The sequence below is a fragment of the Pelophylax lessonae genome (genome assembly GCF_965119305.1).
Source record: "Pelophylax lessonae genome assembly, chromosome: 2".
Lineage (NCBI taxonomy): Eukaryota > Metazoa > Chordata > Amphibia > Anura > Ranidae > Pelophylax > Pelophylax lessonae.
In genome coordinates, this window is record NC_138769.1 from 79280921 (window position 1) to 79425099 (window position 144179).

General features: G+C 44.9%; 1 protein-coding gene across 2 annotated transcripts; it reads right to left on the minus strand.

Annotated features, from left to right (window-relative positions):
* Window positions 1–27406: 27406 nt before the first annotated feature.
* On the minus strand, window positions 27407–108369 carry LOC309547474 (protein EURL). 2 transcript variants are annotated; one of them, XM_082247337.1, is made up of 5 exons: window positions 108240–108369; window positions 82263–82396; window positions 47503–48012; window positions 31194–31256; window positions 27407–27645 (listed from the first exon to the last, which is right to left on the minus strand). In XM_082247337.1, the coding sequence occupies exons 2-5, from the start codon at window positions 82387–82389 to the stop codon at window positions 27479–27481; spliced, it is 867 nt and encodes a 288-aa protein (XP_082103463.1). In that variant the 5' UTR covers window positions 82390–82396; window positions 108240–108369; the 3' UTR covers window positions 27407–27478. The 2 variants fall into 2 exon arrangements, with proteins under 2 accessions (XP_082103463.1, XP_082103464.1); XM_082247338.1 differs by lacking the exon at window positions 108240–108369 and adding an exon at window positions 108033–108100.
* Window positions 108370–144179: the final 35810 nt, after the last annotated feature.

Sequence of the window (144179 nt, forward strand, 5' to 3'; positions counted from 1 at the left end):
AGGGTGAATTTATTACATTTTTTGCATTAAACCCATGCAGTGCTTTCCAACATCAATTAGTGTGTTCACAGGTGGAAAGCACAGTCTTCTGCATGGTTTACTCCCAGCTCCGAGTCCGCACGGAACTTTAGTTAGGATAAGTTGACACTTGCAAACAAATTCTAACCTTGACACTTATGCCACCCAATGCGATCACATGCCTGACGAAGGGGTCCTGCGTGGCTCTGAAATGTTGCACTATACTGTTTGTGATGTGATCTTTCTTCAATAAAAAAAAAAAACATTTAGACATAATTGAAGATCTTTGGTGTGCTGGCAAATAATTACATTCTGTCTTGCATGCTTCAGTATCCAGCTGATGGTCACTGCAGCACCCGGTACCTTCAGAGCTCTTTCCAGGAATGCGTGCAATGGGAATATGGACTGTGTACTTTGATGGGTTTAAAGGCGCCTAAAAATCCAGACACCCTCCAAGTGAAATAGTACAGGCGCAGTTATGGCACATAAACATAGACTTCCGAAGACGTCACATCTCTGACAAAACGCGTCAAGTTGGTACGCACGTTGCCTCACTTTGAGCAGACGGCTGGACCGCACGCCGAGTTCCCACTTCCGGGTACGGCATACCTCGTGGTTAGAGCCAGCAGTGTCCTGTTATACTGGCCGCGAGGCTACACAGGAGCTCAATAGCGGTTGGGAACCTTTGACTTTATAACGTTTTTCTTTGCTGTGACACCCACGTTTTTTCAGTTTTTATGGAGTGATGAACATTTTACCGCTGCAGTGATTTTTATGGACGTTTTTAAATGGATGCTTTTATATGGAGATAGCCTGTTTAACATAGATGTTCGTGTGAAGTGCACCAATAAAGGTCGTTACCTTTTTACACTATGAGGAGCCTCTCTTTTCTTTTGTTCTGAGTGCATACCAGCATCCCACGGATCCCATCCATTCACAAAGAGGAGCAGCAATTAAGCGCATATAGATTCTTGCTGGCGTACGCCACAAGAATCCACATCATCTGGTAAGTAAGTTACCTTACCTTTGGCACCGTGTGGTGAAGTGGAGGGTCACTGAAGTTAATTATCACCGTTATCTGCAACTAAGAAACTATTTCAGCACTTTTGCACTTTTCGTTTTTAGCATCACGGACTGCTACTATTCATTTATTATTTATTATTCAATATTTATATTTTATACCAGTCACCACGGTATTTATGTACATTTATATTGTCTTATTTGTTTTTTGTGCACATGCACTTTTTGAAGATTTGATGTATGATATTTACTATTAGCACTCTTCCCAAACTTGACATGTAGCTTCATCTTTGCCACACAGCGGCATGAAGCAATGCAGACATTACATACTTTTGGTATGTGAACAGCTCTCTCCATTTGTATCCACTGAAGGATGCTTTGCTAAGCATTTGGGGAGTGGCAAAAATGTGCCCCAAACGCCTTTTTCAAATGCCAGTGTGAACAGGGCCCTACGAGCCTAGAAGTAGCAAACAACAGACTACAAGTGCAGTGTCGCCACTGCACGTGTGTTCTATTGAGATCTGAGAGTCCCTCTGCTGGGCTGGTGGATGGGACACGTAGCTTTCCTATTTACAGATGTTTATGCGTTGATAATTTGGCTATGTGTGAATCTGCTAAATTATCAAAAAAGAATTACATGATTTAGGTAAGAGTTTAGATAAGTGTCATCTGTAAACATATCTTTCAAGTGGAAAAAAAAAAAACACCAGCCAATACCACATTAGAAAAAAAATCCAGTTGCTTGTTCATAACCCTGGTTCTCCACGACCCCAACTGGCCAGTCCATGGGTAAATACAGAGTTCAGGCTAACTGGTACCAGGACTACACCTAGGGAGGGTGAGGATGTGCCAAATAGCAGCTTATTAGTGATACAGCTTAATGGATTTTTGGGTAGGGAGTGTTTCATAGAGTCAAAGACTCGCAGTGTAAATACATTATGATAGACTTTGTACTAACAACCCTTATTTTCATATTCTTATCCCCATCTTCCTGTTACAGCAGTTGTGCAGGGTGTATTAATGGGAGTGTGCAGTTCAATAGGAACCAGAGTAAGACCTACTTCACTCAGTAATGAACAGAACTGGCCAGTTGTCTGCAAAGAGTGTGTGAGGGTACTTGTGCTGAGGGATGTGGCTGTTACTCAGCTACACCAGCACAAAGCACTTCAATGTGAAGGTAGAAAGCAGCATTTTTACAGACAAAAAAAATGTAAGTATTTCCAAGTAAATGCAGGGGTAAAGGACTTTAAAAAGACATGTGTTCAAAATGTTGTAGAAAAAAATGTAACAGACAAAAAAAAGCTGATGGGACATTCCCCATAGAACCCCTTCCAATCCTAGCTAGCCTGTTTTGTGGTAAGAAATAAAGGGCTCATAGGATCAGAGAGGAGGGTGCTGTTCCCCTATACTGTACTCCAGGATGTGGATTTTACTGGTAAGACAAAAAAAATATTTTTCCTGATTGTACAGATTTCCAAAAGCAGTCCAACAGAGGGGTGGGCAACACTGCAAACCATGCCAACAGGCCCACACAACAACCCAATGATTAAAGAAGACTCAAAAGTTCAGAAAGAAGCCTACAGCACCTTACGTGCAGAAATGGCATCAGAAGAGGCTTGAACATCAACCGGGACAAACCTAATGAATGTGTGGACACAGTTCCTGGTGGCAGCCTTGCAAATCTGAGAAAGAGATGCCTGGTGCTGAAATGCCTAACATGTACTGATCAATCTGGTAAAATGTACCCTGACAGGGAAGGAAGGCACCCTATCCTTCAGATGATAGGCCTTGATTATAACCTAATTCACCTTGACATGAAGGAACAAGAAGCAGGGGAACCCTTGCATGAACCCTAAGACAGTACAAAGAGGGAATCTGATTTCTGAAAGAAAGTGGTAGTAGAGAGGTAATCTACCACAACCCATACTACATGCAAGCAGTGCAGGGCAATCTCTTAAGGATGCCCTGGAGCAGGACATAAGGAAAAAAAAGACAGTATCATAGTTAAGCTGGAAGGCAGAAACCACCTTGGGGAGAAGGGAGGCCTCAATACCACTTTGTCTCAATGCAACACTAGGAAAGGCTCCTTACAAGATAAGGCCATAAATTAAGAGACTTCTTACAGATATAAAAGCAACCAGAAAGGCCTTCTTGCATGTAACATCTGACAACAGATGGTCCTGGACGGGTTCAAAAAGGCAATTTCTGCAGAGCTGAGAGAAGCAGGTTGAGGTCCCAAGGGAACAAAAGTGACTGGACAAGAGGTGAGGTGAGAGCTACACCCTAAACCATAACCTTTATGAAAGAGTAAAAGGTCAAATGTCTCTGAAATAGAATGGGTAAGGCCAGATGTTGGTCCAGACCCAACTGGAGGAACAGTTATATGACTCACGGACAGAATACAACTCACCGAGTACTTCCTGCAATGAAATATCCTTACCTGCCATTTTAGTATTTTCCCTTTGGGATTAATAAAGTATTCTGAATCTGAATCACAATAGGACTACTACTTGCAATGGTAAACCATCTGAGAGGTGGCATTCCTAGCTTTCAAAAGGGGGAGCATGACAGAATCTGTGAGCCTCCCAACCCAGCCATGCTGTAAAAGCCAGCAAACCAGAAGCAGGAGGAAACACTGGTTCTTGGGACAGGAGATCTGAATGGTCAAAAAGTTCCCACTAAGTTCCCGCCAAAAGTCCTCTCGATCCTGCGAAGCACGCAAGAAAGAATCTCGAGGGTGGAAAGGCATAGAGCAGACTGAACAGATTCAACAGTCACCAGAGCATCTACTGTGAATATCAGAGGGTCCTTGGACCTGGTGACAAAACCTGTCCAGTTTGTTGTTGAACCTGGATGCCAGGAGATCCATGTCCAGTGTGCCACCATCTGCATAGGGTTTGAAATACCTTTGGATGGAGGGCCTATTCCCCAGAACCAAAAAACAGGAAAAAAACCAGCGCTCTGGGTATAGGCTGGATGGGATGGTGGCTATATGCTAAAAATATGACCACTCACCCAGACCCCCCTTCATATATTGCAAAATGGGAGAGAGAATTAAATGCCTCTCCTGAAGATCTAAACTGGAGCAAGACGCACAACCTCTCATTTATCTTGTCGGTTTCCTCCCACGCCCAAGAACGCAACTAGCGTATTACAGCCAGATGGTATAGATGCCCCTCAATCTTACATGAGATAGACTGTAATATCCCGAAAGAATGTTGGAGATGCTCGCATACACCTGGCAACATGGCGCACATTTGGGGGACTTGTCCCCGTATCATACCCTTTTGGGACAAAATATTGGCTCTATATGAAAAGCTGGTTGGTGACAGGTTCCCCAATGAGGTCCCCATAACAGTCTTGTCTATGTTGCCAGGATCTTATAAGCAGATTAAAAAAAGCCTCATCCGCCACTTTCTCACCGCAGCGCGATCAGTGATTGCCAGACATTGGCATCAACCACTGGCTCCCTCTATGGCTCAATGGGCATGTGAAGTCGACCGGATTGAACATATTGAAAGACTGGTGTCTTGGGAGAATGGTAAATCAGATTCTCACACTATCATGTGGTCAGTATGGCTCAACTTTCGCTTTTCCAGCGAATTTGATACTTTTGTATCAAAGGTAAGCAGAGGAATCTCCCTAATGTTCTCAGAGGTTTTTGAAGAACAGATATTAGCAAATTCAGATCCCATGGAGGTAGCAGGGATCGCCTCGGGGGAGCCATGTGGCGAACCTCCTGAATAAAAGTGCGAATCAGGGCATGTGTAGCTAAAGGGCGTTAGAAAAACACAGCCAGGGCCGACACTTGGCCCTTGATAGTGCCCAAGGCCAACCGCTGCTCAACATCTTTTTGAAGAAAAGCCAAAACCCTAGCCACCGAAAAACAAGCGAAGGTGCACCTTCAAAGATTCACACCATAAAATGAACGTTTTCAATGTACGATGATAGATCTTCCTGGAAGTATACTTCCTGGCCTTCAGCAGTGTAGGAATCACTAAATCAGAAAGTCCTCTATCCTTCAATACCTGGCTTTCAACAGCCACGCCGTTAAAGCCAGCGACTGTAAAGCAGGATGCAAGATCAGTCCTAAGACAGCAGATCTTCCCTGAGACGGAGTCTCCAGGGAGCATCAGCGACCAACCTTATCAGGTCTGCGTACCAAGACCAGCGAAGCCAGTCTGGGAGCACCACAATGACCGGAATCCCTTCCACTTCTATCCTGCGAAGAAGCCTTGGTAGAAGTTTGAGCGGAGGGAATGCCTAAATCAGCCGATACTGACTCCAAGGAGCAACCAGTGCGTCTGTGGCGTTGGCCAGAGGATCCCGAGACCTGGCTACGAACCTCTGAACCTTCTTGTTGAGTTGAGAAGCAAACAGGTCAATGTTGGGTCTCCCCCACTGGACACACAAGAGATGAAACACCTCCGGAGGAAAGGACCACTCCCCTTGATCCAACACCTGACCACTGCCAGTTCTCCACACCTGGGATGTGCACAGCAGAGAGGGCTGGAACAAACATTTCCGCCCAATACAGTATCTCGGCCACCTCCCGGGCCGCCAAGACACTTTTGTGCCTCCTTAATGATTGATGTAAGCCACGGCCGTGGCATTGTCCGACTGTATCCGGACTGGACAATCTTGCAGACGAGTTGTCTTTATCGCCCTGAGCTCCAAGATATTTATCGGAAGTTTTGACTCTTCCACCGTCCTGGACCCCTGAGTGCAGAGCTTCCCCAGCACCCCACCCCAGCCTGACAGGCTAGCGTTTGTGGTTACCACCGTCCAAAACAACGGAAGGAAGGACTTGCCCTGGCGTAGTGTTAATGAGGGAAGCCACCATGGAAGAGCAGTCTGTGTTGTGACTCAACTGAATTAAAGTGTCCAAGGACTTTGGATCTTTGTTCCATTTGACAAGAATCTCCTTCTAGTTCAAAAGGAAAATGACGCACTCCGAAATAAATCAAACAGGAGTGTATTTATTCCACATCAAAAATAGGCATCAAACTACAAACTGTGAGACCCAGGACAAAGGTAGACGCGTTTCACGACTAGGAATGTCGCTTACTCATTACCAAGATCATTCTGAGTGTGCACCGACCAAAGATAAAGATACATATGCAGCTGAAGGTGATGAACTTGATTAGTAGTTGATGGAAGTGAACCGCTGCTAAATATCTATGGTCTGATTGCACAGACAGAACGATCCCCAGTCAAACCAAAACACATTAGTAAAAAGTGCCTAGTTACAACCATTTGCAAAAACACCAACAAGAATCTCCTTCTGTTAGGGTCTCGTGTGGAAATGAGCAAATGGAACCGCCTCGGAGGTTGACACCATCAGACCAAAGGCCAACATGCAAGTCTGCAGAGAGGACCAATTTTTTGCCAACAGCAAACAAATCGCCCCCTGCACATTCTGCAGCTTCTCTGGAGGACAAAAGACCCTTGCCAAGGCAGAATCCAGAGTCAGGCCCAGATAATCCAGTCTTAATGCAGGTATCAGGGCAGATTTATTTTAAATTGATGTTCCAACCAAACTCTTGCAGAGTCCGTCAAGTCGTTCGACAGAGCTGAATAAGAGTCCGCACTCAATAGGAGATCATTCAGGTATCCCAGTTCTGAAATCCCTTGTTGGCACAGCAATGCCAACACCGGACCCAGCACCTTGGTAAAGACCCTGGGGGCGGAGGCGAGACCAAAGGGTAATGCCACAAATTGATAATGCTCCTCTCCTACAAGAAAACGCTGGTGTCCAGCATAGATAGGGATGTGTAGATCTGCTACCTTGATGTCTATAGAGGCCAAAAAATCCCCTTGGTGTAGAGATGCTGCTACCGTTCAAATGGACTCCATTCAAAACTTCTGTACTCGCACAAAGCGGTTCAGATCCTTGAGGTCCAGAATTGGATGTACTTAGCCTTCTTTTCTGGGCACAGTAAACAGGTTTGAATAAAATCCCTGAAATGTTTCCGAGAGGGAACCGTCACAATCCACAGTATCAGGCGGGCGCCACTCCCAAAAGACCACCTCCCACCCGTGGTGGGAGTGCTGACAGCCAGGTTGTCTGCTGCCCGGCGGGACAGTCCACTCGCAGGCTCATCCCCGTCCATCGGGGTTCTGGGTTGGCAAGGCCTAGTGCTGGACTATAACCTGCTCACGTCCTTCCTTCCGTTGTTTTTTCCTCTGCTCATCTTTTCTGACTGTTTTTCACTCGCTTTGCATTTGGCTAGGGTCAGTGTCATTACTAGCAGCATGAGGCAATACCTGGACCCTATAAAGGTTGCACAGGCAGTCCAACTCCTCTAGGATGGAACATCAATAGGTGCCATTGCCAGAAGGTTTGCTGTGTCTCCCAGCACAGTCTCAAGAGCATGGAGGAGATTTCATGAGACAGGCAGTTACTCTAGGAGAGCTGGACAGGGCCGTAGAAGGTCCTTAACCCATCAGCACGACAGGTATCTGTTCCATTGTGCACGGAGAAACAGGATGAGCACTGCCAAATGACCTCCAGCAGGCCACTGGCGTGAATGTCTCTGACCAAACATTCAGAAACAGACTTCATGAGGGTGGCCTGAGGGGCGGACATCCTCTATTGGGCCCTGGGCTCTCTGCCTGGCACCGTGGGGCTAGATTGGCATTTGCCATTGAACACCAGAATTGGCAAGTCCGCCACTGGCGCCCTGTGCTTTTTACAGATGAGAGCAGGTTCACCCTGAGCACATGTGACAGACATGAAGCGGTCTGGAGAAGCTGTGGAGAATGTTATGCTGCCTGTAATATACTGTAGTTCAGCATGACCAGTTTGGTGGTGGGTCAGTGATGGTCTGGGGAGGCATATCCATGGAGGGACACACAGACCTCTACAGGCTAGACCAGTGATGGCGAACCTTGGCACCCCAGATGTTTTGGAACTACATTTCCTATGATGCTCATGCACTCTGCAGTGTAGTTAAGCATCATGGAAAATGTAGTTCCAAAACATCTGGGGTGCCAAGGTTCGCCATCACTGGGCTAGACAATGGCACCCTGACTGCCATTAGGTATCGGGGTGTAATCCTTGGACCCATTGTCAGATCCTACGCTGGTGCAGTGGATCCTGGGTTCCTCCTGGTGCACGACCATGCCTGGCCTCATGTGGCAAGATTATGCAGCTTGTTCCTGGAGGATGAAGGAATTGATACCACTGAATGGTCCCCACACTTGTCTGACCTAAATCCAGTAGAACACCTCTGGGACATTATGTTTCAGTCCATTTGACACCACCAGCTTGCACCTAAGTCTGTTCAGGAGCTCAGTGATGCCCTGGTCCAGATCTGGCAGGAAATGCACCAGGACACCATCCGTCGTCTCATTAGAAGCATGTCCTGATATTGTCAGGCATGCATACAAGCACGTGGGGCCATACAAACTACGTAGTACCATTTTGAGTTGCTGCAATGAAATTTCAGCAAGAAGGCCTAGCCTGCTGCATCATTTTTTCAGTTTGATTTTCGGGGTGTCTTTGATGGAAATTAAAATTATCAACCTACAGCGGGCTGAATTCAAACAATGTTGCATCCTTTCATTCCTAACACATTACCTAGTCCATATCAGTATTGATATCCAGCAGAATTATTTATCCCCATTGAGATCTGATGTGTTTTCAAAGGGTTCCTTTAATTTTCACAGTGTGTGTGTGTATATATATATATATATGGGATGATGCTAGTGAGAACCCAATAGAGTGTTGCGTCTCATATGGCGTCTCACCTTCAACTTATACTGTAAATTAGATTCTTGCAAATGAAGCCTTATGTAATATGATGCTATTGGAACCTCAGATATAATGCCATGTCAGAGCAAGGGGTGATATATCTATATCTAGGTAATCTATATCTATAACAATTTTTCATCAGTTTTGTTTAAATTGTTACTACTATTATAAAATCTTAATTTCATAAATGAACATATGTGTCCTAGTGTTCTTTAATGGTACTGTGTTTTCAAGGCATGCTAAGCTATTTAATAAGACTGCCAAACAGTAGTTTCTTATTTCAGGTCTGCCCCTTTCTAATTAGGAGCTTTATGAACTGAAGGAGAAAAAAAAAGGGGGGGGGGTGGTGGTGGTTCTCAGCCCTCAATAGCTCAAATTAAAATGTCATTTTAACATCAGCATTGTAATAACAATACAAACAATAGTTATTTTTGACAATCCAATATACTGTAAGCTTGCTTGTTGTAAAATGTCGCTGATATTAAAAAATATCTGTAGCGTCTTTTCAGGCGTTGTGTTCAAATAGTTCATTAGCCAGGCTGACTTAAACAAAGTGTGATTTTATTCAAACACACTTGGCACATCAAGCATAAATACAATGTAAAAAGAAGTACAGTTCAGTACATTGTAAGGGATAAAAAGCAATAGTTAGATTGGCTTCCTGCTTGTTTTGCTTCTAAAAGGTGTCTGAGAAACAGCTGTTGAAGTTAGGCTGAGTGTGTAGGCCTAAAGAAAATAATGAAATGAGGTTTCAGCATGTATGTGTTATCCTTCAGTGTGAAGGAGTGTGTGATGTGAGTGTCTGATGTCTGATGTCCTGCCATCTGTGTTTGAGGAGACTGCCTTTATACTGTTTCAGACCTTCAAAACTCATAATGCAGTTATTATTACCTAATACAGTTTAAGCTAAATGTGTGATGCCCATATTAGTAATAATTCCTAATATGTATATGACCAAAACGCTGACTTAGACTTGAACTACTTTGATTGACAGAAACACATAGTAGTATTCTGAAATACACCATAGTATGAAATGACCTTTTCTCGAGTCAAAATAGATAACCTTTGTAACATATACATTCTTCACAACAGTAACCAAACTTACAAATGGATAATCAATTTCATTATATATATATATATATATATATATAATATAACACACAATTCTTAACGCACTATATTAAATAACTAATTAACTTAAATAAGTAACTTAAATACTAACTTTATTATAGATAACCCACTATTCTCTTCATAAAAGATATATTCATGTGTCTAGTTAGGTATGTCTCAAATATCTCTTAAGTTATATTTGACAAGTTAGCCACTGACCTGGTGACCTCTCAAGCAATAAACCCTGGACAAGAGAAGGGAGACAACTGGACAAAAATGACATTTAAACTCCTATATTAGGATTTGAACTTATGCCTAGGCTCCCAGTAACAAGGCTCAAAGAGAACCTATGAAAGTTGGCATAAATGCAAAATCCATGATAAAGCCGAATTAATAAAATAATTCTACACTTGTCAATCTCCTTTCATGTTTTGAGTGCTACCTGTCTGCTGGCCATCTCTTTCCACAACGTTCTGGATTTCCTACATGCCTTGCAGTTTCTCCTCTGTGAGTAAATTTCAATTTCTAAGGACTACATATGACAAGGTGCATTGCTACCTACAAACAGTGGTTCCTATTCTGAATCTCCTCCTATCGCCACCTCTGTAGTTCAGATGGCAGGGTCTGTGAAATGTTCAACATATCAGCCCTGGTTCACACTGCCGCAACTTGTTATGCGACTTAAGTTAACAGTTGCACAACAAGTCATAGAAACAGAAAAGGGATGGCAGAGAAAGACCAAGTAGTCCATCGAGTCTGCCCATTTTTTTTTTTCCGTTAACTTTTTTGTCTAAGTATAGATCTAGTATGTTTGAAGCCATTTACTGTCTCGCTACCTCTGCTGGTAGTTTATACCAAGCATCAACTACTCTTTCAGTAAAATAATACTTTCTAATATTAGTTTTGAACGTTCCTTCAGTTAGATTGAGGTCATGTCTTGTGTTCTTGATTTTGGTTTCAGATTGAAAAAAAAACTGCCCTCCTGAATCTTATTCACCCCCTTGATGTTTTTAAAGGTTTTAATTGTGTCTCCCCTTTCCCTTCCTTCCTTCAGACTGTACATATTAAGTTCCTGAAGTCGATCTTGATATGTTTTTTCCCCCAGACCTTTCACTATTTTTGTTACTCATCTCTGGACTCGTTCTATGTTATCAATATCTTTCTGTAAGTGAGGTCTCCAGAACTGGATACAATATTGTAAATTAGGTCTTGCTAAAGATCTATATAGGGGAATCAGGGCCGCCTTCTTCCTGCTCTCGTGCCCCATTAACTGCAATGGAACGGACTCAAGCTGCTCAGACTTAGAAAAAGGTTCCTGCATGGCTTTTGTGACTTCGGCATGACTCGCATCGACTTCTGTTAATGAAACCGTATGCAAGCCGCGGTAAAGTTGCGATGGGCTGTCAGATTCGAAGTCGCAGCAGTGTGAACCACGCCTGACAGTGCATAGTGAATAAGTGTCACACAATTCAAGGAAGTTAATGCTTGGAGCTCTTCACAAGGTTTAAAAATTGAGATTGTTTAGATTAATAGGAGTAAGCTAGCAATAATTGAAATACAATGTAGAAATGAATATGCGACAGCGGGCGAGGCCGAGAATCCCCCACTGACATCAGTCAGGAGGAGAGAAAGAGTATGGCGGGCGGTCACATGAGCGCCAAATAAGATGGACAGAGGCATTTTTTTTAACATAATCTGTAACGTAAACATGTAAACTGACCATGGTGTCAGGGCTCAGCAGCCATGATAAACCGTGGCCAGTTTAGAGGGGGAGGGTTGAACCAGCCAGGTATTTCAGGTGACAGATAAAGACAAATTACACAGCACAAGAACTGTGCTGTATACCATGCTTTAAAAGGAACAGGATTTATTTTTTTATTGTAACAAACCCTTTAAGTAAGCCTCATCACTTTTCAAGGGGTGACAAAGTGTCTGAAAGGAAATTCATGCTGTGCCTTCTCTTTAGAAGACCAATAGTGATCTAGAAATTATATGTCAAATGTTTATTTGTAAAACAAGTTGTGGGGGGGGGGGGGGACTGGATTTTTGTAAGAACTTACCGTAAAATCCTTTTCTCTGAAGTTCGACAGACGCAGCTCCATCTTCATTACTAGTAGGGTTATGCTCCTCCCATTAGGAATAGGCACTAGGCAGGCAAAAAGCTTAACCACACCTATAGGGGCTGTCCCTGCAGGCATAACCCCTCACACTCTGTTATCATTAATCAGTTTAGTTGCAAGCAGTGTTTAGAAGACAAAAAAACCCATACACTCAGAAGTAGAGGGGCAGGTGCTGCGTCTGTTGATGAGTTTCAGAGAAAAGGATTTTACGGTAAGTTCTTACAAAAATCCAGTTTTCGCTATCATTAATCAGCAGACGCAGCTAAATTTTCATTACTAGTAGGGATGTCCCAAAGCAATATTTTTTTAAGGGGTGGGAAGACAACGCAAAAAAAACGAACATATGTCCCCCAAAGGCTACATGTAGGCAATCAAGTAACATGGGGCTCAACCAGGAACAACCGGAGCTCTCCCAGAACACAATTACACCCTCAAAGAGAAACTAAAAAAAAAGGAGTTCTCGTTCAAACTGCAGCCTGCAAAACCTTGCGGCCAAAAGAAGCTTCCACTGATGCCAACACGTCTAATTTGTATAATTTTGTAAACGTAAGCACAGACGACCAAGTTGCCGCCTTGCACACTTGCAGCACCGACGCCTGATGGCAAAAAGCCCAAGAGGCACTCAGCGCTCTCGTAGATACATCTGGAAATGGTTGCAGCAGACGCAGCCAATCCCTTACGAGGTCCATCAGCAAGGACAAAAAGGAGCGTCTGATATTCAAAAAGATTTGGTTGCCTCCTTGATCGCCCGAACCACATCCAAAGAATGCAAAGCATATTCCTTAGGATGCATGGACTTAGGACAGAGTGAAGGCAACACAATGTCTTCATTCAAATGAAAATCAGAAACCACCTTAGGGAAAAAAGACTGATTAGGACAAAGTACCACTTTATCTCTGTGTACCAGCAGATGAGGTGAGCGGCTGGACAACGTCGCCAATTCAGAGATTCTGCGAGCAGAAGTGATAGCCACCAAGAAGGCAACCTTCTGAGACAAAGACAGAGAAATCTCCCGAATTTTCTCAAAAGGAGGCTTTTAAAGAACAGATAATACCAGACAGATCCCACGGAACCAGCGGAGATCGTCTGAGGAGCCATGTGGCGCACTCCCTGGATGAAAGTACGAATCAATGCATGTGTAGTTAATGGGCGTTGGAAAAATATAGCCAAAACTGAGACTTGGCCTTTGATTGTACCCAAAGCCAACAGCTGTTCAACTCCTTTCTGCAGAAAGGCCAAAATCCTAGCTATAGAAAACAAGCGAGGATGCACCTTCAGTGATTCACACCAGGAGATGTACGACTTCCACTTACGATGATAAACCTTCCTGGAAGTCGACTTCCTAGCCTTCAAGAGCATAGAAATCACAGTCAGAAAGACCCCTATCCCTCAACACCTGGCTTTCAACACCCATGCCGTTAACGCCAGTGACTATAAATCAGGATGGAAGATCGGGCCTTGAGACAGCAGATCTTCCCTGAGAGGAATTCTCCAAGGAGTATTGGCGACCAGCCTTATTAGGTCCACATACCAGTCCAGAGCCACCAGAATGACTGGAATGCATCCCACCTCTATCCTGCGCAGAAGCCGCGGCAGAAGTTTTAATGGGGGAAACGCATAAATAAGCCGATACCGACCCCAAGGAGCCACCAGTGCATCTGTGGCGTTGGCCAGAGGATCTCGAGACCTGGCTACAAACGTCAACCTTCTTGTTGTGGCAAGAAGCAAACAGATCAACCTCGGGAGTCCCCCACAGAACACACATGAGATGAACACCTCCAGGTGCAGGAACCACTCCCCTGGATCCAACACCTGACGACTCAGGTAATCTGCCTGCCAGTTTTCCCCACCTGGAATGTGCATAGCAGAGAGGGCTGGAACAAAGCTTTCCGCCCAGGCCAGAATCTCGGACACCTTCTTGGCTTCCAAGACACTCTTGGTGCCCCCCTGGTGATTGATGCAAGCCACAGCCGTGGCGTTGTCTGATTGAATCCGAACCGGACAATCTTGCAGACGAGCCCTCCAATGACGCAGACATAGCTTTAGTGCTCTGAGCTCCAAGATTTTATTGGAAGTCTTGACTCTTCCATCGTCCAAATACCATGGGCAAAGAACTTCCCCAGTACCCCGCCCCAGCCTGACAGGCTGACGTCCATGGTTACTATTGTCCAAAACAATGGAAGGAAGGACTTGCCCTGACAGAGCTGTAGACTGAATCCACCACAAAAGAGCAGACTTCGTGTTGTGGCTCAACCGAATCATAGAATCCAAGGACTTTGGATCCTTGTTCCATTTGACCAGAATCTTCCTTTGCAATGGTCTTTTGTGGAACTGAGCAAAGGGGACCGCCTCGAAGGGCAATACCATCAGACCCCAGGCCCGCATGCAAATCCGCAGAGAGGACAGATTGTTGTGCAGCAAAAACCGAATCACCCCCTGCAACTTTTGTAGCTTGTCCAGGGGTAGAAAAACCTTCGCCAAGGCTGAATCCAGAGTCAAGTTCAGATACTCCAGTCTCAGTACAGGAGTCAGCACGGATGTCTTTAAATTGATGTTCCTACCGAACTCTTAGAGTCCTGACAGTGATCTCCAAATCCCCCAACAAGGCTGAGTGAGAGTCCGCTCTCAACAGGAGATCGTCCAGGTACCCTAGTACAGCAATGCCCCACTGGCGTAACAAAGCCAAAACCGGAGCTAGAACCTTGGTAAACACTCTGGGAGCGAGGCAAGACCAAAGGGTAATGCCACAAATTGATAATGTTCCTCTGCTACTGCAAAGCGAAGAAACCGCAGAGTCCAGCGTAAATAGGGATGTGTAGATATACGTCCTTGATATCTATGGAGGCTAAGAACTCTCCCTGATGAAGAAACGCCACTACTGTGCGGATGGATTCCATTCGAAACCTCTGTACTCGCAGGAAGCGATTCAGAGCCTTGGGATGCGGAAAAGTTGGTGAATCTACTTTTGTTGGATCAGTCCACCTATTGGACTCCGCCTCCGCAAAGGGGTAACGGCGTGCAAAACGCTTAGGCACCACCACCTAGTGCTTAATGCGTCTCCATTGTTTATCTACAATGTAGTGAAAACATTTTGGGCAAGGAAACACTTTCCCCGACTTAGCGGATTTCCAGGAGCCAAAAGACACCTGCGCACCTGACGCTGTAGGTTCATCAGAGCTTCCACTAAGGCACGTTGCCGCGCTGCGGCTGATAAAGGACAAATCCTCTTCAACATCAGAATGCAAAGACACCAACCCCTCAAGGTGGTCTGCCTCCGCGGCGATCATATCTATCTCAGAGTCCGAAGACCCTGCCGATGTAGGTGAGGGAGGAGGGCGTTTGTGGCTGGCAGCACCAGAAATGATCAAAACTACCTTGGACATCAAATATTGCAAAAAGACTGCAATCTCTGGCTGAGACTGGGAACTGGAAGGTCCCGCAATCGCTCCCAGGGGGGCCTGCAGGTTAAATTTCATCCTGGGACTCCACGCTTAAGACCGTAAAAAACATGGCCCCAACGCTAATACAGCGGGCTCTCAATCCCTGATTGTATTTTATATTAATACAGAGCAGATGAAGAAAAAAAACCTCAGGAGAACACAGGAAAAAATAAAACTTTACCAGACCACAAGAAGCTGCCAGCACAGTCAGTGTAAAAACAAAACTGATACTGACTGAACAGGAAGAGGAAGAGAAAACGTTACCTCTATCTGTAGAAAGCCATGTCGCAAACCTGTCCAGCCCATGGACCTCAAAAACATGGCCGCTCATACATTCTCAGTGGGGAATTATAAAAAAAAAAATGGCTGCCCATGCAATCTTAATGGGAACACAGAAATCATGAACCACAGCAAAATGGCAGTCTCCAGGACCCCCAAAAGGGGTCCCAGAAAAATAGGCATCTAAAGGTCCTTGACCAGGGACACACACAGGACCATCCACCCCCTTTAAATAAGTGCCATAATGGCCGCATTATTACCGCCCCTCTCCCAAGGTAAAAACCTGCTAGGGGTGGGGGAATGCAGAGGGGAATACCAGACTAGTCCTCTGAGGTGCCAGGGAACAGAGGGAGCCCCTAAGGTCCGACCATTCCAGGGAGGGGCCCACGACCACCCCGAGACCACCAGGAGTTTTGGGGGGCAACATTTACTCACCATACCACGGTACCAGGTGGGCGTCACTCCGAAACAGATCACCTCCCACCCGGGATTAGGGGTGCTGTCAGTCAAGGGGAAGCTGAAACTCAGGGCGTTCCAGGTCGTGTGCGCCCCAGTGAGACTGTCCACTCGCAGGCTCGTCCCCATCCATCGGGGCACTGTCGTGGCGAGTCCTAGTTCTTGACTATATCCTGCTCACTCTCGATGGCTTGGCTGGGAGACCTTAAGGATCTAGATTATCCAGTGCGAAAAACACCTGGCTGTTGCTTCTAGTTCCTCTGAATCTTGGTCCTCAGGAACTAACTAGTGAAAAAATAAAAAATCCCAAACTTTCCCTGTTACAGCTAAGACCGAAGTCCCAGCAGGGCTAGGTCCTATTCCTAACACTAGGCAGAACAAACTGAATAATGATAGCAGAGTGTGAGGGGTTACACCTACAAGGACAGCCCCCATAGGTCTGGTTAAGCTTTTTTCTTTGCCTGCTTAGTGACTATTCCTGATGGGAGGAGCATAACCCTACTAGTAATGAAGACGGAGCTGCGTCTGTCGATGAACAATAGAGAAAAAAAACCCTTTCAGTATATTTCTGCAATGTATGTACATTTCGCATGTTTTATCACTTTCAAAAATACCTGTTCATTTGCCAGAAATCAAGTGTGCTTCTAATTTCTTTTTAGGGCTGCCATTTCTGTTGAAATCCCAACCAGTATTGTCAGTCCTGGCTGTTGGGCAACATACCTGCCTATCCCCACCACTTTCTGTCCCACTTCAACCATAAATATTAACTTCCTTACTAGGAAAACAATGTTGCTGCCTTGACTCCCGAGAGCTTGCTCATACACGGTGTGAAAGGAAAGGGCATTTGGCAGATGTAGTTCTGTGGGCATGCCTACTGAGCTCACAGCGGCTGCCCCTGCAAGAATTTATTAATCTGGTGAGGACGGCACAGGGAGCTTTGAAAGCAGTTTCTCGCTAAAGACAGAAAGTAATGCTCTGGAGTGAGAGAGGGAGGGAGGTTTGGGGTAAACTTTATTGTGTATTTCTCTATGTACACTACAAATCCCATAGTCCCTAGTCCAGATCTGGAATGAGCAAGAGAGCGTGGATAGGCTCTCACATATAGCAGGACCATATAGAATGAACGTATCCACAGTAACAGGAAGTCTGATCACAGCAACAAAAACAAAGGAATTCGGAGGAGGCTCAGAGCAATAGAAGGTACTGTTTAAGTTATGAATATACTGTATATTTTAATAGATTTTATTTCTTGTTTGTCACTTTAAATTAAAAAAAAAAAAAAACATGGAGAAAGCACAGGAGGTCCTAGTTTAACCTCTATAGTTTGCTCCAAATTTCCAGTACTTTAAAGGATGTGGAGTTGTCATAAATTGATGAGCACAAAGATATATAAAAGACAAGATTTTTTTTTATTCATGATAAAAGTTTAAAAGATAGCTATAAAAACATTAAGCCATCAGCCTCAATACAAACTATAGGTGTTTGATCTGTTGAGAAACATAATATGAACCGCCACATCATGTTTCTCAACAGATCAAACACCTATAGTTTGTATTGAGGCTGATGGATTAATGTTTTTAGATCTATCTTTTAAACTTGTATCATGAATAAAAAATCTTGTCATATATATATATATATCTTTGTGCTCATCAACTTTTGACAACTCCACATCCTTTAAAGTCCTGGCAATTTGGAGCAAACTATAGAGAGGTCAAACTAGGACCTCCTGTGCTTTCTCCATGTTTTTTCAAATATATATAATATGTAGAATTATTTTACAAGTCATGTGTCCACAGATAGCAGCCATCTTGGTCATGACGTATCCAATTTAGGGTGTGCCCCTATCCGCAATTGATTAATTCATTTGGAAGGATTGGGAAACAGGGATTTCGGGCACAAGAGTTTTTTTAAAAAGGATTTCTTTTATTCAACAAAAAACTAAATATTTTAAAATCATAGAAAAATACAGGCAGATAATTGTGTATTAAGGACACAGTGAGACCACAAAACAATGGTCTATGTTGTACAATATCTCAGTACATAGAACTTATAAAAGTCATTTACATACAGTTCAGAGTACAAGATCATTAATAGTCATATAATTCTTGGAAACGTGTTACTTGATATCAGAAGAGAACCGCCGACGGACACCCAAGCAGTATGGTGCCGGTCAGCGGGGTCGACTGAAAGCATAAGTTAACATTCACCATGTAACATATGACCTTTGCTCGACATGTTTCGCTTTCTTAGACAAAAAAGCTTCATCTGGAGCATATCATTTCTTTTGTCTGTACATATAGTAATCAGGCACATATCTCAATTTCCATAGAGAATTCTTTAACGAGGAGGACTGTGCGTTTTAGGAAGCTCAGAAAAACATAGGCACTGTGTAGTGACATAGTAGTGAGGGTAGTCACTCCATGTCTCATATCAAACTTGGAAAGGACCAGAGCTTAATGTAGGGAGCATATCTCCTCTGCTTATATGTCGGCCCTTGCCACGCTGTTCCCAGCTTCCGCACAGTCCTCACCGGATGGGGAACCTCCACCATGAATGGTATGTAAATTACTTTTATAAATTACTTTTATAAGTTCTATGTACTGAGATATTGTACAACATAGACCATTGTTTTGTGGTCTCACTGTGTCCTTAATACACAATTATCTGCCTGTATTTTTCTATGATTTTAAAATATTTAGTTTTTTGTTGAATAAAAGAAATCCTTTTTAAAAAAACTCTTGTGCCCGAAATCCCTGTTTCCCAATCCTTCCAAATGAATATATAATATGTAGTTGTGGTTGTCTCTAGAACTGATATACATTTGACTATGCGTTTGTCACTTTAAAGGCAACTACAAAGAATGCCATGGAACCTAATAGCCAGAGCTATTATATATCCACTATTGGCTATCCCTTCTCATTCTGGAGAGCATATAGCGGGAGGGGTGAGCCTCCAATACTTGCCCATTTGCTTCCACAAAGAGAAGCAAGTCTATTAGTGTTGGATCAATAGGAACTCAGCCTGGACATCCTTTCTGGGAGTCTCCTTATAGAGCGTATGCCTTGAAGCTTACCCTCATTGGTCATTTGTTAAGAAGCCAATCCACTTATTTGTACAGCACGTGGTGGTACACAGAGTGTTGGTGTATTTTTGCGTTTGGGATTTATTTCATTGATTCACTTCATGCACCATTGAAGTTGGATCTAGTAAGGAGCCAATCCACTGCTCATGTTTGTATCACGAGGTGGTGAACACAGTTGCTTTTTCACTTTGTTCTTGAAGGAGTCGCGTTCATCGAATTTACCTACCTAAAGGAGTCACTTATATATCACATTTGTGTTGAGAGACTTTTTGCAATCAGAGCCTACATTATTTCCATTTTTGTTTGGACTGTATTTATGGTTACAGTGGGGTTTCTGTATAGTTCACCATACACTCATACATTGTATATTTTGCATCTATATACATCATTTGTTGTATATTTTGTTAAGAGCCCGAATTTTCTTTACACATTATACAGTGGGTACGGAAAGTATTCAGACCCCCTTAAATTTTTCACTCTTTGTTATATTGCAGCCATTTGCTAAAATCATTTAAGTTAATTCTTCTTCCTCATGAATGTACACATAGCACCCCATACTGACAGAAAAACACAGAATTGTTGACATTGTTGCAGATTTATTAAAAAAGAAAAACTGAAATATCACATGGTCCTAAGTATTCAGACCCTTTGCTCAGTATTTAGTAGAAGCCCCCTTTTGCTCTAATACAGCCAGGAGTCTTTTTGGGAAAAATGCAACAAGTCTTTCACACCTGGATTTGGGGATCCTCTGCCATTCCTCCTTGCAGATCCTCTCCAGTTCTGTCAGGTTGGATGGTAAACGTTGGTGGACAGCCATTTTTAGGTCTCTCCAGAGATGCTCAATTGGGTTTAAGTCAGGGCTCTGGCTGGGCCATTCAAGAACAGTCACGGAGTTGTTGTGAAGCCACTCCTTCGTTATTTTAGCTGTGTGCTTAGGGTCATTGTCTTGTTGGAAGGTAAACCTTCGGCCCAGTCTGAGGTCCAGAGCACTCTGGAGAAGGTTTTTGTCCAGGATATCACTGTACTTGGCCGCATTCATCTTTCCCTCGATTGCAACCAGTCGTCCTGTCCCTGCAGCTGAAAAACACCCCCACAGCATGATGCTGCCACCACCATGCTTCACTGTTGGGACTGTATTGGACAGATGATGAGCAGTGCCTGGTTTTCTCCACACATACCGCTTAGAATTAAGGCCAAAAAGTTCTATTTTGGTCTCATCAGACCAGAGAATCTTATTTCTCACCATCTTGGAGTCCTTCAGGTGTTTTTTTTAGCAAACTCCATGCGGGCTTTCATGTGTCTTACACTGAGGAGAGGCTTCCGTCGGGCCACTCTGCCATAAAGCCCCGACTGGTGGAGGGTTGCAGTGATGGTTGACTTTCTTCAACTTTCTCCCATCTCCTGACTGCATCTCTGGAGCTCAGCCACAGTGATCTTTGGGTTCTTCTTTACCTCTCTCACCAAGGCTCTTCTCCCCCGATAGCTCAGTTTGGCCAGACGGCTAGCTCTAGGAAGGGTTCTGGTCGCCCCAAACGTCTTCCATTTGAGGATTATGGAGGCCACTGTGCTCTTAGGAACCTTAAGTGCAGCAGAAATCTTTTTGTAACCTTGGCCAGATCTGTGCCTTGCCACAATTCTGTCTCTGAGCTCTTCAGGCAGTTCCTTTGACCTCATGATTCTCATTTGCTCTGACATGCATTGTGATCTGGAAGGTCTTATATAGACAGGTGTGTGGCTTTCCTAATCAAGTCCAATCAGTATAATCAAACACAGCTGGACTCAAATGAAGGTGTAGAACCATCTCAAGGATGATCAGAAGAAATGGAAAGCACCTGAGTTATATATGAGTGTCACAGCAAAGGGTCTGAATACTTAGGACCATGTGATATTTCAGTTTTTCTTTTTTAATAAATCTGCAACAATGTCAACAATTCTGTGTTTTTCTGTCAGTATGGGGTGCTATGTGTACATTCATGAGGAAGAAGAATGAACTTAAATGATTTTAGCAAATGGCTGCAATATAACAGAGTGAAAAATGTAAGGGGGTCTGAATACTTTCCGTACCCACTGTATGCTTTTGCCTAAGACAGGTCCACCAAAGATATGTTTGTGAAATTACTGATACCATTATAAATGAAAAAAAATATATAATAAATAATAACAAAATACACACATATTATTAAGATCATTTTATTCCAAAACAAATGAAAAAACAGCACACAGTGCAACACAAAAGGTAAATCAACAAAGATGAACAGCTTAAAAGCAAAACTTGCAAGTTAGTTAAAAAAGTGAAAAACTCTTGCTTTCTATTTTTTTTTTTTTTATAAAATGCTTTCTAAAAAGCACAGCTTTTTACCAGTGTAAAGATCTTACAAAAACAAATATATATTGTAAGACATTCTCAAGCACAGTCATACAATGACATGGTCAGGTAACACTCGCTTAATTAATCTATGCACTCTTATTTCTATAAAAACTTAAATAAAGATACTAAATGCTAAACCAAAAACATAGTTAAGACTACTGTATAAAAAAAATACTGATCCACAACATAAAGAAAAAACACAAACTCAAAATGAAATTGTGTCTTGCTTTGGCAGTGAAGGAAGTACAACAGAACCAGTCTGAAAGGAAGTGGTATAACCAAAACTTGGGGCTTGCTACAAAATGAAAGCACAAAAAAATACACTAACAAACACTTTTTAAATATAAAAAGGCATACTATATATCCTCCAAAGCATTTGGGTGAAAAATGTTAAAAAGAAAAACTTTTTCTTTTGAAATTAAACTGTGTGCCCAGGACTGTATACCGATACAACTGGGGCAGCTTTTGGTAAGAGCTGGCAGTAAGCAGGTACCAGGAAGGGGAAATGAAACAAAGCAAACCTAATTTCTTTTCAGTGCTCTGGAAGTAGCTATATCTGTAAACTGAACCCTATTGCACACATTGTCACTTCATATAATGAAGTATCCATGCATTTACAAATGTATTTGCCATATCTACCTTTGGAAGTGAAGAGGACAACAGTCCAAAGGTGTTTTCAGAACATTAAGTATTTGAAAGATTTGGGACATACATAAGGTCTAGAAGACACAACAAGCTTCATATAAACCTTGGGGCAAGGATGATTTTTTTTTTAAATACAATTAAAAAAATGTTGCCACTCTAAATGCCACTTAAAAAAACAGCAGATTTATGAACTCTGTTCGGTTCCCAATTAAAGAAGCCACATGGGGTATTAGAGCAGAGGCCAGAATGTGATTTTACTTACATGTCAGCTGCAATTAAGCAGATATGTCTAGGCGCTTTTGTTCAAGGGCACGTGCCCAGCATTAGGTCACATGACCCACAGCAACTCTGCATTGTACGCACAGATGTCAGTTTGACCAAAGAGTCTTCTGAAAACAACCCAGAAAACAGCCACCATGGCTTTAAGTCTCACCACCCAGACACCTACTGGACCTGCTTAACACACCCATCGGATGAGTTTGTACAAATTCTAATCCCGCTATTCGCTCTTCATTCATATTTATATGCAATGAGTGTAAAGCTGGCCAAGCAAGGACCAAATTTCGGCAATTCCTGTTAAATCAGCCAAACTTAATGCTGTTGGGCGACCCTTTCAGAACGACCCGGTTTAACAAAACGTAAATTTTTTTAATTGACTTAGCTGAACTGTACCTGCATCCAATCAGATGCTGACACTGTGTGGTTATTTTTTTGACAGTTGGGGATGCTGGATATCAGAACACAGTAGCCAGCACTGCAGATTCCCCCATCCCTGCTGTTTAGCATGGATGGGATAGTAATAGGAAGAAACGATTTCTCTTATTCAGACCATGTGTATGGCCAACTTTAGGAGTGAAGGACTGTAAACAAATGTTTTTGACTGCAAGATCAAACTCTTAACGTCTCTTTTCTACAAAATGCAAATGTACAAATGAAATAAATGGGTATTAAAAAATTAATAAACCACGGTTATGTGTAAGCCATATCAAAAACACAGCTCCACCGTTATGACAAATGTAATATTTAAAAGGGCAGAATAAAATAACAAGCTTTGTAAGATATATTTATTGCCCATCCTGTTCCTTTATACTTTTACAGGTTCTTTAATGATCCAATCTTAAAAGGAACAAAGTTTACTTGCTTCTTAAAACTGTCAAAAGCACAGTCTACGGAATGGTAATACAGACACAGCACTCCATAAGCTGACAGCATCCTCCATGTCACCATGGAAAAATAATATTTTGATTGTCAAAATGGCAGCTTCAACACTTGTACAGAGAACAAAAAAGGCAATAAAATAGGTTTACAGAGTGGATAAGCTCAGCACTATACCTTGTAGCATATTGTCCGAAAGGCAGATTTGTGCATGGATATTGTATATGATAGTCTAAGGCCAACCTGTAGACCCAGTTCTTAGGAAAGTGATTTTTGCAGCTTGCCCTTCCAGGCATATTGGGTAATGTAGATCCTCAACAGCAAGAACTGCAAATCACAAGCCTTTATCGAACTCAATTTTGCAAATATTGCATAGCAATATATAGTTACAAAGCAGAATCATAAACTTCCCTCCTACTCTGTCATTTTACAATGTTGAGACCCCATATGTCCTCTGTTTCTATGGAGCTGTAGAAAAATAATGCGAAAGGGGTCAACCTCACCTAACCTGAGTAGCACTTAAGGTAACAATAGCGCTGAAGTACAGCACCTTCTGGCACTGAGCTTGATGTGTCTCCAAAGTTGATATTAAGCCATTCCATCCCAGTGCTATGCCCACTCACTGCCATTCAATTATCAAATCAAACAGGGATTGGATCCAGGTGGGAAGCTGCTGTGTTCACCTTGTGCCTAGGATTCAAGGGAGCTTACAAGCACTGACATGTTATTGCCCATGCAAGGCAAAGCAAAGCCACAGGTTAACTGAGATGTAGTCCTGTATTGCAGCATAAACTTACCTCCCTTATGCTTTCCCTATTGCTCAATTCAGTTGCCAGGAGGAAAACCCTGTGAGGGTCACAGCTTATACAAGGCTATAGACTCCACATGTAATAGTGCTGATTGGCCCACATGCTCTTTTACACTTTTCTTTAGCCTCAGCACCGAATGTAGCAATGGAGAGAGGGGAAAAAAAAAGAGGTATATGTGGGATTAAAGCAAGACCTTACTTTGCTTTAAGGATAGGCAGAGAAGTAATGACCTAATTTTAAGAGAGCTACAAGGACAGAGTTATCTTTTTTGTTCATCATGTATAAAATGTAGCTTTGAAATAAAGTGTACTGCACATTAGCATGGATGAGGATAATGGAAAAATACAAAAAGAAACAAGACCTTCGTCCTAGAAATCTGTATATGCCAGCTTTGCTTTGTGCATTCAAACTCCTAAAAAAGCAATTAAATGGAAAACACAAGTTGGAGAAGAATAAATAAACCTTCTGCTAGCAATCATAATAATGTGTGCAAAGCAGAATACTATACGAAGCAAAGTTTTTATATAGAACTATTACAAAAAGGTACCAAAATATCCTTTCTTTGTAAAAAAAAACAGTAGATAGTAAAAGTCTCAGTGTAAACATTGAAAAGGGTCTAAGCAATAAGACTTTAAGCATTTCATATAGCAGTGACCCTTTGTTGCATTTTTTCAGACGTTCAGGTTAAAAAAAACAAAAGAAAGTCCATGGAGGACGTGTGGGAGCCATGCATGTGCTTTCTAGTGCACCATTTTGGCCATAAGTACGATACACAGCAATACGCTTGAGAATGCTTTAAGGCAAACGAACAATGGCGAACAGTGTAGAGCGCCCCTTTGCCCTATTTTATGGTCTATTAGCTTTTAGCTTGCATTCTTTATAGTGCCCAAACCTGTAAAACCTAAAGAGGAAGACCACAAGAGGTTTTAAAGCACTGTTAATATACAGAAAATCCTTCTCTCTGAACCAGGCCTAACACCTGCTGTTTATCTTCTAATCCAATAAAGGCAACGTTACTGGCCATTGTGGTGCTGTTACTGGATAGTGGAATGTTGGTGACCCTGGAGCTCCAAGGCAAGCCTCAACTCAAGACATCTAAACCATGTACAACTGTGATGGGGAGAGGGGGGTTTCTCTGCTGCAAAAGGCCAAATCTGCTGTAAAAATTACTTGTTGGCACCTTGTAATTCCAGCTCAGAAATCTTTAAGTGGTAATAAAGTCAAAAATAGTTTTTTAATAAAACATACAGGTTATACTAATCTGCTCTTGCAGTAGTATTGCACAGAGGTGCCCTGATCATCCTCTTCTCAGGGCCCCCCATGGCGATCCTGGCTCCTCCTCTTCATGTGTCCCCATAGCAAGCCATTAGCTATGGAAGCACACAGTGTCTGCGCGCTCCTGAGCGGTGTGTCTATAAAGCTGCGCTCCAGACACACACAGTGGGACTTACCCTCACCCCCACTTCATCCGCACTGCAATTAAATGGCAGCAGCAGGAGCCAAATAGGGGGCACATGGGCATCAGAAAACTGTCTGAAGCTGCAAGGCTTCACTGCTTGTTTCCCTTAGTGAGGATGGCGGCACCAGCACTCGATGGCCGATTGAAGAATCGGTTCGGGTGAGGACACTATTGGATACCTGGACAGGTAACAGCCCTAATATTAAAAAAATCAGCAGCTATAATATTTGTAACTGCTGACTTTTAATTTTTTTTGGGTGGGGAGAGCTTGGAGCTCCTCTTTAATGCAAGGAATGCATTAAGCTAAAAAAAATTTTTTTAGCTTTTGTATCACTTTAAAGTAAACTGTTTGGGCCACCAAGTTTGTCAAAGAACCAACTGATCTATATGGTTGTGTCACTACAAAGATTTCACAAGTAGGCGATACAGCAAATAAAAATTTCTGATCAGTTCTTGGTCAAGGTCTCGGACTTTCAAATGAGATGTATAGTAACAAAGAAGCCAAGCAAAGATTCCCATTTCATGTGAAAATCACCTATATGCCTCTTACATTGTGGTGAGCTCCATGATGGACTGTGATGACAGGCTTTTGCTTGCTTCAAACATTTTTGGCATTTCCATACAAGTCTATGAGAATGCCAAACTGCTTGAAGCGGGTCACATGCAGGCCCCATTAAGAGGTCAACTGCAGGTCAAATTTTGGATGATCTCAGAAGGGTCTCAAACGTATGTTAAACTCACATCATTGACAAGTCCAAATCAACAAAGGCCCTTCGTATTATTGGCAGTCTGGAAAGGGAAACCCAATGTCAATGAAGTGGCAAAGCAAAAATCACATGACCAATTTCAAGAGTCCGGTAATAGATCACGTAACCCAGTCATCCAACCTCTGTAGTATCTGTGGGTATTTTCACTATTGATTGCTAATCTACATAGTACTTAGGGATGTTGCCTCGCTTCACTAAGCATTCTCATGTTTATTGCTGTATGCATACATAGGGCTTAAGGAACTATTTGTAGCGTCCAAGGTCTCGGCTACCAGAAAGATAAAAAATATGCAAAATGGACCATGATCACAGAAAAAGCACCCAAGGGTACACCAAAAGCACCCACGTATGAGCCCTAGTTAACAATATGCATTTTCTTTAAATGTTAATACAGACCAGCGCTGCTTTTTGGAAGAACAAGATACAACTTTAAAAATGTAACCCACGACATCTCCACAATGTTTTCGAATAGGCACTGAGGCTGCATGGTCTGTCGCAATACTTGCCAGTGTTCAATGTGACATCTGAAATGCTCTCAGAGCAAAAGGCAGAGACGCCCAAAGTTTAAAAGACTGTTTCTTGTTAACCAGATGGAGCCATGAAAGAAATTTTTAACAAAAGCAGCCTGCTGATAGAAGGCCAAGCACAGCCCCCACTAACTTTGTCTCTGTCCTCATAGCTACATCTTCCATATAATGTGCAAGGGACTTAAGAGCCGCCAATTGTCTTCTCAAATCACAAGTTAAATATCTTTAGAAAAATATTTTCTGTATGAAGTTGGTAAAAATTTCATTCCACAAAAACGGAATGGCATTAGCATATCCATTGTGAAGGAAGAAGTGAACTGCCAGCCACATAGTTTATCTTTGTATATAGCTTCTCTCTTCCTTACAGGAAAAAAAAAAAGAAGAGGTGTGGTAAAATTCTAAATAGTCAAGCTTATGGTTGTTTGCTGGAGGCGGACTTATCGCTGTGCAACCAAACCTTGCTTGTACTAGTTATTGATTGTCATATTAACTTTCATTCCTGCACGACCCATCTGGAGACAAGGTAGCTTCGAACAGTTCTTCACAAGTTGCTCTATGGCAATGTGACGTCCATGGAGTTCCGATGACAGAGTATCCTTCTCTTGAACAACGCTGCTAAGATCTTCAAACACATCTAAATTAAAAAAAAAAAAAATGAACATATGAAATTCCAAATTCAATTTAAGGCTGTTACATATATACAAGTAATGGTAAAAAGACCGCTCTTCCCCCAAACTCCCATACGGCACATATTATATGGAAGATTTCAAGTGGTAGTAAACTGCAGCATTTAAAAAGAAATTTAAAAAAATTACCTGCAATCAATGGCATAATGTGCTAGTATGCATCGCGGGCTCTGGCTGTGGCCACTATTATGTCACTCCCATGCATGTATGCTGGAGCCCTTGGCTGCAGCATGGAGCTCTGAAGGTCCTACACGGTATGCCGGACCTTCAGATCACAAGCGCCGGTGACGTCACCAGCTGCATCCAGTGTGAATATCTCCTAAACACCAAAAGTTTAGGAGATATTCACTGTACCTACAGGTAAGCCTCATTATAGGCTTATCTGTGTTTACAAGTTAAAAAACAATCACTTTACTACCACTTTAGGATTCTGTTCTTGAAGCAATACACAAGAAACCATTTTGTTTACTACTAAACAAAAACGGATTCTCCTAGGACACATTATGTAAATTATTCTACCGCTGTGCTTTTTGCACCCCTATCCTACTGAAAGGTTGTTGGCTCCTTTAGGGTTATTTTTAAGTTTTTTGTTATCAAAAGTTCAAAAGAAGCATCATCACCATGAAAAAAAAGCCATCATTTTAGTTCACCAGGCACAGGTGATAGTTTGGACAAAACATCTTTTCCATGTTACACTATATGAGCAAATGTTGTGGACACCTGAACATCACATCCTTGCATGGTTGTTGGGTATTCTATTCAAAAACCAGGTTAATATGGAGTCGGTGCCCCCTTTGTGGCTATACCAGCCTCTACTGGGAAAGCTGTCCAAGGGATTTTGGAATGTGTCTGCTTGAATTTTAGCCTACAGAGAATGTGTGAGTTCAGGTACTAATGATGAAAGAAGACCTGTCTTGCAATTTGCACTGTGATTCATCCCAAAAGGTACTTAGTAGTGTTTCAGCAATATGCAGGCCACTCAAGTTCCTTTCCCTCAAACCTTTTAAAACATGTCTTAATAGACCAAGCTTTGGGGATAGTAATGCTGCAATAGAAAACAGCCTGCCCCAAACTGTTGCCACATGGTCAGAAGTACACAATTGTCAAAAAATGTTTTTGCATGTTGTAGCATCAATAGTACCCACATTAAATAATTTGGAGGGTTGTTCACATACTTTTGGCCATAAAGTAGGTGTAATTACCAGTTGTCCACAACCTTAGGTCATAAAGTGCATTTCCCATTTGGATCCACTTTTCTCTACCATTGGAACATTCATTTAAACGTCTCTTGATTTTCTATTTCTGCTCAGATTTTTGCAGGAATGTGCACTGCACCAGTCTGCATTTTTTGCTTTATGTTCTGAGCAGTATGGTGTGCATGCACATGTGGGAAAAAACAAAACAAAAAACTACTAATGAACAAAGGCAATAATATAATTAGGTGGCAGTAAAATCATCTCCAATAATTTAATAGAACACAACAGAATAATAACACAACACAAAAATAAAAATTCAAAATAAATCTGCATCACTAAAATGTAAGCCTTCATTCTACAAAAAAATTACAAGGGATGAGAAAAGCCTTTGTGCTTTATAAATACATTTCAGAGTTCAGTCTTTCCCTATACATACCCCTCTTATTCACATCACTGATGATAATTTGTAATGTGCATTTGTAACCCACAATGGGAAGGTTATAATATGCAATTCAATGGCTGTGCTACAAAAATGCCTGCATTCGTAAAATATGCCACTTAATGCCGTTAAAGCTATTCTGCCTTGTAAAGCACAGGCTAAAAATAAAAGCTTTAATGCCATCAAGCACTGATAAGCTTTACTGTAACCTATACTTAGCTGGCGGCTTAGATTACTGCACATCTGCAGCTGCCGTGGCGGCATTTTGCTGATTTCCTGACAATGAAGAGGACCCGTTCTCTTGTAAAAGCTCATTAAAACAAAACAATTCCCTTCTTAAACAGTGACTAAGCTCAAAAAATTATTCTTTGCAACAGATAGAATAGCTACTGCCTTAACTTGCATATTAGGAGCAGAGAAATTTCCTTTCTGAATCTTCCCTGACAAAAATGTGCTGACACAGTGCCTTGTGAGGCCATAATGATCTGGTAGGATGGACGATGTGGTTCTTCGACAACCTGAGAACAGATGTTTTGACTGGACAACCCTTACTCCCATATTCCAAAAGTATACCATGCGCCCATGTGTTAATAAACCTATTGTCTGTGTTTGGGAAACTAAGCTCCTCTGAGCTGGGGCACTGGTATGAATGTTCTATGTAAGTACGGAGCAAAAAGATACTATCTAAACATGTGGCATAAAATCTGAGATAGTGGGTTATAAAAATTGAAAGCAAAATTTTGACTCATTAGTCCAGAGTACCTGCTGCCATTTTTCTGCATCCCAGTTGCTATGTTTTCATGCATAGAATATGGAAACAAGGCTAAGTGACCCAACTATGCATGAAAACATAGGAACTGGTGTGCAGAAAAATGGCAGAAGGTGCTCTGGACTGACGAGTCAAAATTTGAATAGTTTGGCTGTAGCAGGAGGCAGTTTGTTTGCAGAAGCGCTGGAGAGCGGTACAACGAGGAGTCTCTGCAGGCCACGGTAAAGCATGGTAGCGGTTCCTCGCAAGATTGGGGCTGGATTTCTGCAAATGGAGTTGGAGATTAGGTCAGGATCAATGGTGTCCTCAATGCTGAGGAACAAAGACAGATACTTTTCCATCATGTCATACCATCAGGGAGGCATGTGATTGGCGCCAAATTTATTCTACAGCAGGACAACGACTCCAAACATGCAGCTAATGTCATTAAGAACTATCTTCAGTATAAAGAACAAGGAGTCCTGGATGTGATGGTTTGGCCCCCACAGAGCCCTGATCTCAACATAGAGTCTGTCTGGGATTACATGAAGAGGCAGAAGGTTTTGAGGCAGCCTACATCCACAGAAGATCTGTGGATAGTTTTCCAAGATGTTTAGAACAATCTACCAGCCAAGTTCCTTCAAAAACTGCGTGCAAGTGTACCTAGAAGAATTGATGGAGGTTTTGAAGACAAAGTAAGGTCACACCATATAATGATTGGATTTGGATTTCTCTTCTGCTAATTTACTTTTTATTTTGTTAACTGAAAAAAAATATAAAATAAAATAAAACCTTTATTTCTGAAATCCTTATTTTACAGAAATTTTTTTCCACACCTGCCTAAAACCTTTGCACAGTAGGGAACAATATATGTAAAGTGCTGTGTAAAATTGTTAGTGCTAATAAATTACATTTAAAATGAGAGCTGCATTCTTTTCTATCTGCCTTAGAGAGGATTACAGGTAATGATGCACACAAAGACGTGTGGTTTGCAGTCAGGTTCAGATCTCTGCCTAAAGCACACAATAACCTGGCAAGACAAAGACAGACATGGAATACAAAGCCGAAGTCCCCGGATCTCCACAGTCCCAGTCATTTGGTTTTCAGACGTACCCTTAATTTGCCGGAGGAAATGTTCCTTTATTCGTCCCAGTTCCTCTGCGCTCATCAAACTCACTAGAAGGGAGAAGCACACAGTCAATTATCTGTAAAAATAAATCTCCCAGTAAACATTGCCACCCCGAAATGTTGAGAACTCAGCGATGGTGACCACAACGTATTCTGACATTTCCTATAAACTGTTTCAGCCCCTTTGGGTCTCATTATTGACTGGCTTCCTATATTTGTCAGAGTCCCAGCAACAAGATCTCTGCACAGGGGATGGGGATGCCTGCTGGGTTTACTATTCTATTACAGAGAATGCTGATGGTCCATCAAGTCTCCTCTTACTGCAAAACTGCAAGGAAAGCTGGGCTCTTAGCACTGGAGATAGCTGGTGCTGCTGCAGGACGCAGCCCAACCAAAAAAAATAATTTTGACGGATCCAAACTAACACGTGATGGTGACTTTCTCACAGCAATAAAAGCTTTATTTTTAAAGTAGAAATAAAAATATATTTCAGACACTTATTTATTTCTGACAGAGGGGAAAATTAAGGTGGTATTAAACACAAAACTGTAACATATTGCACCTTAACTATGATTAGTTGAGGTGGTTGCATCGGTTTTCTTTCCTTTGGCTTTTTCCCCCTCTGTTTTCACCTGGGGATCTGGTCAGTAACACACCTCCTGTATTAGTGAGACACAACTCTGGAGGAATGAACAAAGGAGGAACAGCAGACAGCAGCATTGACAGTCGGCGGTGGTGTGGGGGGTGTGGTGGTGGTGGGGGTTAATGGTAAATGTATTAGCAGATTCAGAACCCACTAACAAATTGAAGCCAAACTCCAGCTCACACTGGAATATCAGTTACAGCAAACATTTTTTTTTCTTTTGAGATAAAGGTTTTGCATAAATGAATAAAAGCTGGTCATTTTAAGCACAGAAAGTGATACTACAACACACACTGTTTTACTTTACATTGTTCCTTCTATTTCTGTATATGGATGATGACACTAATTATTTTATTTGAAAAAACCTCCAAGTACCTTTTTCCTAATCAATACATTGTCACATGACCCAGATTGTCTGCAGGGAAGACAAACAGGAGGAGCTTCTAATCCTCTGCTCCCGATCGCATGTTAAAAATGAAAAAAACAAAACAAAAACTAAAAACAGCCTTTGGCCTCTTTCACACAGTCCTCCTCCATAGGCGGATCCGTGTTGCTCAGCGGGGATCGATCCGCGATCCCCCCTGAGCCGGCGGATGACAGCTCCATCTCCGCTTGCAGAGCGGAGAGGGAGGTGTCTCAGCCCCCGCTGCCCTCTATGGGGGATCGGATGAGAGCGGACCGCCTGTCCGCTCTCATCCGATCCGATTATTGAACGGATGGAAAAATAGGGTTTCCATCCGTCCAGATTTCACGGACAGGATCGGATACGGATGGCAGCGGGTGTCAGCGGAGGTGTCTCCGCTGACATCCGCTGCCCCATAGAGCTGTATGGAGGATCCGATCAGATCCACCTAAAAAACTGACAGGCGGATCTGATCGGATCGCCCGTGTGAAAGAGCCCTTTGGGATACAGAGTAAAAATAAATATCAATGAACTGTTTTAAATAGTCATACACATATACATTTGAAAGCAAATCTTTATTATTTTGTGGCATAAACATGGTGTGGGAACATGCCTGCCAGCCACAGGCTGTGTCATGCTCCTCCAGCCTGTGTCTTAGAATGAAAGGGGTGAAGCCTCCATTAGTCTACATGTACAGGTAGTGTAATATCCCACCCCCATTGTGTTTAGTTGGTTAGTTGGCATGGTGGGGGAGGGAGGGAGGGAGGGGACTGTTAGTTACCAATGTGTATATGCCCACATGGGCTGCTCAGATGGGATAGGGAGGAAATGCTTAGCATAGAAACCTACTGAAAAACTGAGCATGTGCAGAGCTGCCACCACAGCAGCAAAATCCCAGCTGAATTGGGGGACATGGACAAGGTGGAGACAGAGCAGCAGTATAAACCAGGTTTTTTTTTGCAGAATACAGAAAATGAATCTCATAGTGACTGATTAAGTATCAACAGTATGTATTGCACCATTTATTGATCACTTTTTTTATGATGTGGGTTTAGTGATGCTTATGCTGAAGGATTTGTGCTGGGGAAAAAAAAAAAACAGACCTGCTGGCTGGGTTACCAAATGAAAATAGAAGAAAGGGAGTCTAAAAATGAAATCTAATGCAGCCATCACATCTAAGAATTGGTAAGCTGCAATATAATAAATATTTCATTTTGGGTTTAATACGGTTTTAACAACCTTGTCAGGGTTTTATACCTATGACCCCACTAAGGGCATTCCCTTGCACTCCCTGCTCTGACTTACCAAATGAAGGGAAATCTCTCTATTGGAGACACAAACTGACCCTTCATGTCGCAAAAACAAAATGGAGTCAACAAGACAGTTGTCTTCAGTAAAGAAAAGCTTTGAACACAGAGAAGTCAATCTCTATAAAGTAATGGATGAGAGTGTTTACAAGGAACACACAGGTTTCTGAAGTTTGGAATGCATCCGATTGGTTGACAAGTTGATCTTATGACAAACACTGGCCCCACTGCTCATAGCAACCACAATGACTGTAGTGCAATGGAAACATGGAGAACATAAATGTTTGCAATGGTAAACAAGAACAGCTCTTCCTACTGACACTTGAATGTGGCACGCTGAATATAGTTGTGATCAATAATTAAAATAAATGTAAATAAAGAAAATGTCCAGCCTACCCTCGCCCATCTCCTAATTAGCATCCAGGGTACAGCCTAGCTTGCCAATTAGAAATTGCCTTTGGCAGATCCTCTAATTTCACACAGCATGTTAGCTGGGTGTTTCCCATTATCTCCCAGAATCCCCTGCAATATTCCCTCCTGGCTGACAGCACATTTGGCGATGCCATGGTACAGTAATTGCTTTATTCCAATTATGTGGTTCCTGAGGTGCGTTCATTAACTATAGACCCTTAGAGCCTGGGGTAATGTAGAGTTAATGGGTAAAGCAAACCTAGCATTGTATAGTGTAAGTGCGGGGATGAACGCCATGATAAAATTACAGAAGAAATTATTCTCGTCTCCTATACCCCTATGTCAACCACAGTGGGATCCCCCATCCTACTGGTGTGAACCGTGCTTGGCGGACTGACTATAGTTAGCGGTCAAATCTTATTTCAGCAGGAAATTATCTTGCAATCTTTTGTTGGAGAAAGAGCCCGATTTCAATCCAGTGATCCATTGACTCTCTCAGCGATCTCCCTCCTCATTGGTTCAGACAGCCATTGGCTCCCACTGCTGTCAATCACAGCCATTGAGGAGGGAGCAGGGGCAAGGCCAAGGCATGATCTGTGTCAATATGGAAACAGAGCTGGCTCAGGAGAGAGCACGCACAAGCAAGACGCTTGCTATGGGGGCACTCAGTGGGAGGGAAAAGAGCCAGGAAGGCGGACAGGGGACACGAGAAGAGGAGGATTAGGGTGGTTCTGTGCAAAACTATTGCACAGAGCAGGTAAGTATACCATGTTGGGTATTTTTTAAAAATAAAAAAATGTCCCTTTCCAATTAGTGAGTGGTTTGCATTACCAGGTTGAAAACACTCTAAGCTAAATGTCCATTGGGAGAGGGATGCTCCGTTTGTAGCCCATTGGCTGCATGTGGTCTTCTGAAGTCAATAATTTATTACAATGATTTCTCACAATCCAAAATATCTGCAAGTATGCAGAAGAGGGTGTAGCCACAGTCAGAAGCATGGCTAGCAACTTTGGGCTAATAACTATATAAATCTTTATACCTGCTGTGCATTGCCAATGCGGTTCTTTTAGGCAATATTATTCTCATACTAAAAAGGAGGCCCTTTGTAGTTACTGCTGACCTCTCCTTTTAGAAGTTCTAGTTGCCTGGATGGCTTCCAACCTGGAAATTGCATGCAAATGAAGACTTCTCTGAATGCTTTGTGTATGTGTTTTTGGTCTGTGCCTAAAAGGTAAAAAAAAAAAAAAAAAAAGACAGCAAGGGGTGCCAACTCAGTGTAGTAAATCTGTACTTTTATTTAAAAAGGACAAATGGCAACTCATGTTTAAAACAAAGAATTGCTCATCTCATAGCATTCACATGTGTTGCTGATCAGCTTTTGGGAAGAACTTGCAGGCTGGACACTGGTGCAGCTGCTGAATGGATCACAATACCCTGGGGAGCTGGACCCGCTAGCCACAAAACCACCCCAGTGCGAATGCAGAGCACAAACCTGGTAGAGACATATCGGCTGGGGGGACCAACAGAAAAGGGCGTGGTTACAACTTTCTGCACGTCTGGCTGGAGAAAAGAGCTTTGATGCTCCCAATGCTTAACCACGCCCCTTTGCAGTTAGTCCTCCTAGCCGCAACGCCACATCCAGGTTTGCTCTCTGCGTGTGCTCCCGGGTGGTTTTGTGACTTCCGGTCCGGCTCCCCATCTCCCAAGCGTTCTGTATTCCATTCGGCAGCTGCACCAATTCCTGTCCTGCAGGTTCCTCCCATGAGGACAATTAGCAACACAGGCAAATTCTAGCAGATGAGCGATTCTTTATGTTTTAAACTTGAGTTGCCATTTGTCCATTTTAAATAAAAGTACCGATCTGCTACACCTAGTCCCCCTGAGGGGGAACATGATAGCAATTTTTAAATATCTCAATGGGGATCTCAGCTTAGAAAAAAAGCTGTTCAGTCGAAGGGATTGCATGAGGACTCGAGGGCATACAATGCGATTAGAGAAGTGTTTTAACCTCAGGCACCGTGGGGGGTTCTTTACTGTTAGGGCTACAAGATTGTGGAATTCTCTACCACAAGAGGTGGTTTCTGCGGGAAGTATGGTGGCTTTCAAAAGACTCTTAGACTTACATCTCAAGGATCAGAACATTCAGGGCTATGTGAGATGATTACAGCCACACACACCTACACAGGTTGAACTGGATGGACTATTGTCTTTATTCAACCTCACCTACTATGTAACTATATATGTAACTAAGTAGTTGGCGCCCCTTGATGTCCCCTTGTTTTTAAAGATCACTACAATCTCAAAGTGGAGCAACCTGTAGTGGAACTGGATCTTTACTACTCCTGTTGCTTGGGACTTTATTTTTATCTTTATGAAATCTAAAAGGTCCTACAGACAAATATGAGCTTTAATTGAATATCCTGTTTTATATGCATTACAGCAAACCCCCCTCCATTGCGGGGGTTACGTTCCGGACCCAGCCGCGAAAAGTGAAATTCCGCGAAATAGAAAAACCCTATTAAAATGCATTGTAGGCATGTTTTTTTTACTGTCACTGTACGTGTTAAAGAATTTTAAGGTCTTTAAACACACTTTTAAAACAATAGAAACTCATTTAAACACATAAAAGATACTAAGAGACAGAGCAAGAGCTATGGAAAACACAAAAATATTTCATTTTTAATGATTTATATAGTAAAATAACATTACAAAAAAAAAAAAACGTGAATTACCGGGACCGCAAAAACTGAACCGTGATGGAGCGGGGGATTACTGTACATTTATTTTGAGCACCTGGTTACATGTAACCTTTTAGCACCATTTTATCCTCTGTTTACAACATTCCTAAGGATTGCAAACTTTGGGTTGGCAGCAATCCAGTTAGAACTTGCTATTAGTCTGAATTTCCTCTATTCAAAAGAGATTGTAGCAGCACAAGACCGAGCTGTACTGATCTCCACAGCGGGAGAGTCACAGCGCTATTGACCCATAAAGTCTCCGCTAATAACTCAGGTCTATGCAATCAAGCGGCAAGGGCCATGCCATAGATCAGAATGACAAACGTCTGCCAGCATGACTTTGTTAGAGGGCAGGATTATCTCTCAAATCAGACAGGTGACACATAATGGAGACAGCGTGAGGTGTGCAGAAAAACTGCAGACTTGTTAAAATAAGTTAACTTCATGTTAATGAACTCAAACTTTTCCTAATGCCCTAATTTACAGTGGCACCGAACAGAAAGTCAAGATTTGCTACCTTATAGAAATGTTATTTGTGCCGAAGCATTAAAAAGTTACCTTTATTTTAAATTCTTGGGGGGGGGGGGTGATATAATGTAGTGAACGGGATCTACGCACAGTCTATAAGATATGGAGGACATACCATATTTCTGCCTTGTATTACAGAATGGTTATATACAGACATTGTTGCACTCCCTGTACTCCCTTGGTCCACAAATCTATTAAAAAAAGGTATACACAGTGGGTATAGAAAGGAATCCCCCCCCCCCTTTAAAATAATCAAATTTTTCAGCCTGAAATTAAGACAAACACAGTTTTTGTTTTAACCAGCTGCATTTACTCAGTGCAACTAACATAACATAACTTCACATAAGTAATGATGACACCGAGTCGGAAAAAAGGATCACCTACCTCTGAAAAATGACATGTAAACTCAATCAGGTGTAGCTAATCACCTTCTCAATGGCACAAAAAGCTTTTTGACTTTCAACTGTGCTCATTTTGATTAGCTCAGCATGAAAATAACTTTCCTGGAGCATTTCAGTCCCTGATAGTGCAATTGAAGCAAACAATCAACTATGGGTGGCAAGTCACCGTCAAAAGATCTCTGGGATAAAGTCGTAGACTGGTACATGCCAGGAGATGGCTATAAAAAAAACTGTCAAAGGCTTTATCAATGCCTAGAAGTGCAGTGAAGTGTATGATCAATAAGTGGAAGGTAGTTCGTACAACACAGACCCTCCCTGGATCAGGACGTCGCTCCAAACTGGATGAAAGAACCTGGAGGAAACTGGTCAGAGAGGTTACCAAGAGGCCTACAGTAACTCGGAAGCAGTTGCAGGAATTTATGACAAAGAGTGGTCATTGTGAACATATGACAACAATAACACAAATTCTCCACAAATGTGGCTTGTACAGGAGGGCTGCAAGAAAAAAGCCACTCCTCAAAGGCCACTTTAAGTCACGTCTGAGCTTTGCCGAATTGCACCTTGAACATTCTGGTGGAAAAGGTGTTGTGTGAATAAACATGAGACTAAAACTGAATTATTTGGCCTCAACTCCAAACGATTTGTCTGGCAGAAATGCAATACAGCTCACCATCCAAAGAACACCATTCCTACAGTAAAGCATGGAGGTGGTAATATCCTGTTATGGGGGTGTTCCTCTGCAGCAGGGACAGGAGCACTTGTCAGGATAGAAGGAAAAATGGATGGGGGAAAAATGCTGTCAAATTCTTGAGGTAAATCTGCTGCCCTCTGCCAGAAAGTTGTTAAATGGAAAGAAGGTTTACCTACCAACATGACAATGACACACAGTACACAGGAAAAATTGCCGTACACAGGAAAAATTGCCATACAGTGGTTGGAGGAGAAAAAGGTGAATATGTCTTTGCATAGCCTAGTCAGAGCTCAGACTTCTATCCCATTGAAAATCTGTGGAATGACTTAAAGACCGCAGTCCACAATCGGTCACTATCAAAATTTAACTGAACTTGAACAGTGCTGCAAACAAGAATTGGCAAATCTTGCAAAGTCTAGATGTTCAAAGTTAGTAGAGAGACATCACAACAGACTAAAGGCTGTAATTAAAGCAAAAGGGGATTTAACAAAATACTGACACGGGGGGGGGGGGATCCTTTTCTCAACTCAGCGATTTGTTTTTTGTAATTTTTTCTGACATGTTGCCGTTATATCTTTCACTTGAATGTTATAAGTTGCACTGAGTAAGTACAGGTGGATAAAAAAAAAACCACGTGTCTTCATTTCGGGCGCAATGCAACAAAATGTGATTTTAAAGGGGGTGATCCTTTTCTATACCCACTGTATTTAAAACATCTACACACACACACACACACACACACACACACACACGAGTGTACTTAACATAAAAACACAGAAGCAGTCACAGCCCATTTGTCTTACTGTCAATCAAGGTCGACAATATTTTTAAGGCATGCAAACCTCCCAAGGCAGTAATAAGGTTGCAAGGCAGAGCAAGACCGACCTTTCTGTGTCCTATGGATTCACTGTGCCAAGACACAGAGTGGGAAGAGACTATACTGGCTTCTTTGTAAACACTACCGAGCTTTCTCAGCAAAGCAGGGCAAAGAGCAAACATCCAAATCTCAACATTCACTTTTCTAGCTTCAGATTACAGAAATCACACCATGTTCATTGAGCAGGCTTAACGTCATGGGCACATAACATTTTTTTTTGCTGCCTATCAAAGCATGTAGGGCAGCAACTAGCTTTTTTTTTTTCATAATCAATTGTCCGATTATTTTGATGAATCCGATAAAAACCACAAAAGAAAAAAAAAAAAATTATTAATTTAGTGAATATGTAAAGTTAAAAAAATAAAAAATAATAATCTTGAATATCTATATGCAGTGGTAAATATATACATAACCAGCTACAGTATCTCAAAAAAGTGAGTACACCTCTCACATTTTTGTAAATATTTTATTATATCTTTTCATGTGACAACACTGACACTTTACTACAATGTAAAGTAGTGAGTGTACAGCTTGTATAACTGTAAATTTGCTGTCCCCTCAAAATAACTGAACACACAGCCATTAATGTCTAAACCGCTGGCAACAAAAGTGAGTACACCCCTGAATGAAAATGTCCAAATTGGGCCCAAAGTGTCCATATTTTGTGTGGCCACTATTATTTTTCAACACTGCCTTAACCTTCTTGGGCATGGAGTTCACCAGAGCGTCACAGGTTGCCACTGGAGTCCTCTTCCACTCCTCCATGACGGCATCACGTAGCTGGTGGATGTTAGAGACCTTGCGCTCCTCCACCTTCCGTTTGAGAATGCCCCACAGATGCTCAATAGGGTTTAGGTCTGGAGACATGCTTGGCCAGTCCATCACCTTTACCCTTAGCTTCTTTAGCAAGGCAGTGGTCATCTTGGAGGTGTGATTGGGGTCGTTATGTTGAAATACTGCCATGCGGCCCAGTCTCCGAAGGGAGGGGATAATGCTCTGGTTCAATATGTCACAGTACATGTTGGCATTCATAGTTCCCCAAGTGAACTGTAGCTCCCCAGTGCCGGCAGCACTCATGTAGCCCCAGACCATGACACTCCCACCACCATGCTTGACTGTAGGCAAGAACCACGACCGGGTTAGAGTAAAAACCCCCGTAAACCATTTCAGTTTGGCAAAAGGACTATCACTCCCCGGTGCAGAGATCCTGCACCATCCCGTACAGGCTCGAAGCACCAGTGACAGAAGGCGGCCATTGGAGGATTGGAGATTTCCCAGTCATAGTGCAACGCAACCAGTTGATGGCCCCACATGTCTAGCAGGAGGAAGTATCACGGCCAGAGAGCTAGTGAAAGTGACCCCGCCACTCTAGTAATGGGTGGGGACAGACCTGCATGCTGAAGAGAACTGGTCAGTGGGCTTGGTGGACCTGTGGTCAAGACTCAAAAAAGCTGTGTCCGTCAATTAACATAAGATAAACCCGGTTTTGCCGATTTTCAGACAGCACAGCAGATAATTACTATAAAGGGGTTAATTTATTCCTACACAGAGCCCTTCCTTCCTTCCTGTGTATTTCCCACACAGAGCCCTTTGAGTGATAGTAGCTGCTGCAATTTGTTTTTTTAAAACAAACATTATCACTTACCTGCTCTGTGCAATGGTTTTGCACAAAGCAGCCCTGATCCTTCCGCTTCTGGTGTCCCCTTGCCAGTGCTTCTGGCTCCTCCTCCCATCAGAGTGCCACAATAGCAAACCGCTTGCTATGGGGGTGCTTGTGCGGGCTCAATACCTAGCTGCACTGTGTGCTTCTGTTGACATATACAGTGCAGCTCGGCCCCTCCCCTGCTCCCTTTTGGCAAACTGTGATGGACAGAGAAGCACTGTTGCCTCCAAGTCCCATGAGGAGGGAGAGAGAAAGAGCAGTACTAGGTCGAGATTGGGATCAGGCAACCGTACAGGGGGGCTAGGGGGGAGCTGGTCACAGGCGACTTTTTACCCTAATGTATAGAATGCATTAAGACAAACATTCTGTCTTTAGAATCACCTTAAATAACTTCCTTATGCTGCTAGCATTCGTAAATAGATAGGGAAGTATATCCTATTTAATTTGTTTTAAATTAAATTTTAGATTTTTTTCAGTTACTACCTGGTTTCCTGGCTTAAGCAAATGATGTCATACATCCCAGGAGTCTTCAGAAGGGGAAGAGGGATTTTCTCAGCTAAGCACACCCTCCTGCATGTATTGCCTGAGTTCAGGGCACATGGATTATCAGAAGTAAATGCTACATGAATCATCTGCCCTTGCTCAAGATGGCCACAGCCAGAAATGCTAGGGAGGTGTTTTTCAAAGTGATTTCTCAGCAAAATAAAGCATGGAGACATGGATGGATTGGGGAGTTTGCTTTGGATATTAAAAGTAAATCAACTAGAATTTTTGGTTTGTGGTGTTCAGATGCAGTGTAGTTTCACTTTAAAAGGTCTGTCACTTTGCACATTCAGGTCAAAAGATAAGTTCTTCAGAAAGAACAACCTAAAACCACTGACACATACCTTACCTACCCTCAACTCTTTCATCAGAGCTAGTAGTCCAAGCAGTGTGTAAGCTCCATGTCACATGGTATCGGAGCTTACAGACATATGACTGCCTGATCAGGTCCATGCACTGCATACAGGTACGAAGAGGGGGCAGTCACTTGCTCCCACACAGCTGGAAGAACCTGGTATTTATTGTGCACATAGGAGTTATGGCCGAAGAGTATGAACCTGTAAAAAGGCTGGGCGAAGATGAAGCGCCAGCAGTGGAGGGAATCCTAGTCATTTATTAGAAGGGATTGGCCTACTAGGTAAGCGTGATATAATGTGAAAGCATGCTTTTCAGGAAAAGAAAAAAAAAAAAAAAAAAGCATGCTCCAGGGCCCAAATTTGTTTATTTTTTTAATGGCCAATTCCTTTGATTCTACATTATCACTAATCTTTCTTATATTTTAACAATAGCCGGAAGTGTTTTACAAGACACCTAAGAATGCAAAGAAAGATGGGAACTAGGCAGTCATTTTGTGCTTTGACAGGTTTAGATCAGGCATAAAGCAGTATTTTAGTAAACAGCACGGTCAAGTACTGTAATAATGGGATTTTTGACTTACCGTAAAATCCATTTCTCTGATGTTCATTGAAGGACACTGCCTCTGATCTTCAAAACCATTGGGTTACACTGCCGCCTACAGGAGTAGGTTATTGGGCAGAAAAAGAATCTAGCTACACCTGTGGGCAGTTCAGGGGGTATACTCCCTCTACCTGCTATAGGTACTCCGTTTTGTTACAAGCAGTGTCAGAAAAATTACAACTCCATAGAAGGGTGGGTGCTGGGTCTGTCAACGAACATCAGAGAAATGGATTTAAGGGGAAGTCGCAAAAATCCCATTTTCTCTTTCGTTCATTAACGGACACAGCGCCTGATCTTTATAACCATTGGGGAGTCTTAAAGCAGTGTAAAACATGAGGGGTAGGAACAGCGAAAAAAATTCCCGAAGCTAAACAGTTGCCAACCAGGCAACAGGAACTCAACCAAAACAACTGGAGCTCACCTGAAAAAAAACAAAAACACCCTCGAAGAGGATCAGGTCCTCTCAATAGCAGCCTGCAAAAACCTTGCAGCCAAAAGAAGCACCCGCAGATGCCAACACATCCACTTCATAAAACTTTGTGAAAGTGTGCACCGACGACCAGGTGGCCGCCTTGCAAACCTGCGCCACTGACGCCTGATAACGGAAGGCCCAGGATGATCTAAGCACCTGAGTAGAGTGCGCCTTGACAGGGAAAGGAGGGACCTGACCCCTGATGGGATAACCATCTGTCTGATCCATCTGGAAATGGTCACAAAGGAAGTGGACAACCCTTTCCGGGGCCCATCTCTGAGCACAAATAGTGAGTCTGACTTCCGAAAAGACTCAAAAAAGACTGCCAGGTACACCCTAATTGTCTTCATTCAAATGAAAATCAGAGACAACCTTTGGGAGGAACGACGGACAGGGGTGAAGGACCACCTTATTTCTGTGAATCACCAGGTAAGGTGAACGACAGAATAAGGCTGTCAGTTCCGACACCCTGCGAGCAGAGGTGATAGCCACCAAAAATCCACCTTCTGAGACAGCGTAAGCAAGGGAATATCCCAAAAATTCTCAAAAGGGTGGCTTCTGGAGGGAGGACCAAAAGCACCAAATTGAGGTCCCAAGGCGGCAACGTAGACCGCACTGGAGGAACCAAATGTCAGACACCCTGAAGAAAGGTACGCACCAGGGAGTGTGTGGCCAAGGGCCATTGTAAGAAGACCACCAAAGCCGACACCTGGCCCTTGATGGTACTCAAGGCCAATTTCTGTTCAACTCCCTATTGAAGGAAGGTCAAAATCCGAGCCACCAAGAAGGAGCGAGGATGAACTGCAAGAGACTCACACCCCGCAATGTACGTCTTCCACGTACGATGGTAGATCTTCCCAGAAGTAGATTTCCTAGCTTTTAACAGCATAGGAATCACCAACTCAGATAAACCCCTATCCTTCAGCACCTAGCAATCAACAGCCAAGCCGTCAAAGCCAGTGACTGTAAAGCATGAAGGAGGATTGGTCCTTGGGACAGTAGATCCTGCCCGAGAGGAAGCCTCCAAGAAACGTCAGCGACCAACCGCATCAGATCAGCGTACCAAGCCCGGCGAAGCCAGTCCGGAGCCAATAAGATGACCAGAATCCCTTCTGCCTTGATCCTGCGTAGAAGTCTTGGCAGAAGCTTGAGAGAAGGGATGGTGTAAATTGGACAATACTGACCCAACGGGGCCACAAGCGCATCTGTGGCGTCCGCCAGAGGATCCCGTGACTGAGCCACAAAACTCTGCACCTTTCAGTTGAGCCGAGGCACCAACAGATCCACCTGATAAAACCCCTTTGGATGAAGGGACCACTACCCATTGGTCCAACGCCTGCCAACTGAGGTAATTAGTCTGCCAGATTTCCACCCCGGGAAAGTATACGGTGGAAAGGGCTGGAATGAACCATTCTGCCCTCCTTCGAATGCCGGCAACCTCCAGAGTCGCCAGGAAACTTCTTGTGCCCCCCTGGTGATTGACATAAGCCACGGCCGTGGCACTGTCCTTCTGCATGCGCACTAGACATCCCTGAAGACTATCCGCCCAACAGTCCAGACACAGTCTTTTTTCTCAGAGTTCCAAGACATTGATCGGTAGTCTGGACTCTTCCAGTGTCCAGATCCCCTGAGCAGAATGTTTGCCGGGGACGCCTCCCATGGTGATCACTGTCCAATAGGTAGACACCATCAGGCCCAGTACCCGCATGCAAGTCCGGAGGGATGACCATCTGCTGGACAGCAGGAGACGAATTGCAGCCTGCAATTTCTGAAGTTTGTCCAGAGGACGGAGCAGAAAATTTAGAATCGAGCCAAACTCCCGTAGAGTTTGTATGGTGATTTCCAGGTTTTCCACCAGAGCCGTAGGAGACTTCGCTCGCAGGAGGAGATCGTCCAAGTAGCCCAGTACCGCGATCCCCCCATTGGCATAACAAAGCCAGCACTGGGGCTAACACTTTTGTGAAGACCCGAGGAGCAGAGGCGAGACCAAAGGGTACCGCCACAAACTGGTAATGCTCCTCTCCCACGTCAAAGCAGAGGAAGTGCTGATGACCAGCACATATTCTAATGTGAATGTAAGCATCCTTGATGTCGATAGAGGCAAGAAAATCCCCCTGATGCAGGGATGGCACTACCGTGCAAATTGACTCCATTCTGAGCTCATGCACCTGCACAAAGCAGTTCAGCGCTTTAAGGTCCAGGATTGAAAAACGCAACTGGCCTTCCTTCCTGGGAACTGTAAAGAGGTTGGAGTAGAAACCCTGAAAACGTTCTGAAGTTGGAACCAGGACAATCATCCATAGAAGTAACAGGTATTGTACTGCCCCAAACAGACCCTGTAAGTGGTCCGGGGACAGGCGCAAGTTGGAAGGAAAGAACTTTGCTGGGGTACAAGAGCGAAACTCGATCTTGTAGCCAGAACCAATGACTTAGTGGATCCATTTTTCTTGTTCCAGGAAAGTCCACGTGTCCGGAAACAAGCGAAGACGTCCCCCCACCCTCGATACGGGTGAGGGCGCACCTTCATGTTGAAGGAGCCTTGTCTGCAAGAAGCCAGCTTTTGGCTTGCCAGACCAGGTTCGTTTGGATCCTCCAGAGGAGGTCCCGAAAACCACCTTCACCCAGGACACAAAAGGATTCCAGGACCACCGTCAGTGCATCGATGGATGGTTGGGACCCGAAGGGCCCTGCAGCCTCAGAGAGGGGGAATCAGGTAGGGAGATGTGGTCCAAAGACTCCATGAGTCACCAGGGAGATCCCATAAAAAGTGTAAGACACTGCAAAGGGACAACCCTCACCGCACTGGCAGCACCACCCGGTCGCCAGGCAGAAAGCACCCAGTGATCCTCAGTGGAGAGGGAACCTCACCAGACTCACCACCCAGCAGAAAAAGGCACCTGCAGCCACCAGGATAAACTGTACTCCACATGTGGAGATCAGGAAGTGAAAAGATCCAGGAGTCAGCACCAGAGGAGGGGGGCTCCCACCGCCAAAATCTCCGCCCACAGGACTCCACTGTCATGGCCGCTGCTAGTTTCAATGATAAACCACCGCAAAATGGCCGCTGACTACACAAACATGGCGGCAGTGCATAGAAACACACAGGCTACAGCAAAATGGCGGCCCCACGCAGCACCACGAGCCTCCCAGGGATTCCTAGGCCTTAAGGACAGGCCCAGGCAGGAGGACAAATCGCATAGCCGATCCTCCGGTGGCCAGCGGCGTACCCCCCCCCCCCGGCACCCATCGCCAGCATAGCGCCATGCCCCCATCCCAGGAGGTGGACCAGACCACTTGGAGGTAGGAGGGGGGTAAAATGGGGGGACATATGAAAAGGGGGGTGCCCGATGGGAAAAAGGGGAACCCAGGGGTCCGAAACATCCTAAGGAGGGACCCATGCCCACCCCAAAACCCTCCAGGGAGAGAGGGGGGGACAGCTACTCACCAAACCAGGAACCAAGTGGGCACTGCTCCACACAGAACCCCTCTCCATCTAAATTGGGAACTGTCGGCCAGGAGGAACGCTGCGACTCGGGCAGAGATCTGGTCGTATGCGACCTTGCGAGGTGTTTAACTCGCAAGCCAGCCCCTGTCCAGTGGGGCTATGTCGCAGCCAATCTAGCGCGGAGCTAAGGTCTGCGCATGCTCGCTGGCCAGACCGCGGTGACCACTGGATTTAGGGTTTCCAGCCTGTCGCCCAGTCCGGCAGTTGATTGTAGATCTCACCGGAAAAAAAAGAGAAAAAAAATCTCTACCTAAAAAAGAAAAAAATTTGCCAAGACCAGAGATCCCAGCAAGGAACTAGGTCCTTACTCCTGACTAGGCAGAAAAAAAAAAAAAAAAAAAAAAAAAAAGTATTTATAGCAGGGAGAGGGAGTATACCCCCCCCCCCCTGTTACTGCCCATAGGCGTAGCCAGATTCTTTTTCTGTCTAGTGTCCAACTATTGTAGGGGACAGTATAACCCAATGGTTATGAAGATCTGGAGCTGTGTCCATCAATGAACGAAAGAGAAATGTTTGTATCAAAAAGTAGGGCTGCACCGATACTTGTACTCAAGAACTCACAGATACCAGTCATAGTGTCCCCGTGCTGCGAGACCTGCCAATGATGGAAAACACAGGGCTGGAGGAGATGTATAGGCATGTATATGCCCACAGAAGGAGCTCGAAGGCTCAGAGGGCGTACAGGGGTCCCCAAACTTCCTACATCTCCTCCAGCCCTGTGAGCACTGCAAGCGGCCATGGTTTTCCATCATTGGCGGGTCAAGTGGGACAGGGGCACTATGACCCTGCAAATTTGAATTTGAGAGATGTATACTTTTAACATGCGAGTTGTTACAAAAATTTTTAAAAACGGTTTGCTCATTGCTGCACTTAGATGGTGCTTCCCTGTCTTGCTATACTGGTTCACACAGGAGCAGTGCGGGGAAATGGCATGTGATTTGGACAGGAATCGCACCGCATTCCTGTTCAAACTGCATGCGAACCCTTGCAGTGCGATTTGAGCCCATTCAGTTTGCATGGGCTCAAATCACAACGCAAAGGTATCGGCTTTAGGTATCGGAGCATTTGTATTGCTACAAATGCTCAGTATCAGCACGGATACTGGTGCAACCCTATTTAAAAAGTACATTTGGGGGTGAGGTATAAAAGACTTACATTGTTCTTTGCTGTAATGCTGATATCTTCGTTGTGCAGCAGGTCTAGATTCCAAGGCAGGGTTCTCACTCGACTGGGATTGGCTGGTACTTGGCCACAGCTGGCCATGGCAGAAAGCAGTCCTAGAATTTTGAAGAGAGTTGCTTTGTTCCAGTACTCCCTGTCTACAGCTAGTCAGGCTGCGTGCTCCCGCGTCCAGCCATTTCTCAGAGTAGCGGGGTACCTGTGAGTCATACTGGGGAAGGAGTGACCTGTCATTCAGCTGCCTGAACTTATAAAGCTTTTGCTGGGTCGGTTTAGAACACTCTGTATCCGCATACAATTCTTTATTCTGTGCATACTGGACAATCCAGCTGATCTTCTTGCTCAAGATGGTCTTGACCTCCTCATAGGGACTTTTGGTGAGTTTGGAACGGGAACAGTCTTGGTTTGCAATCTTATGATATTTTTCAAAGCAGTCCTTGTGCCCCCTTACAGACTTAGTGTGCAGAAGATCAGACCTGGGGATCCCTGAAAAAACAAAGTAAATATATTGGTTTGTGTGCTAACCAAAATCATTATTTTCTTTTCCATACAGAGGTTCGATGATTAAAAGAAAAAACCGCCGTCAGAACAAACAGAATTCTGAATGTGTTACCACTGATGAGTAAGAGCTTTAAAAACAAAGCAACTGTTCAAACAATAAAAAACAGATAAAAATCACCTGCAAATGCAAAAACAGCCATGTGTTTTCATTATATAAACATACATGTAATGCTCCGAATCTATTGCCATGGCAGATACATAACAGCTTGTTAGATGTGCAGTCAATAATTTAAAGGATTAGTCCACCAAAACATTATTTTAGCCTTTGGTACAAGCTAGGGGTGGATCGTCAACCTGCTTCTTATTGCGGTAGTAAACCATCCAAAACAAAACAAAAAAAAAAAAAACCCTGTAGGACCTCCAGCAGTGCACTGTCACTGCTGCCAGGGCTCCCATCTTCACCTAGTCTTCCTTCCAGGTTCACAGGCTCCAGCCATTTGAAAGGCCAGGGCAATGACATCCCTCCCATGCACGCGAGTGGGAGCTGCAGCCTTGCCACAGCATACTGGGTGCCCTGAATTCAAGGCTTCACTGCGTGGGTAAGATCAGCTACTGCTAATGTTAATATCTCCAAAATGGTGCATGTTCTGCTGAACCGGCCAAGATTCAAACCCTCTATGGCCAGCTTTAGCATCGGCATGTGCAATTAACTCCTTAGAAAAAGGAACACTAACCTTTTTCTGTTTGAGCAATGAAGCAAGAAGTGTAGCTTCACAAGAAGCAGATAACTCCAATAGAAAAATATCTGTGCCCTAGTTCCCACCTTCACCTACTTGTCATTGCCATAATGAGGGGAGTTCCAGGTCTGCTTGTTTGATATTCAATAGTTACCTTCAAGGCAAGGCAGGAGGGTAACAAACTGCTTTGGTGGGGTACAGTAAGAGGGATCCAAGTATTGACACTTTAAATACCCAGAAAATAAATACAGATTTAAATCTGGGTTCCTTGTCTCTTCTCTCGTAGATTAGATTAGTTACATTTGCCTAGAGTTATTTCATTTTGCAAGCACATGGGCCTTTATTGAGGTGACTATTGAAGATACCAATATTTTACATTGTTTATGAACAAGGGTCCTGAGCGGTGAACTTTCTTTTAAGGTTGCACTTCAAGGCAAACACTGAAAACTATTCTTCCAAAGAATTATGGTTGAAAGTACTTATACAAACAGCACTGGAGGTTTTTACTGGAATCGCCTGTTTGCAAATGAAAAGCTTAGTACCCAGGGCTTAAAATGAGACTGAAAACGTTGAAAGAATTTCCCTCTGAACAGACGGCTTGTCCTGAAAGCAGGTAGAACTGTGGAGCAGAGATAGGATTGAGAATGTTTTAATTTCACGCTTATTAGCTGATTTCACAAAGGCATGTGAAACTCTTGACAGGGCTGGTGGACATGAAACGTTTGACGAGAAGGAATGTAATGTAAAATTAGGTCACTTGTAGTCTTAATACTGCATGAGACTTTTTCCGACTTTAAAAAGGGAATGTGTTACTGCCCATGTATTATTGCTAGAAATCTACAATTATTGATTTTTAAACCACACAACACGACTGATCAACACAGGGGAGGACTTAAGCCTCGTACACACGCAACGATGATCGGCCGTCTTTTGTTGGTTGGAATGTGCCTAGACTGCACACGAATTTTCTCGGCCAACAAAAACCAACTTCAGAAGTGATGTCATGTGTTGGTTTACTTTCCGTGTGTTTTTTCTTCTCTGAACATGCCCAGTCTTGCTCATCAGATTTTTGTCTGCCGAAATCTGTACTGACTGACCGAAAATCGGCCGTTGTGTTGACGGCCAACAAAAATTTTATAGTCTGCACACCAGATTTTGTTCGGCCGAAAAGTTGGAGTCGGTTGTCGAAAGCATCATACTAACAAGCCGAAAATTGGCCGATCGGATGTTGGCTGAAAATTCACGGCCAACTATCGACGCGTGTGTACGAGGCATAACAAAAACTTCTCAGACTGCATACTCTTGGGACTCAGAACCCCACTGAAATTTAGGAGTTTTCAAGCCCAAGACTCCATAACGCTTTCTGTGTAACAGAGCAAAGGATCCCAACTTCTAACGTATCTCAGAGCTATGTCCTGACCCTACGTTTAACAAGCCATTTCCATAGCCTTGGTTAGCCTCTGAGGCTCCATCACTAGACTGGCTATGCGGGATTTAGTTTAGAGCAGAGATGGGAGGAGTGTTCCTGAGATAGTGAGAGCAAACTGAAAGTGATTAGAAGCACGCCCAATCTTGCCAAAGATCGATAAAATTAGGAGCCAGTAACCATAAAAAAAGCATTTATCAGTGAAATTGTTATTCATGGTGACAGTTCACAAGGATTTGTCTGGCTTTACTTTAGGCCCCATGCACACTGTGTATTTAGTCCTGATGCACAGAGTTCTAGTGCTTATGGCGCTTTTCCACTGCATGGAACCGAACGGTTCAGCTCGCTTTTGTGCTTTTCCACTGCTGGTACCACATGGTATAGTGTAGGAACGGTTTGGTACGGTACGGCGGCGCTTTTCCACTGCATGGAACCGAACGGTACGGCTCTCAAAAACAGTACCACCTTGATTGTGGTTCCAAGAGGTACCATATCCCACAATGCTTTGCATGCAGTCACTACTAGCCACTGATTGGTCAGAGAATCCCACCCACCCCATTGTTATCCCACCCACTTAACTTTAGTACTACTTTAGTGGAAAAGCAAACCATACCGTACCGAACCGTTCCAACACCGTACCATGCGGTACCAGCAGTGGAAAAGCAAACCGGACCAAGCAGGGCCGAGTAGAGCCGAGCCAGAACTTGCAGTGGAAAAGTGCCATTACTTGCAGGTGGAGGGCACAGATGTGCAGGCAGCCTGGAAAACTATGGAGGGCTGACAGCTGCTGCAGTTGGATTGTGAAACCTAGAGATATGAATGTTTAGGGCAGTATGCGTCCAGGTAGGATATCCTGAGCCATTAGCTTCCTAATCCAATTCTAAAAAATATTATCAGGCTGGTGGTGGTGTAATGGTGTGAGGGATAGTTTCTTGGCACACTTTGGGCCCCTTAGTACAAATTGAGCATCGTTTAAAATGCCACGGCCTACCTGAGTATTGTTGCTGACCATTTCCATCCCTTTATGACTTCAGTGTACCCATCTTCTGATGGCTCCTTCCAGCAGGATAATGCACCATGACACAAAGCTCAAATCATCTCACCACTGGTTTCTTGAACATGACAATGAGATCACTGTACTCTAATAGCCTCCACAGTCAGATCTCAATCAAATAGAGCACCTTTGGGATTTGGTGGAATGGGAGATTTGCATCATGGATGTGCAGCTGACAAATTTGCAGCAACTGTGTGATACCATCATATCATAATGGACCAAAATCTCTGAGGAATGTTTCCAAAACCTTGTTAAATCTATGCCACGAAGAATTATGAGGGCAATCTGGGGTCCAACCCGGTACTAGCAAACATGTCACAGGTCCCAGAAGATTGTCGTCCATTCAGGAAGTGCAGCGCAACTCGCACATGTGCAGTGCGCACCCAGCTGTGAAACCGCACAGAGTGCCTACATTAGAGATGCCGGTGCCACGGGGAGAAGACGGAGAGACCTGAAGCTCCCCCCCCCCCCGGCCGCATCGCTGGACAGTGGGAAAGGTGAGTATGTGTTTAAAGTCAGCAGCTACACTTTTTGAAGCTGCTGACTTTTAATAAATACAAAAGCCTGTGGAACTCCGCTTTAAATCTAGCATCCATAGGAGGGTGGACCTTGCAGCACATCATTAGGGGGTTAGCTGCCTGAACCCAGGAAGAGGCAGTGCATGTGCACGCTACTGCAAGTTGATCTGTACTTTGTGGGGATCTATTGATGGACCTTCCACTGTATCTATAACCAACAATTTTATTTTTTTTACATTTTGGATAGTGTTGGGGAGTTTTGTGTTACAACCTCTGTCCCTTTTTTAACAAACATTAACAATAAACAATTAACAATAATGTTTGATTAATAAAAACAAAACAGATGTTCTAACTATTCCCATCTAAAACAAAAAAAAAAAAAAAAGGTTCTTACCAGAGATACATTTTTAGGCTCCAATCACACTAGTGCAATTTCAGATGCAATTTGAGTCATACAGAATGGCATGACAAGGGAAATTACATTATTTTCAATGATGCCCAACTCGGCATAGCGCGATTTTGGAAACGGTTCTTGTACTACTTCAGTGCTATTCCAGCACAATTTTGACCCAATAGAACATGTAAACCACTTCTAAGTAGCATCCAAGTTGCACTAAAAGCCAGATCAAAAATGGATCACAGCACTGTAAACCTAGCCTTAGAGGTTAACAATGTTACCCGGTCTTAATAACAAAATAGATTTTTACAATAGGATGATTTTCCAAGGTCACATGATCTTTCTTATGTGCTTTGTCCTAAAACATTTAACACAGTACCGATCTCATATACACAGTGTGAGCAGCCATTGTGTAAGATTTAATAGGCTAGAACCCTTCCAATTTTTGAAGATCTAATTCAGTAAAAAAGACTATGAATTATATGAATTTGTAGTTCACTAAGCAAAATTACCATGCTTGCCCCAGAATTGCGCTTTATGTCATCCTCCAGGAACATAGCTGTGCAGCCCTGCTGTAAATAGACAAGCAGTTAGCATATTCCTGCCGAAAATCGGTCAGCTGGGATTCAGACTTATGTGCTAAATTGGAAAGAGAGGGGATAATAAAGGCAGAGTCTCTTCTGAGCTCAGAATCAAGCCTCAGGCATGAAATGTGCATCTCCGGCTCAAAGCATATTGCTGAAATACTAGGCTGGAGGCTCGGGTTATCCTTCTGCGGATAGCGGACAAATGTAGCTCAGCAGTTGGCAGCTGAGTAACAGACCCCCCCTCCCATCCATCTCCTCCAGCACACGCATACAACGGATTCCCAACTATGACACATACAGAACACTGCAGAACTCAAATACATATAATCATACCACTGTATCACAAAATGCAGGTCAGGCCTCCCTCTTCAACATAGGAATGGAAAATTTTAGAACTGCCAATAAAAAGGCAAAACAGCGGTGGTGTGGCATAATATTGGTGAATCCAACACAAAAAACAAACAAAAGAAACCCCGCATTTTCACAAAAGAAACCCCGCATTTTCACAGGCAATCCCAGCATCGTCATATTTTTTATGAAAAGGCTCTATGACTGGCCTCAAAGGTCAAAAGGTGTCCTAGATATTAGTATCACTTGCCATGAACTAACAACTATCATGACATGTTGAACTTTTCTAGAAGGCTCAAATAAGCTTTACTACAGGTCTTAAAGTATGTAGCAGAGAGGCAAAAACAACAAATGATGTAGGCCACCACTGCTGACCTAGCCTAGCTGCCTTTCTGACTTCAATGCATTTTGAGTGAAAAAGTTAAGCCAGCCATAGATTATTCAAATCTTGGCCATTTTAGTAGGAATAGACCATCTATGGGCAGGCTGATTGTATCAAAGTAGATCCATCGATTGACTTGGATACAACCATCGTGTCCTATTTCTAGCATTTTATTGCCATCCACTGGCAATGACCATTGTGTTCTCCTGACAGGGGTTGCTCCCCGCAACCCCCTTTACTGCATGAAGAACACAACAGCCCCAATGGGAGGGTTTCCCCCATTAACATTGACTGTGTGGATGGGGGAACCAAGCGATTTTCTTGCCTGCCTAAAGCATGTACCTCAATAATGAGGAAGGACTACAAGCACGAAACGTATTCCCGTTGGAGAGAAGACCCTTGAGAGGGGATACGATAGAGAGATACAAATATCTCAATGGTATTCCCATCGTAGGTAGGAAACTATTCAGTTGTAGGGAATGTAAGAAGACACGGGTCACACAATGAGAAGAAGGAGTTGTAAAAGGCAGAAGTTTAAGTTAATGCATTAGGCTCAAAAGCCTTCTGTGTGCAACAGCCCCCCCAAAAACTTACCTAAGCCCCATCTCTGTTCAGCAATGTCCACGAGTCCCTCGGCTGTGCGGAACTCTCCCTCCTGATTGGCTAAAAGTCAGCAGTGGTGCCATTGGCTCCTGCGGCTGTCAAAATCAGTTAGCCAATCAGGAGAGAGAGGGGGGCAGGGCCAAACGGCAGCTCCATCTCTGGATGGACACACTGAGCTGCAGCTCGGCTCAGGTGCCCGCATAGGAAGCTGCTTTTTGTAAAGAAAAAACAAAAAAACAAAACACTAGACTTTACAATTACTTTAAGCTGCGTAGGGGGTTTTTCCAAGGATCCGGAACGCTCTTCCACAAATCGATGGTGTCAGCAGGAAGTACTGAAAGTTTTTAAAGACTCTTGGACGTGCATCTTAGCGAACACCATATACAGGGATATGGGAAAAGATTATTGAAATGAACACACACGTTTGAACTGCATGGACTACTGTCTTTATTCAACCTTACCAACTATGAAACTACGTGACTAGTAAAGTCCGAAATCCTGATTTACATACTTGTTCTGGGTTATTAACCCAGAACGTATTGAAGCCAGAGGATCAGCACTTTATACAACAATTTACAAAGATATGAGCAACGCCAGCCTGTGACTTTCCCAGTAATGCCCAATATGTACTAACTGTTGTACACCTACAATAAACAGACAAGTTACCTATCTAAAGCTTGAAAGGGCTAACACAGGAGGCTTTAGTAGGGACAGCAGTTTAAAATCATGGTGATCCCTGATGACGTCATACGCATTTTGACGAAACCGGTCGGGTCCGCGCATTACCCTCACGTCACTTCCGGTCCGTTGGAGCGCAGCCGAAACGCAAACCGGCGTGCCACGCTGAAAAGCTGTTCCTTCTTGTACCTGATGTGAGTGGCTTCTTTTTTATTGATTAAATTGTACATACGTACTATGCCATGAAGTCCCTTTTCTTTATTTATTGATCGGTCTGTGTGGGGCGTGTAAACAGAGCATTGAAGGAAAAATCTACCAGTCTCCCTGGGTGCTAAAGACAACCATTAGCAGTTGTGCGGAAGTCCATCCTTTCTGAGACCCCCTACAGTATACCACTTACCAAGGCTAGACCCCAAGGGGTCATCTGGTAAGTGTGTTATCTATCTGGTGGTGGATTCCTTTCCCTCTTGCTACCTCACCATAGAAGACACCTGTACTCACAGCACTGAGCACTTTATAATTTACAAGGATTTAATATTGCATTTGCACTTTGCATATAAGGACTATATAAGGACTATTTCTTGCATATTAGCACAAATTGTGATCAAAGGGCTAATTCCCTTTCAAAAAGCACCTTTAGATAGCACTTTTTGTTCTTGTTGTAAATACTGCATTTGCATTTGTTACACATAAGTGTTATCACCTTATGCATTGTCACTTTATGGCGACATTTGCACTGTGCATTGTCACTTTTTGATTTGATTATGCATTATGAATTTATAATATTAATTTAATATTTATTTGTGAGCACTGTCCACCCCCTTGGTTTTTCACTATTTATTAAACACATGGTGTTTTTAGGACTAGCAGCCCACTGTTTATAATCATCACTAATATTAACAGCACCAATCTCCTAGGCGCGGTCGGTGATTTATATAATCACTCCTTGGTATATCTCAGTTTAAAATCACCCCTGTTCAAGATCTGGGTTGCAGAGGAATTAAAGATGGAAGAACCAGCATCAGGTCCACCTTTCCCCAAATCAAACGCTGCTACAGCGGTACAATGGTCATTGGCTAGAAAGTGGGAAACATCAAACTCAATCTACTTTTTTGCTCAGATCACACCTACTGTAGACAATCCCAGATTCACTGGGGCTGTATATTAAACAGGCAACTAATAATATACCAAGAAGAGCTAAAAATAAAAGTAAAACAAAAAAAACACACAAAAAAAAAAAAAGAAAAGTCACAGAGGGGAGCTTTGTAGCGTGAAGACTCCTTGACATTTATACCAACACATGTCACTTTATTGAGAAGGAACCAGTCAGCAATCGCCGGCTCGCTTAACCTCCATTATGTTTGTGCATTTTGTGTCATAAGCTGCTAAGCATGACTTTAGTCTTTCCGCTCCATCAAGTGACATAAATCCAGCGGAGACTGGTCACCTACCACTGCCCCCTAATCACAGTTCCCACAGTCGTTCAGCTAGGATGGCTCTACGATCATTTTTCAATTCTAGACACAATAATAGATTTAGAACTCTGAACCACTAGGAAGTCAGTGCAAGGCACAGAAAAATAAAATAAGGAACAATAATACAAAATTAGTGAAACAGTTAGCATGGTTAAAGGAGCATTAACATCACCTTCAGAACACCTATGATAACCTAACTGGATCATAGAATCTTAGGAAAACTACGAAATGTTTTGTTGAAAATAAAAGCAAACATTCTTAGACCCCTTTCACATGGGCTGTCTGGTCAGGTCTGCCTGTCCGTTTTTCAGGTGGACCTGATCAAACCCACCAGTCTCTATGGAGTGGTGGATGTCAGCAGACATGTCTGTCGACACCCACTGCCATTCGATCATGTCTGCCAAAAACAGACAGATGGTGGTCCTATTCCCCATCCGTCCAGCAGATCAGATGGAAACGGCCATGCGGTTCGTTTCCATCTGATTGCCCCATAGAGGAGAGCGGGACTGTGTCCGTGTCCGCTCCGCATAGCAGACACAGACCTGTCATCCACCTGCTCAGCAGGGATCAGCAGAGAGATCCCCCACTGAGCAAGCGGATTTCGCCCGTGTGAAAGAGGCCTTAGTGTGTCTTCACATCTGCCTGTATGACGATGAAGAGGAGCTTGATTTTTTTTTTTTCTACTGTGTGTGTCCATTGCTTCACATCATCAGTCACACCTGGTGTAGCTTTCAGCACAGTGAAGGAAGGACATATTCTCGCAGGATTTTCAGCACAGTGAAGGAAGGGCATATTCTCGCAGGATTTTAGGAACTCAACTTTCCAAGGAGGAAGCAGTGAAGCACAGCGACTCCACCAGGGCTTTTAAATGGCCAGAAGGTAGAATCCATCGTATTTTTTTTTTTTTTTCTACAATAGTATGACATTTTAAGTCTGTTATTCAGTGTGTGTTAAAGGCTCCCAGGTAAGCCTTACATTGTGTTTTCAATCTGTGTGGTGAAGGCCGTCACAAACATGGAGAGAGCATCACACAATCTGTCACATAACAAAATGCCCAAGATGGAAGCTTTTGATACAAGGAACCTTTCTGTGATCCCCAAACAGCAGACTCGTAATAAGTCACAGAAAGGCAGCTTCCACTAGAGGATTCTCACACAAGCACATTGCTTTATGGCCTGAATACACGCTTAGAATATCGCCCGATCATTTGACCACAGACTTTTGAGAAAGTATTTCTCGGTCTAAAGCGTTGCCAACATACATGGTCCGAATATCGCCCGACCGTTGCCCACCGACCATCGAAACAGTGTTCGTGCGTGATGAGGTTATACAGATTTAAACTGAACGACCTCAACACCAACGTATAGAATATCGTTCATTCGCAAACGAGACGACAACATTTTGTGTTTTTCAAACTGTATTTTTAGTTCACAATATCGATATCGCTCATTGATGGCTGGGCATTAACGAGTAGAATATCGGCCGATCGCTCGCTGAACGGAAATTTTCTGCCGATTTTCTTATCGTGTATTCCAGCCATTACATTCTTTTACCTGCCCATTAGAACATTTGCTGCATTGCTTAGACTAGAAAAACAGAAATTTGCCCTAACATTGCTATAGAAAAGACTCCATTTGCAAAAAGTATGTGAACTAGTTCCAACTACAATTGTTTAGGACAAAAAACTTGACAAATCATGACTAGGTTCCACAAAACACACACACACACAAAATGGATTTTTTCCTATGAAAAAAAACAGTCTCCAATTGCAGGCACCACAAACAGCTTTTACGGTGGTACCTGAACCTAGTGACAGATAGCTGGGCACTTTCTCTTTTACAGGACAGGTAGACTTTATATGGAGAGCCAAATGGTGTGATTGTTGAATTAGGTTTTGTTTTTTTCAATCCAGCGCAAAATTTTGTAAGTGCTACTTAACAGAACAGATATCTTTATATGTCCCATGTCCTTTGCAGTAAATGTGCTTCCTGAGCTCAGCCAGCATCAGGGCCATGCATGAGTGCTCAGCTGTGGAACGAGCATCTGTGTGAGCAGTGCAGTCCCGCTTCTAATTGTAAGCATAAAAGCTGCCAGAGAACACTTCTGATGCAGTAAAACATCAAACCTTTAAAGTGGGTTTGATCTAGATCTTAAAAAGTTTTATTTTTAAGCCATTAAGGTGATGTGATAGTTACAGATTTGCTCTGATCTTCAAGACCGAGGGACCTGCCTTGGGGGCCCTGCTATAGATAGCACAGCTAGTAGTGTACTGAGGATCCATGTGGGAATGCCCATAAATTGGGTTCAGCCCTGGACGGCGCTACAGTCACCATAAACAGAAAAAAAGATGTGCTTTACAGCACAATCCAGTCAAATCCTAATGGTAGCAGGTACTTTTCTGGTACAATAAATTCTATTGCAATATGCATGACAACCATTCACCCATGCAGAGGTATAGCATATTAGACATAACAAAAAGGCATGGGCTGAAAGAACATGAGCAGGTAACTTTTATAAATTCTAAGTACACCGAGCGACCTAAGGGAACAAGCCAAAGGTCCACATATGTTGCAAAGGGCCAAGAAGTAGAGCCCATGTTGCAGGTGCACTAGTTTGCATGTCCACGGGACACGCCCGATAGCGGTCAGTGTGAATAGTTAGTAGAAAAAGTGACCTAGCGGTGTTAGCTGCAAGTCAGCAAAAAAGGGCCCTAGGTCCGCGGACTCAGGGTCTCCTTAAAAAGACGGGGGAGTAGGGATGCCATAAGCTCAGTGTCAACAACAGAGAGAGACAAAAAAGGAGGAGTTAAAAAAAAAAAAAAAAAAAAGAAGGAAGGGGGGTCAAGGGAAAAGAAGTTCTGCAGAATGGGAGAGTTACAAGGCAGTTATTAGGAGAGATCCAGATTGTTTGGATGCAAGGTGGGGAAAGAGTAAGCCCACCAGGGAGACTATACTTTAGTGAATTTAGAGTGGGAATCATGTAAGATGCTGGACATTTTTTCATTACAGTAAACCCCCCTCCATTGCGGGGGTTACGTTCCGGACCCAGCCGCGAAAAGTGAAAATCTGCGAAATAGAAAAACCCTATTAAAATGCATTGTATGCATGTTTTTTTTACGGTCACTGTACGTGTAAAAGCATTTTAAGGTCTTTAAACACACTTTTAAAACAATAGAAACTCATTTAAACACATAAAAGATACTAAGAGACAGAGCAAGAGCTATGGAAAACACAAAAATATTTCATTTTTAATGATTTATATAGTAAAATAACATTACAAAAAAAACCGCAATATACAGGGACCGCAAAAACTGAACCGCGATGGAGCGGGGGTTTACTGTATTCATAAGGTTGGTGAGCGTGCTCTTCACCATGGCAAATTAAACAGAGGGTCTCTCCCAAGCTCTGGCTATCACCCATTTAGCAGCTATGAACAGAGAAGAAGCCAGCTTTTGTTGGTATGAGAACAATCCTTGGATCGGGCAGTGTAGCAAGGCAATTTTGGCATCCTTGTGATTGGGTAAATGGAACAAGGAATAGAGGAGCCCAAACATCCTGGACCAGAACCCAATGAGACGGGGACAGAACCACCAGATGTATACAACACCCCCACGTTGTCCACAACCCCTGAAGAACCTGTCACTATAGGATACGTTCGAACTTGCTATCCAGGCTGGGACCCAGTACCATCATAGAACCTTATATGCAGCTTCAAAAGGTAGCCATATTGAAGGAGCAATTAGCAATGGAGGATCAGACTTTGTTCCAGTCCTCTGAAACAATAAAGGTTGCCAGATCATGTTCCCACTGCGACTTGTAAAACGCTGCCATGAGGGAGTCTATAGCATTAAGAGAAGTATAGATCTTCGATATGGTGCTGGGGGAACAGGGGAATGAAGGCAGAGATTTTTCAAAAAATGTTTTTTTTTTTTTTTTTAGGAAAGGGTAGGAGTTGCGTCTCAGTGAAGATACCCAATAGTGCACAGGTGCTTCTTTTAATGGGTTTGCTGTGGGATAGCTACCACATAGATTTATAAAGTATGGTGATAGTTCTGCATTTAACATCAGTGAAACAGGAAAAAAAGGTTTGTACTTCAGGTTCGGGTATTTATGATTGCTATACCCAATGCACTGCTGCTACATGCAAGTTCACTCCAAACTCATCCACATCCTCCAAATCGTGTGCAAGCCCAGCTCTCATGCTGCACAGAGTAGGGCAAAGATCCATTTTATTGAAGCTAAAAGAACAAAATGACAGGTGGTACAAACACAGCAGCGGAAAAGGTAAAACCAATTTTGCACTATTATCAGTGCTTATCCATTGCCTAGTAACCCCTGTCATTTTGGTCTTTAATCTTCAATAAAGTGGATCATTGGTGTGTGCAGCCATCTGGACTTTATTTAAAGCGGAGTTCCGGCCAAAAATACATTAAGATAAAAATACCCCTCTAATCCTAACATCGCCAATTACAGTAACACTATTCCTACATTACAGTACAGTATTTGAATGTAGATAATATTTTACATTTAAAATTGATTGTAGAGCGCGGCCATCTCCAGTGTGGGCGTCTGAAGCCGCTGTGTCCCTCTTCCTGGTTTCTGGCTACCCAGAATGCAGATCGCAATCTCGCCCATGCGCTGTAGATTGTAATCGGCAATCAGAGGAGCGGCCGGCCATGCCCATTGCCTCCTGGGATTAATGACACACATCTCCCAGGACGCAATGCAAAACTGGAAGAGACGTCCGGGGCCACGGCTGCAGAAGAAGGAAGTGGGACAAAGAATCTTCTAAAATAAGGTAAGTGATCCAAAAAAAAAAAAAAATGATTGCCCAATTGCATATCCCTACTGGAATCCGTTAAGATGAAAATGAGGGTGGAACTCCACTTTAAGATTGCTCCTATTGCACTGTGTGATGCAGGAGGTGTGGCTAAGTGGCCAGATTAAAGAATCCGCATAGTAAGTGAAGGGATTCTTGGGCTTGCTGGAAGTGCAGGCTGACATAGGAAGTAAGGGCGTGTACTGTAAATTTATGATGCCTATGCTTGTATAGGCAAGTTGCGGTTTCACAACAGATTTACTTTAAAACAAGTCTTTCAGGATTCAGCAAAGATTTTCAATGCATCCACTGTTTCTACGAATTGAGTCACATTGTTTGGAACAGCTGTCATTTAAATAAATGGGTTTTGATTTGTCATGCGACAAAGGTGTTGCAAGTTGTAGCAGTGTAAACCAAGGCTAAACTGGCCTGTCTACACTAATATTTGTTTGTGGAAGAACTGCTTCTCTTCCCATGCAAGTTAATAGAAGTGCAAATGCAGCTATAAGAAGGTTGATGCAACGTAGTAGGTGGTCAAAAAGGAGGTCAAATGCACCTCTGACAGAACTCTGAATGAGCACAGAATCATTTCAAATGCAAGTGGAATGCTCCTGAAAGCATGCGCCTATTGAAAGTCCTAACAGGAAAAAAAAAAGTTAAATTAATCTCAAAGTTTGAAATACTGTAATTGACTTCAGCCCAAATGAACAGACTTTTCACACTTCTTCGCTCAGCAGGTGGGCTCTGTCACTAAAATCAAGACTTTAAAAAGAGTGTGCAACAGGTTCTCTTTATTGCAGACCTCCCTAACAGAATATTTTCTGCTTTATTTTTCTCTTCTGGCACTTCATTTGGCCTCCAGGAAAGAATCAAAGCCCTAGTGCAAACTACAAGTTGTCCGAGTCATAGAGCATGCAGGGCTATAAAGGCCATACTGATTAGCTCAGCGCTGTCACATTGGAAAAGCAGATTGCCAGAATGCAGCTTCCATTGTTTGCTAGCAGTCTCCTTTAACATATAAAGAAGTTGCTGTCCCATGACAAAGCCTGCGTTCTTGCATTAGACAGAAGATATCTCCTGGGTAATGTTGAAAAAAAATTGCCAAAAAAAACACAACAAAACAAACATTTGCCAAGTGAAACAGAAGCCCTGACTGTGGAAACATTAGAGCGGTTAATGTCCTATGCTAAATGTTATCTCTGAAATAGAAAAACAACGGCACTATATATTCCACAGATAATGGCGCTTCCATTTCCACAGGGTGAGCTTCTCCCAGCTCATTAGGTCTGTTCCGTGTAATGTACCCTGCGCTGTTAATTTCGCATTATATAGCTTGATTAGGCAGATTTTGGAGATCACGCTGCAGAGGACAGTGAGCACTCCACATTAGAAGTTCCCTTTCTACACATTACAGCACGCAAAATAGAATACCTCACTCTGCACTCAAATGAAATGGAATGTAAACACGGGGAAGAGCTCTGCAAACAAGGACAGCCTAAAAGAACTACGCACGGCAAAAGGCTGGACATGCATGGCCCAGTAATTGCAGAAATTGCACACAATTTACCTTAATTGGCCCGTTTCTCATGTCAAGGGGAAAAGGAGTTTGCAGGCAGTTAGATGCCCTTGAGATTATATTATATTAAACACACACTATTTATTTATTTTATTATTCCATACCTGCATATGTATACCTTCTAAGAGCAATGACTTTCCATCAGCGGTGCCCATCCCGTGGCCTGCGGAGCCCTCTGATGTGACTCATGACCTAAAACCAAGGAAGTGTATCGGCAAGCCTAGATCGTGATCAATGGGTTGCCGACCCATCATCTGAGAGCATCAGAGTGCATGGAGCCAGGGCCAGCAGTTGAGGAAGCAGGCGGCCACTAAGGGAGCAGGAGCCGTATAAGCCGATGCTTCCTCTATAGCGCCGGTGTTCCGTTAAAAAAACCTACCCTCGTCACTTCCGGTGAGGGTACGTCAGGCATCAGCTGAGCCGCTTCCCAGGGCGCATGCACGCACAGTAAATGATCTTGGTTTCCGTGAATAAACCCTACTCTCCTTTCCCAGTCCTTAAAGCGATGGCTTCCCGTGAAAATACCCTACCCTCGTTCCCCGGCGGGTCCAGAAAAATATAAAAGTGCCTCCTAATGGAAGAAAATGTATATATATTAATCCAAATGGAATGATAAAAAAAAAAAAATTATATATTTTACATTTTCCTCCATTAGGAGACACTTTTACACTTGCCTCGAACCCGCTGGGGAACGAGGATAGGGTTATTTCACGGGAAGCCGGTCTAACTTTAAAAAAAATCCTACCCCGTGAAAATTCCCTACCGTCGTCACTTCCGGTGTGAGCCGATCATTTACTGCCTGAGCATGCGCACTGGGAAGCAGCTCAGCTGATGCATGACATACGTGCACAGGAAGGGATGAGGGTAGGGAATTTTTACGGGGTAGGGTTATTGAGCGTTACACCGGCTGTTCAAGGCAGAGTGATACACCAAGCACACTTCACCTGGGACCTTTCTAGAAGCCTGGAGAGCAATGCCAGCAGAACCTGGAAGAGGAAAAGTCAGTGTATTGAATATACCAAACAATGCACTTTTAAAACAAGCACATTAACACTTATAAAAAAGGGTTTTTAGGCTGCTTTCACACTGATCCACGGATGCGGAGCAGTGCCCTGGCAGCTTTCCTGCGGGTTAGCTGCACTGAGCCATAAACATCTATTATATCCTACGGTTTTGGTGCACTTTCAGAAAGTGCACTACACCAGCAAGATGTAATACAAACCTATGGCTAAGTGCAGCTAAGGTAAGCTGAATGGTGCACTGCACCCGTGGTGCAAATAAACCACAGTGCATCAGCAGGACAGCAGCCTTATAGGGGGCTCAGAACAATAAGGGCTCATTTACATTTGCAGTTGGGGGGTAGTAAATCCCCATAGTTCATTGTGATCTGCCACCAGTTACCAAATCACCTAAGTGGCCCTCATTCTTCAAAAGGTTGGAGTCCCCCCACATTACCTGGTCCCAATGTATGAGATATGTAGCCACCATCCTCAGCACCTTCCTGAGATGGCCTACATTCATAAGTGCCGAATTATCCAGTACCTGCAAATGCAAGCTCTGCAATTCTCCTATGCATCACAAAACCATCCACAGCCATTTGAGTGATAGAAGGACCAGGAAAAAAAATGCTTCTTGGGAGAATGAGCAGCAAACAGAATCATACTAATTAAAGCAGAGCTCCGGTCAAATTTTGTGTTTAAAAGTCAGCAGCCTCAAAAAAGTGTAGCTGCTGACTTTTAACCACTTGCCTCCTGGGCCACTTTTACCCCCTTTCTACCCAGGCCCAATTTCAGCTTTCAGCGCTGTCACACTTTGAATGACAATTGCGGGTGATGCAACATTGTACCCATATTAAATTTTTATCATTTTTTTCACACAAACAGAGCTTTCTTTTGGTAGTATTTATCACCACCGGGTTTAGTTTTTGCTAAACAAACTGAAAAAGACCGAAAATTTTTGCAAACAGGTAATTTTTCTCCTTCACTGGTGTGGGCTCATGAGGCTGCACTGATGGGCACTAATTGGCAGCACTGGTGGGACTGCACTGTTAAATCAGGACACGAATATTCACTGCCCTGATTATTAGTGCCGATGTCCCTTTAACATAAGATGGTTAACGGCGTTCTCATCTCTGTTACATCGTGCTGTGATTGGCCCTTTACCTCGATCTGTTATCAGCGGAGTCCAAAGAACTCTGCGATCACAGAGCACGCTGCCCTCGCGCCACAGGGGGTGACACCCTCTCGGCAAACTAAGCCCGTGCCCTAGTCATCTTTCGGCTATAGCGCAGGCAAGAAGAAGTTTATAAAACACACACTTACCTGTCCCAGGATCCAGCAACGTGGTCGCCTAAACCATCGCTTCTCTCTCCTGTGCCGGAATTTCCACTGTGACAGCTTGCGGCTTCACAGCCGGGTGTGCACTGTGCATGCGTGAGTCACGCTTTGCCTGCTGAATGGTCTGGCAGTCTTCTGGGACCTCTGATGTGTCCGAGAAGACTGCAGGGAAGGAGGGGGAGAGGAGAACTTCCGCTTGGATCGAGGGGGGGGGGATAGATGTGCTTACAGTTTAACTTCCTCTTTTGGGTGGAGCTCTGCTTTAATGAAAAAATAAAATATATCATGTTTTATTATCAGCCTGGATCCATAAGCTGCTCTAAGCAGGAGGGTGTTTAGTGAGGGAATGTCATATCCTTATGTGAATATCCACTGGAATTTACAGCATGTCCTTGAGAAAAAAAAAAAAAAAAAGTTAAGAGGCTAGAGAGAGAGGGGACCCCCTCTCACACTGATTATAAATGCTGGTTACACACTGATAAGAATACCCACCCTGAGCTGTCCAGTCCCTCTGGCAATATCTCACCCTCCCTTGAGAGGACAGAGTAGACACCCCCACTGCAATCCTGCTTTCCACTGGTGGGTGACAACACAACATGAAGACTGATATCACTTTATGCATCAGCTAAAGTAAAACAATATTTCATACAGGATACTGTTAAGAAAGGAACAAAAGTGCGTTTTATACCTTTGCTTGGTCAGAAGCATAGGGCTGATGTCACATTGGTATTTCTGCCACTAGAGACAGATTGAACTAAAGATGCCCCTGTAAAAAAAAAAAAAAAAGCTTCCCCTATAAACAAAGGCAGAGAGATGTTGGCCTAAACACTCCTGAGTCTTTGATGGGAGTAACATCTTGCTGCCTCAGTCAAGGAGCAATTCCACAGGGACACTCCAGCAATTACTTAGGCCTGGTTCACACTAATGCGACTTGGGTCATAATGAATCGCATGACAATGGAAATACCATTGCTTTCAATGGTGCCTGTTCACATCAATGCAGTGCAGCTGTGATACGATTTGGGAAAGGGTCCTGTGCTACTTTGGTGGAAATAACAGTGCGATTTTGCCAAATAGAATGTGCAAACCACCTGCAGAATGCAACCAAAGTTGCATCAAAGTGCTGTATTACTGATCCTAATTCTGTTCCACAGACAAAGCACTTGTGCTCAAATCAGTAAAAAAAAATAAATAAAATAAAAAAACACCCACTATTTATGCCTCGTACACACACAACGATTATCGGCCAACCGATCGTCCGACTTTTGTCCAAAGTTGTGTTTTGTTGGTTGGAATGTGCTCTAGACTGCACACGAATTTTCTCGGCCAACAAAAATCTACTTCAGAAGTGATGTCATGTGCTAGTTTACTTTCCGTGTGTTTTTTCTTCTCTGAGCATGCCCAGTCTTGCTCATCAGATTTTTGTCTGCCGAAATCTGTACTGACTGACGGAAAATCGGCCGTTGTGTTGATGGCCAACAAAAATTTTATAGCCTGCACACCAGATTTTATTCGGCCGAAAAGTCGGAGTCGGTTGTCGGAAGCATCATACTAACAAGCCGAAAATCGGCCGATCGGACGTTGGCCGAAAATTCACGGCCAATAATCGATGCGTGTGTACGAGGCATAACTCTAATGTGCAAGAGGCCTTATGGGATTTTACTAAAATTGGAGCAGACAGAAACTGGAGCAGTTGTGCATGTTAACCAATCAGCTTTTTGCTTGTTTAGTTTTTAGTCATAATTAGTCCTGATCACTTCATGCTGTCCCCTTTTGCATGTATAGCTATGTAAACCATTATAAATAAGTGTAATCTACACTTATTTTCCATTTCATTAAAAATAAGTGCCAATACTGTTTAAAACCTAGTAATGCACGGTCCCACCCTGCTCTGCACATGCTCAGTTGCTCTCTCAGCACTGTGCCAAAAATCAAACACACAAGAGGCCGATCAGCTGACAGCCTAAAGATTTACTGTTGCTGAAGTGGGAAGAAAGCAACAGGAATGACACTGACTGTGTTGAGGAAGGACAGATTAGGGAGAGGGAAAAGAAAAGCAGGCAAGGCGACAGAACAAAAAACTGTTGCCAGGGAAAAAAAAAAAAAAAATGTAAAAACATGCAAGAATAGTGTCTTCTAATCTCCCTGATATTCTCTCCTTTCTTGCACGCTAATGCTGAATACACACAATGAGAATATCTGACGAATAAAATGCATTTGGAGCTTCGTAATACACACCTTTCAAGAGCGGATCACGACAGTTCATGAAAAATAGAGAACATTTTTCTTAAAACAGAGCGAACGATTTTCGTGTAATATAGTGTTTGTATGAAAAAAAAAAAAAAAAAAATCAAAACGAACAAGACCACGCATGCTCAGAAACGACAGAATACAATATATGACATCACTTCCGAAGTTGTATTCTGTCTTACGAAAACTTTCACTTAGCATGTAAAAAAAAAATAAAAAACCAAGGCTGGAAATGTGCATGTTTTAATTGAATAAAGTGACATATCGTTTCTGAGACCAAGGAGAGTTTCCAATAAAGAAGTGACTGCTCTGGGCTTCAACAAATTGGCAGCCTCCAGAAACAGAATACAGGAGCAATGCTGGAGGCAATTTACAACACAAACTAATTTGCTAGCATAAGAACTAAATGTGGAATGTAGGTTTGTTAAAGGACATTAAATTATCAAACTGCTATGGGTAAAGTCCTGTTTTAAAAATTGCATAAAGGGAGATGGTGCTGCACTAGACATTGGGCACTCTAAGGTAAGCTAAAACCTGATAGGATCTCTTTAAAGGTTAACACAATAAAAACTATATTATTATTAATAAGGATTTCTATAGCGCCAGCAATTTACAGTATTAGAGGGAGACAGTACATATACAATATAATAAAATACAAGAGGATTTAGAGGGCCCTGCTCAGAAGAGCTTACAATCTAATGGATATATAATGCAAACAGGCATCTCTCAACCATGCCAGAAGGGGAGACTTGAAATAATGAAACATTCAAGCAGTTTTGGCAGTAAACACTTGAACCAGCACTATATAAAATCAATTTAAACCAAGTTATCTAGCTTTGTAGTGAAAATAAACTCAGACAAGCTGCAGAGATAATGTATAATCAGTGTCAGCAGGGACATTGCCAGTATGGCCACGGCTGCAAGAGGCAGCAACGCTCCAGGCCAGGGTCCTCCCCCCCGTCTGCAAGCTGCAGAAACGCCTCAAGCCAGGGTCCCCCCCCCACCCCAGGCTGCGAGCTGCAGCAACACTTCAGGCCACTGCCCCCCAGCTGCGAGATGCAGCAACGCTTCAGGCCACAGCCCCCCGGCTGCCAGATGCAGCAACGCTTCAGGCCACGGCCCCCCGGCTGCCAGATGCAGCAACGCTTCAGGCCACGGCCCCCCGGCTGCCAGATGCAGCAACGCTTCAGGCCACGGCCCCCCGGCTGCCAGATGCAGCAACGCTTCAGGCCACGGCCCCCCAGCTGCGAGATGCAGCAACGCTTCAGGCCACGGCCCCCCAGCTGCGAGATGCAGCAACGCTTCAGGCCACGGCCCCCCAGCTGCGAGATGCAGCAACGCTTCAGGCCACGGCCCCCCGGCTGCGAGGTGCAGCAACGCTTCAGGCCACGCCCCCGTCTGCGAGATGCAGCAACGCTTCAGGCCACGGCCCCCCGGCTGCGAGATGCAGCAACGCTTCAGGCCACGGCCCCCCGGCTGCGAGATGCAGCAACGCTTCAGGCCACAGCCCCCCGGCTGCGAGATGCAGCAACGCTTCAGGCCACGGCCCCCCGGCTGCAAGATGCAGCAACGCTTCAGGCCACGGCCCCCCGGCTGCGAGATGCAGCAACACTTCAGGCCACGCCCCCCGACTGCGAGATGCAGCAACGCTTCAGGCCACGCCCCCCGACTGCGAGATGCAGCAACGCTTCAGGCCACGCCCCCCCAGCTGCGAGATGCAGCAACGCTTCAGGCCACGGCCCCCCAGCTGCGAGATGCAGCAACGCTTGAATGACCATTCCTGGCTGCAAGCTGCAACAGCACTTGCAGAAATGGTCCCCAGCTGAGATTAGCAGTACCTTAAAATGAGTGTAAAACCTTAAGGTTTTTTTCACCTTAATTAATTAATTATATTCCGTGCTGCATGCGTTCCGCCCTCACTCCCCTTATACTTACCTAAGCCCGATCCACTGATCCACCGATGTGCATGAAAGCAGTGGCTCTCCTGCTCTGTCCCTCTTGCACAGATTGATAGCTGCAGAATCCATTGGCTCCTGCTGCTATCAACCAACTTTTGTAACAAAGGGGATGGGGCCGAGCCACCTTGTCTGTGTCAATGGATGCAGACAAGGCGGCTTGGGAGCCATCCCGCACGAGTGCCCCCACAGGAAACAGCTTCCTGTGGGGGCACTCGCCAAAGAGGAGGAGCCACCAGGAGCACAGGGGGACTCCAGAAGAAGAGGATCAGGGCTGCTCTGCGCAAAACCACTGCACAGAGCAGGTAAACATAATATGTTTGATAGTTTAAAGAAGAAAAAAAATAAGGAACGTTTAATGTTACTTTAACTAAAAGTTGATGCAATAACAGAAGTTTATAGATAAGGGAAAGGGAGAGCATATTGCAGAATATTCAAACTGCAGGGTGTATAATGGCTGTATAGACTTTGTCTAGATTACACAAAAAAAGCATAATGCTGCAAACAGGCTTCATTTTCTGTTACAGGTCCAATCACCAAGCAGTCATACAATCACATAGTGCAAGGAAGGAGCTAAACTTAAAGACGCCTAAAAGGAATAAACCTAATCCTCTGCAATAAGCCTTTGTTATACTTACAGCCAAGTTGCAACATGTCTCGTGAAACCATAACCGGCACTGAAATTGAATAAAAAGAAAAGGCTGTGCAAATGCTGATATGCTAGCGACAACTTAAAATATTAAATTGTAAAAAAAAAATTTACACAACACCTTTATTTACAGATTCTCAATTCATGATACAGTGATCCTCAACCTACACCTCAGCACCCACACCATCAGTTTACAGTTTCAGGGTTGAAAGCAGGGAAAGCAGGCCAAGTGGACAATATATTGTAAAATTCTTGTCAGAACTGGGAGTCTTCCATTTTGGATCCTTGCTAATTAGCAGTTTGACAGAGGTTCTGTGGCCAGCAGAAGTCTTGGAAGTGGCTGGCTTTTCCTTGGCGTGACATCTCTGTCCTCATCGACCCACCGATCTGTGATGGCTCATCGACATTCAAGCAATGGGAAAGATCTACTTGACATGTACGTCATACGCCTGTCACTGCAAGTTTACACAGGATGTTTGCCCTTATTTTCCAACCTTCGCTACAAAACTGACAGCTAGAGTGTAATCACTGCAGGCAAATCATTATTTTATGCAAGTTCAGCCTGTGAGATATCAGCCATATTGTGGAATGACAGCACTTTAAAATTTTAAGTAGAAAACTATAACTAGTCAAAACCGGTTTTTAAAGCCAAAACTTTTTTTTTTTGGGGGGGGGGGGGAGGGAAGGGTCATCATATCTGTTTGATTACTAATGTTGTTTGTTTTTATCATTATCTCAACCTTACTTGTATCAAAATTATTATTTAAGTGAAAAACGGAATTTTTGTAAAATCTTACCTGTAAAATTCCTTTCTCTGAGTCCTCCGACAGTCGCCGCCTCTTCATATTCGTCACATATGGGGTATTAGACTTTGCTCCGAAGGAGTAGCTAGGCAACAGAATATGTTAACAATAAAGCTTTAACATATCCCACCCTCAAGGGGTGGTCCCCTCAGTCAATACCCTCCTACTTCCTGCAACCATATCTCAGTTTTAGTGGAATAGCAGTAGAGTATACATTCAAACCCCAAAAGAGGGGCGGGGGCGGCGACTGTCGGAGGACTCAGAGAAAGGAATTTTACAGGTAAGATTTTACAAAAATTCCGTTTTCTCTTACGTCCTCCGACAGTCGCCGCCTCTTCATATTCGTCACATATGGGGACGTCCCAAAGCAGTGCAAACATGAGGGGTGGGAAACGCATCCGCGCCGAAAGGCAACGCAGTCTCCACATCAAAGAAAGGAACCTTACCAAAGGAAGGAAACCAGCTGGGCAACAGCAAAAATAAGTGCTCAACAGGAGCAACAACCCAGGAAAAGACAAAAAACCAGGGGATACAAAACTTATCCCAACAGCCAGGAGTCCCCAACAAGGGACCCTAGGGAACAGCCGCACTAAGAACCTTGCGGCCAAAGGAAGCATCCGCCGATGCCTGAACATCTACTTTGTAGAATTTTGTGAAAGTGTGTACGGTCGACCAAGTCGCCGCCTTACACACCTGGGCTACAGAAGCCCCATGACGACAGGCCCAAGACGTACTCAGAGATCTAGTAGAGTGCGCCTTCACAGGCACAGGGGGAACCTTCCCCTGCAAGGCATAGGCCTGTTCAATGGTCTGCCTGATCCATTTGGCAATGGTAGAGGCGGAAGCCGCCATGCCCTTCCGAGGACCCTCTGGAAGAACAAACAAGGAGTCCGTCTTTCGAAAAGACTCAGTCGATTTAAGGTAAACCCTAATCGCCCGAACAACATCCAGAGAATGCAATCTCACCTCCTTTGGATGTTTAGGCTTCGTGCACAACGAAGGCAAAACAATATCCTCGTTAAGACGGAATTCCGAAACTCGTTTCGGCAGAAAAGAAGGATTAGGTCGCAAGACCACCTTATCCAAATGAACAACCAGGTACGGAGACTTGCAGGACAAAGCCGCCAGTTCCGACACTCTGCGAGCCGAAGTGATCGCCACCAAAAAGGCGACCTATTTGGACAACATAGACAACGAGATCTCCCTGATCTGTTCAAAAGGAGCACGTTGTAACACAGACAGGACTAGATTCAAGTCCCAAGGGGGCAAGGGATCCCTCCTAGGAGGAACCAGATGCCGCACACCCTGAATAAAATTGCCAACCAAGGAGTTGGAAGCCACGGGACGTTGAAACAGAACGGCCAGCGCAGACACCTGACCCTTTATCGTAGCCAGCGCCAAACGCTGATCGACACCCGTCTGAAGGAAAGACAGCACACGGGAAACCGAGTATGTGCGGGGTGAAAACCCCCTGGACTCACACCAGGCAAAATAGGCCTTCCAAGTACGGTAATAAACCTTTCCCGAGGAAGACTTCCTCGCGTTGATCAAGGTATGAACAACCTCTGGAGAGAGACCCTTCTCCTTCAGGACCTCGGTCTCAACAGCCAGGCCGTCAAAGCCAGCGACTGTAAAGCAGGATGGTAAATCGGTCCTTGAGACAGTAGATCGTCCCGAAGAGGCAGACGCCAGGGGGCGTCGACCGCCAGATTCACGAGGTCTGCGTACCAGGACCGGCGAGGCCAGTCCGGTGCCACAAGAATCACCGTGCTGCGTTCCGAGTGTAACCTGCGAAGGAACCGGGACAGCAACTGAATCGGTGGAAACGCGTACATCAGCCTGTACTGATGCCACGGGGCCACTAACGCGTCCGACGCGTCTGCCCGAGGGTCGCGCGTCCTTGCCACGAACCTCTTCACCTTGTAGTTGAGGCGAGACGCGAACAGGTCCACATCTGGAAGACCCCACTTCGCGCACAACATCTGGAAGACAGCCGGGTGGAGAGACCATTCCCCCTGATCCAGGGTCTGGCGACTCAGATAGTCCGCCTGCCAGTTCTCCACTCCCGGAATGTGAACCGCCGTTATCGCCGGGACATGAGTCTCGGCCCAAGACAGAATGTCGGCCACTTCTCGAGCCGCTCGGGCACTCCTGGTGCCCCCTTGGTGGTTGATGTAGGCCACCGCCGTGGCATTGTCCGTCTGCACCCGAACCGGGCAGCCCTGCAGCCGGTCCGTCCAGCGATGAAGACAGAGCCTTATCGCACGCAATTCCAGAATGTTGATCGGGAGGGAAGACTCCCCCTCCGACCAGGTCCCCTGGGCGGACAGAACGCCCAGGACACCACCCCAGCCCGACAGGCTGGCATCCGTGGTGATTATCGTCCACGAGATCGGACGAAACGACTTGCCCCCGGACACCAACGGGGACTGGAGCCACCACAGAAGGTTTTCCCTGGTGCGATGACTCAACGAGATCTGAAGATCCAGAGACTGAGGTCGCCCGTCCCACTTGGACAAGATCTCCGCCTGGAGACCCCGCGTGTGAAACTGCGCGAAAGGAATCGCCTCGAAAGCCGAGACCATCAATCCCAGACATCTCATACACGTCCGCAGAGACGAGTTCGGAACGTCCCTGAGGGACCTGACTTCCTCCTGAAGAGTCCTGAGTTTGTCTTCCGGCAGGAAGACCCTCGCCTGCACCGAGTCCAGTATCATTCCCAGATAGGGAAGACGAACCGACGGACTCAGTGTCGACTTTGGAACATTTATCGTCCAACCGAACTCCTGCAGAGTTTGCATCGTGACAGACAGGTCCTTCTCCAGACCCTGACTGGTCGCAGACCGAATCAGAATGTCGTCCAGATACCCCAGGACAGAAATGCCCTGGGCTCTCAATAATGCCAGAACCGGCGCAAGCACCTTGGTGAAGACCCGCGGAGCCGAGGCGAGCCCAAAGGGCAACGCCACGAACTGGTAGTGATCCTCCGCAATGGCAAATCGAAGGTATCTCTGATGACCTTCGAATATGGGGATGGGAAGATACGCATCCTTCAAATCGATGGAGGCCATGAATTCCCCCGGAACCAGGGCAGCCACCACCGAGCGCAGGGATCCCATGCGGAACTTGCGAACCCTCACAGAGCGGTTCAGAGCTTTCAAGTCCAGAATTGGACGAACCTTGCCCTCCTTTCTGGGCACAGTGAACAGATTGGAATAAAACCCCCGAAATCTGTCCCGATGAGGCACCGGAACCACCACTCCCTGAGCCCTCAGGTCCCGCACCGCCAGGTGCAGATCCCGCAGGCGCTCCGGAGACAGTTGTAGATTTGAGGGAAAAAATCTGCTCTCTGGCCGAGAGAGAAACTCGATCTTGTAACCAGATCGAACGATTTCCAGAACCCATCTGTCCCGCACACGGGCCAACCAGGGCTGAAGAAAACCGAGCAAGCGTCCCCCCACCCCAAAACTGGGTGAGGGCGCCCCTTCAGGCCGAACTGTTATGGGCCGCAGGTCCGGATTGGCCGGACTTCTGTTTTCCAGACCAGGGTTTCTTCTGAGAGCCCTGGCCCTTGAACGGTTTGCCCTTGTAGTGCGGCCGAAAGGCACGAAAGGACCCCTGAGGGGGCCGAAAATTAGCATGCTTCTTCCCAGAAGCCCCCTTAGCCTTGGGGAAATGGGGCAAGAGAGTGCTCTTACCCCCGGTAATCCCCTTAATCAACACATCCAGGGACTCCCCAAAAAGGCGAGACCCATCATAAGGCAGATTGGCTAAGGTTTTACGTGAAGATTGGTCCACCGACCAACATTTCAACCAAACCAGGCGGCGAGACAACACCGCCACGCTGTGCACACGCGCGGCCAACGGAATCAGGTCCAGGTCCGCATCACACAGATACATGACACCCTGGTGGATCTGATCCACCATATCCAGGGTCGCCGCTGAGGCCGAATCGGCCACTAGGACGCGCCTAAGCATCTGCGTCCAACTTGCGATCGCCTGGGCCGCCATGAGAGAAGCAAACAGAGCCTTAAGCATAGAACCCGTAACAGAATAAGTATGACGGGCAAGAGACTCCAGTCTCCTATCCGTGGCATCACGGAAAATAGGGGATCCCTCTGCAGGGATCGCAGTGGCTTTGTTCAAAACCGCAATAGCATGATCCACTGGCGGAGGCACACACCACCGTTCATCAGTGGCAGGCGAGAAAGGATAACGCAGCTTGAATTTACTTGGTACCGCAAAAGGCTTGCGCAAATCGCGCCATTGGTCCTTAACAGCGCGCTGAAAATCAGCATTGCAGGGAAAAACCTGCGGCGTCCTGCGTTTTCTCTGCGTCCCATAAGCCGCCAAGGCAGCTGGGGGACACACCTCGTCCTGCAAACGTAGCGTCTGCTTAATGGAAGCAATCAACTCATCCATGATTGCAAGCTCTTCAGGCGAGCCAGGGGGAGAATTATCAACCCCCTCAACTTCAGCCTCTACCTCAGACCCCACTAGATCAAGAGAGGAGCGGGACCCCGATAGGGGGGTCCCCGCCAGAACAGCCCCATCACCTTCACCCTCAGAATCAGAGGACAGAGCAACTCTGGGCCGTTTAGTAGATTGAGCAGCCACCAGCATTTGCACCTGTGCAGCAAGGCCAGCCACAATAGTGGCTAAATCCCCCCCTGGGGGGGAAACAGCGGTCCCCTGGCTTTCCACCAATACTGTGGGAAACTTGCCCTCCTGAGAATCCATTGCCCCTGTATGCCAGACAACCAAGGGTTAACTGCCCCCTTACAGCAAGCGCGGCAAGCGCAGCCCACCGCACCACACTCAGGCACAATGAGACCCCCACAGGGAATATACAGACTGAATACAGGCAATGGAACACAGGAATAGAAGGATAAAACCTGAGGAGACTCCGCTGCTGCTGCTGCCTCGATCGGTGCTTCCAGGAGAGAGGAAGAGATGCTGCCAGGGCGCTCTATGTAAGCCTATGGAAGCTACAAGAAAATGGCCGCCGTGCATGTAAACCATGCGGCCGGAGCGGGCGCCGGTAAAATGGCGCCGTTTGGCGCCGAAATCGCCGCTCCACAGTGCATAAAATCACACACAAAATTATCCCAAAATATGGATACATGTTAGATCGCCGCAGCGATCGCTGTATATGCCCCAGCATGCCATTAAAAACATGCCCCACAGCACACAGCTCCTCACACTGCCCAGCCTGACATACTCAGTGTCATACAGCTCCCCCCCCCCCTTGCAGCCCACAGCATGCAGCCGAGATATAGGGAGACAAGCAGTGTGATTAAAGGCAGGTTACACAGTCCCAGACTGAGACCCCCCCCAGACAGACAGGTCCCCACATAGATACACTTACCTCACATGGCGTGGGGAACCCGCACAGGCGAACAAGCCGCTGCACATGAGGCAGGGAGAGTCGCAAATCAAGACGCACACAATGGCGGTTCAGAAACCGCACAGCGTCCGGTGAGGTAGCCACCTCACCAATCATCCCTGCACCGAACAGGGATGGGTCGTTCACCGTGCCAGGAGCGTTACCTGGCTGAACGCTCGATGGCAGACTGGGAAGCCACTGACCCACGACCTGCGACCAGGGGGATCAGCCCGAGACCCAGTCCGCATGATCCTCTTCGTCCGAAGAACTAACTAATGCTGACAAAAATAACAGCTAAGTAAAGGTAGAGAGAAAACTCAAACAAAAATCAAAAAGAAGAAAGAGTCTGGGACAAAAAGTCCCAGCACAGAGAGAGCCAGCCACTCCTGACAAGCTAGACATTAAAAACTGAGATATGGTTGCAGGAAGTAGGAGGGTATTGACTGAGGGGACCACCCCTTGAGGGTGGGATATGTTAAAGCTTTATTGTTAACATATTCTGTTGCCTAGCTACTCCTTCGGAGCAAAGTCTAATACCCCATATGTGACGAATATGAAGAGGCGGCGACTGTCGGAGGACGTAAGAGAAATATACTTTTGATTTAAATCTGCTAAATACATTCTAGGTGCATCAACATAAAATGAGTGGGGGCGTGGCCTGCAACAGCATGTGAGCGGACGCATATCACTGAGCTCCCGCTGTATATCCTTACATGAGCCTTCCCGACCACAACCGTTGCCCCCTGCTTCTTAGCAGTGCCCGGACGGATCCTCTGCTTCCCCAGGTGCCGATGATGACACGCAGGGGTGAAAAAGATGCCATGATTGCGGCTGCCCAAGATAACGCCGGCTCACCTCACCACAGTGCCTGCCATGAGGTACAGACAAGCCAAAAGTCTCTCGTGGGGTAAGGCACACAAGCCGCTTCACAAAAGAGCAGCCCAGGGACATGCTGCATTACACACAAAAGCTGCCCAGCACTGGCAGCTCTGCTCCAAATGGCACTCAATCCTGCGTACCCGAATCAAAACTCCCAGATCATGAGGAGCCTACTGCTCTGAATGGCAGTGTCCCTCTAGAGCAGGGGTACTCAAATGTAAACTTGAAAGGTCCACTTACAAATTTTCCATTCAGTCCGAGGTCCGGAAAAGTGTCCGTCAAATTCCAAATACAGAACGCCAATAACAAAAAAAGGCATTCCCCCAAAACTTGCCCCCATCCAATGCAGAGCGACCATTGTGCGTGCCCCCATTAATGCAGAGTGACCATGTGTGTGCCCCTATTAATGCAGAGCGTGTCCCCATTAATGCAGAGCGACCATGTGCGTGCCCCCATTAATGCAGAGCGACCATGTGCGTGCCCCCATTAATGCAGAGCGACCATGTGTGTGCCCCATTAATGCAGATTGACCAGTGTGCGTGCCCCCATTAATGCAGAGCGACCATGTGCGTGCCCCTATTAATGCAGAGCGTGTCCCCATTAATGCAGAGCGACCATGTGTGTGCCCCTATTAATGCAGAGCGTGTCCCCATTAATGCAGAGCGACCATGTGCGTGCCCTCAATAATGCAGAGTGACCAGTGTGTGCCTCCAATAATGCAGTGACCAGTGTGTGTGCCCCCAATAATGCAGTGACCAGTGTGTGCCCCCAATAATGCAGTGACCAGTGTGTGTGCCCCCAATAATGCAGTGACCAGTGTGTGCCCCCAATAATGCAGTGACCAGTGTGTGTGCCCCCAATAATGCAGTGACCAGTGTGTGTGCCCCCAATAATGCAGTGACCAGTGTGTGTGCCCCCAATAATGCAGTGACCAGTGTGTGTGCCCCCAATAATGCAAAGTGACCAGTGTGTGCCCCCAATAATGCAGTGACCAGTGTGTGTGCCCCCAATAATGCAGAGTGAAAAGTGTGTGTGCCCCCAATAATGCAGTGACCAGTGTGTGTGCCCCCAATATTGCAGATTGACCAGTGTGTGTGCCCCCAATAATCTGGACCGCCGAAGCGGTCTGCTTCTTTCTGTCATCAGCGGGGGGGTTAGAATTGAGAGGATCGGAGTGGCTGTGTTTAGCGCTGCATGATTACAAAAAGCCGAGTACAAGTTCTTCTTACCCGACGGAGAGGATGTCCTACAAAGTCCCGCCTCCTGAACACCGGCTCCTATGATAGACGTCACCAGTGTTCTGTCTATCATAGGTAAGAGCCGGCCCAGGAGGCGGGACTTTGCAGGACATCCTCTCCGCCGCAGAAGAACTTGTCCTCGGCTTTTTGTAATCATGCAGCGCTAAACACAGCCACTCCGATCCTCCCGATTCTGCCCCCCGCTGAGACAGAAGGAAGCAGACCGCTTCGGCGGTCCAGATTTTAATCCGTATGGGTCCGGAGGTGGCCCGGAGTCCGCCTATTGAGGACCCCGGCTCTAGAGCACAGGTGTCAAACACAAGGCCCGCGGGCCGAATGCGGCCCCCCAGGCCATTTCATGTGGCCCTCGCACCTCTCCTGCAGCTGCGGCACCCCCCTTGTCTCTGCCCCCACCTTGTCTCTGTAATCGTCAGCAGAGAGGACAGAGCTCCTTTGCCAGATACTGCACTCCTCTGTGCAGCTGAAGAAAGACTCCTCTTTGCCCCCCCCCCAGGACATGGGGTGCTCTCGACATCTAATCCTACAGATATATCCGGCCCTTTGAGGGCAACCATAATGCTGATGCGGCCCGCGATGAAATGGAGTCTGCTCTAGAGACTTCTCCTATCCTAACTCCAGATATCTTTGATTTGCCTGCAGATGATAACACTCAGCCCACTCTTAGTGAGATATTACAGGCAGTTCCCAAATGTACAGCCTCAGTGGATGATCTTAAGAAGTGTTTTGGTAACCTTAAAGAAAAAGTCTCACTCCTCCGCCAAGACATTAAAAAAAAAAAAAAAAAGAGAAAGGACCATGGCAGTGGAAGGTCGGGTCAGTGACTTGGAGGATCAGATGCCCCCTCTCACCAGAGATGCTAAAATGGCTGCCCAACAAGTTATACAGGTTAACAGAGCCGATGACATTGAAAACTGCCTTCGCCTCCACATAGTTGGGTTTTGACCTCACTGAATTTATAGAGCAATGGTTGCAAGAAATATTTGGCAAGGAAGCCCTTTCACTACTTTTCTCAGTGGAGTGGGCACCACGCACACCACCTCGCCCCCTCCCACCTGGCAACCCACTACATTTTAGGCTTGCTAGACGGCTAAACTACAAGGATCGGGAGATTATCCTGCGTCTCGCTAGAGAGAAAGGCACGATACAATATAATGGAACTAAGATTTCCTTTTTTCCTGACTTTTCCACAGGAGGTCCAACAAAAAAAGGTCTAGGTTTGCAGATGTGAAGAAGCATCTACAGCGGCTCCAGCTCAAATAGGTCATGTTATTTCTGGCCAGGTTATGGTTACAGCTGGATGTGGTTGAAACGCACAATGATTACCTCCTGCCCCAGCTGTTAAAGGTCTTCGGGAAACTCACCTGACGCAAGACACAGTGAACCATTTACACTACCCCTATGTTGGCGTGGCGTTTCAATCCACCTACTCTGCTTATTCTCGTGGGGGTGAGCAGTCATTTACACATAGCCTATCATGACTGCAGGAAAACGCATACTGCTGCCACATTTTGCGGGTCAACAGTCTAAACGTTCCTATCCTGAATGCAATTCTTCCGCCTTTAGGAGAGGGGAGTTTAGAGAGGTTGAACCTCCCCCAACTGCAGCAACTCCTAAAACGATCCTAAAACCCTATGTATACATTGACACCGGCTTTTACGGAGTTGAGGTTACGAGCTTTTGCAAAAAAAACGCCAAAAGCTCCTGAGCTCAAGTTAGAAGCTGTAGTGTACGTGAAGCCCAAGTCTATGGCTGATTTAGAAAGTAACTCTGCTCACTTTTTGTTTTTTATAGCTAAGGGTTCAACTAGATTTTAAAAATCATTAAAAAAAAAAAAAAAAAAAAAAAAAAGGCAAGAACATTCAGTTTTAACAAATGCTAGACTTTCCAATTGCATGTGTAGCACTACTCCCTGTGGAGCTGCTTGAAGTGGGTTCCCCTGGGTTACCCATAGCAATAACTTAGCAATTCAAAGTACTTTACGCGTTTGGCTCAGTCAGAAAACAGTCCAGGGGATGCGTTTTTTTGTTGGTTTTATTTTAAAACTTGGATAGGAGAAGGGATGAGTGGGATACTCCAACTGGAGTCATGGCTACAGCACACAGCTCTGAAGGAACGGCTTGGGTATGCCATTCCTTTAGAGCGCATGCACCGGTGACATCACCTACAAGTAAAGCTTATAATGAAAATAACAAAAAAGAGTTTACTACCACTTTAAGTGTTTTTGGGGAACAATAAATGTTAACCCCTTCACGCTGACGGAACGCAAATATGCGGCCTCGGCATCAGGAGGTTGTACCGGGGTGATGCCTGCAGCTTTCTTGTAATGAGCAGCCACTTGGTTGTCATTGCAAGGAGCGGGAGGGGGGGGCGCCCTTTTGATCGGGTCTCTGACGTAAAAACCCAGAAGCGATGTCATGACATCACTTCCGGGTACTGGAGCCCTAAAGGCACCAGGTTTTTAAAAAAAATAAATAAATAAATTTACAGAATTCAAAACAGCTAAACTTGGTGTTTCGAATGCTTTTAAGTGCAGGGGAGGTGTTTGGTCTTTTAGACCCCCAGATTCCTCCATAAAGAGTATTGGTCACTGCCCATAAGGCCCCGTTCACATAGGGGCGACGCTACTTCCAGGGGGCGACCTCCGAGGTCGTGGTGCGAGCAGCGTGCCGCGACCTCGGAGCGGCCACCACGGACTTCATAACATTGAAGTCTATGGCGGTCGCCTCCTGGTCGCCCCAAAGAAGCTCCGGACCCTTTTTCTAAGTCGGAGCGACTTGTGTCACTCCTATTAGAACGGGTCCGCAGCTTCCCTATGGAAGGCGACCTGTGAGGCGACCTGGTCGCCTCACAGGTCGCCTTAATGTGAACGAGGGCTCACTGTCGCAAGGGATGTTTACATTCCTTGTGACAGCAATAAAAGTGATTAAAATGTATATATTTTTTTTTAAATGGAAAGTGTAAAAAGAGAAGGAAAAAAAAAAAAACACCTGAAAAGGGCCCCAACCCTCCATGCTCGCGCAAAGAAGCGAACGCATACGCAAGTCGCGTCAGCATATGTAAACAGTGCTTCAACCACGCGTGCGGTATCAACGCAATCGTTAGAGCGAGAGCAATAATTCTAGCACAAGACCTCCTCTGTAACTCTAAACAGGTAACCGTTAAAATATTTTAATGCATCGCCTATGGAGATTTTGAAGTACCGTAGTTTTTCACCATTCCACGAGTGTGGGCAATTTTAAAGCATGACGTTGGGTATTTATTTACTCGGAGTAACATTATCTTTCACGTTATACAAACAAAATGGGCTAACTTTACTGTTTTTTTTTTTAATTCATGAAAGTGTATTTCTTCCCAAAAATTGCATTTGAAAGACTGCTGCGCAAATACCTTGTGACATAAAATATTGCAACGATTGCCATTTTATTCTCTAGGGTCTCTGCTAAAAAATAATATAATGTTTGCAGGTTCTAAATAAATTTCTAGCAAAAAATACTGATTTTAGCTTAAGCTCCAAGGGATTAGGATATTGCAGATGTTAGGTTTGCAGTAAAACCACAAAGTTAAGCTGTGTTTGTACTGCCCCCCAAACCCCTCCCCTTTTAGCTACAGTTAGGCAAGTAGGGGGTGTGCACATGGCAGGGATTCCACCCCATGTGGCGTTTGGCCAAACACAACCTATTCCAGTGAAATATCAATTCAAATGCCTCTGAAAAGGATCACTTTTCAGGTGAGCAGCAGTCCTTGCTGCTAGTGTTAATTAACCCCTAATCAGTTATTATGAAAGCAAAAAAAGTACAGCCTACAAAAAAGGAGAAAGCCCATAACCAATATGATACCAGCTTTATTTTTTCTGATGCATATTTGAAACTGTAAGATTTTAATTGGTGCAATGTCATCCATTACCTTGATCTTCTAAATACACGATATGATTTATAAGATCATTCATTTACTTTAACAATATTTCAAAAGAAAAACAGGACAATTAATAACACATTTTTGCTTTAAAGAATGAGATATGTCTAACCAAATCCTATAAATGGGACAAAAATAGCAATTGTGGACTGAGGCATCGTTCATCCATGCACATCATATAAAACGCAACCCGACAAGTCAATCTTACCCTCGATATTCAGCTCAAAGCAGATGTGGCAAAATGACAGGGTCTCCATGTCCGTGCCCAGCTTGCAGATACTGCATACATTGTCGTCATTCAAATCAATGTTCACAAACTGCTCCTCTTCAGCCATGGTGCCCCTGGGACAAAGAGAAAAAAGTTTATTATCAGAGCTTCTGAGGGGAAAGGATAAAGGTCTAGGCAAACACAGCTGTTTGGGCCCCTAACAATAACTAACAACTGTGCACACAACAAAGTTCAATTTATATGAAACTTTTGTCTTCTGTGTCAGAACACATTTAGTCACCCTAGTGGATGTAGAAGGACGAAACTCAGAAAGATTCTCTGGCTATTTGTGTTCTTTTATCCAATAGACTAAGATACCCGTCCGTACATGGGTGGGGTCCACTGCCAAGGACTTTTCTGTTAAAGGAAAAGTGAGTCTGATCTGCAGAAGATTTTGATAGTCATGGTGATGGCCAAACCTTCAAATCTAACAAATACTAAGGTAAACATCAAACAGAAGAAGCGCCAGACTAAACGGTAAAAGGCATCTGAAACACTTTAATGATTCACACATAAAAACTATTTTTCCCGCTGGGACACCATTCCTCCCGCTGGGACACCATTCCTCCCGCTGGGACACCATTCCTCCCGCTGGGACACCATTCCTCCCGCTGGGACACCAATGATGGGGCACCATTCCTCCCGCTGGGACACCATTCCTCCCGCTGGGACACCATTCCTCCCACTGGGACACCAATGATGGGGCACCATTCCTCCCGCTGGGACACCGATGATGGGGCACCATTCCTCCCGCTGGGACAACGATGATGGGGCACCATTCCTCCCACTGGGACGATGATGGGGCACCATTCCTCCCACTGGGACACCGATGATGGGGCACCATTCCTCCTGCTGGGACACCATTCCTCCCGCTGGGACACCATTCCTCCCGCTGGGACACCATTCCTCCCGCTGGGACCGATGATGGAGCACCATTCCTCCCGCTGGGACACCGATGATGGGGCACCATTCCTCCCACTGGGACACCGATGATGGGGCACCATTCCTCCCACTGGGACACTGATGATGGGGCACCATTCCTCCCACTGGGACACCGATGATGGGGCACCATTTCTTCCGCTGACACCGATGATGGGGCACCATTTCTTCCGCTGACACCAATGATGGGGCACCATTCCTTTAGCTGACACTTGGGGAAGTTAATCCATTATGCCAGCGAGGCATCCCATCATTGTGGGGGCGGGAGGTGGTAGCAAGTGCCAACACTAATCAAAAGTGTTGCAGGTTACCTGTCAGAACAGCCATAACTGCATGATTTAGAAGGCTTCTGCAGCATCCAGAAAGAATATTAACCAGCAAATCAAAAGGCTATAAGACAGTCTTCACGCAGCTTAGTGTATTAAGCAGTGTAAAAGATGTGTGGGTTTATTTATTTTTTTTTTTTTAGATTTACACTTATCTAGGTGGAGAACAGAGCGATCACCGCAGATGGCTTGGTTCTGACAGCTCCCTGCTTCCCCCCCCCCCCCCCATTGCTCACTGGAGGTGCCTGGACTGACTTCTGCGACATCAGCAAATAGCGAACTTCAGCCCGCTCTCTGCAGAGAATGGATCACAGGAGTGCAGGACGTTCTGCACTCCTGTGATTCATAGGAGATATAAAGCCAAACCAACTTTGGCTGTTCATCTCCTTTAAGGTCCATAGGAGTGTAGCTAACCTCAATGGACCTGCAGGGGAAAAATTGACCCTAGATTGAAATAGTAGACCAAGAGCTACACTTCCAAAGAGATACCAGCTGAACTCAAGGGTCAAGGTAGAGGTGTTATTTGATTGCACCAGCCATTACTTTTGAGTGACAGACTAACTGGCAGGATCACCAGATGAAAATAAAGGAAAGAAAGCCTAAAACAGAAAATATTATAGCCATCACATGTAATCTGCAATATAATAAATAAAAAAAAGTCAGACGGGAATTTACTAAATTGCTAAAATGCTTGTGGGAGAATGCCCTTTGGACAGGAGAGACAAAACTGGAGCTCTTTGGCAAACCTCAATAGCTCTATGTTTACAGATGAATAAATAAATCTTTGGAAGAAAAGAACACTGTACCTACTGTGAAACATGAAGGAAACTCGGTTATGTTTTGGGACTGCTCTGCAGTGTCTGGAATGATACTAACAAAAAACTGTCCATGTCTGGGTGTGTGTATGTATATATATATATATATATATATATATATATATAGTGTGTGTGTGCATATTATCGTGTTTAAAACCGTAGGTCACTATAGTTTACCAATCTTTTTTTTTTTGCACACAGTTGTACGGAAGTGATAACTTATCGCAGCAGCTGCACATATTCCAATCTTCATGTTAAAAAAAAAAAAAAAAAAAAAAAGGCCTGCGATCAAAGCAATGGTATACAATTTGCAAGCCAACCTAGAGTTCAAACAGCTTGTTGTAGAAATAATCAAGCGGAAAATGCTAGCAGTTCTGAACAGCCTATAACACTTCCACAGCAATGAACCGTGTCCCAAAGGCTGGGGGTCACTGGCTTTATTGATGGCTGAACAGAGAAATCCTGTGTGTTACGTGGCTGTGTGGACACAAGTCAGCACAGAACATCATGATTCTCCGATTAATGTGCAATGCATGACAAGCACACTTACAGCTCCTAATAGTTTTGTTTTGAATATTGCGTGCGTGTTTACCATGGACTCAGACTCGTGATGTAACAGAGTACAGAGCAAATGACAAAGACTGGGAGTTGTCTAATTAAAATTCATCATTATGAAAGCAATTAGTACATACTGAAGTATTTTCTGTGATATGTTACACCACACTGCTACAACAAATGGGCAGCATGCGTAAACGGAATCCAATCTGGCGGGGGGGGGGGGGGGCACAACAACAAAGCCTGCCTCAGTATAGCAGACACATACAGTGCCATAGGCTGCTTCCATCATTCTCCTAACACCAGGAACTATAGCCAGGACCCCCACAACAAATACCTGGTACTCTGAACTTTGGGACTCCTGCCTCCCACCAAGCCAAATCCATACCAAGCAGGATGGATAAAGTTGGCCATTTATGGGTCAAATTTCTCCTTTTTAGCCCACAGGCTGAACAAGAGAAATCCATCAGTTCCTCATCTATTATTACTTTACAGGATTTATATAGCGCCAACAGTTTGCGCAGTCCTTTACAGCATAAAGAGAGACAATACAATTTAAAGCGGAGTTACGGCCACAGAAAAAAAAATTTCAATGAACATACCCCCGGGACAGTCAGGGCTAGTACATTCCACAATGGATAGCCTCTGATCTGTCCCGGTTCACACTTACCTGCAAGAAGAAATACTTACTTTTAAAATTTCTTCTCCAGCGCTGCCATCTCAGGTGTGGGCAGCTGAAGCCAGCGCGTCCTCTTCTGCGTCCTCTTCCATCCTCTTCGGTCCCACGATGCACTGCGCCGGCCCCGCCATCACTTCCGGGTCCGCAGCGTCATCCCTGCACAGCTTCTGGGCATGCCCAGAAGCTGTTTAGCAAGGTATGACGCGCCTACACCGGAACTGACGTCGGGGCCAGTGCAGGCGCATTGATTCCTGGGAGCGATGACGTTCAGCTCCCAGGAGTCATTGCAAAGCGGAAGTGACGGCGCGGGCCGCGGCCAAGGAAGGAGGAAGTGGATGGTAAGGTGAGTATATTATCCTCTCTAAAAAAGTAAAAAAAAAAAAAAAAAAAAAAAAAGGCCGGGAGTATCCAATTCGAGCTCAGGAAAGGATAAGGAAGCGGATGCCATAAAATCTACAGGCATGATTTTGTGGCCGGAACTCCGCTTTGATACAAGAGGGTTAGGAGGGCCCTGTTCCTGGGACCTTATAATCTAATAGGGGGAGGGGGCTGGTGTAAATAAAGGTAATAACTGTGGGGGTGAACTGATGTGAGAAACAGAAGATTTGGTTATTAGCTGAAGGCAGGAGATGAGTTTTCAGGGATTGCCTAAAAGTGGATAAAGTAGGAGATGGCTGGACAGATTGGGGAGTTCCAGAAGAGGAGAGAGGTTTTGGAGAAGTTCTGGAGATGAGCATGAGAGGAAGAGACAAGGGACCAGAGAGCCGGTCTTGGAAGGAGCAGAGGGGACAATTTGGATGATATTTGGAGACAAGATTGGCGATGTGACTCGGGGCAGAGTTGTAAATAGGTTTGTAGGTTATGATTAGTGTTTTGAATTTTATTCACTGGGCAATGGGAAGCCAGTGTAGGGATTGGAAGAGAGGGATGGCGCACACCGGTTGGTAAGATAGAGGAGTCTGGCAGCAGCAGCATTCATGATAAACAGATGAGGAAATAACCTGCAAAGAGGGAGTTACAATAATCAGGGTGAGAAATAACAAGGGAGTGAAGTAGTCTCTCATAGTGATGGGCTCAGGCGTGTTCGTCAGCAGCTACAAAAAGTGTAGCTGCTGACTTTTAATAAACAAACACTTACCTGTCCCACAATCCAGTGATGCGGTCGCCCGAACCCTCGGTTCTCTCCCCCCACCATCACAAGTGTGGGCACAAGGTTGTGACAGTTTGCAGATTCAGCGCCGAGTGCGCACTGCGCATATGCGAGTCGCGCTGCACCTCCTCAGTGGCCGGGCAATCTTCTGGGACCTGTGACGTGACCCAGAATATTGCAGGGAGCGGGAGAGGAGAACTACTATCAGGGTGCTCTGAGTGGAATTGGGAGCGGGTACCAGTTAAAACTAGGTACCCACCCCCCCCCCCCCAAAAAAAAAAACGACATGCTAAATGTGGCATGTAAGGGGGTGAGGAGAGCTTATAACAAAACTTCCACTTTTGGGTGGAACGCCACTTTAAGAAGGGGCGTATTCTGTAAATGGTATAGAGGTAAAGTCTACAAGATTTGGACAGACTGGATTTGAGGCTGAAAGGACAGGTCAGAGTCCAGGATTACACCTAGCACTCTGGCATGAGAGGGGGGGGGGGACTGATAGAAGTATTATTGATCTTGATGGAAAAGCCAGGGGAGGGGGCACTGACAGTAGGGAATCTAGGCATGGATAGAGAAAATGCCTGTTGCTGGCCACTTTATTCATCATTGCTGAATACCTGATCAGTGCCTGCATCGGATTTGATGCAAGTATTGTTTTGAAATTTTTAGATTATCTGCTTTGACAAAGTGGATTGAAAAATAGACATTTGTTGAGAAAACGGGGGTGCAACAGGGCCGTCCAAAGCTCCAATTTTGGCTGATTCAGCAGTTAGCGGAGTGACTAAGGAGGGGACAAAAATAAAAATTTACGTGTAAATACGAGTGACGTGCAATAACAAAAAGTGAGTTATGAAAGAGCTGCACCAGATTTTGCTCCAGTTTTTGGGAATCTCCCCCACTGTGTTAGACAGCCGACTCAAAATAAATGGGGGGCAACACATCTCTGCGAATGGGGAAAAAAAAAAAAAAAAAAAAACGGAATTTTTGTAAAATCTTACCTGTAAAATTCCTTTCTCTGAGTCCTCCGACAGTCGCCGCCTCTTCATATTCGTCACATATGGGGTATTAGACTTTGCTCCGAAGGAGTAGCTAGGCAACAGAATATGTTAACAATAAAGCTTTAACATATCCCACCCTCAAGGGGTGGTCCCCTCAGTCAATACCCTCCTACTTCCTGCAACCATATCTCAGTTTTAGTGGAATAGCAGTAGAGTATACATTCAAACCCCAAAAGAGGGGCGGGGGCGGCGACTGTCGGAGGACTCAGAGAAAGGAATTTTACAGGTAAGATTTTACAAAAATTCAGTTTTCTCTTACGTCCTCCGACAGTCGCCGCCTCTTCATATTCGTCACATATGGGGACGTCCCAAAGCAGTGCAAACATGAGGGGTGGGAAACGCATCCGCGCCGAAAGGCAACGCAGTCTCCACATCAAAGAAAGGAACCTTACCAAAGGAAGGAACCCAGCTGGGCAACAGCAAAAATAAGTGCTCAACAGGAGCAACAACCCAGGAAAAGACAAAAAACCAGGGGATACAAAACTTATCCCAACAGCCAGAAGTCCCCAACAAGGGACCCTAGGGAACAGCCGCACTAAGAACCTTGCGGCCAAAGGAAGCATCCGCCGATGCCTGAACATCTACTTTGTAGAATTTTGTGAAAGTGTGTACGGTCGACCAAGTCGCCGCCTTACACACCTGGGCTACAGAAGCCCCATGACGACAGGCCCAAGACGTACTCAGAGATCTAGTAGAGTGCGCCTTCACAGGCACAGGGGGAACCTTCCCCTGCAAGGCATAGGCCTGTTCAATGGTCTGCCTGATCCATTTGGCAATGGTAGAGGCGGAAGCCGCCATGCCCTTCCGAGGACCCTCTGGAAGAACAAACAAGGAGTCCGTCTTTCGAAAAGACTCAGTCGATTTAAGGTAAACCCTAATCGCCCGAACAACATCCAGAGAATGCAATCTCACCTCCTTTGGATGTTTAGGCTTCGTGCACAACGAAGGCAAAACAATATCCTCGTTAAGATGGAATTCCGAAACTCGTTTCGGCAGAAAAGAAGGATTAGGTCGCAAGACCACCTTATCCAAATGAACAACCAGGTACGGAGACTTGCAGGACAAAGCCGCCAGTTCCGACACTCTGCGAGCCGAAGTGATCGCCACCAAAAAGGCGACCTTTTTGGACAACATAGACAACGAGATCTCCCTGATCTGTTCAAAAGGAGCACGTTGTAACACAGACAGGACTAGATTCAAGTCCCAAGGGGGCAAGGGATCCCTCCTAGGAGGAACCAGATGCCGCACACCCTGAATAAAAGTGCCAACCAAGGAGTTGGAAGCCACGGGACGTTGAAACAGAACGGCCAGCGCAGACACCTGACCCTTTATCGTAGCCAGCGCCAAACGCTGATCGACACCCGTCTGAAGGAAAGACAGCACACGGGAAACCGAGTACGTGCGGGGTGAAAACCCCCTGGACTCACACCAGGCAAAATAGGCCTTCCAAGTACGGTAATAAACCTTTCCCGAGGAAGACTTCCTCGCGTTGATCAAGGTATGAACAACCTCTGGAGAAAGACCCTTCTCCTTCAGGACCTCGGTCTCAACAGCCAGGCCGTCAAAGCCAGCGACTGTAAAGCAGGATGATAAATCGGTCCTTGAGACAGTAGATCGTCCCGAAGAGGCAGACGCCAGGGGGCGTCGACCGCCAGATTCACGAGGTCTGCGTACCAGGACCGGCGAGGCCAGTCCGGTGCCACAAGAATCACCGTGCTGCGTTCCGAGTGTAACCTGCGAAGGAACCGGGACAGCAACTGAATCGGTGGAAACGCGTACATCAGCCTGTACTGATGCCACGGGGCCACTAACGCGTCCGACGCGTCTGCCCGAGGGTCGCGCGTCCTTGCCACGAACCTCTTCACCTTGTAGTTGAGGCGAGACGCGAACAGGTCCACATCTGGAAGACCCCACTTCGCGCACAACATCTGGAAGACAGCCGGGTGGAGAGACCATTCCCCCTGATCCAGGGTCTGGCGACTCAGATAGTCCGCCTGCCAGTTCTCCACTCCCGGAATGTGAACCGCCGTTATCGCCGGGACATGAGTCTCGGCCCAAGACAGAATGTCGGCCACTTCTCGAGCCGCTCGGGCACTCCTGGTGCCCCCTTGGTGGTTGATGTAGGCCACCGCCGTGGCATTGTCCGTCTGCACCCGAACCGGGCAGCCCTGCAGCCGGTCCGTCCAGCGATGAAGACAGAGCCTTATCGCACGCAATTCCAGAATGTTGATCGGGAGGGAAGACTCCCCCTCCGACCAGGTCCCCTGGGCGGACAGAACGCCCAGGACACCACCCCAGCCCGACAGGCTGGCATCCGTGGTGATTATCGTCCACGAGATCGGACGAAACGACTTGCCCCCGGACACCAACGGGGACTGGAGCCACCACAGAAGGTTTTCCCTGGTGCGATGACTCAACGAGATCTGAAGATCCAGAGACTGAGGTCGCCCGTCCCACTTGGACAAGATCTCCGCCTGGAGACCCCGCGTGTGAAACTGCGCGAAAGGAATCGCCTCGAAAGCCGAGACCATCAATCCCAGACATCTCATACACGTCCGCAGAGACGAGTTCGGAACGTCCCTGAGGGACCTGACTTCCTCCTGAAGAGTCCTGAGTTTGTCTTCCGGCAGGAAGACCCTCGCCTGCACCGAGTCCAGTATCATTCCCAGATAGGGAAGACGAACCGACGGACTCAGTGTCGACTTTGGAACATTTATCGTCCAACCGAACTCCTGCAGAGTTTGCATCGTGACAGACAGATCCTTCTCCAGACCCTGACTGGTCGCAGACCGAATCAGAATGTCGTCCAGATACCCCAGGACGGAAATGCCCTGGGCTCTCAATAATGCCAGAACCGGTGCAAGCACCTTGGTGAAGACCCGCGGAGCCGAGGCGAGCCCAAAGGGCAACGCCACGAACTGGTAGTGATCCTCCGCAATGGCAAATCGAAGGTATCTCTGATGACCTTCGAATATGGGGATGTGAAGATACGCATCCTTCAAATCGATGGAGGCCATGAATTCCCCCGGAACCAGGGCAGCCACCACCGAGCGCAGGGATTCCATGCGGAACTTGCGAACCCTCACAGAGCGGTTCAGAGCTTTCAAGTCCAGAATTGGACGAACCTTGCCCTCCTTTCTGGGCACAGTGAACAGATTGGAATAAAACCCCCGAAATCTGTCCCGATGAGGCACCGGAACCACCACTCCCTGAGCCCTCAGGTCCCGCACCGCCAGGTGCAGATCCCGCAGGCGCTCCGGAGACAGTTGTAGATTTGAGGGAAAAAATCTGCTCTCTGGCCGAGAGAGAAACTCGATCTTGTAACCAGATCGAACGATTTCCAGAACCCATCTGTCCCGCACACGGGCCAACCAGGGCTGAAGAAAACCGAGCAAGCGTCCCCCCACCCCAAAACTGGGTGAGGGCGCCCCTTCAGGCCGAACTGTTATGGGCCGCAGGTCCGGATTGGCCGGACTTCTGTTTTCCAGACCAGGGTTTCTTCTGAGAGCCCTGGCCCTTGAACGGTTTGCCCTTGTAGTGCGGCCGAAAGGCACGAAAGGACCCCTGAGGGGGCCGAAAATTAGCATGCTTCTTCCCAGAAGCCCCCTTAGCCTTGGGGAAATGGGGCAAGAGAGTGCTCTTACCCCCGGTAATCCCCTTAATCAACACATCCAGGGACTCCCCAAAAAGGCGAGACCCATCATAAGGCAGATTGGCTAAGGTTTTACGCGAAGATTGGTCCACCGACCAACATTTCAACCAAACCAGGCGGCGAGACAACACCGCCACGCTGTGCACACGCGCGGCCAACGGAATCAGGTCCAGGTCCGCATCACACAGATACATGACACCCTGGTGGATCTGATCCACCATATCCAGGGTCGCCGCTGAGGCCGAATCGGCCACTAGGACGCGCCTAAGCATCTGCGTCCAACTTGCGATCGCCTGGGCCGCCATGAGAGAAGCAAACAGAGCCTTAAGCATAGAACCCGTAACAGAATAAGTATGACGGGCAAGAGACTCCAGTCTCCTATCCGTGGCATCACGGAAAATAGGGGATCCCTCTGCAGGGATCGCAGTGGCTTTGTTCAAAACCGCAATAGCATGATCCACTGGCGGAGGCACACACCACCGTTCATCAGTGGCAGGCGAGAAGGGATAACGCAGCTTGAATTTACTTGGTACCGCAAAAGGCTTGCGCAAATCGCGCCATTGGTCCTTAACAGCGCGCTGAAAATCAGCATTGCAGGGAAAAACCTGCGGCGTCCTGCGTTTTCTCTGCGTCCCATAAGCCGCCAAGGCAGCTGGGGGACACACCTCGTCCTGCAAACGTAGCGTCTGCTTAATGGAAGCAATCAACTCATCCATGATTGCAAGCTCTTCAGGCGAGCCAGGGGGAGAATTATCAACCCCCTCAACTTCAGCCTCTACCTCAGACCCCACTAGATCAAGAGAGGAGCGGGACCCCGATAGGGGGGTCCCCGCCAGAACAGCCCCATCACCTTCACCCTCAGAATCAGAGGACAGAGCAACTCTGGGCCGTTTAGTAGATTGAGCAGCCACCAGCATTTGCACCTGTGCAGCAAGGCCAGCCACAATAGTGGCTAAATCCCCCCCTGGGGGGGAAACAGCGGTCCCCTGGCTTTCCACCAATACTGTGGGAAACTTGCCCTCCTGAGAATCCATTGCCCCTGTATGCCAGACAACCAAGGGTTAACTGCCCCCTTACAGCAAGCGCGGCAAGCGCAGCCCACCGCACCACACTCAGGCACAATGAGACCCCCACAGGGAATATACAGACTGAATACAGGCAATGGAACACAGGAATAGAAGGATAAAACCTGAGGAGACTCCGCTGCTGCTGCTGCCTCGATCGGTGCTTCCAGGAGAGAGGAAGTGATGCTGCCAGGGCGCTCTATGTAAGCCTATGGAGGCTACAAGAAAATGGCCGCCGTGCATGTAAACCATGCGGCCGGAGCGGGCGCCGGTAAAATGGCGCCGTTTGGCGCCGAAATCGCCGCTCCACAGTGCATAAAATCACACACAAAATTATCCCAAAATATGGATACATGTTAGATCGCCGCAGCGATCGCTGTATATGCCCCAGCATGCCATTAAAATCATGCCCCACAGCACACAGCTCCTCACACTGCCCAGCCTGACATACTCAGTGTCATACAGCTCCCCCCCCCCCTTGCAGCCCACAGCATGCAGCCGAGATATAGGGAGACAAGCAGTGTGATTAAAGGCAGGTTACACAGTCCCAGACTGAGACCCCCCCCAGACAGACAGGTCCCCACATAGATACACTTACCTCACATGGCGTGGGGAACCCGCACAGGCGAACAAGCCGCTGCACATGAGGCAGGGAGAGTCGCAAATCAAGACGCACACAATGGCGGTTCAGAAACCGCACAGCGTCCGGTGAGGTAGCCACCTCACCAATCATCCCTGCACCGAACAGGGATGGGTCGTTCACCGTGCCAGGAGCGTTACCTGGCTGAACGCTCGATGGCAGACTGGGAAGCCACTGACCCACGACCTGCGACCAGGGGGATCAGCCCGAGACCCAGTCCGCATGATCCTCTTCGTCCGAAGAACTAACTAATGCTGACAAAAATAAACAGCTAAGTAAAGGTAGAGAGAAAACTCAAACAAAATATCAAAAAGAAGAAAGAGTCTGGGACAAAAAGTCCCAGCACAGAGAGAGCCAGCCACTCCTGACAAGCTAGACATTAAAACTGAGATATGGTTGCAGGAAGTAGGAGGGTATTGACTGAGGGGACCACCCCTTGAGGGTGGGATATGTTAAAGCTTTATTGTTAACATATTCTGTTGCCTAGCTACTCCTTCGGAGCAAAGTCTAATACCCCATATGTGACGAATATGAAGAGGCGGCGACTGTCGGAGGACGTAAGAGAAAAAAAGATTTCCATGCCTTGTGGTGTGTTGCAGAGCTGATACATTAAAGTGGGGTGCTGGGATGCCATTCAAACTGAATATAACCACAACACACCGACATACACATGGTGGGTTACCTCAATGGGCGGTGTGAAGGGGCTTTTACAAATGGCAAGAATATGGTCTCTTCAACACAGAACTGGGCTAGAGGGAATTTTTTACAGTTTCCCAGGATTGTATCATTTTGGTTTATAAAATTAACTCTTGTTTCTATAAACTCTAATAAATCCGTGTGTCTGTAATAATTCAATACACTTTTGGCAATATTTTGTGTCCCACAAAACAATCAGGAAGCCACACATTGTGAAAAGCTTTGTTAGAAACGTAGCGTGAAGCAGCCCTGGGGGGTACAGGGGAAGAATGGAGCTCTGGAAATTTAGAACAAAAACATCCTGAAAAACGGAAAATAAATGGACATTAGGCTTTCCCTGTTTAGATTTGTACAGGATCTGAGCGAACAGCATTTCTGCATTTTTTTTTCCCACAGTCTATTATAGGCTAACGCATATCTGCACATTTGCCAGCACAGTGAAACTCATTTTAGGGAGAATTTGTGTCTATTTAGGTGGTTTAGATTCAAATTATTTTCACTGCTACACCTCTTAAAGTGAACCTGAGCTTTGGCCATCAAAAAAAGCTGCTGGGATAGTAGCTTACACAGGCCTATGAACTCCTGTTCTAATTGGCCAATATTTGTCACATGACATAAGTCACACGCTTCTCCAAGTAGGTACACCCCGCTAAAGTTGAACAGAGAGGTGGGGGAGCGACCCTGAATGGGCAAAGCACAGGTTTGCTTTAAAGTTGACCGAACTCCTCTAGAGGAGCCCAACTGTACAAAGTGAAAAGTCTTCTAATAGCAGGTAGGTGGGGAGGGAGACAGATTAGGCTCCATTCACACTGCCGCGACTTGTCAGGCGACTTGTCAGCCTGACAATTCGCGGTCTGTCGCGGTCCATGCAGTGCTACAGGACCCGTTCTAATAGGAGCGACACACTTAGAAAAAGGGTCTTGTACTACTTCGGGGCGACCTCGGAGCAACTTGCATTGACTTCAATTATGTGAAGTCCGGGCAAGTCGCGCCGAAGGTTTAAAAAAACCTTTACAATCCCTTTAATGCCAGTGTCAACACTAGGCATGGAGTTTATATAAAGTACCAAACTCTCCTCACTGACCTGTGCAGGGTGTGATAATGAATAACAAAAGTAGTGACTGCAAGTATGAACAGGTTTGGTTGCTGCACACAGAAATACTGTACCTGCTGGCTTTTAATATAAGGACACTTACCTGTGCAGGGATCCTGCAATGTCGGCATCCCAAGCTCGTCCATCGGCTGTGGGTGCATATGGCATTGTAAGAGAAACCAGCAGTGAAGCCTGAAGGCTTCACAGTTGGTTTCCTACTGGGCATGCACAAGTCATGCTGCACTCTCTGAAAGGCCCTACTGTCTTCTGGGTCCGGTGTGTCCCAGAAGGCAGCAGGAGCCAGAAATGTCATAGATCGCCAATCCTACCTGGAACTGAGAGTGGGTACTTGTCAAAACCAAAGTACCCACTTCCCCCCCCTAAAAAGTGCCAAATATGACATTGGAGGGTGTAAACAAGCAGAACTTCCCCTTTTGGGTGGAGCTCCACTTTAATAACACTTTAAAGTGCTATTAAACCCATAGGCAAACATTTTATTGCAGAATAGGATTTCTAAAAGGTGTGATGGCTGCATTCATTTTCTTTTTGAGGATTTCTTTCTTCTACTTTCATCTGGTGATCCAGCCAGTAAATCTGTTGTTTTTCAAAGAACGAGCTCTCCAGCAGAGTATTAGTTACAGTGATGAGACAAACAATTTAAAACTAGCATGGGTGCTTACAATGATCAGCTTTTTACTTATGTAAAATCTTTATCCTACAAGGAAAAAATGGTTTGTTGAAACTGCCTATAGAGTAATAGCTCTATAGGGGTTGGTAAAAACAGGTGGTTGAGTAGTGCAATTACTGAGGTTTAGGATCAAGCCCACACTAGTGCCCCATAGCAAGTGGATTGCTGTGGGGGCACTCAAAGCCAGAAGAGCCAGGAGTACCGGCGGGGGGATCCCAGAAGAGGAGGACCAGAGCTGCTCTGTGCAAAACTATTACACAGAGCAGGTAAATATAAACATGTTTTTTTCCTTTTTTTTTTTTTTGTAAAAAAATAAAAATAAAAAAAAAGAACCTGCAACCAGATTTCACCTTCCATAAAAAGACTGATAATTGGCCGTTGAGAGTTTTACTTAGATATAAAATAAAAACAAAAAAACATCCCTGGTGCTTATTTAAAAAATATATACATTTTACTAAATATATGCTTTGAAAGTGACTGTAAAGTCTCGTTAAGCAAAAAAAAAAAAAAAAGTTATACTTACCTCCTCTGTGAAGTGGTTTTTGCACAGAGATATCCGGATCCTCCCCCCTCCCTCCTGTTGAGTGCCCCCATAGAAAGCAGCTTGCTATGGGGGCACCCGAGCCATGTCACAGCTCTCTGTGTCCATTCAGATACGGAGCCAAAAACCGCCCCATCCCCTCTCTCCCTTGATTGACAGCAGCGGGAGCCAAAGCTACTGACAGGGGGGGGGGGGGGGGGGAGGGAGTCTCAGGCAGCTGAGACACTCCTGCAACATCGCTGGACAAAGATGGACTCAGGTAACTATTAGGGGGGCTGCAGCACACAGAAGGTTTTTTTTTTTTTATCTTAATGCATAAGATTAACCACTTGCCGTCTGCTCACTTGAGCTCTACTGCGGCAAAGTGGTTCGTTATCATCTGGCGACGTAGACCTACGTCGCCAGACACTCCCCTTTCTCGGCGGCGCGCGCGTGCCGCCGGAGGCTCGCTCCCGCTGTATTCAGTCACAGCGGGAGTCGGGCCAGGGGAGGAGCAGCGGCGATCGCCGCTGCTCTTCCCCGATCATCGGGGATCTAGTGTGGAGATCCGCCTGCTTGTGTAAACAGAGCGGGCGGATCTCCTAAGTGACAGACAGTGACAGATTGCAGCATAGCTGAACCTGCGATCTGTCCCTGTGTCACACAGTCACCTCCCCCCACACACGTCAGTAAGCACCAGGCATACATTAACCCCTCCCTCTCCAATAAAATTAACCCCTTCCCTGCCAGTGTCATTTTTACAGTAACAGTGCATATGTATAGTAATGTCACTGGTAACCCCAAAAGTGTCAAAAATGTCAGTCAAGGGTCCGATCTGTCCGCCGCAATGTCGCAGTCCCGAAAAAAAAAAAAAAAAAACGCAGATCGCCGCCATTACTCGTTAAAAAAAAAAAAAACACACCAAAAAATGACAGAAATCTTTCCTTTAGTTAGTAAACGCAATAACTTTTGCGCAAACCAGTCAAAATACGCTTATTGTGATTTTTTTTACCAAACAAAACAAAAATTTTGATTTTTACATTTTTTTGGGGGGAATTTCATATAAAAAAATGTGAAAAATATTGTTATTTCGTTTGGGTACGGCATTGCATGACCGCGCAATTGTCAGTTAAAGTCGCACATTGCCGAATCGCAAAAAGTGGCCTGGACGTAAGACAGCAAAATCCTCCGGTGGTAAAGTGGTTAAAAAAAAACCTTCTGCCCTTACAATCCCTTTAATGCCAGTGTCAACACTAGGCATGGAGTTTATTATTATTATTATATATATTTATTTATATAAAAAAAAGTACCAAACTCTCCTGACTGACCTGTGCAGGGTGTGATAATGACTACAAGTATGAACAGGTTTGGTTACTGCACACAGAAAGCCAAGATGCTGACAACAGCAAGAAAACTAAAATGATGTGCTGATACAGAATATTTTCATGAGTATTTGTACTCAGAAAAATGCTCCCAATACCTGAAACCGATAGTTTGCAGTGCGATTTGCGCCCATACAAAATGAATGGACGCAAATCTCACTGCATAGAATTTTGAACAGTAATGTGGTGCGATTCCTGTCCAAATCAGTTTTCCTCAGCCCTCCTGTGTGAACCTGGGCTGAAGTCATTATGACAAGCCTGGGTTCACACAGGAGCGGTAGGGAAACCTCATGCAATTCAAACAGGAATCGCACCGTATTCCTGTTCAATTTGCATGCAATTCTTTGCAGTGTGATTTGAGCCCATTCATTCTGTATGCACGCAAATCGCACCGCAAACTATTGGTACTCGGTATTGGCAAGTACTTGATCGAAAGTATTGGTACCTGTACTAGACGATGAAAAAACGGCATTGTGCATCCCAAAAAAAAAAAACAACAATCCACTGTTGTAGAAAACATTGCTTGGTATGTTAAACACCCCAAAAAAAAAAAAAAGAGAGACATGATCCACCGGGGTTGATTTACTAAAGCTGGAGATTGCAAAAATCTGGTGCAGCGGTGCATGCTAGCCAATCAGCTACTAATTTCAGCTTGTTCAATTAAAGGGATTGTAAAGGCAGAAGGTTTTTTTTTTCATCCTAATGCATTCTATTGGGTGTGCAGCAGCTCCCCCCTAACACTTACCTGAGCCTATCTTTATCCAGCGATGTTGTGGGAGTGTCTCAGCTGCCCAGGACTCCCCTCCCCATTGGTTGAGACAGCAGCGTGGCGCCATTGGCTACCGCTGCTGTCAAAGTCAGTCAATCAGGAGAGGGGGCAGGGGTGGGTCGTGGTTTTGTGTCTCAATGGATACAGGGAGCTGGGACTCTGCTCGGGTGCCCCCATAGCAAGCTGCTTGCTATGGGGGCACTCAACAGGAGGGAGGGGCAAGGAGCACCGAAGAGGGAGCCAAAAAGAGGAGAATCCAGGCTGCTCTGTGCAAAACCAACTGCACAGAGGAGGTATTATACATTTATTTTAAAACAAAAAAAAAAAAAACACAAGACTTTTCAATCACTTTACGCTTTGTCAGTAAAACCTGGAAGCTGATTGGTTTCTATACAGGGCTGCACTCAAATTTTGCACTCTCCAGTTTTAGTAAATCAACCCCTTTGTATGTTGTGAAGTTCTGCAGTGCACGCATTGCCCATTATCATACAAGTGTACTGGAGTGTCAATGTATATGTACGGCACAGCAGGCTCTGTGCTACCACTGCTTGTGGTACAGCACGGCAACAGCAAGGCTTCATGTACACCCTGCCTACATTCACAGCTGCAAAACTGCTAAAAACCTAGATTTACTAAATCTGGAGAATCTGGTGCAGCTGTGCATGGTAGCCAATCAGCTTCTAACTTAAGCTTGTTCAATTGAACTCTGGCAATACTCCCCTGTTCACATTGGGCCAATTTGACATGTCAAATCGCATGCCAAATCGGAGCCTATTCCTGCAACAGCACCGTCCGTGTAACACTGACTTTGTGGCGCCGTAACGATTCCCAAAAGTAGTTTCTGCGCAACTTTTGGCGACTTCAAAAGACATCTGTGTAGGAACCCGCACAGATATCTGCCAAACCCCCCCCCCCCCCCCGAACTTGCGGGTTTGAAGTTCTGTGAGTTCAGCTGAAGTCACACGATTTCAAACCTGCTCTGAGTGTGAACGAGGGCTAAAACCTGGAAGCTGACTGGTTTATCTACAGATTTGCCCCAGAGTTTGCATTCTCCGGTTTTTCTAAATACCGTATTTTCCGGCGTATAAGACGACCCCCCTAATTTTCAAGTTAAAACATAGGTTTTGGGTAGGCATGCACCGAAATGAAATTCTTGGCCGAAGCTGAATAATAATGAAATGTTTGGCCGAAGGCCGAATACCGAACGTGGGGTTTCGCATTTTTTCCATTTATTTTGCCAATTTTTTGTCCTCTCTCTTGTCCTCTCATGTCTCTCTCTCTTGTCCTCTCATGTCTCTCTCTTGTCCTCTCATGTCTCTCTCTCTCTCTTGTCCTCTCATGTCTCTCTCTCTCTCTTGTCCTCTCATGTCTCTCTCTCTCTCTCTTGTCCTCTCATGTCTCTCTCTCTCTCTCTTGTCCTCTCATGTCTCTCTCTCTCTCTCTCTTGTCCTCTCATGTCTCTCTCTATCTCTTGTCCTCTCATGTCTCTCTCTCTCTCTTGTCCTCTCATGTCTCTCTCCCTAAATGTTACTGTAGGGAATGGGATTCAGTGCACACTGCAGCCTTGTACCATAGGGTTAATGTTAGTGACACTGTAGGGATTGGGAAGGATGCTGGGAATGGAAATCAGGAAGTATGCAGGCAGCCTTGTAAATTTTAATTGCAGATACAGGGCACTGGGCAGGTCAGGGTTAATGTGGTAACATCAATTACTCAGTGACAGACAGACAGTCAGTCAGTGTCAGTGTGGACTCGATCAGATTATACAGTGACACAGTCTCTCATAGTGGTGGTAGTAGGAGGCTGGAGGTGGACTAGTAGGAGTCTGGAAAGGAGCACAGCCGCATACATACATTACTCACTCGTGCACTGCAGCCCGCCCCACACATTCAGTGAGTCTTACTCTCCTCCCTAGTTTTTTCAATGGCACATTCAGGAAGCCAATCACGCCGTGAGTAGCGGCACAGCGGAACCAATCAGGTGTGCAGGCACGCGTGATTGGTTCGCTGTGCAGCTAATCACGGCGTGATTGGCTTCCTGAATGTGCCATTGAAAAAACTAGGGAGGAGAGTAAGACTCACTGAATGTGTGGGGCGGGCTGCAGTGCACGAGTGAGTAATGTAATGTATGCTCACCACTGAAGTGTCCCGGCTTCCCCTGCCTAACACGGAAGTCTGTGAGTCCTCCTGTCCTCCTCCGAGTCTCTTCCCCCTGTAAATATCGTGACCTCGGCGATAAGAATATCGCCTACGGCCACAGAACGATAGTCGATATCATATCGACTATCGTTCAGCCCTATTGTTCGGCACAAAATTATTCGGCCGAACACCGAAAGTGCTATTTTTTCTATTTTCGGCCGAATAATGTTCGGCCGCCGAATATTCGGTGCATCCCTAGTTTTGGGCTATACTTGCCGTATAAGACTACCCCACTTCTGAAGCAAGGCATCACCATTGAAAAACATCAGATTTCTCATAGATCTCCAAGGTACCCCAAATACTGTAACACATGTAATCTCTCATAATATCTCCAAGGTACCCTAAGTATTACCAGTAGATGTAATCTCAAGATGCTGGCTGTGTGGGAATCCTGTACTGGTATACCGTATGTACCGTAGCTTCGGCTACATACAGTGTACCGCGCTGAGCCAATCACAGTGAGCGATGTATTCTATTATTGAATGCAAAGCCTGCTCGGATTGGCAGAGTCAGAGAGGTAGGCTAATGTTACTCCACCAATCCGAGCAGGCTTTGCATTCAATAATAGAATACATCGCTCTCCCTGATTGGCTCAGCGCTGTACACTGTATGTAACCGAAGCTACGGTAATACGGTATACCGGTACAGGATTCCCACACAGCCAGCGCCTTGAGAGATTACATCTACCGGTAATACTTATACTTAGGTTACCTTGGAGATATTATACTCGGCGTATAAGACGACCCCCCATTTTTGGGGGATTTTTTTGAGGTTCAAAAGTAGTCTTATACGCCAGAAAATACAGTAACCCCCACAGACATTCATGGGAGTTGAGTTTGTCAGCTTTAGCAAAAAAAAAAAAAAAAAAACGCCAAAAGCTCTTAAAACTTAGCAGCAGCTAGTGTACATGAAGCCTAAAAACAAGGCCTACTCCATCACAGATAAAAATTACTTTAAGCAAGTGTTTGGTTATACTTTATAATAAATAGGATGTAGTGTAGAAGGACCACTAAATTATTGCCATTTTTAGCGGATCCTCACTAGCCATCATTTCACTCCTACCCCCCCCCCCCCCCCATAATGGCAAATTCATTTTTTATTACTTTTTTGGGAGAAGTCTTCCTGCACTTCAAGGCCACAGTGCCGTACAATGATGTACTCAGACACTTATCACATATCCCAGGAGGCCCCGGGCCACTCTACAGTGCATGGGCTGTGACATCAGAGGGCTACCTGGTTCTTGCAGCTGCCCCTTTATGAGGCACCAAGGACCATGCATATCACCAGGGGACTGGCTGCAGGAACCCAGAAGGTACAGCCAGTTCCCAGTGGCATCAAAGACGAAGATTGTGGTGCAGGACCAGGTGTTCGGCAGTGGATCCCTACAGAGCATGACTGGATTTGCTGGGCACGTGATTATGGTTTTTTTGTGACTAATAAAGCAGAAGAAGAAAAAAGAAGAAAAAAGAAGAAAAAAGAAGAAAAAAGAAGAAAAAAGAAGAAAAAAGAAGAAAAAAGAAGAAAGAAAGAAAGAAAGAAAGAAAGAAAGAAAGAAAGAAAGAAAGAAAGAAAGAAAGAAAGAAAGAAAGAAAGAAAGAAAGAAAGAAAGAAAGAAAGAAAGAAAGAAAGAAAGAAAGAAAGAAAGAAAGAAAGAAAGAAAGAAAGAAAGAAAGAAAGAAAGAAGTTCCTTTTTAAGTAAAGCAGGGTACACACTAGTAGAAAATCTGCTGAAAATTCCCGCCCGATGTGAAATCGTCCGATTTTCGGCTAGTGTGTACACAACTTTCAGCAGCCGATGCCGACATTTTCAACGGAAAAAAAACGGAGGGACAAACACCAAAATTTTTTTTGTCCATCCCCAGACGACCGATTTTCGTTTAATGTGTATGCAGTACGTCCGTGAAAAATCGGATACGAAAGACCGCGCATGATCTGAAGTTGCTGACAACACGGAAGTCTAGGAACAAATGTGCCAAAAAAAAATAAAAATTGGACGAGAAATTTTGTGAACATTTATGCACTGTCAACTAAAAACGGTAATGAACGCTGAGAAGACAGAGAAAAATCTGAGGATATTTCGTCAAGTGTGTACGGCCCCTAAGCTGTGAAGTAAGCTTTGATCCCATGCAGAGACCAGTTTAGATGCCTTCAGGCCATGTTTTTACCTCCCCCACCGTGTCAGCACATACATTATTAGCATCACAACAACTCTGGCAGCACACATGATGAATGGCCATAACAAAGGAATGCCTGAGTACAAATGTACACAACACAAACAACTACACTATATAATAGCAATACTAATATAAATCTGAACCATGCTGCACATGATCTACATGGTGTAAAAACAGACTCATAATTGTAGTTATTATGACAGTTACATATCACTGTAGTATTTGGTGATACTTCATTAGCAATGTGCAGTACATATTACAAGACAAACCTCTATGTGTTCTACAGATCGTCAGGTCACAATGGAAGCAGAAAAAGTTGTGTTAATTGCTAGTGATCTCAGCTATTCGACACCTCAGTACATATCGTACCTTATCATTAGGGAGGAGCATAATTGAGGGGTTCCCTTTACTAAAATTTCACTAACAAAAAAAAAAAGTATTTGGAGTGTGTGAGTGTAATGAGGGGTTTAGAGGTCAAAATGTACCCTGCATACCGGAGTGCACTGTGCTATAAATAGCTCCTGAGGGTTACACACGTTCCCATCAACTACCGGGAGCAGCTCCTGTGCCAACCCACCCTCATCAACTCCATTTCAGTTTTTAAATTAATATAAAAATTATTAATTAGGAGTTAAAAACTTGTTTTTTTAAGAAAAAAAAAAAAGGGGGAAGAGGAAATAGCCAGCAGGGGAAAAAAGTAAAAAAATAAATAAATAAATAACACAACTGTGACCAATAAAAAAAAAAAATAGAAGGTCTCACACAAGATTAACAGGACTTTCAACCAAGATTTACATATTTTTTCCAACTAAATCCACAAAAAAAAAAAAAAAAGAAAAAAAAGTTGGTTGTATAAATCTTTGTATGCTGCACGAAAAACACAAAACACTTTCTAGATAAAGACAAAAAATATTCAATCAATTTTTGCTTTACCATTTCACTGAGTGAGATTTTACTTTGGTTAATCTGGAGTGAAAACATTTACTTATAGACCCCAACAATAATAAAACTACTTTTAAACACTAAGGCTGCATTCACATGTCAGCGTATGGATCGCGGGCAGAATCGCCGCGATTCCGCCTGCGATCCGGAAATCATTGCAAATCGCGGGACGCCTGTGCGTTGCCAGTGATTTGCATTGGCACCCCAAACGCTGTGCCATGTTGCCGCGATTTCCGCCTGCCGAATCGCGGTAACATCGCGCAAAAAAAAATTGTGGGACGCATTACGCTCCAAAGAAGCTCTTGTACTTTTTTGGGCGTAATGCGTCCCGCGATTTTTTTTTGCGCGATGTTACCGCGATTCGGCAGGCAGAAATGGCGGCAACATGGCACAGCGTTTGGGGTGCTATTGCAAATCACGGGCAACGCACAGGCGTCCCGCGATTTGCAATGATTTCCGGATCGCGGCGATTCTGCCCACGATACATATGCTGACATGTGAATGCAGCCTAAAAACACACAGGGGTCTATTTATAATTGTTTTTGCACACATCTTTCCCCGGAGGTTTACACAGTGTTTTAAATGGAATCCAATTAGAAGAGTGTGCGAACCAATAAGGGTGCTCTCCTGAGGTTGGGTCCTTCTGGGACCATATTGTCTGAAATGTATTAAGTTGTTCTATTCTTTGTAAATGGCCATGATCTGCTGTATAATAAAAAGAAAAAAGTCTTGATAAAATATTCATGAAACAGAAAAGTATGTGGATCCTGGGTCAAAGTTGTGAGAAAACATTTATAAATAGACTCATCAATGATATAAACCAGGGATATGCAAACTGTGGCCCTCCAGATGTTGCAGAACTACAAGTCCCATGAGGCATAGCAAGACTGACAGCCACAAGCATGGCACCCAGAGGGAGAAGCATGATGGGACTTGTAGTTCTGCAACATCTGGAGGGCCACAGTTTGCATTTCCCTGGTATAAACTAAACTAGTGTTTCATAACTTTTTTTCCAGTCAATGCACCCTTTAAAATTATCGACAGTCTCGAGGCACCCCAATCTCAAATGTAAAAAATAAAACTATCCTAATAGTTTTACATAATGCAGCAACATCCACATATAGAACACCCAACATTAGAGGAGATTTATTCTTCCAAAGCAAATACACTTTTGCACACTGGTACTGACTAGTATTCCAATGTTTCTCTTCTCCCTCAACCAGCTAATGTCACCGCAGTGCTGAGGGAGAGAAGCACAGGAGGGTCAAACAAGGATTCTGTAGAGGCAACAGACATTCCCCTTTATTCACTGATGTCATTGGTTGTTAGGATACCCGTGTCTAGAAAGGCTTTGTGTAACTAAAAGGCAGGCTTTATCCACCTGCTGGCTTGTATACAACATTTTATACATTTTTAGGCAATTTTTCAAGGCACCCCTGAAGAAACCTCGAGGCACCCCGAATGAAAAAGGCTGAACTAAACTAACTACCCTAAAAACACACAGCCTTCACCCAGGATATAGAATTTGCCGGCGATGAAACCCACTTATTGAGCTCCTAAAGCAAAAGTTGATTGGAAAAATAATTTTTTTTCTATATTTAGAGGAACGGTTTGCTTGTTTTGTTTTTTTGTTTTGTTTTGTTTTTTTTTCCTTTACACTGCATTCACATTGATCCGACTTGTCATCCTGACAAGTCGCGGTCCTCACGCTCCCACTGTGTAGTACAGGAGCCGTTCTAAGAGGAGCGACACAAGTCGCTCCGACTTAGAAAAAGGGTCCTGTGCTACTTGGGGGTGACCTGGAGGCGACTTGCATAGACATTCATTATATGAAGTCCGTGCAAGTCGCACTGCACGCGACTTCACAGGTCGCCCCCTAAGTCGGAGCCACCTAATGTGAACAGAGGCTGAGAGGTCTCTTTTGAATGTTTTCCTTATTGTGTGTACAGAATACGACTGCTGGGGGCGACGTCCATCATGGCAACCACACACTTCAGGTTTGTTATCCAATCGATGTGCGATTTGATCCAAATGATTCAATCAACAAAATAACTGAACAGTCACAACTTCCAATCAATTGTAATGTGTATGATGGGCTTAAAGAGGAGCTCTAGGGTCCTGGATTAAAAGTCAGCGGCTACAAGTACTGTAGCTGGTAACTTATAATACAAGGACACTTACCTGTCCAGGGATCCCGCAATGTCCTTACCTGAGCCATTTCTTCAATCAGCTTCAGGAGCAGCAACTGGCATGTGTAGTAAGGGACATAGGAAGTGAAGCCTTGTGAATGGTCCTGTGGTCTTCTGGGATCTGTGATGTGTCCCAAAAGACTGCGGGGAAGGTGGGGGGCCAACTAAAAGCGAAAAGTGCCAAATGTAGCAGTGTGTGAGTGGGGGGGGGGTGCAAACAAGCAGAGCTTCTCCTGTTGGGTGTTCACATAAAAAAAGCTGAACTCAAAATATCCTGCCCACTCCTCCGGACCTCGATGTACACCGCAACACACAGCCCTGGATCCATCATAATACACACAAATCGCAAACGCTCATTGGTCAGCTGAAGAAAGACATACTTCTCTCTCATTGGTCAGCTCAGCTGAAGAAAGACATACTTCTCATTGGTCAGCTAAAGAAAGACATGCTTCCCATTGGTCAGCTCAGCTAAAGAAAGACGTACTTCTCATTGGTCAGCTCAGCTAAAGAAAGACATACTTCTCATTGGTCAGCTGAAGAAAGACATACTTCTCATTGGTCAGCTAAAGAAAGACATGCTTCCCATTGGTCAGCTCAGCTAAAGAAAGACATACTTCTCATTGGTCAGCTCAGCTAAAGAAAGACATACTTCTCATTGGTCAGCTGAAGAAAGACATACTTCTCATTGGTCAGCTAAAGAAAGACATGCTTCCCATTGGTCAGCTCAGCTAAAGAAAGACATACTTCTCATTGGTCAGCTCAGCTAAAGAAAGACATACTTCTCATTGGTCAGCTGAAGAAAGACATACTTCTCATTGGTCAGCTAAGCTGAAGAAAGACATACTTCTCATTGGTCAGCTGAAGAAAGACATAATTCTCATTGGTCAGGGCGACTACATAACCAAGAAGCACTTCTTTCTTCTGCGACATCTCACCAGAAGAAGCCTCAGATGCACTTCCCATTGGTCAGTACCATCACATGGCTGAGCTGGCCAATGATTGCTTGCCATTGCAAGCATTATGCTGGATGATAACTCCGGTGCTGTGTACTGCCCCCCCCCCCCGGTACACCGACAGCACAAGGCATCCATGAGGGGCCCTGGCGCTGCCATATTTACTGTGGGAACCCACCTGTGACTCCCTATATGGCTTCACACTGCGCACGTTCAGGTCTCCCTGCACTTTGTGAATAAACCCGCAGGCTCCCGTGATGAGGAGTCGCAGAAGGTGACGGGTGAGTGGGGAGAACCCTCTGCTGGGATCATCTAGGTCAGGGGTCTTCAAACTATGGCCCTCCAGTTGTTTAGGAACTATAATTCCCATCATGCCTGGTCATGTCTGTGAATGTCAGAGTTTTACAATGCCTCATGGGATCGGGATGTGTAGTTTAGCAACAGCTGGAGGGCCAGAGATTAAGGATCCCTGATCTAGGTGATCCCAGCAGAAGTGGGAGAGGGTAGCTGTCAGAAATAGGTACCCAGTCCCTAAAAGAAAAAAAAAAAAGTGCCAAAAATAGAACAGGGGGAGGGGGAGGGGGAGGATCAGTGAACCTTCCCTTTGAAGGTGAAGTTCTGCTTTAGTTGACTTTTTCAATTTCCCTGAAAATGGTGGCCTGCGCCTTTATGTCACAGGACAGTCATCTGATTACTGTAAGTGATCTCTTTCTACCACAAACATTGTATCCATCTGTCTACTGTAAGAGATCTCATAGAACAACATGGACTTCTACATCAACATCCTACAAATCACACTCATTACACTCATCTGATGGAGATACTGGGATCTACTTCTGGTAAGGGATCTCATAGAACAACATGGACTTCCCCCTGTAGATCAGTCACATTGTATCCATGTAAGTGATCCCAGGGACAGCCATGACAGTACATGTGCCCACTCACCTACAGCAGAGAAAAGACTCACCTGTGTCCTGTACAGAACGTCTTCTGCTCCCCCTCCTTACTACACCAGCATGGACATCCCCTACTACATCATCATCATCACCCACTCACTTACTCTGCTGGATCATACCAACACCGCACTGCCCGAGGGGCACAAGATACAATTCAACAAACTACAACAAAGTAAACACAAACACGCGCAGCGCCCCCCCCCCCCTATATGGAAGCGGCGGAGCGGAGGCACGCGACGCACACAGACTGAGCCGGATACAAACTTGTCACTCACCTCTCCCCGCAGCTATGGTTCCTTCCCCAGCCAATAACTACATCATACAACACTGATACAGTGCCAGACCGAACCATTACACAAGAAAAGGAGGGGGGCAAAGAAGAAAATTCTTCCCTGACCTCGCTACACAGCAGGATAATGAAACATAAAGTTAATACAGTGAATGTAGCGGTGTTAAAGTATATGACAGATGTGGGACTTTACCTCCGCCAGCTCTCCTTACTCTTCTCGGGGTATGGTACAGTCCGCCCGGGTATATTCCCAAGGAAAGTACACGCTGTTCTTTACGTCATAGAAAGAGACGGTCTGAGGCAGTGGAAAGGGACAATGAAAACAGAGAACTCGTGTAGCCCCGCCCACGAAGCGGATTGGTCTTTGGGAACGTTGTAGGCGAAACGTCACTGGTCCGCCTTTCTTTCCCCGGTGGACTCAGACTGAGCTGCTGTTCTGCGCCCGCCCGCCTTATTTTTTTATGTATCACAGATTTCCTGTTGGAATATTATAATGCGGACGGGCAGATCTAGTTCTGGCTGCATGTTCTATGGCAGAACAATGAAAGGGCTGTGTATAAGACCAGGCCTTTTTCTTTTTTCTAGCGTTTTGTTTACAAGTTACAGGCAGTATTTTCTGCTAGAAAATTACTTATAGCCCCCAAACATTATATAGATATATTTTTAAGCCCTAGAGAATAAAATGGCGGTCGTTGCAATATTTTTATTTGCAAAGCGGTCTTTCAAATTCAATTTTTTAAAAAGAAATAGACTTTCATGAAATAAAATAACAAAACAGTAAAGTTAGCCCAAAATTGTTGTATAATGTGAAAGATAATATTACTCTGAGTAAATCGATACCTAACATGTAATGCTTTAAAATTGCCCACACCCATAGAATGGTGACAAACTACGGTACTTCGAAATCTACATAGGCGATGCTTTAAAAAGTGTAGCACGACCCCCATGGGGGCTGCTGGGTAATTGCACCTCCTCCGCACTCCCTAAACCCTGAGGTAACTCCGACCCGCTAGGCACTACAGGTTCAGACATATTGAGATAATGATATTCGTGACACTCAAGTATCAGTATAATAGTTTACTGGATTCAAGCAAAAAGGTAACAGGTATAAGTTCAACACAACTGGATTGGTAATAAAAGGTTATGACAGGATTTTGAATCCCTGTGCCCCAAAAGTGAATATGGGGTCTTAAGACTCAAAATCCCAAAACCACAATATAACAGGTTATGATTATTTATATACATTTATAAATGTATATACCAACTATTAAAGGAATAGTGAGAGAGATTGTCAGACAATCCTATCTGATCTGACTTCAAAACTTGGACTACTGGTATAACTCAGCAATGTCAGTTTATCTAATTAGCATTAACATTCAGATCTAAAACTATGGTAATCACACTCTAACGCCTGTAGGGGGCCCCCTTTAACCTCCTGCCATCTGCGCTATAGCCGATAGACGGCTACAGTGCGGACTCACATTTCCGGGAGGCCGTCTTTATACGGCCTCCCAGACACAGGCTCCCACGAGCGCGCATCGGGGAAAATCTGTGTTGGCCGTGTTCCTTGGACACAGCCAATCACAGATCGTGGTAAATGGCCAATCACAGCGGCCATTTACCACGTGATCGGCCCATGGAATGAGAGATGATCTCATATGTAAACATATGAGATCATCTCTCATCGCCAGCGCTCCTTCCTCACACAGAGACTGCAGTGTGAGGAAGGAGAGAGCCGATCAGCCGTCGGGGACACAGTGGAATGGAATCAGGGCACCGATCACCAGTGCCCTGATTACTACAGAGATAAAAAAAAAAACAGTGTGCCCACCATCAGTGCTCACAGTGCCCTCCATCAGTGCCCCCCATCAGTGCCCACAATCAGTGCCCATAGTGCTGCCAGTCAGTGCCCATCAGTGCCTGCTCATCTAGGCACTGATGAGCACTGACTGGCAGCACTATGGGCACTGAGTGTGGGCACTGATGGTGCTGCCCATCAGTGCTCATCAGTTCTGCCCATCAGTGCCACCCGTCAGTGTCCATCAGTGCCACCCGCCAGTGCCCATCAGTGCCGCCTATCAGTGCCGCCCGTCAGTGCCGCCTCTCAGTGCCCAGCAGTGCCACCTCTGTGCCCAGCAGTGCCACCTCTCAGTGCCCAGCAGTGCCACCTATTAGTGCTCATCAGTGCTGCCTATCAGTGCTCATCAGTGCCGCCTATCAGTGCCGCCTATCAGTGCTCATCAGTGCGGCATATTAGTACCTCCTCATCAGTGCCACCTCATCAGTGCCCATAAGTGCCACCTCATCAGTGCCCATAAGTGCCACCTCATCAGTGCCCATCAGTTCAGCCTATCAGTGCCCATCAGTGCCGCCTCATCAGCGCACATCAGTGAAGGAGAAAAATTTATTTATTTTCAAAATTTACTCGCAGAAAATAAGAAAAACTTTTTTTTTTCAAAATTTTCTGTCTTTTTTCTTTTTTTTTTGTAAAAAATAAAAAACCCAGAGGTGATTAAATACCACCAAAAGAAAGCTCTATTTGTGTGAAAAAAATGATAAAAATTTAATATGGGTACAGTGTAGCATGACCGCGCAATTGTCATTCAAAGCGTGAGAGCACTGAAAGCCTAAAATTGGCCTGTATGCCCGGTAGGCAAGTGGTTAAGGATGAATCACTAGAGTCACTGTCCTAGCAAGGCCTTGCAATTCTTTACCGGCAGTTGGAGCTCTGGTCACTTAAATAAGTGACGTAATCCACAGTAAAAGGGGGTATGAGTATATCCAGCGTCTGCTTTAAGTGTAAACAGTGTGTGCAACTTTAAATATACTTGCGGTTCTACAAATCACCATGCACTCCAGTATCTTGGCAGTGTTCACTGGCAACCGTCACAGGCTCTCAGGGTCTCCTTCATTCCATGCTGCGTCACAGACTCTCTCTCTCTCTCTGCACTGGCGGCAGTTAGGCCTCTCTCACCCAATTTAAAAAAAAAGAAAAATGATCACTTTTATTGCTGTCACAATGAATGTAAACCTCCCTTTGTGACAGTTTTAGGCAGTGACAGGTACTCTTCATAGAGGGATCTGGGGGTCTAAAGGACCCTAAATTCCTCCTCTGTGCCTAAAAGCATTTAAAATGCCAAGTTTGGATGTTTTGAATGCTGTCTTTTTTTTTTTTAAATCTAACGCCTTTAAGGCTCCAGTACCCAGAAGTGATGTCATGACATCGCTTCCGGGTTTCTACATCGAAGACCTGATCAGAGCCAAATCTGGCATTGCTTGGATCTTGGGCCAGTTGGCGGACGTGACGGCTGGTCTCTCAGGTCTCCCGGTGGGGCGGGGGCTGGGGAGGGGGGAATATCCCCCTCCTGCTTTTTGTATTAACAACCGAGTGGCTGCTTAGCTGCATCGGTTGTTATTACAAGAAATCCAACCATCGGTTCTAAACAACGGTATCGGGGTGATGCCTCTAGCTGCAGGGTTAAATTAGTATTTTTTGGTAGAAAATTATTTATAACCCCTAAACATTATACATCTTTTTTTTTTCAGCAGAGACCCTAGGGCACAAAATGCAGATTGCTATAATTTTTTATGTCGCCTGGTATTTGCTCAGCGGTTTTTTTTTTGCTAGTAAATGACTTGAAACCCACAAACATTATATATGTTTTTTTTTTTTTTTTTTAGCAGAGACCCTAGGGAATAAAATGGCAGTCATTGCAAAATTGTATGTCACACGGTATCTGCACAGCAATATTTGAAACTCATTTTTTTTTTGTAAAACAGTTTCATGAATTAAAAGAAAAAAAAAAACACTAAAGGTAGCACCAATTTCTTGTATAATGTGAAAGGTGATGTTACGCCAAGTAAATAGATATGTAACATGTCACACATTAAAATTAAGCACACTAATGGAATGGAGCCAAACTTTGGTACTTAAAAATCTCCATAGGCTATGCTTTACAAATGTTTACAGGTTGCCTGTTTAAAGTCACAGAGGAAGTCTGGTGCTAGGATTTTTGCTCTCGCTTATTGTTTGCGGCGATATCTCACATGTGTGGTTTGATTGCCGTTTACATTTGCGGACGCATCGCATGTATGCGTTTGCTTCTGCATGCCAGCACACGGGGACGGGGGCGCTTTAAATTTTTTTATTATTATTGGTTATTTTTTTATTTTTTTATTTTTACACTTTCCCTCTAATTTTTTTTTTTTTTTATCACTTTTATTCCCATTTAAAGGAATGTAAGCATCCCTTCTAATAGGAATAGGGCATGACAGGTCCTCTTTTTCCTCTAGGCTGAAAAGCCTGAGATTAAAAAAAAGAAAAAAAAAAGGGTCTCAGCCTTTCCACCTGAAAACTTGGTAGTGTTTACATCTGCTGGTGCCAGGAGTGACGTCATAACATTGCGCCCGGCCTCCTATAGTTATAGAGATGGCCAGGACCATCTGGTCATTGCCTAGCTCTATGGTAAATTACCACTGCCGGTGGATTAATTTTCCTGCTCGCTGTTCGCAACGGGCGAGCTGGTAGAAGCACCGGGGTGCATCCCTTCCTGCCGTCTGAAAAAACAATCAAAACGCTGAACAGCTGCTACATACAGCAGATCTTCACTGCATATGAGCACCAGAAACCAAAAATACTATTTATTCATTTTTAATATACAAAGCAAACTCCCCCATCCATCCATGTCTTCATCCTATATTTTGGTGAGAAATCACTTTGAAAACATCCTCTAGCATTTCTGGTCGTGGCCATCTTGAGTAAAGGGAAATAATTAATGTAGCATTTACTTCCTGCCCTTAGATCAAGTATGCATGCAGGAGAAGGTGCTTAGCTGAGAAAACCCCTCCTCCTCCCCTCCCCTCCCCTCCCGAAGACTCCTGGAATCTATAACATCATTAGCCTAGGCAGGAAACCAGGAAGTAACTAAAGAAATGTAAAATAAAAAGTTTAAAACAAGTAAACATGATACACTTTTCTCTCTATTTACTAATGCTAGCAGCATGAGGATTAAAAATAATAAATGTTGATTGGGAGAGTGAAGTTCCACTTTAAAAATCTGCATAGGTGACGCTTTAAACACTTCTACAGGTTACCTGTTTAAAATTACAGAGGAGGTCTAAAGTATTGGGACGCCTGCCATTACACTCACATGAACTTTAATGACATCCCGGTCTTAATCCTTAGGGTTCAATATTGAGTTGGCCCACACTTAGTATGTCTACGGGAATGTTTGACCATTCTTCCAGAAGCGCATTTGTGAGGTCAGGCACTGATATTAGATGAGAAGGCCTGGCTTACAGTCCATATAGACATGGATGAGTGAGTTTGGGGTGGAGGAACTTGACTGACCTGCAGAGTCCTGATCTCAACCCGATAAAACACTTTGGGATGAATTGGAGCAGAGACTGCAAGCAAGGCCTTCTAGTCTAATATCAGTGCCTGACCTAAAAAATGTGCTTCTGGAAGAATGGTCAAACATTCCTAAACCTTGTGGACAGCCTTCCCAGGAGAGATGAAGCTGCGTATAGCTGCAAAGGGTGGGCCAACTCAGTATTGAACCCTACAAACTAAGACTGGAATGCCATTGACGTTCATGTGCGTGTAAAGGCAGCAGAGATGTATAGTAACTAAGTAGAACTACTTCACTACTGTTCTTAAGTACTGAAAGGCGGTATCTGTACTTTCCTGGAGTAGAATTTTTTTCTTCTACTTCCACTTTTACTTCACTACATTTTTTCGATGATTTCAATACTTCTACTCCGATATTTTTTTTTTGTGCTGCATAGTTACTCGTTACAATTATAAAAATTACCACTGCCAGAACAGTAGATGGCAGGTTTCAGGAAGCTCAAAACATGTGTATTATCAGCGCATACGAAAATAAATGCTACTGTATGTATAAAAAAAAGCTGCATTTAAAAAATTAAAAAACAATATGATGTTCAAACTTTTGACTTCTTTCTTTAATAACTACATAACACAGTACTTGTACTTTTCACTTTCAGTACTTGAGTAGCAAAATTTTTTAAAAAAGTACTTGCAGTACTTAAGTACAAAAAATGTTGACTACTTTAGTACTTTTTGATCGAGCACTTGTACTTTTACTCAAGTATGGGTTTCGAGTACTTTATACAACTCTGAAAAGGCAGGCGTCCCAATACATTTGGTAATATAGTGTGTGTGTGTGTATATATATATATATTTATTTACTTCAGGTACTTATATAGCGCTGTCAATTTACACAGTGCTTTACATATACATTGTACATTCACATCAGTCCCTGCCCTCAAGGAGCTTACAGTCTAAGGTCCTTAACTCACATACATACACAGTAGGGACAATTTTTTTTATACAGGATCCAATTAACCTACCAGTGTCATGGTTGGGATTCGAACCAGTGACCCTCTTGCTGCTAGGTGAAAGTGCTAACCACTACACCACTGTGCCGTACATTTTTCAGCACACACACTCAATAGGGGGATTAACAAAGGATATACAGTAAAACCTTGGTTTGAGAGTAACTTGGTTTAAGAGCGCTTTGCAAGACAAGCAAAATTTTCAAATAAATTTTGACTTGATATACAAGCGATGTCTTGATATACAAGTAGCCTCAAGTCACAGCTAAGTATAAAAGAGAAGAGAGGCGCCTCTAAGTGTAGCAATATGGTTAAATTTAATGAAGGTGCAACATATAGCAACTCACATGGTTGATGATTGGAACAGGCACATCTAATGAGGCAGGCATCAGGGGTAAAGCTGTCCACATAGACCGTCCTCCACACCGTCATCTACGTCATCCTTCCCATGCTGCCCCTCGCTTTCAGATCGCTTTACTGCAGGGTGGTCTTCCTGGTCAGGATTACAGACTAGCAGCCGGCGGTGCAGAAGATGGTCTATGTGGACAGCTTTACCCCGGATGCCTGCATACTTAGATGTGCCTGTTTTATTCATCAACCATGTGAGTTGCTAAATGTTGTCCCTTTATTAAATGGAACCATATTGCTACACTTAGAGGCGCCTCTCTTCTCTTTGATACCCTGTAGCTCCTACTGGATTTTGATTCCAATCACCTTGTGGATCGCAATGCTATAATCTTTTTATATGGACTATAAATTGAAGGATTTATAAAAAAATGGTTGTGGAACGAATCATCTGAGTTTCCATTATTTCTTATGGGGAAATTCACTTTGATATAAGAGTGCTTTGGATTACAAGCATGCTTCCGGAACGAATTATGCTCGCAATCCAAGGTTTTACTGTACATCATTTTTGATATCAGCACAAGATCTATACGCCAAATCATCAATGCTATTATACGAGTTCTATGTGTTGTTTCACCAACCATGCCAAATCACTTGAAAAGTGATATGCAACAGTTTCTATTACTGTCCAATACCTTGCGCCAAAAAAATTAATGTACTTGCACCAGTGTTAAAAAAATGGTATAAAAAGTTCAGCAATACCACAATGATGTAAATTACTGTAGTGAGGAACATCACGGATGGAGAAGTGAAGTGGATGTGTATGGATGGAGAACGCACCACTATAATGCATTACATTAACAAATTGTCTTACTTCAATTTATTTTTCACATAAAACATTAATTAAGCGTGCATAGAGAAATTGGCTCATTTTACTCCATGCGCCAATCTTTGTTAATCCCCCCTAAATGTGAACGTTTTTTGTAAGTATTTGTTCTCATTTTGGTATTGTTTGACCTATTTTTGTAAAGTAGATCACTATATAGTTTGTAGATATATCGTTTTTAATCAGTCTAAAACTCTCCTGAGTATTTCTCTGGTGATTTGAGGATGGAAAATAATTGAGATGATTTATAAATCATTCTACTGGTACAGTATGTTTTTTTATTAATATGAGTTTCTTTCTAATATATAATATAACTAAACATTAGAAAAGTATTGCACACATCTGAAAGTAAGGTAATATTAAATTATGCTCAATGCCAGAATCTAAAATGAAAATACCATAAATATGAAACTTAGATTTTATTAGAACATAACTTTTATTATTTCCCTTGAAAAATCCTTTGGAATATAAATATATTGTTATAAAAGTCATCTCCATATGTTTATACTGTATATAAAGTGCAGTCCCCAGTATGAAAAGATCCATATTTTACCTCCTGCAAAATAGTCCTGCTGTTGTAGAGTTGGGTGTTTGCAGTCGGTAGTATAAAGTTGGCCATATACCAGTAGAATTTTGTTCAAAATTCCCCGTTTAAATCATCTTTATTGATTTTTCGAAAGAATCATAAAACATTACAAGATACAAAACCAAATCAAACTGTAAGATCATTGTATACATTCATCACATTCTGGAAATGTAGCTGGGAGAACTAAAGAAAAAACGGCTCCCCAGAGTTGCTACAAGTAAGCATTAAAAAATGCGTGCCTGGCATCAAATAATAGGATGTAAGTTTATAATAGTCTCCCATTACTTTACCCACTAGCTGCCCCCCTCCACTACTGTATGAGTACGGCGGCTGAGTGGCTCTCCTGTGCCAGATCACATACCTAGTACACGATCCAGGACTTAATGATAAGGGGTGCGCAATGCATGCACGCGTGCCACCAGCGCGCCGACTGTGCTGTCATTAGACACAGCACAAGCCGATCATTGGGCGCCGGCCAATGGATGATTGCTGGCACCCGCTGATCGCCAGCATATCCCTTAGTAAAAGCAAACGCACCAAGTAAACACACCAAGCACTGTTAGTGCCGGTTCACACTAACGCGGCACGACTTCTGGTTGGCGACCTGTGAAGTCGCGTGCACCGCGACTTCGGCGCGACCTGCACAGACTTCATATAATGAATGTCTATGCAAGTCGCTCCAGGTCGCCCCGAAGTAGTACAGGACCCTTTTTCTAAGTCGGAGCGACTTGTGTCACTCCTATTAGAACGGTTCCTGTAGCACACAATGGACCACGACGGACCGCGACTTGTCAGGCTGACAAGTCGCCTGACAAGTCGCGGTAGTGTGAATGGACACTTAGGCACACATTTAACCATTTGATTGCCCTAGATGTTAACCCCTTCCCAGCCAATGTCATTAGTATAGTGATAGTGCATCTCTTTAGCATTGATCACTGTATTAGTGTCACTGGTTCCCACAAAGTGTCAGTTAGTGTCAGACTGCCCGCCATACTATCACAGTTTCACTATAAGTCGCTGATCGTCGACATTACCAATATAAAAAAAGAAATAAAGAAAAATTTCAGTATATATGCCATAGTTTGTAGACACTCTATGGTTCACATAAACCAATCAATATAAGCTTATTGGGATTTTTTTTACCAAAACTTTTTTTATTGGGTATGTTTTATAGCAAATAGCAAAAAAAAGTACAAATATTGTTTTTTTTTTTTCTTTTAAATTTCAGTAATTTTTTTGTTTATAGCGCAAAAAATAAAAACCCCAGTGGTGAACAAATACCACCAAAATAAAGCTCTACTTGTGTGAAAAAAATTATATCAATTTCACTTGTGTACAGCATTGCATGACCGCGCAAATGTCAGTTAAAATAACACAGTGGCAAAAAGCAAAGAATAGCCTGGTCATGAAGGGGGGCAAATCTTCCGGAGGGCAAGTGGTAAAACTTATCTGTAATATGATGGTCAACATACAAAAAGAAAACAATGGACATAAAACATGCTAAGAAAAAAAAGTAATCTTGTGGGAGCAACTGATTGTGAAACAAGCCCTTGATAGGGCAGCCATCTGCCATTGGTAAAAAAAAAATACCAATAATAGATATGCCTAAAGTTGCCATAAAGCAAAATGGAGAGGAAAAAAGAGAAGTAAGAGAAAAAAAGAAAGCATCTTGTCCAGCCAGAAGCCAAGTTTTGAAACATTTGTTAAATTTTCTAAAGGTTAATGAGATAAAATGAATGATCCTTTTCAACTACAATGACTAGAAAATTGGGAGTAGCCAGCTTGAAATTTTTTCTAATTTCTTATGTAGCACACAACCATTGGAGCTGCTGGTTACGGATTCCCCTGGGTTACCCATAGCAACAACTTGACAATATAGAATATTCTAAGTGCTTGGCTCAGTCAGAAAAAGTCCAGGGGTTTGGGTTTTGTTGTTTTATTGGAGAACAGGGATAGGAGAAGGGATGAGTGGGATACTCCAACTGAATAAACTATGCACCATTGCTGGGACTTCTGAGTAAAGCTGAGTGTGGCAAGGCCGCTGCTTCACCTTGCCACTAAGTGAAGAAGAATTAGATAAACTGTACTGTACTGTGAATCGATCTTCGCTGCCTACTCGGCACCCCCTTTGTCCCTACTCTTCAGGGTTCTATACGGCACCCACTTTAATCTGACACTGTGTGAGCTGACCCCTTGATCCTCTGACTTCACTGGAGTGGTCCCCCTTCCTGGGCAGACCCTTTGGCAAGCCCCCTGGTACTCACGGACACTGTTTTTCCCAAAAGACTCTGCCAGCAGCTCCACTGGATCCTCTGCAGCTCAGCTCCACACCTGATTCACTAGACTAAGACCACTTTCCTTATCCATCAGCCTCCTCCTGAAAAACAGTGGGGTGTTGGCGCTTAAAGGGTGTGAGAACAATTGTACTGTGATTAAAACAAATAGGGGGAGAAGGGAACATGGGAGGTAGCAGGCATAGGGTTAAAAGTCCATGTGCGTAACACAGGGGATGGCGGGCATTAAAAGCATTACATACAGCATTAAAAACTGTATGAGAGTCCATCTGTGGAATCCAGGATAGTTCCAGGGGTGGATGGTTGCTGCTCAGGGCAGGCTCTCTGGAGGAGTGAAGTCAGCTCTGCCTAGATATAAAAAAAAAGGAAGGAGAGCGCCTCTGAGTGCAAATGAAATTTAATACAGCAATAAAAATATATAGTAACTCACATAGAGGTAAGTGAATGAGCGTTTGTCATGAACGTCAGTTGCTCCGGTGGTTCTCGGGCAGCGATCCGCAGGGCCCAGGGTGTCCTGTCAGACAAGGAAGAGTGCCAGCTATCCATTGTCTTGCATGCTGGCGGGAGGTAAAGACCATGAGGTGCAGGCTGGTGGCGTCTGATGTCAGGATGAAGAAAAGGGCAGGTGGAACGGCAAGTTGAAGCTGGGACTCTGCTTCCCGCCAAAGACACCCTGTCCCCCGTGTCCCCCTGGCTTTTATGAGCAATCCCAGGATGCACTGCAAGAGTGCCCACCCACTGAGACTCCAACAAAAGCCAGTGTGTCACTGGCTGGGTTTCCTCCACTGTCCAACAAGCTCCCTTATTGGATACAGTGGGGACACTCCCTCAGACCCAGTGAATCACACCTGGAAACATGCAACAGGCAACCTAATAGGTCAGAATGATAAGCAGAAGGAGCATAAGATGCTTTTACCTAGCACCTACCTAGGAGGGTGCTACACTTATCTGAACGATCAAAATTCTAACTTTGAATGCAATTTCAAAACAAATATAGTTCACTAATTTATAGCAAGATTAAATCTCTGCATAGTAACTATTGGAGGTCACTCATTCTGCACAGCCACTATTCAAAGAACTCATTGCATTCTTCTCAATGAATACAAAGCGTTGATGTCACATTTCTACCTAATCCAATCATAGAATCCTTTCCAGTCATTAATAAAAATGCAAGGTGTTCTCTAAATGGCAGTCATGCCGAGTGAGCGACCTCCTGTGGTTGATATGCAGAAGGGCAGCCATGCAGTACAGCACCTGGAAGATCGCAGCCATCACTGCATTAGCTCAAGCTGCTGCAATGATGTAGAGCTTTCACAGAGGCCGATCAGGCATCACATATGCATACCTTCCATATTGCATGTAAGTATGCAATATATAGCATTACTGGAATTCAGATTTAAATCCATGATTTTAGCCAATGATTTTGAGAAGGACATACCTAAGTTTAGGTGAAGTGTTTAATAAATTCTGCTTTCCTAAGTTTAACTTGCAGATATTACTTTAGTGTGGCAATGATCTCATATGTGTTTTTTTTAAGAATTAATGGTCCATCATATATGGTTATTGAAGGCAACTGCATAGTTCCAGCCTTTGAAAGGCGACTTAAAGCGGAGTTCCACCCCCCCCCCCCTCCAAAAATTAAAAGTCAGGAGCTGTCCTGGAGTCCAGCGATGTCAGTACCGCAGCCGATGTTTCTATCGGCTGTCAGGTGCTGCCGCCACCATTGCCGGTAAGGGAACCCAGCAGTGAAGCTTTGTGGCTTCACGGCCGGGTCCCTACTGCACATGCGCAAAGCGCACTGCGTTCGATAATTGGCCATGAAGCAGAGGGAGGAGTAGGGGGCCAAACCTGTGACAGGCGAAGTCCAACGGAAGTAGGGACAGGGTACCTGTCAAAAACAGGTACCCGCTTCCCCCTGAAAGGTGCCAATTGTGGCACCAGAGGGGGGAGGAAACAGATAAGCGGAAGTTCCACTTTAATAACCAAGCTCCAACCTCTCAGACCATATAGTGATTACAAGCCATTTTGTAAACTTTTTAATCTACAGTGAACTTGATGATAAATATTTATAGGAATGAACTTGATAAATATTAATCTTTGGCATTTTGGAAAAAGCTGCTAGGAACTGGATGTTCTTACTTACCGTCCACAGAAACTCAGTGGCTTTATCTTTTAAGTCATTCTTGCTGTTTCAATGCACTCACACTAGAGGAGTATGTGAAATGACAGCTTACCAGTTATAGAAACACAAGCCCTGTGTGACACTGTTTGTGCCATCCGACACTGAGCTCTGAGTTTGCATGGCATTCACAAATCATTTATTATTTAGAAACTGGTATTCACAGTCCAGATCATAGCATCTGTAGCATTAATTACAGTACCTAGACTAAATAGGAGTTGAATGACTGACAAATGTGCATATCTATTTATATTTTGACAAATAAAAATTTTATTTGACACACTGTTTAAATTAATAAAAACAACAAAAAAAATACTGTTTGTTTTATTATTGGCTGCCAAACGCCGCAGAAAACAAAACCTAAAAAATATTGTTTTAAATTTAAAAAATGTTTTTTTCTTTCTGTAATTGTATCTAACAATGACAGTATTAAGCAGATAAACCCTGCCACCTTCAGACTGCAGTGCTATCTGCAGGCTGAAGGCTTATATCATCAATGAAGCCTCCAGCCAGCATGTGATTGCTAATGACGTTGTATATCATAATGATGCATTGACCAGGAACAGCTCTAATGGTTTTCCGTTGGTCTATATATACTTGTGCAATTCCACGCTTATATTGGTGATGTGTTAAAGAAATAAAATGAAACAAAAACCAGAAAAAGCAGCCAGAAATCCAACAGAGGTTGGATGCCTACCAGAACCCAATGGCTCTACAACAATTGAGAGGCCAAAAGCCCTTCAAGGATAAACCCAAAATATGCCTGCGGGCTGTGCATTGTGTGTACATGTTATTAGGTGGCACGTGTGACTTCCTCCAATCGGTGCGGAACTCCGGACACTGCTAGACACTACCAGAGCCGAGGCTGTCTGAGCACATAGTGGGGGGATGGTGGCAGGATTAAAATATACTACACCATGGGTGTCCAACCTTTTGGCCTCTCTGGGCCACATTGAGTGTAGAGAAATTTTCTCGGGCCGCATATAAAATATATACTATAGTTAAGGTAAGTAATAAAATGCCGCCGCGCCCTCCGCACTAATTTAACACAACTAGGAGGATGATCAAATGAAATGGAATCAGAGATTTACTTCTTCTGAGAGACAATAAAGGAACACTCTAACCACCATGACCACTTCAGTGATTTGAAGTGGTCATGGTGGTAGGAGTCAGAGACACTGCACATGCCCCCCCCCCCCTTCGAGGTAGCCTCTGCCTACCATTAGTTGGAAGATGCTGTGGCTGTGCCCCCCACCCGACTTCCTTCCTCCCCAGCAAAAAAAATTGTCAGGGAGCAGTGGGCCGCATTGCCTGCTGTTCCGGGCCCCATGCGGCCCTTGGGCCGCAGGTTGGACATGCCTGTACTACACTATGAGTGTTTATAGCTTACATGTTTCTGATATGGGAGTGAAACTGGAGGCATTGGTAGGATTTCATCACCTACTGTAGGCATATTTTGGGTTTATCCCTTTTGGCTTCTCATTTTTTTGAGAGCCATTAGGTTCTGGTAAGCATCCAACCTCACTCAGTTTTGAAAAACCTCTTGCACTAAGTTGTGGACATTATTTTGAGCACATTCTGACAGGGAAGATGCTTATTAACATATCCCCGATATGGGGCATTGTGCTGGGGAACATTCATCTATAAATTGTGGATAGAAAGGACGTAAGAGTAGATTTGACTTGTTTGAAATTATGTCATAAAATCTTGAACAAATTCTACGTTTGGGCAATATTCACAGGTTGGCATTCATTCCCTATACTGAAATGTTGGCCCTTCTGTCGTATATGTACATAGAACAGTATCATCCAAATGCTAAAATATTTAAACATATTCATGTAGTATTCCTGCAGCAATACAAGTTTTATTATAATAATAAAATGTGCCTCATAAGTTCGGAAGGAGTGCTATTTTGACAATTCTGTGAATGTATTGTTCTAAGGGGATTCTAAGAAGAGCTACAATTTATGCTTTAGAAACATTTAAGTTTGGTGGAACAGTTGCAATTATGTGTGACAGATAGAGCTTCCAGATTCTTTGCTGTGAGGACGGCACATGAAATTCATCTTACCTTATAATCAACTGCTATTACAGTCAATAAAGCCAGATTTTACTAACTTAGACAAAAAGAGAATATTTAAGCCATATACTTAAGAGGAAATTTAAAACCCAAGTCTGGGCTTTGGGCTCCCTTCTAGAGGACTTACTTACCTTTACAGATGTCTTCAGCTCTGGGTCCTTTGGATCTTCTATCAGGGGTGAATCAGTACATTGTATGTTCAGGGGACTGTGTGGGGCAGCACTACACAGGAGGTCAGTGTTGCAGCCAGAGCGGTTATTTTTTACACATCTAAAAGAGCTTACTGGTCTTATAAACAGAATAGGCTAAATTCAAACATCAAGATAGCTATACTTATACCCTTGTGTTAAAGCTTTATGAATTGCGTAGGATTTAAAAATATATGTATAAAATCATATATCAGATATATCATATATTAAATACATCCCCACCAAGCACCCCTTAGTGGCCCATCCATAATGCAAAAAGCAACGCTCAAAGGGCTCAGTTTCCTATAGCCACCCAAAGCATCAGAAGTTAAATGCAAGTAATGCAAATGTACATTGTACACACATTGAGATGTTGGTTATGGATGAGGCCTTTAAACCCATTTACTGTTGGGAGGGAAGGTGCGTAGGTGAGGTGGGTTAGCATGGTCGCCGTTTTTTAACCAGCCTGATATAGTGGTGTGTCCCCGATCTTGCTGGCGTATGGGGCCACATGGAGACTCTGTATTTCTAACATTATTTATACCTACTCTAGATGCCTTGTGGTTCATACCTTGATTTATTGGAGATATTCATTTTGGAATGACTTCGGAACGTATTTTTTATTTTTTTATACACATGTGCCTGTGTTTATATCTGGGCCATCCATACCACTTATAGAAGGAATCATATATGTCTTGAATTTATCAACTGGGACCCTACCTTTGGGAAGCTATGACCCTTTAACACTTTGAAGACATAAACTTCCACTTAGATGGTAGGTTATGTAGAGAGACCTAATACTTATTCAGGCACACAATATATATGGTAATACTGGATGACATGCCTTGGGCTGTGTTTCATCTGTTACATACTGTATATCACATTTAATATGCACAATACTTTTTTAAGGGTCTATGCTTGGGTTAAACTTATGATACCTGTCCTGCTGGTGTTTCTGGTTTACTTTTGGGCTTTGCTTTTTGCAAAGTGCAGTTGCACTTTGCAGGTGAAGTTGCTCCAGAGCTTAGTAAATGAGCAGAACTTCTGCTGACTTCCATTATCCAATCATGTGCAAGCAAAACTGCTGTTTTTTTTTCCTTGCACGTGATTGGATGATGGAAGTCAGCAGAGCTTCTCATCATTTACTAAGCTCTGGAGCAACTGCACCTGCAGAGTGCACTGTCTATTTGCCTTTAGTAAATCCACCCCAATGCGTCAATGCACACACAGGCTTTTACCAGAGTTTAGGAGCAGCAGAGTTAAGATGCAGTGAAATTCTCCTCTTCTGAATGGAGAGGAACTTTTGGGCATAACAAATGACAAACGATGTTACACGTGTCTAAAAGTATCTAAACGCTGGGCATGTTTACCACTTCAGCATTTATTCATTTCAATGGGCGGAATAAATAAAAATTCTGGCCAATTAAATAAACAAACATCCAAACACCAAATGCTGCTAAACTCATAAAAACTGGTTTAAAAAAATGCAGCTTAGGTGAGTTTATAACGCTGATTTTTTTTTTCTGTCAGGAGAAACACTGTTTACTATAAACCAATGTGCATGAGGCCAAAGCAAACTAAATCTTGAAGTACTTTTCAATGACATTTGAATTTTATGAGAACTTCTGCAAAAAAGTTTATACCCAACTAGTACACATGGGCTGAATCAGTGGGTTCAATAGAAACCAGCCGACATTCGGCCTATGTGTACTGCAGCCGGTCTGACAGAAGCTGGCCGAACAGGGCAGGACCCAAAAAGGTCTGCTGATCGACTCCCTATCAGCGCTCCTAGCCAATGGCTGAAAGCGCTGACTGGAGTTTTCTGGTGGGTGGGCCGCCCCTCTGTCAGAACACAATAGAACAGCATGGGAGATTTCTGTACTAACATCGGATAGTTAGTGCAGCCTCTTTTTTTTTTTTCGTTTAGCCCTGCTGGTTTGAACAAAAAAAATAAATAAATACTAGTGTGTACCAGGCTTTATACATCTAAATGTGAGCAGAAGTCTTTTAGCACCAATAGTAAATGCTCCCCTGCTGAGTCAGATCTACAGCTCAGCAAGCAGCAGTGAGTGTATTCATTTCTGTTTTAAAAGCAGTAGTTGTGATAAGAATCTGGCACCTTGAAACCACTGCCATGGGGTTAGAACAGCAGACCTTCATTGCAGCCTAGTGAAGGACAGAAGAGATCCTTTTCTTGCTTTACAAAGACAAATATTGGTAAAACAATGAACACTTACTTTTTCCCTCCACATGATTTTGAGCTTTTATTGCAGAAAGACACCGGAATCAGAAGCACTTAACACTGCTCTGTGACTAGACACTGAACATTATTGGGTAACCACTAAAATTTAGTAGAAATTTTTCAAGTAGCTGCCTGGTTTGTATGGGACCATCACAGTCAATAGGGCTGCAGCTACGGTTGGTCTTACAGGTGCATGTTTTTAGTGCTAAAAATGAAATTAAAAATACAATTTGAATAAAGTCAATTGATGCAAACTATGCCAAAAAATTCCGATTTTTGTCAACGAATGAAAACAGAGCAAAAAATGTGAAGGAGGGGCATTTACCTACCTGAATTTCCGCTTTCCTTTGAGCCCCATCTGTCTGTTCAAGGCAAAGCCCCAGCCCCCTGACTTTATCGGCAAGCTGTATTACTGCAAACTGCAAACCACGTGGTGAGTGTTCCCCCTCCCAAAAAGGTAGCAGTGCTTAGCACTTTGCAAAATACCAGCCTTCCCAGACCAGTTCTCTGCCCTGTGCACTCCCTCACTCCCATTTACTTCCCCATCCCCACTACACGTTATTAGATTATTACTCCAGGAGTATATAATGAGCTTGGAAATTCTAGAGAAATGCCTAAATAATGCATTACAGAATAACTAAACCCATACAACCGCACTGCCCAATTTTTCACAGTCAGACAAGTGCTTTACGTCAGATAACAGCACTCGTATACTTCTAACTTTGAGACTTTTAGAAGTAAAAAAATGCTGTTAACTGACAAAGATGGTATCTTCTGTTTTCATGTAACACTGTCCTGGCTGTGAGAAATTGGGCAGTGCAGATTTAAACCCAATTTCTCACAGTCACTCCTTGCTGACAACATCACTTTCACACAGCGGGTCCAATCAGGTCTGCCTGTCAGTTTTTAAGGCAGACCGGATGGGAAGGTCCATGCATCCCTATTGACAGGCAGATGTAAACACTCTATTTAACCACACTTCCTTTAAGCCACACCCAATATTTAGCATAATTTAAACCATGCACATTTTTCACTGTGGCACACTTTGCTTGCCCTAATTTATTTACATCGCTGACCACGCCCACAAAAATGGATGCCCCACCCCAATTACCATACTGCTCTGCCCACACTGCCTTTCTTCCAAAAAGTGTCCCTAAACATTTTGAGGAAATGATTGCAAAATGAGCAAACAGTGTGAACAGGCAGTAGGAAAAGCAATTAGAATTCTAGGATGCATCACTAGAGGAGTCATCAGCAGGAGGATGGAGGTTCTAATTCCTCTAAATCACAAGTGGCAAACACAAGGGCCACAGGCTAAATCTAGCCCGCCAGGCCTCGTCATGTGGCTCGCACAGTGGCAGGTGGCTTCCACCTCTTGTTATCACCACTGTCTGATCTGCCACATTTCTCCACCATAGTCCTGCGTGCAGCGCCGACTTTGTGTGAGCTACGCGCATGCACAGCCATTTGGACTCCTAGGGAACAAGTGTAAACAGTTCCCACTCTATCTCCTCCTCAGTTCCTCCAGCAGCGCCGGCTTTGTGTGAGCTGATTGCATGCATGGCCATTCAGTCTCCTAAGGAACAAAATTAACATTTCCCGCTCTCTCTCCTTCTCAGTTTTTCCAGTGGCATCAGCTTTGTATGAGCTGAGTGCATGCGCATTCGCCCCGGCATAGCTGTCAGTGGCAGAGGTTCCTGAAACCTCCGGTGGCTGTGTTTCTTTTCCATCCAGTGGGTGGATGTAAAAGCATTATACATCTTACACATTAGTGCAGTTGCTGATGATTTTTATTTTAATGGTGAAATAATACATATAGGGCAGTACTAAAGCTGAATACAGACATCCGCCAACAAAGGGAGGTACTAACTATAGCCCAATACACAGGGAGGGAGCCTCCTATATGGGGGAGGTACTAGAGCCGGACCAGGTAGGAAGATAAGAGAGAGTACAGATGTAAGGAAGCTTGGCAGGGGAGGGGGGGGGGCTGTGGAGGTATATGTGTGCAGTGGTCAGAATCAATGAGGAGGGCGGGCGAGCGACGTACCCACGTACGTCACTTTGCCTGTAGGGGGCTGACTGCCGCAGTATATAGTCGTGCAGCAGTCGGCAAGTGGTTAATGCCTTGTGTTTGCCATATGTATAATATAGAGTGCCTGGCAGTATTTGTATGTTTAAAAAAAATATATACTTTATGTTACCACAACTAATTTTTCAATAAATTGTAGAATAATTGTACATTTGAATATCTGTTTGCCATTATTTTTCTAGGCTTCTGCTTTCAGAGCTATTTATTACTTAAATTATTACTAATACCAGTAATAATCGAATGAAGAGACAATTATTCATGATAATAAAGAGTCGATACGGGAGTCCCTTCAAGGGCAACCATACTGCTGATGCGGCCCCCGATGAATTTGGGTTTGACACCCCTGCCTTATATAGATCTTTAGAGACCTCATTTAGAATTCTGTGTCCAGTTCTGTAGACTAGTGATGGAATATCTACCGGGATGGTTTGCGAACACGATCGTCGAACTCGCTCAAATGTTCGTGAACCCCATTCATTTTAAAGGCAGGCGAACATGAAAAACCTCCAGGTCATATTTGCAGCCACAAAATACTTACTAGCTGTGCACATATAGTCCCACAACATAGACACTGACATACCAGAAGTATTGTTATTGGAAAAGTTGCCATAAATTTTGGAGGGATTTGACCCATTGATTTTCAATTCCAGTCTGAAAAATTAGGCATTCACAGGATACAGAAGTAAGTGTCGGCCAGTACAGGCCCCAAAAATTAGCCAACAGGCGTTCACCTGAAAGCAAAGAACTTTGTATTCTGTGGCTGGAGGTACATTAGGCATTCACAGGATACAGAAGTAAGTGTCGGCCATTACAGGCCCCAAAAATTAGCCCACAGGCGTTCACCTGACTGCAAAAGAACTTTGTATTCTGTGGCTGGAGGTACATTAGGCATACACATGATACAGAAGTAAGTGTCGGCCATTACAGGCCCCAAAAATTAGCCCACAGGCGTACACCTCACAGCAAAGAACTTTGTATTCTGTTGCTGGAGGTACATTAGGTATTCACAGGATACAGAAGTGTCGGCCATTACAGGCCCATAAAAATTAGCCCACAGGCGTTCACCTGACAGCAAAGTACTTTGTATTCTGTGGCTGGAGGTACATTAGGCATACACAGGATACAGAAGTAAGTGTCGGCCAGTTCAGGCCCCAAAAATTAGCCAACAGGCGTTTACCTGACAGCAAAGAACTTTGTATTCTGTGGCTGGAGGTTGCTGTGTGGAGCAGGGACAGAGAGTTAGTGACACAAATCACTAGCTAATAGGTCCACAAAAGTATTTTCTTAGTGTAGGGAGAGGTTGCTGTGTGGAGCAGGGACAGACTGTAGCAATTAGGCATTCAACGGACATAAAAGGCCTTTAATGCCGCTGTATTTACCTAAGACAGGGACCATGAATTGTTATGGGTGGTGGCGGATATTTGTGGCCTGTCATGAGGAATTTGAATCAAACATGGTCTACTGGTCACATGCGTTGAATTCCTCAGAGATCCATGCCTCATTTATTTTTAGAAATGTGTGCTAGTCATAGTCAACCCTGTCGTGAGCTAGGCGAGTGCGCTTATCGGTCATGATCCCCCCTGCTGCGCTGAACGTCCTTTCGGACAGGACACTGGACGAGGGGCAAGCCAACAGTTCCATTGCAAATTGTGCAAGCTCTGGCCAGAGGTCAAGCCTGCCCACCCAGTAGTCCAGGGGTTCATCACTTCTCAGAGCGTCCACATCGGCCGTTACCCGATGTAGTCAGACACCTGTTGGTCTAGGCGTTCCCTAATGCTGGATCTGGAGGACAGCTGTGGATGGGTCGGCTGAAAGAATGATCTCATATCAGAAGTGACCAACACATCTTCAAACTGCCCTCTTCTTGCAGGCGCTGTTGGATTGGTACCCACAACTGTTTCTCTGTGAGTGGAAATTCCTCTGCCAGCGCACGCAAAAGCAGAATGCCGCATTTCTCGAAGCAAGGCCTGGAAGTGCTGTATTCTGACAGCCCTCTGTGATGTTGGTAACATTTCCGCCATTTTTTGTTTGTACCGGGGGTCTAAGTACGTTGCCACCCAGTACTGGTCATTTTGTCAAAGGGTCATTTAAAAAATGACAGGCAGAGGAAGAGGCAGGCCCTTCCGCAGGGGTGGAAGGGGTAGGGCAGGAGCACCAGGCCGGAGCCAAAGTGGGAAGTTGCAGAAGGTGCGTTTGATTACGTCAAAGGACGCACCAGACTTGGTTGAGTGGCTCACTCAGCCTTCCTCTTCTGCAACCTCCTCATTCTGTCTATCTGCACCCTCTCCACTCTCTGCTGTGTGCACCCCCAAAGACACCACCACCACCACCACCATATACCCTCCGCTTGAGTCACAGGAATTATTTTCTGATCCATCACAAGACATTTGCGATGCGCAGCCGTTCTTGGCATTGGATCAGGAAGAGGAGGTAGCAACAGCCGCCACTCAGCAGTCTGACGACAGTACCCAGATCAGCCCAAGGAGGTTTGTCCCCGCTGTTGCTGCCTACTCCGAGATCTCAAATGTTAGTGGTGGGGAAGGTGACGTAGATGATGATGTATCTATGGATGTCACGTGGGGGCACACAAACATACATACTAATGTATCAGGAGCGAGCCATCAACCATGTACGGTCACATCTGGCACTACCAGGACGCCGGCACATGGCTCCGCAGTGTGGGTTTATTTAACCTGTCCGCTGCTGACAATAGTGCTGCCATCTGCAGCCTTTGTAGTCAACGCATAAGTCACGGTAAGCCCAACACTCACCTAGGGACGACCGCCTTAAGAAGGCACCTGGACTCCCATCACCTAGCCCAGTGGGACTAATGCCGTCAGAACCCACAAAGCCACACTTCAGGCTCTCACCGTCCAGTCTCTTCTCCTTCTCCTCTCTCCTCCCAATTGTCCTCCACTCCACCTTCCATCATGCCGTCCTCAAGTTTTTTCTGGAAAAAGGCATGCTTCCGTGGCTCAAATGTTTGAGCGTAAAAAAATGATGACGCCGGATGACCCTCTTGCCTAACGGTTGACCGCTGGCTTGTCGGAACTGATAGCTCGCCAACTACTGCCATGTAAAGTGGTGGACTCGGAGGCCTTTAGAAAATTTGTGGCCATTGGAACACCACAATGGAAGGTCCCAGGAAGGAAATATTTCTCGCAGAAGGGCATCCCAGAGCTATATGGCCATGTTCAGCGGCAAGTGAATGTATCTCTGGCACACAGTGTCGGTGCCAAGATACATCTGACCACAGACACGTGGTCTAGCAAACATGGGCAGGGAAGGTATATAACTTTTACTGCCCACTGGGTGAACCTTCTGACGGCCGTCAAGCATGTAACCCGTGGCACCTGTGTAGATTTGGTTTTACCGCCACGGATTGCATGCAGGCCTGCCTCTTCTTCTCTTCTTCCTACTCCATCATCCCTCTCCTCCTTGGCTGACTCCTCCTTTTCCGCTGCTACCGTCTCTTCCGCTGCGCTGCCCAAGATCCCCAGAACCTATTCGACATGCCAGGTGAGAAGTTGCCAAACTGTTCTGCGTCTGTTGTGCCTGGAAGCCAAGAGCCACACTGGTCCTGCACTCCTTTCAGCTTTGCATTCACAGGCAGGTCAGTGGCTAACACCGCTCAATTTGACAGTTTGTAAAGTGGTGTGCGACAACGGTGCCAATCTGCTGTGCAGGCTGAAAGAGGGCAAAATTATGCACGTGCCATGTATGACACACGTCCTGAACTTGGTCGTGCAGCGATTCGTTGTCAAATACACTGGGATCCAGGACGTCTTGCGGCAGGCCAGGAAAATCTCGGGCCAATTCAGAAGATCTTACACAGCCATGGCTCGCCTTGCTGACATTCAGCGGTGACACAACGTGCCCGTCAGACGTCTTATTTGTGACTGCCCGACGCGATGGAACTCAACCTTGTATATATGCTTTATAGGCTGCTCTAGCAGAAACGTGCAGTTAACGACTACCTGTACAAACTCTCAGGCAGGACAGGTTCTGGGGAGTTTGTTCTTTTTTCACTGCACCAGTGGCTGCTCATGCTCGACGCACGCAGACTTCTGCGGCCATTTGATGAGATCACCAAACTGGTCAGTCGCAGCCAGGGCGCCATCAGTGACATCGTACCTTATGCCTTCTTTCTGGAGCGTGCATTGAGTCATGTCATTGATCAAGCCATCGAGGAGCAGGAGCAGGAAGATGAGGAAGTCGCATTGCAGGGGGGTGGAACCTGTGGCAAATTCAAAAAGTAAAATACACAAACACACTGATATATTGTAATCCTATTGGATTACATTACTAAATAAAATAAATTGACCTTAGTTTGCCCCCCCATGCCCTTGCCTGCAGTTTTACTGTACTAATTATATATTTTATCTATCTATCTATCTATCTATCTATCTATCTATCTATCTATCTATCTATCTATCTATCTATCTATCTATCTATCTATCTATCTATCTATCTATCTATCTATCTATCTATCTATCTATCTATCTATCTATCTATCTATCTATCTATCTATCTATCTATCTATCTATCTATCTATCTATCCACATATACTTTAACTTATTTATTATATTGTAATTTATGATTTTGTGTTTCAAACTTTATTATACCCGAGATGTTATAAAGAAGAATGCAAAGTAAAAAAAAAAATCATATGTAAATAGTTGGTTTGGGCTGTTCATCCTTAAGAATTACATGCAAAATAATTGTACCACTTTCAGCACCTAAAATCTGAAATAATCCACCACTAAAGTATTGTTTTTTCTTTTTTTAAAATAACAAACAAGTCATACTTAATTGCTCTGTGCAATGCTTTTGCACAGAGCAGCCCAAATCATCCTCTTCTCAGGTCCCACGCCGGCTCTCCTGCCCCCCCTCCTTTTGGGTGCCCCCATAGCAAGCAGCTTGCTGTGGGGGCACCCAAGTAGGCACGCTCCTGAGCTGCTGCTCTGTGTGTCCATTCACACTCTATCCTCCCTCTCCTGATTGGCTCACTGGCTATGATTGACAGCAGCGGGAGCCAAAAGGCAATCTGGAGTGTGAGTCCCAGGAGAGCCAAGGCTCTTGTGGACATCGCTGGATTGAGAAAGGGCTCAGGTACGTATTAGGGGGGGATTGCTGAACACATTAGGTGGGCTGTGTGCCTTTACAACCACTTTAATATGTACATTCTGGAGGAAAGAAGGGAAAGAGGGGACGTGATTGAAACCTTTAAATGCATCAAGGGGGTGAATGAGGTTTAGGAAGGCAGTTTTTTCAATATGAAACCAATATCAAGAACACGGGGACATGACTTCAAACTAACCTGAGGAAAGTTTACAACTAATCTTAGAAAGTATCATTTTACTGAAAGGGTAGTTGATGTTTGGAATAAACCACCAGCACAGGTAGTTAAACAGTCAACCACAAATGGCTTCAAACATGCTTGGGACAAACAAAACATACTGTATATACTACAGTATACTCAGGCCCCATTCACACTGGGGCGACGCTACTTTGCCGGGCGACCTCAGAGGTCGCGGCGCGCTGCTCGCACCGCGACCTCGGAGCGGCCGGCACGGACTTCATAACATTGAAGTCTATGCAGGTCGCTCCGGGTCGCCCCAAAGAAGCTCCGGACCCTTTTTCTAAGTCGGAGCGACTTGTGTCGCTCCTATTAGAACGGGTCCGCAGCTTCTCTATGGAAGGCGACCTACGGCGACCTGTCAGGCGACCAGGTCGCCTGACAGGTCGCCCCAGTCTGAACGGGGGCTCAGACAATGAAGTTAACAAAAAAAACAAAAAACAAGTCAAAACAACAAAAAAAAAAAATGGGTAGACTCGATGGCCTCGGTCTTTTTCTGCCGTCTCTTTTCTATGTTTCTATATGGGGTTCTCAATTCTGGTGCCACAACTCTGTAAATACCTTTGTCCCATCTGACACAACAGGCTGGGTATGAGGATGGCTGCAGACACCTATACAGGCATAAATATGAATATCCCACACAGAATTATGAGAAAGACACAAAGAATTGACACCAAACTGTTTGGCTGTAAGTAAAGTATATTGTCACGAGTTAGGAGTAAGTAACTTAGCAAGAATGAATCAGTCAATTAGAGAAAAGCTATGACTATGAACTGAAGGACAGTTATTAGCATAGGGTTACATTGACCTACTAATAACTATTTTACCACATAGAACTTTAGGCCAGAATAGTATCAGAATAATGAGCAATAGAGGGACCGTTTCTCTTATTTTTCGTTGCCTGGAAGCAGCTTGTGCGTGTCCAAAAGTACACTTTGCGTGTATCCTACGCAGTGTGTCTCTTGCTGTGCCATTATGGCTGATCACTCCAATTGCAGGCAGTGGTTAACAGCTCATTGCTATCAAACTTCTGCCAGCTATGTGTTGGGGCCCAATCTTTAAAATGGTAATAAACCCAAAAGAAAACATTTATTATAGTGCAGTTTAGATGCGATGGCTGCATTCTTTTTGTTTTTTTAGGCTTTCTTTCCTTTATTTTTCACCTTGTGATCTGGCCGGTGAGTCTGTTGATTTTCAAAAGAACAAGGTCACTTTCACATGTATCAGAACAGGGATGAGACAAATCATTTAACACTGTCAGGGGTGCTTACAATTATCATCTTTTATTTATTAATGGAAAATAGTTATCCCTATAGGAAAAAAAAAAAACAGTTTGGTGTCACTGCTTTAAAAGAGCGAGTTGGAGTTTGGCTTCAATGTGTTAGTGTACTTAAAGCGGAGTTCCGGCCACGAAAAAATTTTTTCAATAAAAATACCCCCGGGACAGTCAGGGCTAGTACATTCCACAATGGCTAGCCTCTGTACTGTCCCGGGTTGCACTTACCTGCAAGAAGAAATACTCACCTTTAAAATTTCTTCTCCAGCGTTGCCCTCTCGGATGTGGGCAGCTGAAGCCAGCGCGTCCTCTTCTGTGTCCTCTTCTCCCAGAATGCGCCTGCACCGGCCCCGCTCGTCACTTCCGGTGCGGCGCCGCATTCCTCCACAGCTTCTGGGCATGCCCAGAAGCTGTTTAACAGGGAATGTGGCGCCCCACCGGAAGTGACAAGCGGGGCCGGTGCCGGCGCATTGATTCCTGGGAGCGATGACGTTCAGCTCCCAGGAATCATTGCAAGCCGGAAGTGACGGCGCGGGCCGTGGCCGCAGAGGGAGGAACTGGAAGAAAGGTGAGTATATTTTTCAACAATAACAAGGTAAGTAAAAAAAAAATCGTAACTATCCATTTCTTTTTCAGGTGACAAATAGGAAGCGGATGGCCACAAAATCGATTATGTCGATTTTGTGGCCGGAACTCCGCTTTAAATCTGCTAGAAAATCTAACACTTCCCTCCAGCCAGACTGACAATGCTGCTGTCCAAAGGATCCTCCTGTGCTCATTCATTCAGACTAGGGGCAATCTAAGGGAAAATTTAGACTTGCGTTTAAATCCGTCTTGCCTCTGAAGCCCAATCTGTGTTCTCGCTCCAGAGGCTACTGACAGCCGGTAAGAAAGTGATGCGACGCCTCCTACCGCCTGTTTTAACCTCATCTCTGCCGACAAAAGCACCACATTCACGTGCATTGCAAGCAGTTGTGGGTCATTTGTAGAGCTTTCCCATTGACTTGAATGTGTAGTGTTTGGTGGCTTTCCACCCATTGATCGCTACATGTCCAGTCAACTTTGGCGCAGACGCAAAGCTTTGCGGTTGTAGTATGTAAACATCCCTGTCCACTGCCTATTGCAGTTTAAGAGGGGTGGCAAAAATGTAGCTTAACTACACATTCCCCCCTTCCCTCAACTGCAAGTCTAAACAAGGCCATAGAAAGTGTGTTCCTGGCCAAATCACCAGGTAAAAACAGAGGGAAAAAGCATTAAAAAAAAAAGAAAGAAGAAAACTGATGCAGCCACCAGATCTAAGGATAGGTAAGCTGCAATATATTCCATTTTTGGATTTAACCACTTAAGCCCCGGAGGATTTGGCTGCTCAAAGACCAGGGCCTATTTTGCGATTCGGTGAATTTAACGGACAATTGTACGGTCGTGCGATGCTGTACCCAAATGAAATCGATGACCTTTTTTTCCCCACAAACAGAGCTTTCTTTTGGTGGTATTTGATCACCTGTGCGATTTTTACTTTTTGCGCTATAAACAAAAGAAAAGCGACAATATTGAAAAAATAACAATATTTATGTCATTTTTATTTTTTATTTTTTTAACTAGTAATGGCGGCGATCTGTGATTTTTTTTGCGGGACTGCGACATTGCGGCGGACAGATCAGACCCCTGACTGACATTTTTGACACTTTTGGGGGTACCAGTGACATTACTATAGTAATCAGTGCTATAAATTTGCACTGTTACTGTAAAAATGAGACTGGCAGGGAAGGGGTTAACATTATTAGTGATCAAGGGGTTAAGTGTGTCCCTAGGGGCGTGATTCTAACTGTCAAGGGGCGTGGCTTGTGATGTAACCACAGAGACATACGATCCTACATAGCAGGATCGTATAGTCTCTGCAGTTACATCAGGGAGAATGACAGGTGGCTCTGTTTACATCATCTGCGTGCCTTTCTCCCTCTCCAGTGGGAGATCGCAAGTGGCCAGCGGACATCGGAGCCGCCGGTCACTCGTGCGGGGATGTCAGGGAACGAGCGGGGGTGGGAGCGCGGGGGTGGGAGAGGCTCGGGGGCGAGCAACATACCGGTAGGTTGCTTTGCCCAGGAGCACCAGACTGCCGCAGTATATGTACTTGCGGCGGTCGGCAAGGGGTTAATACCACTTTTGGGTGGTGCACTTGGATGCCGTCACTGTATGTAGCAAAGGATGATGTGCCTCAGCTGTACAGAGCAAGTGCAGATGTGTCTCCGTCGGTCCCCTATCAGCAAGAGACAGTCCTCTTTCTCCCTCTCAGTGGCGGCCCGTCCATTAGGGGTGCTTGGGCGCCGCCCTCCCCATCCGGCTTCCGACCCCCTAATCTACATGCAGAGTGCCGGATGCATCGATTCCAATGGGGGATTTTTTTTTTTTGAAGCATGTGAATAGAGCCAGAGACTCTAATAGGCTTCAAAAAAGGGTGGGCTCGGGGAGCAAAGCACTACGCCCTGAGCCCACCCAGTTGTGTGACAATAGCGAATGAAATTGAGACCCTGAGAGGTCCTGAGACCCGTTTCCCGATTGGCCGAAAGGAGAAGCCATCCTATTGACAAAGGAGGAGGAGGAGGAGGGAGGAGACGCAGGGAAGCCAGACCAACGAAGGGGGACATGGAGCGAGGAGACTGAGGGGGAAGCCGCCGCCCCTGTCCCCTCCACATGTCAGTCCAGGGGCAGCACAGGGTGAGTGAGCTGGCTACCGGGGGGTGGGGTGGGGGTGGGAGTTGGGACATATGGTGTGCGGTGCGGGCTGGAGCTGGTGTGGTCCGTGGTCAGGTCTGTCTGCCACCCCCCCCCCCGACCCATGGGGCACCAGCCACCACTGCTCCCTCTCCCTACTTTCTCCTCTCCTCTGAAAAATTATAGTCTGTGATGTATCAGCTCTCACAACAGAGTTTTCCTCGCAAACTATATCTCCCATCATCCAGCGTGTTTTTTTTAGCCTTTGTGCCCCTCTAGTGGACGGAGGCTGAACTAGCCTGACTTTAGCAACACAATAGCCCTGTGTAAGTATAAGAGCACTGCAACACAGCGTCCTTATAGTTGTTCCCTCTGGCCAGCTAAACACTCAGCTACACAAGGGACATGAGCATGCACCTTGAAAATAAGGTGTCGCATTCAAGTATGTATAAGTATGGCCATCATTTACTAAGAGCCAGCAAGAAAGAGACCATGTCCTTTAACCACTTGCCGACTGCATCACTTAGATGTATGGCGGCAAGGTGGCTCTCCTGTGCTGGATCATGTACTTAGATCCACCACTCCTGGATAGGGGGTGTGCGTGCGCTGCCCGGGCTGCGGCCGTGCTGTGATTAGACACAGCACAAGCCTATCAACGGGGGCCAGCCAATGGATGCCCTCCGGCACCTGCGAGGAGAGACACAGAATGGAGCTCTGCCAATGTAAACAAGGCAGAGCTCTGTTCTGTCAGCATGGATCTGATGGATTTTCTTTCCCTGCAATGCAATGCAGTTCTCGCACCTTGTCAGCGCAAACTGTGGAAAGCCGATAACGGCACTTCCTGGTTACCATGTGATCAGCTGTGATTAGACACGTCATAGGCTCTTTACCAGGATCGGAGATGTGGTGTGTCAGAGTGACCCACCTACCCACCTCGTGGGTACACGCGAGTGGTTTATGTGGTTGGACGCCATATGACGCCCAGTCAGGATAACTTAACCATTTTGCGGCCGTCATTCTGCTATATGGTGGGCGGGAAGTGGTAAAGGGGGTAACAGCTGAAGTGGTTAATTAAGCTGAAGTTAGAAGATGATTGGCCACCATACACAGCTGCACCAGAGTCTGATTGCACCAGTTTTAGTAAATCTCCCCCATTGCAACTGGTATATTGCATATTCTATATTGTCTTTGTACTTCTCAAATGGATATAACAATCCATTGGTAAATTTACCAGACCAAAATGAAGCAAATAAGAGAAGCTGGAGTACCTAAAAAAATAGAATAAAATTGACCAGAAAATCAATACACCCCTGCATTGTTTGCTGCTGATCATCTCGGTACAGAGGGACACGTCATGAACACAGCATTATAGTCCAAATAAAAGTGATATCATTTCTACAACCTGCTACTTTTTGGAGTAACCATGGCAACACGGACCAAACTGTAGTGTTTTGCTCAATGCACGTCTGCCATGCATTTCAAACACTACCATGTATATAACTAGCAAAATAATGAGGATTTTATTTGTTTAACTCTCTGGGAATCGTTCACGAAACTGATGTTTAATCTGGGCGTATGGTGAAGAAGTCGACAAAATGTAATTAAGACTGGCAGTTGCACTAAAAATTACCATTATTTCTTTAACAAATTCACCAGGTCAAACTGTGTTCATGAATATAGTGTGTTTAGTGGGTTTCTGTTCACATTAGAAAAGCTTGAGAGATTTTATTGGGAGGAATGTGAGCATTAAAATCAGAAAACAATTCCCTAGAGCGCCAGCGAATAAGCCTGCTGTGCAACCGCCAAGTCTTGTACACTTCACTGCTACCTTATTAGTCAGCGCTAACTGAAGCAGATTGGAGAGTGCGTACTCTGACCTTTCATGGAACAGGACTAGTAACCGGACTAACGCTTTCATACATCCAAACTGACAGCAGACTAATAGAGTCTAATTAATTGTTTAACTCATTGAGAACGCTGTAGAAATGTGCAGATTGCATTGAATCTGCCACATATTTGAAATGAAGGCACCAGTCAAATGTGAAAATATTGCATTTAAATTGGTACAGAAGACAGCCTGTGGGCTGAATGACTCTCAGTATGATTGTGCAGCTCTCTAAATCCCTAATTACTGATACACTATATTGCCAAAAGTATTGGGACGCCTGCCTTTACACTCAATTGAACTTTAATGGCATCCCATTCTTAAGCCTTGTACACATGCGTCGAAATTCAGCCGGAAATTTTCGTCCGACAACCGACCCGCCGATTTTCGGCTTGTTAGTATGATGAACTTTTCGGCCGAAAAAATTCTGGTGTGCAGGCTATAAAATTTTTGTCCTCCGTCAAAACACGTCCGATTTTCGTGCAGTCAGTACAGATTTCAACAGGGAAAAATCTTATGAGCAAGACTGGGCATGCTCAGAGATGAAAGAACACAAAGAAAGCAAACCAACACATGACATCACTTCTGAAGTAGAATTTTGTCGTGCGGGAAAATTCGTGTGCAGTCTAGGCACATTCCAACCAACAAAACACAACTCTGGACAAAAGATGGACGACCGGTCAGCGGGAAATCATTGCGTGTGTACTAGGCTTTAGTCTGTAGGGTTCAATATTGAGTTGGCCCACCCTTTGCAGCTATAACAGCTTCATCTCTTCTGGGAAGGCTGTCCACAAGGTTTAGGAATGTGTCTATGGGAATGTTTGACCATTCTTCCAGAAGCGCATTTGTATGGTCAGGCACTGATATTGGAGAGAAGGCCTGGCTTGCAGTCTCCACTCTGATTCATCCCAAAAGTTTTCTATCGGGTTGAGGTCAGGACTCTGTGCAGGCCTGTAAAGTTCTTCCACCACAAACTCGCTCATCCGTGTCTTAATGGACCTTGCTTTGTGCACTGGTGTGCAGTCAGGTTGGAACAGGAAGGGTCAACCCAGGGCTGGGCCATAACATTGTGCTGCCTGGGACCAAGAAAGAAATGCTGCCCCCCCCCCAAAAAAAAAAAATCACACCCAACAAAAGGCCCCCACATCCATTATTTTAAATAAATAAAAAAATTAAAAAATATTACATATACTGTTATCTTCTTCCAAAACTCACCACCAGTCTGGTCCACCAAATACCCACTGTCTGTCCTCCTGTCACTCTTGTATCTGCCGCACCCACTGCCCGAGAAGATCCAGCCTGCCCTGCGTTAGATGGAGTGCGCTGATGTCTGACATTGTTGTGCACACCACAATCACGTGAGGAGATGCTTCGCCACCTCATACTCATCAGTTTGCACTATGGGCACCAGTATGAGATGGGGAAATGCCACCCGTAACACGCTGCAAACTGATGACAAACCCCCTCTCCAAGTCCTCCCTGGGTGTAATGGACCTAGCAGGACCCAAACTGTTCCCACAAAGTTGGGAGCATGAAATTGCCCAAAATGTCTAGATATGCTGATGCCTTGAGAGTTCACTTCACTGGAACTATGGGGCCAAGCCTAACCCCTGAAAAACAACCCCACACCATAATCCCCCCTTCACCAAATGATTTGGACTGGTGCACAAAGCAAGGTCTCATTAAATCCTTGCTTTTTTTTTCTATTAAAATAACAAACATGCCTATACTCCTCTTTCCTTTTCCCCTGGGGGCACCCGTGTCTCGCCTCCCCACAGCTTTTGATTGACAGGAGCGGCCAATGGCTCCCACTGCTATCAATCAGTCCAATGAGGGGGGAGACAGTGGCAGGAGCTGCTTTGCTTGTGCACATCGCTTGATGGGATCAGGCTCAGGTAAGAAAATGGGGGGTGCTGGGGGGCAGCAGTGCAGAAGGTTTTTCACCTTAATGCACCTTAAGGTTTTAGAAACACTAACACTGGAAGGGGTGAAATTTTATTTTATATAAAACCTTTCCCCAAAAGTAAAAAACTGTGTTCTATACCTGATTATAGGTGTAGCACCCTACGGGTAGGGGCTAGGTAAATGTATAGTGGGCTTTGTCTGCCTAACAGCTGGGCCATGATTTCATTTTGATAGGGTGTCATGGTTTCCAGGTGTGTCTGCTGAAGGGGGAGTCTCCCCACTGGCTCTGTGAGAAACTTCTCATAGGGCAGTGAAGGAAACCCAATCAGGGATACATTCAGGCTTGTAACTACCCCAGAAGGCAGATTCTGCCGCAAAGGATTCTGGGAGTGGGTATACATTTAAGAAAATGAGCATGACTCATTGTCTTTGGCTGGAAGCAGAGTCCCAGGAGGGAGCGGACGGCTGTCTCTCCTCCTGTCAGAGGAAGTGGATGTCTCGGGTGCTGCCTGAGAATCCAGAGAGTGCTGAGTTGAGCTGAGGGGGATCCGGTGTGCCGAGAACCAGCAGAGAGCGAGAGGGGTCCAGTCCCAGGAAAGCCTACACAGGTCGTGAGTACTGAGGATTGCCCCTGGGGGTCTGTCTAGAGTCAGTGGGGACCACTCCGGAGAAGGTTCTAGGATCCAAGTGCCAGCTAGCTGTAAAGGGGGTACCTAGTCAGAGGATCCTAAAAGTGATAGAGGGGGTACCTAGGTTGAGGACCCTGAAGTGGTAAAGGGGGCACCTGCAGTTTGGGCCCTGAAGAATTAATGCACAGTGTGAGTGCCTCAGTTGAGAGTTGCAGCCATACAGGAATTCACAGCAAGCTACCTCAAGCCAGGGCAAGGCTGGAGAGAGTAGTCAGTGACTTTGCAGTGCAAGCAGTGTCAGATGTTCAAGGTTCTTCAGTCCTGGATCTGCTAGACTTAAGTCAGCGTTCCAGCACAGCTTTCAGAGATAGAGTGTGTTCAAAGCGTTAGTAAGCGTTGGCTGGCGTCGGGTGGAGTCGAGCCAAATGAGTATCCCACTCATTCCCTTCTCCCATCCTCTAAAACTACAATAAAACAACCAAACAAAGATGCCGGAGTTGTTAATGTGTCAGTTCTCACACCCAGGGCCGCAGCTCACATGTGCTGGAGAGGTAACCGGTAACAATGGCAGAACCACCTCAGGCCACAGGCCTAGAAACCTTGCTACACAAGGTGTGAGCTGGAATTTGGCTTCAAATTGTTAGTGTAATTAAATCTGCTAATACATATAACCAGGGCTTTTTTTCACCTCAGAAAATAGGTGCAGGAACTCACCCACAATCCCCCCAAGAAAACCCTCCCCCACACTCACACCCTCCAAATTGCATCAAATAGAGATGGTCAAATTGCACAATGGGATGGTATTAAAGGGGTATTAAATGCCAGGAGTGCATTACATACATAGGGGAGTGGGAATGTTCCTCACAGAGTGCAGAGTTCAGGGGTGCGCTACGTGCAGAGTTCAGGGGTGCGCTATGTGCAGAGTTCAGGGGTGGGCTACATACATAGTGCAGAGTTCATGGGTGTGCTACGTGCAGAGTTCAGGGGTGCACTACGTGCAGAGTTCAGGGGTGTGCTACTTGCAGAGTTCAGGGATGGGCTACGCGCAGAGTTCGGGGGGGGGGGTGCTACGTACATCGTGCAGGGTTCAGTGGTGCACTACCTGCAGAGTTCTGGGGTGGGCTACGTACATAGTGCAGAGTTCACAGGTGCACTACATCGTGCAGAGTTCGGTGCGTACATCGTGCAGAGTTCGGTGATGCACTACATGCAGAGTTCTGGGATGGGCTACGTACATAGTGCAGAGTTCACAGGTGCACTACATGCAGAGTTCAGGGGTGCGCTCCATACATACTGCAAAGTTTAGGGGTGCGCTACGTGCAGAGTTCAGGGATGGGCTACATGCAGAGTTCTAGGGTGGGCTACGTACATAGTGCAGAGTTCACAGGTGCACTACATGCAGAGTTCAAGGGTAGGCTACGTAAATACTGCAAAGTTTAAGGGTGCGCAATTCGGGGGTGTGCTACGTATGTAGTACAGAGTTCAGGGGTGTGCTATTTGCAGAATTCAGGGGTGTGCTATGTATGTAGTGCAGAGTTCAGGGGTGTGCTATTTGCAGAATTCAGGGGTGTGCTATGTATGTAGTACAGAGTTCAGGGGTGTGCTATTTGCAGAATTCAGGGGTGTGCTATGTATGTAGTGCAGAGTTCAGGGGTGCACTATGTGCAGAGTTCAGCGGTGGGCTACCTACATAGTGCAGAGTTCAGTGGTGTGCTGTATACAGAGTACAACATTTAGGGGTACGCTACACAAGGAGTGCATAGTTCAGCTTTCTTCCACAGCTGCTTACCTCTGCATCCCACATTAACTTCTCACTTTCACCTTGCTTCAGCTCTAACATCTGCATGCAAACCATCCCTCCACTGCCCCCATCTTCTCCCCCTTTCCTTAAAAACTCCACCATCTTCTACGTGTTTTACTTTTGTTGTTCAAAAGTGAAACACATAGTGTTTAGAAATAGTTGGGACTTTAGATGAGATGTGGCCCGTATAAGAATTAGTGATGTCAATGGTAATTGTATATACATGCTGGTAAGCATAAAAATAAGTATATAATTATTTAACATCACGTATTTATTGACTACAGTAATCCCCTGCTACATCGCGGTTCAGTTTTTGCGGTCCCGGTAATTCGCGTTTTTTTTTGTAATGTTTTTTTACTATATAAATCATTAAAAATGAAAGATTTTTGTGTTTTTCATAGCTCTTGCTCTGTCTCTAAGTATCTTTTATGTGTTTAAATGAGTTTCTATTGTTTTAAAAGTGTGTTTAAAGACCTTAAAATGCTTCTACACGTACAGTGACAGTAAAAAAATCATGCCTACAATGCATTTTAATAGGGTTTTTCAATTTCGCGGAATTTCACTTTTCGCGGCTGGGTCCGGAACGTAACCCCCGCAATGGAGGGGGGTTTACTGTATATCCATGGCAGTTAATATCACAGTACACATACAATACGAAAACAATAAATAGATATACACAATAAGTGTACATATAATATATTATAATAGTCTGGTAGGACCATACACAATGGTAAAAACAGTCAAAATGATAAATAGAAAGATTTGCCAGCCAATATAATTAGAAAAAATGAAAAAGGATTGGATGCATGATGGAACTTGGTAGATGACGATTGCCTCAAAATCTCAACGCGTTTCGTGAAATTGTTATCACTTCCTCAGGAGCAGGCATGGTTTTAATATCTAAAGGAACATATATGTATAAATGATATTGCATCCAAGAAGATAACATATGAAATGCACCCTGGAGACCTGCATCTCCCTTGTCACCAACCTGCACTCAGTAGGAGCTGCTCAGGAGATCAAATCTGTGGGAGTCGGCGGTGGTGGACAAGTTATCACTGATCACACAAATCCAGACTTCGGTATTTCCAAGTGAGAGAGGTGAGCAAGGAGCAGAGGGCCTGAGCCAAAGGTAGTGGAACTGAGTTCCACCAAGTTTCAGCTGAAAAAAAGACTAGCATATAACACTTGACTCCACCCCACCACCCAGACTCACAATACTGCTGCCTGCTGTTCCTCCTGTACTCATTCCTCCAGAGTTATGTCTGACTAATACAGGAGGTGTGTTACTGGCCAGATCACCAAGTGAAACCAGAGGGA

What these genes read in the sequence shown, in the direction of transcription:
- LOC309547474 (XM_082247337.1), bottom strand. Translation starts at nt 82,389, where the DNA reads ATGGCTGAAGAGGAGCAGTTTGTGAACATTGATTTGAATGACGACAAT. An exon ending in CTTTGAGCTGAATATCGAGG is followed by an intron (nt 48,013 to 82,262) that starts GTAAGATTGACT and finishes TTGTTTTTTCAG; the next exon opens with GGATCCCCAGGTCTGATCTT. An exon ending in GCATTACAGCAAAGAACAAT is followed by an intron (nt 31,257 to 47,502) that starts GTAAGTCTTTTA and finishes TCTCCCTTCTAG; the next exon opens with TGAGTTTGATGAGCGCAGAG.